The 131,445-nt window shown below is 43.4% G+C and overlaps 1 protein-coding gene and 1 pseudogene across 3 annotated transcripts; one reads left to right on the top strand and one right to left on the bottom strand.

Annotated features, from left to right (window-relative positions):
* Positions 1–49,667: 49,667 nt before the first annotated feature.
* LOC307104529 (transmembrane protein 199-like) lies at positions 49,668–50,368 on the top strand (annotated as a pseudogene). Its single transcript has one exon. The product of its transcript is annotated as a transmembrane protein 199-like (transcript).
* Positions 50,369–73,050: 22,682 nt separating this feature from the next.
* ANKRD10 (ankyrin repeat domain 10) lies at positions 73,051–108,762 on the bottom strand. 2 transcript variants are annotated; one of them, XM_079778942.1, is made up of 6 exons: positions 104,233–108,239; positions 102,821–102,973; positions 97,488–97,579; positions 86,999–87,234; positions 78,070–78,165; positions 73,051–74,933 (listed from the first exon to the last, which is right to left on the bottom strand). In XM_079778942.1, the coding sequence occupies exons 2-6, from the start codon at positions 102,959–102,961 to the stop codon at positions 74,458–74,460; spliced, it is 1,041 nt and encodes a 346-aa protein (XP_079635068.1). In that variant the 5' UTR covers positions 102,962–102,973; positions 104,233–108,239; the 3' UTR covers positions 73,051–74,457. The 2 variants fall into 2 exon arrangements, with proteins under 2 accessions (XP_079635068.1, XP_079635067.1); XM_079778941.1 differs by lacking the exon at positions 104,233–108,239 and adding an exon at positions 108,304–108,762 and having other exon boundaries at positions 73,068–74,933.
* Between the last annotated feature and the right edge of the window lie 22,683 nt (positions 108,763–131,445).

Here is a 131,445-nt window from a genome sequence, read left to right as displayed (position 1 = left end):
GTTTGGAAGTGCCCAGACAAGGCCCTGCTCTGAAGTAAGGCCGGCTAGGCCTTGGGCCTTCTTTTGGAAGCTCTGGGGCTCTCTGACCCAGCTGCAGTTCAACAGGTTTTAGGCGAAAGGACAGGCCATTCATATGCAAAAGCCCATGCACACAGCTTGGGTGGGGTTGTAAATTGGGTGGGGTGGGGTCTCTGGGAATCACCAGGGTGGAGCAAACAGCAATGGCTGCCAGTCAGCCCTGAACCGGAGAAGTTCCCAGTTCTCTGAGTCCCGTGCAGGAACAATGATCGCTGCGAGCCCCTCTAAAATAAAGCTGCCTTCGAGTTCCTGTCCTGATGCCAGACAGTCTAGTTTCTCCCCCAGAGTCTCACCCGGAACTGGAGTTCAGAGCAAGCAGGAGCTTTTATCTCCCTCCCGATTAAAAGAGCAGCACATCCAGGTGCCAGCACTTTTCGCGCCTCTGCACCTCCTACCAGTCTCAATGCGCCTTCTTCACCTCTCTAGTTGTGGAACTTCCACTCAGCCAGCTTTCCCGCGGTTCTGGGTGGTAGTTGTTCTGCCATTTAGTTGTGGTATTGATGTGGTTGTGAGAGGCAGCAAGTACAGGCGCTTACCTATGCCGCCGTCTTGGTTCTCCTCAAGGATATTTTTTCCCATTGATTTTCAGAGAGAGTGGAAGAGAGAGGGAGAAATGGAGAAAGACATTGATGTGAGAGAGACACATCGATTGGCTGCCTCTGCATTTCCCCCGACCAGGGCCGGGAGCCTGTAATCGAAGTACATGCCCTTGGCCAGAATCAAACCAGGGACCCTTCAGTTCACAGGCTGATGCTCTATCCACTGCGCCAAACTGGCTAGGGCCCAACATAGTTTGAATGTTGCCAAGTTTTATTTGAGAAGAAAGTGCAGCCACCCAAAGCACTGCACATGGACCTGGCAAACTCTAAGGCATATATGACCCCTAGGGGTCCTAGCTCCCCTGCCCCTTCCTCTCGTCTCCACCCCTACCCTTTACAGACATCTATGTACCAACATGCCTCTGGGAATCTCTGTTCTCCTCTTACCATTTTGCTAGGTCCTTCTTTAGTGAAGTTGGTGCAGTTTTCAGTCAACTAGTAGATGTTTATCAGGACCCAACCAAAAGGGCGTTCTGACAGGGTTCAGCTCTAGGGAAAGCTGGCTCAGCAGACAATGTGACTAGTCAGGCTGTGAGTCCTCCATCGGATCCGCTCCCATCAGCTCTGCTTAGGTGGTGGTTTTTCCTGCAGTCCCCTTTCTGCAAAGAATTGCAACGTGGTGTCCAAAATCACCTCCGGGGCTGGATCTCCATCACTTCCCAGCTGATTTCCTTACCAAAGACTTGGTGTTTTCATCTAAATGTGGGAAAAATGAATACTCACTCATGTCATGCTTAATCTAATGGAGTTATTGTGAAAACCAAATGGAAAAAAAATGTGAACAAAGGCACTTTGTAAGTTATAAAACTTATCATCTCAAGTTGTTACACATCAAAGTAGACTCCTCCAGCCACTTTGTCAAATTCTAATGCTGGGCTGCTTGGGTGGCCTCTGGTCTTGGGCAGCTTTTTGAAGGGCTCCCACTGCCTTCCTCTCACCTACACCTTCCAGGCTCCCAGTGTTGTGGGTGGAGGGAACAAAACCAGGTGTCTGACCAGTGGGGTCAGGCCCAACCTGAGTTCAGTAACCTTGGTACTTGAGTTCTGGCTAGGAAAGAATTCAGAGCCAAGACCCAAACTGTAAGAGAATATTTATTCTGTAAATCACAGCGGTAGAAGTAATTCCTAGAAGAAATGGGCTTAGGAAACAAGTTATAGACTGAGAGAGGTAAAGGAAGGGCCCTTTGGAGCTTGGGAGTGAGGAAGCTAGTGATAACGTGCCTGGGGCAGGGAGGGGAAGAGGAGAGGGGGAAAGGAAAAGGCTTGGGCATGCTCCCAGGAGGGAGAGCTCGCTGGGTCCTCTGTCCTAAGGGCTTTAAGGGTGGCGATTTTAGGGGAGGTCCCAGGAGCTGATCTTAATAGAATATTCAGCAGTTTTTCATGTGTGTCCTTTCAGGGTTGTGGTCTCCACTGATTGATTGGCCCGCACCAGGGCAGGTCATTATTCAATGCAGCTGGTCCTGATGTCAGCTGTGGCTGGTTTATTGCTTATCTGGGCCTGGAGCTGAAATACAACTGAGGTATTGATGTTATCTCTAGGGAGGAAAGGTCAGGGGTCTACACCAAATGACTATTGATACTTTAGGGGAGGAAAAGTCACCCTGGGGTCGAGATCCCACCCTACAAGTGATTGTCCCTTGCTGGGCACCTGGGGCTCTCCACCCTGGTGACCTCCTGTACCTGGCCCACCCTCCTTGCTCTGCTCATGTCTGTCTACCTGCCAACCACACCAGAACAGGGAATTACAGGGTCCTGGTTACCATGGTGGCATCCACTCAACTCTGCCCTCTCTGAGGGGCACCAATGCATTCCACCACCCCTCCTTTTCCTCCCAACAAGCCCCTCCTTCGGAAAAACTTATCATTCTCAATCTTTTCCTTATGGGCTTACTTTCAGACCTTTTACCCAAAGAGCTTGTTTAAATGCAATGAATTTCTAGATCAGGGAAGAGGTATCTTTGCATATGGAGGGAGGATATGACCTTTCATTGGCTTTCAAATGTCACTGCATCAGCTTCTTCAGCCCTTGGCTTTCAAGCAGCTCAGGGCCTACTGGATCCTATTTAACGAATCCTATTCAGGATTTCGTTAGCTAAATCCTAGTTAGCTAAACCTTTTGCTAGAATTCTACTTTAACAAGCTCAGAGAAATTTTCGTCACTTCCCAGAAGGCACCCTCCTCTGATGGGAATGGTAAGTGAATGGGAAAGTGGTAAGAGAGAGCAATTTGCCATTGTCTTTCAAACCTTGAAGATGTGCTTATTGATTGTCCCATAACCTCACTTTCAAAAAGTTTTCTGAAGGAAATAATCAGAGATGTCTGGAAAGATTTTTATATAAAGATATACATTTCAGTTTTAGTTATAATTTATGTTACTATTTATATTTATTTTAAATAAAATTTGGAAATAAGCTAAATATTTAATAATAGGCAAACAATGTAACAAAACCAGCCACGGCTGACATCAGGACCAGCTGCATTGAATAATGACCCCCTGCCCTGGTGCCAATCAATCAGTGGAGACCTCAACCCTGAAAAGACACACCTGGAAAACTGCTGAATATTCTATTATTCCAATTTATGCTTAAATGGAAATGGGAATACTGTGCAGACATTGAGAATTTCTCTTTGGAGAACAATGAAATGATGTATACCTAATCTAGAATTTTTTAAAATGACAAAACAATATGTAAAAATTTTTATTTCAAGATGAAATTTCCAGTTTGTATGTCTGTCTTTTCTCCTGAAGACCAGTTTAAATGACCAAAGAAACATGAAAATAAAAATTTGACCTTTCATATGTAAAGGTTGCCCTACAATGAAAAATGACTAGATGTGCGAGATGAATCATTAGAGTTCATGACCCCCGTGAAAAGAATGAATATGGCAGAGATTATTATTTTCCTCAGGGAAATTTGAGAAGATCGTTTTCATGCTAAAATGGGACCAAATAGCTGTAAAAACTAGCCACCACAAAGTTTCAAATGAAATATGACCCAGCAAGTCTACCTCCAAGAATTTATCCTATAGATGTACACATTGCAATAGCTTTGCAATGGCTATTTGAATTTAAATTGCATTTTGAATGGCAAATTGAATGGATTTTGAATGGCTATGCCAATAGCATATTTGCAGTAACAAAAGATTTAATGCAGCAAGCGTAAGTATTCATACATTGAAATAATACACAGTCACAATAACAAAAAGAATGTGGAAGATATTTATTTACTGACAAGGCAAGACCTCTAAGATATATTGCTAAATGAAAAAAAGAAAAGCACATGTAAAACATTGTGTATTTTTCCAGATGTGCTAAAATGAATCTGTGATGGTTGCATGTATATGTCACAATCGATAATACGTGTGTGCAGAGAAAAGACTGCAAGTCTCAATATCAATGTGTAATTATTATTATTTTTTAAAATATGTTTTTATTGATTTTAGAGAGAGAGGGAGGGACAAAGAGAAACATTGATGTGAGAGAAACATTGATCTGTTACCTTCCATATGTGTCCCTACTAGGGATCGAACCCACAACCTAGGTATATGCCCTGGCTGAGAATCGAACGTACAACATTTACAGTGGAGAAATCTGGCAGATACCATCTTAACAAAGTGATAAAAGTTAACTCCACTAGCAATGAGACAATTGGCATTGTGTACCTCCTGACATGATGCTCTGAGAACACAGGGCCACCCTTTTGGTATTCTTTCCAAAAATGCATAAACTCAATATAACGAGAAAAACATCAGAAACCCAAATTTAGGAGCATTCTACAAGGAACTGGGCTGTATTCTCTAAGATTACCAAGGACATAAAAGACAAGTAAAAACTAATATGCAAATTGTCCCCTCGGGCAGTTGTTCCACTGGGAGTTCGACTGCTTGCCATGAAGTACACTGACCACCAGGGGGCGGCTCGGAACACAGCGGGCGTCGGTGACGCGGTGCTGGAGTGGGCGACAGTAGAGGTGTTGCCAGCCTAGATGGGCCCCCGACAAGAGCGGAACCGAAGCAGGATGGTGGAGCAGGTGAGCGGGTGGCACCAGGCCAAGGCAGGTGCGAGTGGGGGCCTGATCGCCCTGCAGACAGCAGCCAGTGGCCCTGATCGATCGCCCTGCAGGTGGGATGCTGGAGCAGGTGAGGGAGTGGTGCCAGCCCAAGGTGGGGTGCCAGGCTGGGCTGCAGGGCTGCAGGGCGCAAGCTGGGGCCTGATCTCCGCAGGCCACCCCAAGGGACCCCACCAGTGCATGAATTCATGCACCGGGCCTCTAGTAACAAATAAGTGCAGTGTGTGTGTGGTCCAGGTGGATCCTGCCTCTACAAAGGACATTGTTGAAATAACTGGGCAATTTTAATGGAGTCTGGGGATTGGATGGTACTATTGCTTCAATACTAATTTCCAGATTTTGCTGATTATACTGTGGTTATGTAGAAGAGTGACTTTATTTTTAGGAAATACTTCTTAAGAATTTAGGCTGGCATGGCTCAGTGGTTGAGCATTGACCTATGAACCAAGAGGTTACAGTTGATTTCCACTCAGGGCACATGCCCAGGTTTTGGGATCCATCCTCAGAGTGGGGCATTCAGGAGGCAGCCAATCAATGATTCTCTTTCATCATTTATGTTTCTATCTGTCTCTCCCTCCTCCTTCCTCACTGAAATAAATAAAAATATATAAATGTAAAAAGAACTTAGGAGTAACAGGACATCATATCTGCAAGTGGTTCAGAAAATAATAACAATACAGAAGAAAGGCAAATATGGTAAAATATTGATAATTGGGAAATTGAGATGAGTAGTTATGGGGATTTTTTTTTCTTATAACTTTACTATTATTTTATAATCGATCAAAATAAAAAGTTAAAATGGATAAAAAGTTAAATAATGAAATATGACCCAGTAATTCTACCTCCAGGAATTTATCAAACTATTTATTAAAATAGTTAAAGAATAAAAAATTGAGAGAAAAAAAAACAAAGGCAACATCTGTAATATTTTCAATAATGAAGATAAAAATTTTTAAAAAGAATAAAAAAATTGAAAAATAAAATAAATAAAAAATAAATAGTTAAAAATAAGTTAAATAAAGATTATAGATAAAAATTTAAAGTTTTTAAAAAACATCAAATTTTTATTGTAAATTTAAGAGATACAGGAGAAACTGAAATACAGGAGTCTTAAACGCACCTGTTATCCACGTGAGATCAAATGGACAGCAAAGTAAATTAAGATGTGGCAATCCTGATTAGCATAATTAATGAAGTAACTTTAGTCCTTATATGTCAAACTTTATACCTTAAAACAATGTATACCTTCTCTTCTAGTGTCTATTGATGACTCACAAAATTTGATTGTATTACTTAGTCCATAAAGAAACCTCAATAGAGTAAATGTAGTTGAGGGTTATTTCAGTGAGCAGATGTAGTTTTGAATACACAGCCTTTAAGATCAGCTCTACCAATCAATTTGGGTTGCTTTTGCTTTTAGAGTGTTTTGTCTCTGAAATAATGCAAATATAGATAGCCACATTTTTATCCAAACGTAAATTTTATTTCAAGCTGCTGTTACAGTTTTCACCAGTGCAACGTGTTGGGTTGCTCTTAGAGGGAATTCCACATTAAGTTCTATGCCATTGTACTGGCAATTGGAATTGTTATTAGTCTTCGTTTTCATCTGTGTGTTGGTGTTTCTATTGTGGATGCCAGGAGTATTTTAAAAGGTGTATTTGCTGGTTCTTTCCTCTTAAAAATGTAAAAATACAATAAGGTATACTATATAAAAAGTAAAAATCTGCTTTGCTATTTTCTATTCTTAGTTGCCTATCAAATAAATGCAGGTTGCTTTTATAATGAGAGAGAAACAGTAAGTGTTATATTTTTTAAGTTATTTTCTGAACCTTTTGTAAGTCCATCAGTTACAAGGTGGGTCTGTACAAATCTCCAGGGACAGAGAGGTGAAATGATTTGAGCAAGTTTCTTTAGTAAATGTTGTAAGTGAGATTTTTCTTTTTCTTTTTTTTAATATATTTTATTGATTTTTTTACAGAGAGGGAGAGGGATAGTTAGAAACATCAATCAACTGCCTCCTGCACACTCCCTACTGGGTATGTGCCCACAACCAAGGTTCATGCCCTTGACCGGAATCGAACCTGGGACCCTTGAGTCCGAAGGCCGACGCTCCATCCACTGAGCCAAACCGGTTGGGCGAGAAGATTTTTCTGATACGTGTAGAGATCAGATCTTTTTGACTTTGAGAGACCAGAACTCCTGCCACTCTGTCACAGTCCCGTCTTGGCTGTTTCTGAAGGACGTGCGTGCTTATGCTCTCCAGCCGGGGAGGCCGCTAACATGTGCAAGTCCTGGGATGGAATATTGATTGTTTCAACCTTTCAAAATGGGCTACGAATCCATTTAGAGTTACTCTTATGGGGAAAGGTTAATAGAAATTTTAATGAAACATTTGACTTTGACAGGATTGGAACTCAATCGCTTTGAATTTTGGAACAAAGCCTTTTCCTCTAAGACCATCCAGTTGCAGGTTAGCAGCTGTCCAAACTCACAGATGGAAAAGCAGTCGTGGGAGGCACTCGGCCTTGCCCCTGGTGCCAGCACGACGAAGGAAAAATGAATGGTCACGTACCCCTGGAAGCCAGAGGCAGGCATTTCATATGTAGTTATATCTTGAGACTTTCCAAAGGTCAGCTCTGCGGGCAAAGTTTATGAATGCTGGACTTAGCATAGCGGCCCAGTCGTGTTTGATGCTTATGTGTTAATAACTCTCTCTTCAGGAAACGAGAGGTACACAGTTGGCCTCTTGGCTGCTCAAATATCCCTGTATGTGAGCCAAGACCTCAGGGAGAAAGCCCTGCGCTGGAACAGCACAGCTTATTCCGGCCACAACGCCCACAACACCGCAGCCATGCCAGTAAGTGGCAGGGAACCAGGCTCATCTTACCAACAGCTAGTTGGGTTCCCATTGTTGGAGGGAAAAAGATACTAAAAATTAGTCCCCCCCGCCCCTTTTTGTGTGTGTGTATAATCTCAATATCAGCCTTTCCCGGCCACTCTGAAATTGCCTCCTTAAGGACATACTGGGAGGAGGGAGGGCTCTCTCACCCACACCTGAGTTGGCTCTTACCTACACCTGACTCGGCTCTGTCGTCCACACTGACTTGACTCTCTCAGCTCTATGCCCACTCTTGAATGGCTCTTTCACCCACACCCTAGATGATTCTCTCATACACATCGAAGTCAGCTCTCCTCTGCACACTTCTGCTGGCTCTCTGGCCCTCACCTGAGTTGGCTCTCTCTCCCATACCTGACTGTATTCTCTCACCCACATCTTGTTGAGGAATCCTTGGATTATAGGATGGAGATGTTGGGGAGTTTCTAGCTTTAGAGAACATTGCAAAAATCTTGGCAGGGGCATAAAAGGGTCAATTTCTACTCTGAGCAGGTCAGCCCCTCAGAGCCGGCTTAGATCAGGGGAGCAAGCAACCAAAGGGAGTCAGGAACCTTAGTGAACATAGTTTGCACTCCAGGGTTTAAAGAAGTCAGGGGCTTTGAATAGGAGCCAGAAAAGGTGGATAGTTAAAGACAGCCAATACAGGACAAAGGTGTGAGGAATAGAGAGTTAGGGACTTCAATGGTGGGGCCCTTAGGAGAATATATTGATATTCTGGTCAGAAATAACTCTCTTCCTAAGGCTTTATTGTCAGTAGTGGAGCTAAGCAGAAAGCTGGGTGGTGAGAAATCCTTGTGAGAAAGAGAGAGGTTTCTGTGGGAGATTTCCAAGCGTGCTTTGCCTACTCCAAGGTGGTGGGAAATGAAGAGGTGCTCATGGTGGATATGTTGCCCCTGAATCCACTAGGAAGGTGGGTGGGTGGCCACTGATGGGGCTGATTATTTCCTCTTGTGCTCTGAGTTAGTTGTGGACACACAGGGGAGGATGCATGGGGACATGGGTTTGTAGACCCTTGTGCCCTTTTGCATTTTAAAACCAGGCAATTCTGAGTCCAATGTCCCCTTTCTTTACAATGTCTGCCAACATCCCTACCTATCGGGGGTTTTGGAGAGAACCGATTGCCTGGCTTGTTTCCTTCAAATTATTAGGTTGTCCAGCCATGAGTTGCACTGTGTTTACTTGGCCTTCACACAATGGTCATCGTGGTGTTGACGTAGCATATGTACTTCAGAGAGAGGAACACTTACCTTGTGTTTTTAGATAACATCTCTAATTACGGGTGTGAGAATTATATTAACTTGTGAAGCTAGTGATGGAGGCAGGCACTGTTTGGGTGTCCAGAGTGAGACCAAAGTAGTCCTTCCAAACATTCTAATCTATGTCCATAGGTAGAGGCCTGCAATCCTGTATCTTTGACCAATTGACTGTTGAGAGAAAGCAGTGGGAATGGATTTGAAGTCTCTCTCCTATGGTTTTAGCCCATACATGTTGGGGGTATCCTGATCTCCTGAAGCTCCTCTCAAAGAGTGGCCCATTGGGCATTTTCAAACCACTAAGTGGCATCTCCACAGTCCTCCAGACTACGAACAAGTTGATCTAAATCACAGGGCCCAGGAGAACAAGGCCTGAGGACTGGTCTGAATAGATTTCTAAATTCTTCCCTATTGTCATGAGGGTCCAGAAACAACAGCATGTAAATCTGAATGAGAACAAGGCAGAAAGAGTGGGCACTTAGGTTATTGATCATCTCCCACAGGTGAAGAAAGGCCAATAATAAGCACTAGGCTGGAGAGCTGGGGAGGGGCAAGGAGGGTGAAGAGGAGTGGTTAAGGGGGTGGGTTTTGGAGTTCTGCTCTGCTCCCACAGCATATGAGCCGCCTGGGGTGGGCACAAGGGTTAAGGGGGCAGTAGGGTGGGCGTGGTGAAATACTGGTATCTGAGTGGAAATTGGGGTTGTGCCTCAGGGAAAAGAGAAAGGCTACTATGGTGCATCGCCAGGGTCCGCCACACCAAGACGACCCTGCAGCCACAAAGAGGAGCTGCTCCAAGCATAAACCAGGACTGTCAGTTCAGAAATGGGGTTTGGAGTTATGGTGCAAAATGCTTCAGCATCGGACTTAAATCGTGTCACAACTGTTGTAGTGTACCCCGAATCTCACAAAGGACGCCTCAATCAAGAAGTCGAATTATGGAGTCATTTACTAAAGGCCGGCGGCTTACGAGGGGGCAATCAGCACTCCAAATCTCGCAGCCCCGAAATGCTCGCCACATCTGGTTTATATACCAGAATATCACAAAGGTATCGATTACATCTTTGGGTTTGGAATGAGGAACCTGGTTTCACAAAGCAGTTGCAGAAGCAAAATTGAGCAAGTTAGTTATCTGTAAAGACTAAGTATAGTTTTGGGTCTACGGATCCCTGAATCAACAGAAACACATTATCTGGAGCCACTGAGGCAATTTAGAATAATTGTGCTGTCCTGGTCTCGGGACCACTGAGTCAACCGAAACGCATTATCTGTAGCTACTGAGACAATTTAGGATAATTGTGCTGTCCTGGTTCCCAGGTACAGAAGAATGTGCTTTGATAACCAGTGAGATCGCAATCAATGGGGTATTCAAACCACCATCCATGGAGTATTCCATCGATTGGGATAGCATACATAAGTTCAGAAAATCAAAATAACTTTTCTATTGTTTTAGCAAGCAAATAAGTAAATACAGAAGCCAAATAACAGGGTTAAAGTTAAAATTGAAGTTTCTACCTGAGATGATTGCTACCATACTTCACAACGTGGTAGAAAACCAAATTATATCTGGGGGTGGACAGGGTACAGTAGAAGATGAGAGTCTAAAAATCAAATCGGTTGTCCGGCTGGTGTGGTGTGGCTCAGTGGTTGAGCTTCAACCTATTAACCAGGAGGTAACGGTTCGATTCTTGGTCAAGGGCACATGCCTGAGTTGCGGGCTGGATCCCCAGTGTGGGGCATGCAGGAGGCAGCTGATCAATGATTCTCTCTCATCATTGATGTTTCCATTTCTCTCTTCCTCTCTGAAATCAATAAAAATATATTTTGTGGACAAAAGGGGCCACATGCTGACCTGACAGGCTCAGGGGAGGCCTGCGTGGCGGTCTTGCAAACTCAGAGACCTAAAGTAACCACAAAGGATAGTCTGAAATTAAACTTTAACTAAACGCAGTTATGGTGAGCAGTTACATCCTAGGCCAGTAACTTCACTGACAAGGTCAACCTTTACCTTAACTGAGCCTATCTGTCTTTTTGCATCTATGATAACATACCCTTGAAATGTCTGGGTAACTTGTAACTTCCCTTTTTCTGGAGCCCCTGGGGCACAACCAAATGTGGTGGGCGCCAGGATAGATACCACAAATTCCTTCATTATCATGTTAATTGTTCCTGCACCCACCTAAGTATGTGTCCATTTTACTTTTTATCCAATCCCAGGGGTCCACCCCTTCCCCGCCCCGCTTTGCTTTATCCCACCTCCTTAATCTATCACCAATGAATTTCATGTAACCCACCTATGTCCTTCCTTTGATTGCAATGTATAAATACAAATGTAACCTGCCATTCTCCGGAGCATTATCTCAATTCCTTGAGGTTCTGCTTCCGGGCATATGTCGACAGTTTGGCTCAAACTCACAAAAATTCTTTATAGGTTTCAATGGTTTTTTTACGTTAACCATTTAAAATAACAATAAAAAAATCAAACTGGCAATTTTTCAAAAATTAGAATAGCCAGTGTTGATGATATTAACTCAGGTAGACAGGCCTCCAAAAAATATAAAGGTAAGTTGATTTAAAAATTTCTCTAGGAAAATTGGAATATACATTTCAAAAGCCTAAAATATACTATCATCATTTGATTCAGCAATTTCATAATGGATACTTATCCTAATAATAATAGCCAACATTGACTAAGGGCCACAAGTGCTATTGTGAATTCTTTGTGTATTTGTGAGTTTAATTTTACAGCAACATTATGAGGTAGAAATTGTTATTTTCCCTATTTTCCAGTGAGGAAACGGAAGCAATCAGTCAGGGTGATTGGAAAGAAGCAATCAGTCAGGGTGCCCAAATGCTGATGGCTCAAGCCCCTCAAATTCTAATAGAAGTTGGAGTCTAGAAAGTAGCAAAATTCTGAGGCTCAAATATTGAGTTGCCGGCAGGGTGGGGCAGAGGGATGTGGGAGGAGGCGGCTGGGGGGTTGGATATCAGCAGCCCACACTTTTATCTGGCTGTGCAGGAACACTTGGAGGGCAGGTGACAAGGAGCTTGGTTGATTCCCTCGATGTGTGTCCTTGAACTGTAATGAAATACAGACCACCACTGTCAGACGTGATTCATGAGGTGTTTTCTGGTCCCTGTAGTTTAATCAGAGACAGCATTGACACATGGAAGATTTTTTCCAGAGGTTTCATTAATTGAGTTGTCATTCATTGTGGGTTTTTTTTGTGTTTGCTTTTCATTTATAACCTTGCTTATAAGTGTTCATATTTTGTTGCCTCTGACTTCTCAGAGAGCTCTAATTTTATTAGAAGAAAAAAAAAAAAGAGAGAGAGATGTATTGGGTCTGCAGCAAATAGGATTTTCAGTTAACTGCTTAAGGCTGCCAGTTAGTTAATAGATGACTGGGGAACAGAAGTCTTGAATCTGATTCAATGTATTATGCTTTATTCATTGGTTGAATAATATCTGTTTTAAAGAGATGTTTTTTCTTTGCCCCAGCTGGTTTGGCTCAGTGGATAGAGTGTCGGTCTGCAGACCAAAGGGTCCTGGGTTCGATTCTGGTCAAGGTCATGTACTTTGGTTGCAGGCTCCTCCCGGCCCAGGGCCTGGTCAGGGCTTGTGCAGGAGGCAACCAATCGATGTGTTTCTCTCACATCGATATTTCTCTCTGTCTTTCCCTCTCTCTTTTACTCTCTCTAAAAGTCAATGGAAAAATATCTTCGGGTGAGGATAAAAAATAAATAAATAGATATTTTTCTTTAAGAACATTTTAAAATGTATGTTTGGGTTTGGGATAATAGAGAGCTAAAGCTTAATGAACTTGGGCAAAATAACAGGTAGAATGTAAAAAAATATGAACAAGTCGTTTTGCACACCCTGGGTTTGTTTCACCCACTTTATTAATTTGAGGGCAATCCCGGGCTGCTCCAGAGCAGCAGTCGCCGACCTTTCCGACCTCACGGATCCGCGGACCACCCGTTGGCGACCGCTGCTCCAGAGGTTCCTGAGCCTCCTCAGTGCAGGGCCTCCTTTTAGTGCTGTGGGAACTGTTCACGGAGCCCCTTGGTCCACATAAACACCTGGCCATCCTGCTTATTTAGTAGTAGCATCTAAACAACTTAGTAAGTCTTTGTATCCTCACAACTGGGTAGCCGTGTGAAAAACTAATACACATAAGTTGGAATAAAAATGTAATATTTCATGTCACCCTTCAATAACCATTCTTCCTTGCTAATGGGCCAGCACACCTAGTGGTCACTGCACAATTTCTCAGTCCTCAGAATCACTGGACACAACGCCCTCATTTTCTGTTCCACATTGACTTTTGCCTGGTTCTTGCTTTTTTAATTTTTAATTTAATTTTTAATTTTTTTCCAATTACAGTTGATATACAATACCATGTAGTTTCAGGTGTACCACATCATGATGAGGCATTTATATAACTTACAAAGTCATCATCCTGATGAGTCTAGAACCCAGGTGACTGGTTCTTGCTTTTTATTGCAGCAGCTGAAAAAAAAACCCTAGCTCCACAAAGATATGATGTCATCTAAAAAGGCACATATCTGCAATCTAACGTTGACATTGTGAACTCTTAGCTCCTGGGAACAAAGTGTCCCATAGCATACTGGGGGTTTGTGGTTCCTCCAGGGTTCCTTAGTGCACAGTTTGGGAACCACTGGAGCAAGCTCAGTTTCAAATTTGCAGCTACCACCTTAGCAGATGTACAGGCATGAAATTAAACGGAGGAAAGCTCCTTGTCCATTGTTCTGTGACTCTAATAAAAGATTTGTCAATTTGTAAAATACTTCAGTGGCAATAAAGGTCAGTCAAAATTCTCCACTTCTTCATGCGTCTGAATGCACATAGTACGAATTAATTGAGGTCTTCCTTCTAGGGTGAAAACGATCAAGTAACAATGAAAAGAATATTCTGACCTTCGCTACCTTTCCCCGTGTTCAGCCCCACACTGAAAGGCATGACCCAGGTTTCTCATTCTGAAGGCAGCGGGGAAGGCTGCTCGTTCAGTGACTAGATTTAATAATTAAGGCCCGATGGTGAGCACTGGCCAAGCAGAAGGCTTTCTTCCTTTCTATCTTAAAAAATAATTTTAAATGTTTTATTTATTTTTTTTTTACTTTTGTTGTTGCTGTTAATTCTCACCTAAGGATATTTTTCCATTGATTTTTTTAGGGAGAGTGGAAGAGAGAGGGAAAGACAGAAACATCGATTGGTTGTCTCCCGAACAAGCCCTGTCAGGGCTCGGGCTGGGGAGGAGCCTGCAACCAAAGTATGTGCCCTTGACTGGAATTGAACCCGGGACCCTTTGGTCCATAGCTGATGCTCTATTCACTGAGCCAAACTGGCTAGGGCCAAGAAGGCTTTCTTACACCCAAGACAGGAAGGTCTCCACCATGATCCCTAGAGGACTGTGACGGAGTTCCTATGTCTGATAAATACCATCGGAAATTATCATGCGATAAGGGTAATTGGACCCTATATAAAGCCTTACTCCTATTTTTCCTGACTGAAGACCCAAATGGGTCCCTGAGGGATTTAAATATTGGGAGCTGCAACTATTTGAGCATCTGAACAGGATGGTCTATGTGAAAAAAATACCCAAATTCCTTGCCTGGGTTTCATAAAAGGAGATTCTGGCAGATGGAGTCTCTCATATTCACACTTTGGGGGAAAATTAATATTATTTAAATGATTTAAGCCTTCAATTGGTTATAAAGCTCTCTTAATCCATGCTTTTAATTTGATTTTTTTTTCTTATTTACCAGACTTTTGAGTCCTTTTCGATTTTGGAACCCTTTCTTCTGTTATCAAATGCTCCATGACCTCAGTGTATATGTATCTGTTCCGCTCCCCCTAGTTATAAAGTAAGAGTTCCCCACTGTGAGAGGAAAAGAGATGGCATTGGTACATGAACATGTGGAAATCCCTTACACTTCATACATTTATGATGATTCTTAAATGTGAGATGATGAATACATTTGCATGAAATTCCATTTAATACATGATCCACAACATTGGGGAAAATGGAGAGAGAAAAGAAAATATCTCCTTAATTTAAACCCAAAGAGAACAGCCAATTATATACATGTCGATTCTCATTAACCTGTTTTTAAAAATATGTAAGCTTTTTAGCTCTGGGTGAGTGACACAGTGGAGCATCGTCTATACACCCCGGCTGGGGGTTTGATCCCCAGTCAGGGCACAAGAAACAAGCAACAAATGCATAAATAAGTGGAACAACAAATCAATATTTCTCAAAAATAAACCTTTTATTTTTTAATAGCTTTTGATTTATAATAGTTCCCTCTTGGAACAGAGACCTCCCAAACCCACCATATACTATGTTTTTTCCTATACAGACATACCTATGATAAAGCTTACTAGTAATATATAAATTAGGCACGAAGATGAACAACAATAAATAAAATGAAACAGGACAGCTATTAGTATATCAATAAACTGTACTCAAAGTTATGTGAATGTGGTCTCGCTCTCAAAATATTGTACTGTACCCACCTTTCTTATTGTGATGATGTGTGATGATACAATGCCTGTATGATGAGATGAAGTGAGGGGAATGAGGTAGGCATTGTGACACAGCGCTCGGCTACTATTGATGTGACAAAATGTCAGCAGGAGGATGTATCTTGGAGCCATGACAATGTCCATGGTTGGATGTCAGGAACAGACAGTGCCGATGGTTGTGGAAATCCCACTGTGGATAAGATGGGGACTACTGTCTATAAAAGTTGCAAAGGAAAGTATTCAGAGCATTCCCACGAAACCCTTACCCATTTCCTCTATTGTTAACATGTTATACATTTGTCACAACTAGGAAAACAACACTGATACCTTACCATCCATGGGAGTTCTTTCTATCATTGAATTTCAATCTATTTGCAGTTAAATATCCTCTCCTACTCTACAGCTTGGCTTCTCGATCTCTTGGGTTTCTTATAATGGACAGAAGTTTTTCTATGTGCGTGTATTAAATATATTTTTATTGATTTCAGAGAGGAAGGGAGAGGGAGAGAGAGATAGAATGAGAGAGAACCATCAATTGGCTGCCTCTGGCATCCCCTCACTGGAGACCGAGCCTGCAACCTGGGCATGTGCCCTGACTAAGAATTGAACCATGACCTCCTGGTTCACAGGTCAACACTCAACCATTGAGCTATGCCGGCTGGGGCTGGACAGAAGTTCTTAATTAAAATGTAGTCTAGATACACCTTTTCTTCATGGTAGTGTTTTTTGTGTCCTGCTTACTAGGTGTACCAGTTAATAATGTGGATTTTGTAATCAAAGAAAACATGATAATTTCAAGAGAAACATCAAAAGTGCTTTATTCAGAGTAATGTCCATCGCTAGCTACACATTTCCCCCATCTTTAGGTAATTTGTGGATACCATCCCAATAGAATTTTTCTTGTTTTGAGGCAAACCATTCAAAGACCCAATTTTCCACTTCATATGTTTTGAAGTGCTGCTCAGAAAGTGCGTGTGCCATCAATTGGAACAAGTGGTAATCTGAAGGAGCAAGGTCTGGTGAATACAGCGGGTGGGTTAATACTTCCCAGGCAAGATGTTTTAACGTGTCTTTAACTGGTTTTGAAGTGTGTGATGGTGCGTCATCATGAAGCAAAATTACTTTGCCATGTCTTCTGGAACATTCTGGTCATTTCATGATCAAAGCATGGTTCAAATGGATTATTTGTTGTCGGTAGCGATCAGTATTAACGGTTTCACCTGGTTTTAGAAGCTCATGATACACCACACCTTCCTGATCCCGCCAAACACTGAGCATTGTCTTCTTTCCGAAGCGATTTGGCCTTGCAGTAGATGTTGATGGTTGACCTGGATCAACCCATGATTTTGTGTGTTTGGGATTCTCAAAATAAATCCACTTTTCATCACCAGTCACAATTCGATGCAAAAAAAGACTTACTTTCGTGTCATTGAAGCAACATTTTACTGATGACTTTTCGTTTTTCCATTTGTCTTTTGTTCAGTTGATGTGGCACCCATTTCCCTTCCTTTAAATCTTTCCCATTGCTTATAAATGATCGGAAATTGTTTTCTGAGCAACGTTTAATCTTTCTGCAAGTTGTTTTTGAATTTGACTCGCATCTTCATCCAATAATGCTTGTAATTGTTGGTCTTCAAACTTTGTAGGTTGACCTGGACATTCTTTGTCTTCCACATCAAAATCACTACTTTTAAAGTGTTTAAACCAGTGTTCACAAGTATCTTGAGATGGAGCATGTTCACCATAAGCTTCCCGAAGTATACAATAACTTTTTCTTCAAAATAAAGTAATGAATTAAAACTTCCCACAAATGCTCTTTTTTTGGCACAAAATTCGACATTTTTAAGTGTAAAAATATCTATGATGTTAACACCTTCAGCAAATTTGACATATGAAGTTTTGAAGCTTGTTGTCAATACAACAAAATAGTATACATATCAAATCACATACTGTATTTTCCGGTGTATAAGACGACTGGGCGTATAAGACGACCCTCAACTTTTCCAGTTAAAATATAGAGTTTGGGATATACCCGCCCTATAAGATGACACCCAGCGTATAAGACGACCCCCGACTTTAGAGAAGATTTTCCTGGGTTAAAAAGTCATCTTATACGCCGGAAAATACGGTATATATCAACATATGTGTAACTCCATCTATTGAAAAAAACCCCGCATTATTAACTGGTACACCTAGGAAAGTATCTTTCCCAACTCTCTGGTCATAAAGACAGTTTTAATATATTTTTTAATTGTGATGAAATACACATAACATTTACCTTTTTTAAAAAAATTCTCACCCAAGGATGTGTTTATTGTTTTGTTTTGTTTTTCTTTAGAGAGAAGGGGAGAGAGAGAGAGAGAGAGAGAGAGAGCGAGCAAAATATTGATGTGAGAGAGAAACATTGATAGGTTGCCACCCATATGGACCCCGACTGGGGACTGAACCTGCAACCTTTCCATGTACAGGACGATGCTCCAACCACTGAGCAACACCAGCCAGGGCAACATTTACCATCTTAACCATTCTAACTGTACAGTTCAGTGGTATTAAATACATTCATAATGTGCAACCATCACCGTCATTCATTCTCCATCACTTTATATATATACTAGAGGCCCGGTGCACAAAAATTCGTGCACTAGGTGGGTCCCTCAGCCCGGCCTGCCCCCTCTCATAGTCTGGGAGCCCTCAGGAAATGCCCACGGGGAGCAGGCCTAAGCCACAGTCTGGCCTCCCTCTGTGGGAGGCGACCGGGCTGATCAGGAGGAGGCGCCGCCCCCATCATCCCGCTGCTGCTGCCACTGCTGGCTGCAGCGGCTGTGAGGCCTGAGCCCCGGGCCTCCCAGCTGCCTGGGTTCACAGCTGCCTGAGCCCACAGCTGCCTGAGCCCCGGGCCTCCCAGCCACTGTGGCTTTGTCCAGATGGACGTCTGGAAGACGTCCACACTAATTAGCATATTATCCTTTTATTAGTATATATATATATATATATATATATATATATATATATATATATATATTTTTTTTTTTTTTTTAATATATTTTTATTGATTTGGGAGAGGAAGGGAAAGGGAGGGAGAGAAGCATCAATGATGAGAGAGAATCATGGATCAGCTGCCTCCTGCACGCCCCCTACTAGGGATCAAGCCCACAACAGGAGCATGTGCCCTTGACTGGGAATCGAACCTGGGACTCTTCAGTCAGCAGGCCAATACTCTATCCGCTGAGCCAAATCGGCTAGGGCCATCTCCATCACTTTTCATCTTGTAAAACTAAAACTCTGTCCTCATTAAACAATGACTTTTAATTCTCCTCTCCCTCAGCCCCCAGCAAGCACCATTCTACTTTCTGTTTCTATGAATTTGACTACTATAAATACCTCCTCTGAGTGGAATCATGCAGTATTGGTCTTTTTGTGACTGACTTGTTTCACTTAGCATAACGTCCTCAAGGCCCATTCATGTTGTAGCATGTGTCAGAATCTCTTTGTATGCACATACCATATGTTGCTTATCCATTTACTCATAGATGGATACTTAGGTTGCTTCCATATTTTAGCTATTGTGAATAATGCTGCTATAAACATGCTATAAACATGCTTTCAATTCTTTTGGGTATCTATACTAATAAAAGGGTAATATGCTAATTAGACCAGGAGACCTTCTGGGAGACCTTCCGGATGTCCTTCTGGACAAAGCCATGGTGGCAGGACCGAGGCAGAGGGGGTTAGGGGCAATCAGGCCAGGAGGGGCAGGCAGTTGGGGGTGATAAGGCTGGTAGGGGGGGCAGTTGGCGGCGAGCAGGCCTACAGGGGTGCAGTAGGAGGCAATCAGGCTGCCGGGGGGGGGGGGCAGTTGTGGGCGATCAGGCTGGCAGGGGGGCAGTTAGGGGTGATCAGGCTGGAAGGGGGGTGCAGTTGGGGGCAATCAGGCCGGCAGGCAGAGTGGTTAGGGGCGATCAGGCAGGCAAGCAGGTGAGCGGTTAGGAGCCAGTGGTCCCTGATTGTGAGAGGGATGTCCAACTGCCAGTTTAGGCCCGATCCCTGCAGTTAGACATCCTGCGAGGGGTCCCAGATTGGAGAGGGTGCAGGCCGGGCTGAGGGACACCCCTGCTCTGTGCATGAATTTCGTGCACTGGGCCACTAGTATACTTATAAGTGAAGTTGCTGGATCACATGGTAATTTTACATTTAATTTTTTTCAGGAACCACCATACTGTTTTCCAGAGGGGCTGTACCATTTTACATTAGCACCAACAGTGCACAAGTAGTTCAATTTCTCACCAATATTTATTTTCTGTGTGTGTTTTTTTAATAGTCATCTTAATGACTATGAGGTGGTAAATCATTATAGTTTTAATTTGCATTTCCATAATGAATAGTGATATTGAGCATCCTTTTATTTGCTTATTGGACATTTGTATATCTTCTTTGAGAAATGTCTATTCAAGTCCTTTGTTCAATTTTGTCAGTTTGTTTTTTTCTCCTTGAGTTCTCTAAACATTCTGGATATTAATCCCTTGTCAGATATATGATTGGCAAATATTGTCCTCAATTCTGTGGATTGCATTTTTGCTCTGTTAATCACATATTTTTAGCATTTATTCATGTTTTTAGTAGATCATGCAGCTAGAACATGAGATCTATTCATATTTTAAATAGATACATGAAGATAAAGATTATTGTTTTGATGGCTGTAATAACATTCCGTCTAAGGAATATGTGACAGTTTATTTCCTCTATCACAACTTTGCTTGCATACATTTCTTTGTGTCAACTGTGAGTTGTTGGTTAGAGTGTATCTCAGTGGACTCATTGCTAGATTTTATGACAAATCCATTTATATTTCATGACAGATTGCTAACTCACTTCCCAAATGGCTCTTCAAATTTATACTCCCACCAGCAATACATGAAAGCACTGTGACTGTTACATTATGTGGAGAGGCAGGAGAGTCTGATGTTGAAGAGCAAGGTTCTGGCACTACTGTGCTTGGGTTCAAATCTTGGCTCAGCCACTTACTAGATGTGTCACTATTATCTTTCTGCTTCATTGATGAGTGGCATTTCATTGTATTTATCTATTCTCCATAGAGAGGGCCTTTGGGTAACGTCCCATTTTTGGCTGTTACAAATAAAGCTATTGTCAAAATCCTGGCACATGTCTTGGTGGTCACATGGGTGCCTATTTGTTAGGTATAAACCTAGAAACATGTGCTTGCCCTACGGTAGGCGTTTGTTTAGCTTTGTAGATACTGCAATGCACTTTCTCAAAGACATTTTATCAGCTTACACGCCGCCAGAGAGTTCCAGTCGCTCCACATCCTTGCCAACTCTTGGTATGGTTAGTGTTGGGTTTATTATAGCTTTAAAGAGTTGTTGCTATGGAAGACTGCAGCAGCGAGAACCATTGCAACAAATGTTACCAGTGCTCACTAGCCATTGCCCAGGGGAAATGAGAGTCAGGAAGTTGACTCTGAGGGTGTCTCAGGCTTCTGGCAAGAGAGAGGCTTAGCCAGCTGGGAATGAGTGCCTGGGAAAACTGCAAGTCCAACTGGAAATGAATAAATTGCATCACTGTCCTGTACATCTGACTTATGAATTTGGTTAACATGAGTTCCTCCCGAGAAATTAGTTATCACATAGTGAATATCTGGGTCATGGGGAGAATCAATGTTTATAGAAATCAGAATAGCAGTTGCCCCAGGGTAGGGCGGTTAATGGACTGGGAGGGTGTGTGTGAGAGAAAATTCCTGATCCTGAGAATGTTCTAGATCAAGCATGTGGAACTCAAAGGCTAATACAGGCCAAACAAACAAGGTTTAAGTTTATGTGGGCCGCAAAAAAACAAAAGCTTCAATTTTCATAGAAATGTAGGTTTATTTCGATAGAGACATGCTGAATACAAAGGGCTGAAATAAATGAGTAAACGTTAACATAAAATAATAGAACATTTTGCCCTGGCTGGTTTGGTTCAATGGATAGAGCGTCTGCCTGCGGACTGAAAGGTCCCAGGTTCGATTCCAGTCAGGGGCACATGCCCGGGTTGCGGGCTCGATCCCCAGTGGGGGGCGTGCAGGAGGCAGCCTGTCAATGATTATCTCTCATCATTGATGTTTCTATCTCTCTCTCCCTCACCCTTCCTCTCTGAAATCAATAAAAATATTTAAAAAATAGAACATTTTAATAAAATTAATATTTTTTCTTGAACATTAACTTACCAGACACTGAATACCAGACACAAATTAATAAGCGTAATGCAAATAAATCTATTTTTCTGGTTCTCCGAAAGCAAAATATTTCCTGTTGCGCACGCCAAACAAGTCAGTCCAAGACTAATGACATGGCAATCGGCTGCTGAAATATTCGCTGCTAGTATTAGGGGAGAGAAATGGTGCGCCTGCGTGTAAGGTGCGTCAAGGAAATGAATGCAACACGATTATAGTAATCAGTCATTAGCGAACGTTGTACTTCATTATTAATAATTATGCATAACAGGATATTGTAAAAATTAAGTTACGAAATTTTTATTAAAACGTTTCTTACATACCGTTATATTGGCTGGGCCGCAAAAATATTCATTGTGGGCCACATGCGGCCGCGGGCCACGAGTTTGACATGCTTGTTCTGGATCTAGTAACATGGGAAAATCACCAAGTTGTATACTAAAGATTAGTGCACTTTTTATACTGTGCTCTGTGTGTTCAGACCTGCATTTAAAAAAAAAATTTTTTTTATGGATTTCAGAGAAGAAGGGAAAGGGAGAGAGAGCTAGAAACATCGATGAGATGAGAGCGAATCATTGATGCCATGGCAGCCTCCTGCACGCCCCCCACTGGGGATTGAGCCCGCAACCCTGGTTCATAGGGTTGGTTTAAAAGTAACTTACTGTTGGACAGAGACCACTTTCCACTTGGCACCATGGTTTGACCAAGGAAGGGGACTGCGGCATCAGGAAGAGAGATTGATTGTCAGCCCCAGGGGTGGTGGAGAGGGGGGATGGGCGAAAGGTTCGAGGGACTAGGGGACTGGCTGCAGACAGCATCAGGCTCCCCTCCCCTGGGCTGGTGGAAATGTCATCTAGTGCTAAGGGAACTATAGCACCACGCGTGGAGGGACGCACATAAACCTTTCTGTTTTCCGATGTGTCAGCAGAAGGAACAAGTTAAGAGAAAGGTGTTAGTTTCAGATTTATAAGGCACCATGCTGGGTTTGCCAGTAAAAAAAAAAAAAAAAAGAAAAAAAGAAAAAAATACCCAATTGCTCAGCCAGACTTTGAACAATATTATTTGGTCCCTGAGTAAAAACAGATGTTGTTTCCTGTAACAGAAATCAGCTATATGTCTTCCAACACCCACCAGCAGCAAGGCGCTCAAACCTCCCATAATTCACTCTCCTGCAGGATCAGATCCACCAGGCAAACGCAAATGAAAAGAATTCCCACTTCATCACCTCCTCTGTCACGGCCTTGTGCAAAGTGGGCAGGAAAGATATTTTTCCTACTGAGCTATTAATGTTTCCCTCTCCTTGCCATTGCAGCTGGGCACATAATGACTCCTCTCCTCAGAGGGGGACTCCAGAGGGAGACATTCTTCAGAGAAGAACTCTTTCTGTTCAGGTGAGGGTTGGGCTGCTGGGTGATTGTTTGATTGCTTCCTCGGCTCCCACTGATCTAATTTTCCCACCTTTGCAAAGTGGTGTTTGTCTCCTCACCCAGGCAAACAATCATTGATGCTGGAAATATAGGTCGGCATATGCCAATTTCGTACTTTCGGTCACCTGAAAAACCTGGGGGGCCAGTTCTTGGCTAAATTGTAAAGCGGCCCTAGCTGGTTTGACTCAGTGGATAGAGCATCGGCCTTCGGACTGAGGGGTCCCAGGTTCGATTCCGGTCAAGGGCACATGCTCGGGTTGCGGGCTCGATCCCCAGTAGGGGGCGTGCAGGAGGCAGCCAATCAATGATTCCCTTTCATCATTGATGTTTCTATCTCTCTCTCCCTTCCTCTCTGAAATCAATAAAAATATATTTAAAAAATAAAAATAAATTGTAAAGTGGACAGTTTCTATGGTCATGCTTCACCTAGTCTTTCTCCTCTTGGTTCTATTTAAGCAAGCATGTCGAACTCGTGGCCCGCGGGCTGCACGTGGCCCACAACGAATATTTTTGCAGCCCAGCCAATATAACGGTATGTAAGAAACATTTTAATAAAAATTCTGTAGCTTACTTACTTATAATATCCTGTTACACATAATTATTAATAACAAACTACAATGTTCGCTAATGACTGATTACCATAATCGTGTTGCATTCATTTCCCTTATGCACCTTACACGCAGGCGCACCATTTCTCTCCACTAATACTAGCAGCGAATATTTCAGCAGCCGATTGCCATGTCATTAGTCTTGAACTGACTTGTTTGGTGTGCGCAACAGGAAATATTTTGCTTTCGGAGAACAAGAAAAATAGGTTTATTTGCGTTACGCTTATTAATTTGTGCAGTTATTCAGTGTCTGGTAAGTTAATGTTCAAGAAAAAATATTAATTTTTATTAAAATGTACTATTATTTTATGTTAACGATGACTCATTTATTTCAGCCCTTTGTATTCAGCATGTCTCTATCGAAATAAACCTACGTTTCTATGAAAATTGAAGCTTTTGTTTTTTTGCGGCCCACATAAACTTAAACCTTGTTTGTTTGGCCCGTGTTAGCCTTTGAGTTTGACCTGCTTGATTTAAAGAGCCTTGTGTGGCCCTGGCCAGGCGGTTCAGTTAATTGGAGCGTCATTCCATACACCAAAAGGTTGTGGGTTTGATTCCCAGTCAGGGCACAAACCTAGGTTGCGGGTTTGATCCCTGGTTAGGGTATGTACAAGAGACAACCTATCGATGTTTCTCTCTCACATAGATGTTCCTCTCTCTCTCTTAAAAAAAATTAAATCAATAGACATATCCTCAGGTGAGGACTAAAGATAATAAGAATAATAAAGAGCCATGTGTGACTAAGGGTACCTTATTAGACAATGAATGTGGCCTTGGAGAGTAAGGAGAAAATAATCTGGACTTCTGGTATTTATTTTTATCTAAAAAAAAAATAAACTAACTTTAACCAGCAATTAATATTCAGAGGGTCTCCGGGGCCCTTGCTGAGTTAGTCTCTCAGATGGTCACCGTCACATGAACGTCAGGAACGTAAGGGTGTTCTGGCTGGAAGTTCCCAGTCAGAGGGTCGAAGTGACACCTTAGTGGCTTTTGTTCAGAATCTTATAATTGCCTAGGTGTGTCTGTTTTACTAGATTGTCAAATTATCTGGTTTTAAGGAAAATTCATTTTTGCCAAGTAGAACATTGACTTCAAACGAATCCTGCACAGAATCACAGCCTGACAATTACATTGATAAAGCAAACCCAAGCAAACAGCAAGATGGCAAAGGTCTTCTACTCACAACACAGGTTTCTGTGGACTAGGCTACAGGGAAAACAATGCCAACCTACTCAAGTCTGACAGGGCCGTATATTCCAAATGATCAAGATGGTTTGAACAGCCCGGTCAGAGTGGCTCAATGGTTAAGTGTCGACCTATGAACCAGGAGGTCACGGTTCAATTCCAGGTCAGGACACATGCCCAGGTTGCGGGCTCCATACCCAGTGGGGGGTGTGCAGGAGGCAGCCCATCAATGATTCTCTCTCATCATTGGTGTTTTTTTTAATCTTTTAAATATGTTTTTATTGATTTTTAAAATTTTTTAAAAAGTTTTTTAGAATATAAAGGTGTTTATTTAAATTTCATCATACTGTTATAAGCTATTAATGGGAACAGTCATAAATATAATTTTGTTCTTTTAAAATACATGACCGTTTTTGAGGACACAGAAAGAAGCCCAGAGGTCTGGCACTTCTTGGCAATATTATTTGCATGAAAAGCCATGATGCCGAGATGTATCTGATCTTCCACAAAGAAGATGGAAAATGTTCTCTTTGTTGAGACTTCTTATTGAAGCTATTAATGTTTTTAAATGTAGGAATTACATCTCTTAGCACCAGAGAAAGTGACATATGTTTAAAAAGCATCATTGATGTTTCTATCTCTCTCTCCCTTCCTCTCTGAAATCAATAAAAATATTTTTTAAGAAAGTATCAAAATCAACCACTAAAAATCAGACCTTCAAATGCTGTCTCAAAAAAAATGTTAAAGAATCAAAAATAGCGAGGTGTGTTCAATCATATCATTCTCCACTAAAAAGATATTTATAGACAATAGTTCTTAAAGGTTTCTGTTCCATAAATAAATAAAATACAAAATTACTTTAGAGCATTATTTGTTTAATCTTTATCTTATATTTTTTTAAGCATTTGTATTTTTGTGTAACATAAGTTATATGTTAGCATGGTAGTACTTTACATATAGTTTTAAAATACATACAGGGTGTACACACTTTGAATAATTATAAAGGCAGTGTTTATTAAAATCCATTTCATTTTCAAAATGCAATAGAATCTACAGACAGAGCGTATATACATTTTGGGGAGGCTCTATCTTTATGCACTGGGAGGGATTGCTCAAATGTTTGCACTTATGGTGATGTGAGGTCAGAATTGTGTGTAGACCACTGCTGTGCCTTCACAATCCGATTGTGCTTGAGAGTGAGTCTTTTACATGCCTTATTTCATTTAATTCCCACAGCCTCTAGTAAGAGACGAGTCTTCTTAGTGAAGTGACCGTTACCCCTCGCTCTTAGTTCAGGAAACCTGACACTGAGAGAAGGTGGTTTCAGAGCAGTCAGGGATGTATTTGCCAGAACAGAAAGCAGGACCTGGGCCTCTTCCACTCCATTAGTCTGATGCCGAATGGAAGTGGCGCTCAGGGCTTTTTGGCGCGTGTTCTATTGGGCTTTCCCCTCAATACGGACGCTGACATAGTAAAATCATCACTCACCCTCAAAGGAACATTTGTGAATGCTGTCATGCGCTGGGTGTCCAATAGTCAGAAGTGGGACTCGGGATTTGCATAAGCAGAACCTGTAAATATACACCGACAAACAATCCGAGTGCAAAGAACTGGACAGTCTGCCTTTCCCTCGAGAAGCAAAACCATCCTGACTTGTAAATGCAGTAGCTCGGTCCCCATGTAAGGTAACACTGGTAGTATTTTAAATTAGTGTGTGTGTGTGTGTGTGTGTGAATATGGGTGGAGGACCTTCACATACGTTGGCTCATCCCGTTATCACAGGGGCCCTTAGACTGGCATTACTTACCCTACTTTATAGAGGAGGAAACCCAGGCCTGGCGAGGCCACTCGGCTGAAAACAGCAGGAGTGGGAGCCGCTGAGCCAGCACTCGCCCAGGTCCGGGCCTCTGCCCCGGCGCTCTGCCCACGGGGGCCTGCGCATCTCCCGATCCTGGCGCTGCAGAGCCCAGCGGCGTCTCCTGCGGGCCTGCGGGGCCACGGGAGAAAGCCTCCTTTGGGTGTCGTGAAGTTCCTCTCTGGGAATCTCGGGCCCGTTGTCGCCCATGTATGCCTACGTATCATTGAACCCAGTGGTCGGCAAACTCATTAGCCAACAGAGCCAAATATCAACAGTACAACGATTGAAATTTCTTTTGAGAGCCACATTTTTTAAACTTAAACTTCTTCTAACGCCACTTCTTCAAAGTAGACTCGCCCAGGCCGTGGTATTTTGTGGAAGAGCCACACTCAAGGGGCCAAAGAGCCGCATGTGGCTCGCGAGCCACAGTTTGCCGACCACGGATTTAACCGATTAGATTGCTTCCCACGTGGTCAAACGAAGGAAATTTTGTGCCAGAGAAAGCGGGCGGTGAGCCATGCCTGCTCGCTGTGCACAGTCATGTGGGCAGGGTGGGGGTGGGGCAGGGCACCGAGCGCTGCATTGTGGCTTGTTGCACTTGTGGGGCTCAGTGGGGTTTGAGGTTCAAATGTCATCTCCTGAGCATGACCACACTTGGCATTTGCACCAAGTGGCCGAGGAAAAGAGGTGATTCTGAGCCCCACCTCACAGATAAATAAATTGAGGCAAGAAGGAGAAATTATGTGACCTTCTCAATGTCACACAACTGGTAAGTGATCTCTCCAAAACCCACTCTGAATCTACCCTTTCTTTTTATCTCTGTTACTAACACTGCAATTCCGGGGTGCTTCCCAGGGGGTTCTGCCCTCCAGGGGCTGTTTTGGGTATCTGTGGGGACACCTTTTGTTGTCTCAGGAATGGCTGGCACTGCTGGTACTTAGTGGGCAAGGGCCAGGGCTGGTAAAGGCTCCATGAAGCCGGGTGTCCCCACACAATACCTGTCTATGGCTGCCCAGCTTGGCAGTGGCCCGCTGGACATTTGCGAAGACGGGTTTTGCTGTGTGTTTGTCATGACCGGAGCCTAGGACGCAGCGCCGCATTAAAGGTGCAGACAAGCCCAGAAGGTGCCAGTCCTGCTCCGTGGCTCATCGTCGGGAACCAGACCTCCCTGGGAAATGGTGCCGGGGCCCAAACTGCCGGGGAAGCGGGTGGAGAGTTCTGTGTACATTTCCCCTTTACCCACGCTCTGTGGCTCCTTTGGACTGCCTTTGCTTTGAAAGTTTTTACTCTTTTTTTTTTAAAATATATTTTTATTGATTGAAAGTTTTTGCTCTTTACCTCCCCGTCTACATGCAAAATCACGTTTTAAAAAGCCATGATATTGCCCTAGCTGGTTTGGCTCAGTGGATAGAGCGTTGGCCTGTAGACTGAAGGGTTCCAGGTTCGATTCCGGTCAAGGGCACATGCCCAGGTTGTGGGCTCAATCCCCAGTGGGGGGCATGCAGGAGGCAGCCAATCAATGATTCTCTCTCATCATTGATGTTTCTCTCTCTCTTTCCCTCTCCCTTCCTCTCTGAAATCAATAAAAATATATTTAAAAAAAAAAAAAAGCTGATGCTGCCTTGGGAAGTCTTGTCATTGGATGTCCCTCAGCTCTAATCCTGGTTCTCACACTTTCTTGGGCAAGTTTCCAAACCTCCTTGGCCCCGGTTTCTTCCTTCCTTCCTTCCTTCCTTCCTTCCTTTCTTTCTTTCTTTCTTTTTAAATATATTTTATTGATTTTTTACAGAGGAAGGAAGAGGGATAGAGAGTTAGAAACATCAATGAGAGAGAAACATCGATCAGCTGCCTCCTGCACACCCCCTACTGGGGATGTGCCCACAACCAAGGTACATGCCCTTGACCGGAATCGAACCCGGGACCCTTGAGTCCGCAGGCCGACGCTCTATTCACTGAGCCAAACCAGCTAGGGCGTTCGTTTCTTTATTTGTAGTGTGGAGTAGAATCCCTGCCTCCTGGGTCGTCCAGAAAGTCGGATGAGATGGTGCCTGTGTCTGAAGCACATGGACCCCTCTGTGCCTTCCTCCTTCCCTCGCCCCCCTTCTTTCAGCGAAGAGGGGTGCCAGTTCCCTTCCTGTGTCTTCACCTTCATGTAAACAGGAGCAGTGCGTTTAGCATTGAGAATACCTTTCTTTCTGTAGCTGTGCTTGTTTAAAACAATCAAAAATAAATACACGCACGCCTACCGTTTTGAGCATTTTGGGGGTGTGGATGGCTTTGAGATTCTAATGCAAGTGTCCACCCAGGTGCACAGACAAACCTGCCCATGCACTTTCACACCCCAGCCGAGCTCCACCCAGGAAGGGAGCTGGCTGGGGGCCCAGAAGACATGTGAAGCCCCAGTCAGCCTGGGGAGGGCTGCTCCCTGTGGCACATGAGGACCTGGCGTGGAATCTGGGAACCTGGGCCCAGGGCACAGGCAGGACGGGGACTGGGCTGACTGCCTGTGAGCATGGGGCACAGGCAGGCGGCTGCTCTCACACAGGCAGCCCAAAGCTTCCAACTCACTCGCAAGCACACGTACGCCCAGGGCTGATGCCCATGGTCCTCCCTCCTGTGGCTGAAGTCTCCCCTGAGGATGCTGCTGTGGTCAGGGAGTGTGAGTAGCTGTCACCTCCGCTGGCAGTTGCACCACTAAAAGACCACAGTAACTCAAGCATTTCAGGGTGACCAAATAGAGGTATTAACTTGGGGGATTTCCAGTGAAGTCTGCCTTAGACCGTGACCAAAGAAATTCATGTCAACGACAAGCTACACGCTTGAGTTGCCCCACTTCAAAAGTTACCTTTAGACCGAAGTCATGATTCTCCTTCCAAGGAACGGCTGTGTTGTCCGAACAGCAGGAATCTTCCGCGTGCACATTGGATGCAGTGGGTCGGGACGGCTCAGATAGAGAAACAGAAGAAAATGTGCCATAAAAATAAAGCATTGGCAGAGCCCAGAAAAAGAACCTGATTTTCCAACTGGAAATAACCCAAAAGTATGATTTAGAATCTATATTGATTTTTTTTTAAGGTCTTTCCAGGAAAAGACATTGAGGGTTCAGGTAAGCTCTTTTTAAAATGAGGCCCGTTGCTCTTTTGTCTCAAGCCTTGCTGTGATCACTGCAGGTCTTTCCTGGTGGTTTGCAGCACAGGCTGCCTGGCACCTCTGGATGCGGAGCTGAAGGGCTCTGTGGGCAGGACCCACGCACGGACGGCTGCTACCGTGCCCTGGTCACACGCAAGCACAGTGAGTCTGAGAAAAAGGCCGGGAAAGAGAGGGATGTGCTCTGGTCACGTGCTCGCTTGGGAGGGTGGGTGAGGTCCTCTGGTGAGGAGATGTCTACCTGCAAGGCCAGGGTGAAAGACCCTGACTCTTAGTCACGGTGTTTGCATCGTTTGTAGAAGCAAAACGATGGAAATAGTTTAACGCCTGTCAGTGGGCTGGTTAAATAAAAGTGGGTACAACCATACAATAAAATATATGAAACCATTCCAAAGAACGAGGATGCTCTATATATGTACTGAAATGAAACAATTTCCAATCCTATATAATAAAAGGATAATATGCAAATCGACCAAACAGCAGAACGACCAGTCGCTATGACACGCACTGACCACCAGGGGGCAGATGCTCAACACAGGAGCTTCCCCCAGCCCGCAGGCCCCAACTGGGTGGGGCCTGTCAGCCAACCTCTCAGTCCCTTCCTCTCAGCTGGCAGGCTTTGATCGCCTCATGGCGAAGGGGGAACTGGGGGTGGGTGGTGGCAAGGGAGCGGGGCCAGCTGCTGGCAGGGGAAGATGGCCCTGATCACAGGCCAGGCCTAGCAACCATACCTGCGCAGGAATTTCATGCCCTGGGCGTCTAGTATATAAATTTAAACAATAAAAACAGCATGAGACCTAGCCGGCATAGCTCAGTGGTTGAGCTTTGACCTATGAATCAAGAGGTCTTGGTTCGATTCTCAGTCAGGGCACATGCCCAGGTTGTGGGCTCAATCCCCAGTGGGGGGCGTGCAGGAGGCAGTCGATCAATGATTCTCTCTCATCATTGGTGTTTCTATCTCTCTCTCCCTCTCCCTTCCTCTCTGAAACCAATCAATCAAAAATAAAATAAATAAATAAAAACAACAGGAGGAAATATGTGTAGTGTGCTCTTATTTGTATAAAATATATTGTATATGTGTATGTATATTAGAGCTATCTATAACTACATTTTACATAGGTAAGGCATCACGCTGACACTTGCATTGCCAAAAAGCCTGGTAACAGTGCTTATCTCTGGAGAGAAAAAGCAAGAGCTGAGGAACAGAGGTGGTGCCGATGCACATAGTACATATTCAAAGAATGACAATGACAAAGAGTAAAAGAAAATAATTTAAAATGTTTATTTATTCTTTCAACCATGTTTTCTTTTTTTAAAAAAATATATTTTATTGATTTTTTACAGAGAGGAAGGGAGAGAGATAGAGAGTTAGAAACATCGATCAGCTGCCTCCTGCACTTCCCCCGCTGGGGATGTGCCCGAAACCAAGGCACATTGCTCTTGACCGGAATCGAACCCGGGACCCCTCAGTCTGCAGGCTGACGCTCTATCCACTGAGCCAAACCAGTCAGGCTCAACCATGTTTTCTAAGCGCCCCTATTGCTCACTCTGTATTACATGATAGGTTAGACAGAGAGCAAGTCAGACCAGGTTTACAGCAAAAATACCAGGAGAGCAAAAATTGAGTCCTGGGTGGAGAAGTTTTACTGCGTGCCAAGCCTCAAGCCCAGTCCAGCGCAGCACCATAGTTCTGGGGGGTGTGCAGGGGAGGGGAGGCCCCGCGGGCTCTGCTCCATGTTGGGGAGAAGCTGTCTGGGGGTCTCTGCAGCCCTGGGAGTCGCACCCGAATGTGTCAGGGCTGGCTGGTCTCGGTGTTGGTTTGACACCACGCGGATGGCTGGCGGAGTGTGTCATGAGAATGAATAGAATATTCTAGTGAAGAGAAAGGCTTTCGTTGCCTGCTTCGCTTGCCAATTTGCAAAGAAGGTAACAAAGCGCCTTCACCACATAAAATTTCGTCTTGCTTTGATGATTCAGAAGACACCTCGGGGCCTCGGGGTCACTGTTAGAAATCAATGATGGTTTTACGAGTAACCAAAAGCTTGTTTATTAAACATTTGCCTGGAAATGGGGTGCCTGCCTCAGCATCCCCGATTACTCACCTCAGGGAGCGGCCCCGTGCCTGGGCCCCTCTCGGCTAACCATGGCATGGGCAGATCTCCTGGAATCAAAGTGGGAACACTGCCAAGTGGCACACCCCCGCCCCCCAGGGGAAGCCAGCAGCAGTTCATTCATTTTAAAAGCTTTGAATCTCGAATCCCCAAGGCGGGCTTGTGTGGGTGGGTGGGTCGCGGTTTCCAAGCCCTGCTCTGAAGTGAAAGGAAGCGGGGGCTCCATCCCGGCCCTGAGCTGCTGGTTGCTCGCGTAGCTGGAGGGCAGCCACCTGGCAATATTGCGTGGTTAACAGTCGGCTTCCCCAGGAGCTCGTAACTCCTTTGACTCTCTCTTTGAATCTACACTCTGGAATATTATTCATCACAGCTGCCTCACAGATATTAGTTAATTAAGTGCTTTAATTACAAAGTGCCCTGAGCACCGAGGGTAACATAAGTACTCCTCAGCATCAGACAGGCCTTCCTCTCTGCTTGGCCCGGTCGTGACTCACTTTAGGAGTGTCAAGTGCATTTACCTGGTGTTTCGCAAATACTTGTAATCCCCACAACAATCCTTAGAAGTGGGTGTTATAATTTCCTTCCTGGTGCAGGTGCAAGAAATAACTCAGGAAGGAAGGGTGCACCTTGGTCTGAGGCCACACAGCTGAGAAGCCGCGGAGCCACTCCGGCCTCACTGAGCCGCCTACAGATAAGCGGGGCCACTGCACACTCCAGTCTAGGTGTTTAAGGAAACGCACGTTCACACTTTTCATGGGACAGACTGTCACAACCTTCCCCTCGGCAGCCCATGACATTGGTGTAAACTTGACACTGTAAAGGGTGGGGCCTCCAGCAAAACACAGCGAAGCCCAGCTCTATATCCCTGGTTCTTGGATAAATATGAGGGTCTCCACTGAGCAGAGACCCCTGCATCCTGGGCCTCCTGCCACGCAGGGGCTGCAGAGGTCATTGCTGCCTCAGCCGAGAGCCAGCTCAGAGTCTCCCATGCCCCACATGGGGACGAGGGGCAGCAGGCCACCAGCCTCTGGTTGGCATCCTTCGCGGAAGGGCCTGAGCCTGAGGGTTGAAGCCCAGCTGGCTTGTTGAAATCTTCACTCTTATTTACCCAGAGGTCCCCCTCCGTGCTTGCATCTGTCCATTTCTCCCCTATTCCATTCCCATGCCTTCCAGCCCATGCCATTCCACACCATTGCTATGCTATTCTCATTCTGTTTTGGTAAAGACCATGGAATGACCTGTCACTATGATTCTCTCCCTCTGCCTGGGAGGGAGCTCGCCCACTCTCACTTGGGGTTCTGCTCTCTCAGCTCCTCCTCCTGGAGTTTGCTGGTCTTTAGTGGAGGCAGCTGGCTTGCTGCAGACAGAGCTCCTCTCAGCAGCACGCATTTGCTGTCTGTCCATCCTGCAGGAGCGAAGGCAGTTTAAGGGCATTTACAAAGGGAGGGGATCAGGGATCACGGATCACGGGGAACCTCCAGAATCAGAGGCAAAATGGGGCCGGGCAGAGGGGAGGTGCCGTCACAGGTGGCGATTGGGAGGGCGGTGGGTGGAGGATGGGTGGGTCAACCTGGGGGAGGACATGCAGACAGGCCGGGGAGCTGGAGGGGCAGCGAGGCACCAGCTCAGAGACAGGGGGCTGGGAAATAGGGAGTCCCAGAGAGAAAGAGGTGCTCACCTTACAAAGTGCCCCTCAGGGGCAGGCTAACCCTACAGCTCTCCTGGGCTTCTTCTTGACTATTGATTTCAAATGTTCTCACCTCTAGAATAAAAGAGTCACAGAACCTAAAAAGACCTTAATGATCAACTGCCTTACAGATGAGGAAACTGAGGCTCAGAGACATCAAGTGAATTTACCCAAGGTCACGCAGCTTGGCAAATCAGCGACTGGAAAGCGGGTCTCCCAGACCCTGAGACCCTCGAGCTTGTTCGCAATGCCCTGTGGTCCCCCCCGCCCCCACCCCCACCCCCGCACAGAGCAAGAGCAAGGGAACTCTGGGAATTTTAACCAGGAGCTTCTTCAAACTAACCAATTAACTTTCCAAGATTTCCACGTGCTTCTGATGGGGCCCACCTCCTAGGCTAGGCTAGACTGACAGGCAAGCACCTCCCCAACGTCTGCGCATGTTCATTTCTCCCCTGTCCCCCCACAATCCAGTACCTGGTGGGGGAAGGGAGGGGTTAATCCCCTGGAGGAGCCATGCTGTGTGAAGCTGTCACTGCCTCTAGAAGCTTCCCAGGTGACCGTGCTTACCATGTCTGACTTCCCTCCGCTTTCTTTGTTCATATTAGCTAGCCAATGATGACATACACAGCCTGGTCCTTCTTTCGTAGGGTGTCAGTGACATTTAGTCCTTCATCTGCTCCATGTAAGTTTGAGAATCAGCTTTTCAAGAAAAACAAAACCTCATTGTACTTAAACGAAATTCTATTGAATCTACCAGTGTTTTTGCTGTTATTTTCTTAAAGTAACATTTTTACTCAAAAACAATATTCAAGCTTCATGTAGAAAACTGAGAAATAGTAAAGCAGAAAGAGAGAGAAAAAAAATCACTAAACCACCTCAAATTCCACCACCAGAGATAAGCACTGCTAACATTTTAATATGCCATTTTATCATCTTTTCATATGCATTCTATTATATATAAAATACCCATTGAGTAGATATATACATATGTAGAGTGTGTATATATGCATACTATTCCTTTATATGTGCTACATATCATATGGTATCAATTCTAAGAGGTTCATCTTTTCACATTTTACGGTCTCTGGATTCAGGACACTTCGAGTAGTCACTCTGGGCCAGGCACAAGCCGTGATTCACTGCGTGTCCTCTCATCTGTGTACCAGGGGTCCTCAAACTACGGCCCGTGGGCCACATGCGGCCCGCCGAGGACATTTATCCGGCCCGCCGGGTGTTTTTGCCGCCGCTGCCTGTCCTGCTTAGCAGCCAACTTAGCAGTGTGCATAGGAATTTGTTCATAGTTTTTTTTTTAAACTATAGTACCGACAGTGAACTGGCCCCCTGTTTAAAAAGTTTGAGGACCCCTGGGACCCTTGCGGGCCGAGACTTTGTGGAGCGGGGAGAGGGAGCACCCTTCATCTCCTACGCGCTCACTCAGCTCACTCGGCAGTGCTCCTGGCGCAGGTGTGGCGGGAGGAGCCGCGCAGGCGCGTCCCTGGGGAGGATGTGATTCAGAAACAGACTCTGAACCTGAGGAAGCACAAAGGAATTTAACCAATTGTTTCTCCTTGTTTTCCTATTTATATATCCAAAGAAACGATATTTGATAAAAACCTATTTCTAAACAAAAGTCAAAAATAGCTCTTTTGACAAATATGAAAGAAAAATTCTTAATATTGAGAAAACAATATTGTTTCTTTTTTGTTTTTTAAAAGAAAATATTTTTTTATTGATTTCAAAGAGGAAGGAAGAGGGAGAGAGAGATAGAAACATCAATGATGAGAGAGAATCATTGATTGGCTGCCTCCTGAACGCCCCCTACTGGGGATCGAGCCCACAACCCAGGCATGTGCCCTTGACTGGAATCGCACCCGGGACCCTTCAGTCTGCAGGCCGACGCTCTATCCACTGAGCCAAACCAGCTAGGCAAACAATATTGTTTTTTAGTTTAATTGTGAATAGTTTCTTTCCCTCTTAACTGGGTATAGAACAACTGGATGCCTCTGATTTTCTGAAGTACCATATAGATTGTCTGTGGGTGGGTTGGTAGACCATTAACACAGTTTAGCACTAACACTGGGGCCATCCCTTACTGGGCCTGGGGTTTGGGGGAGCGGGAGGAGATGATCCCTTCTGCTGAACTGCCTGTGGTTTTGTTTTGTGGAATTATTAGTGACTTTCCCTAATAATCATGCCTGGATTAATTGAGGTTTGAAATTGTGTCTTAAGTACCATATGTATTATTTTCTCAAAAATATACCCTACACTCCCTTTGCCTTCAATTCACTTCTTTTGGTACAGGAGTTCAGTGGGGGTTAACAGATGGCCAGGAAGGTGATATGGGTAGTACTGCTGCCCCCTACTGGTGGAGGTAGTCATTGTAAAACATCAGAGCAAAGGCAATCTGTGGGTACCTTTCTCCCACAGGCCACAGAGCTAATGAGAAGCAGAATCTGGGAATTTCCTACATCTAACATTTGAAGTGAATGCTGCCTGGATACACGACTCCAAAGCAATGGTGGCATTGCTTCTAGGTTCAGGCTAGTTTTAAGCAGAACGCTCCCTTTTCCCTACCGTTCACCAGATACTAAATTTAGTGAAAATTTTGCTTTTCCTGGATACCTGACAGTGTAATTATTTCAAATGATATTTTGTTCTATAGCGTGTATTCACTTTTATTTAGAGAATGTTCTTGTTTACATGTACTGTGGATACCTTTTCTAAGAATCATTCCAGTTTATTTTATTTTACTTTATATTTTGTGCCAATCTTTAGTAATACATTTGCTTTGTGAGGTGAATTTTACATTAAGTCATTTTATATTGTGGCTTGCTTTTTATTTACTGGTTAGTTCCTGAAATACAATTTCCGTATTGGCTCTTATGTGGTATGTGAAATATTTGTAAACTTACTAGCAAATATGCTGTGTTCAGGTGTATTCTATATAATAGTATTTACAAATACAATATATTTCTTTTTAGCTATGTGGCTTCCTATTTGCTTTTTCAGGGGTAGTTGAAAATTACCACACATCTAAAATGTTTCATCTCAATTGGATTCTAGTGTACAGTTTAACTTTATTTATGTATGTTTACAGCTATGATAGCACTTGAAAACAGCTTTCAACACATAAATGATAAAAAATGCTTCAGGTTGTATTTTTTTAAAAAAACATCCATGTAGGGTTAGGAGCGTGTCTGAAACACCAAAAAAAGTACTTTAGATAATGGTAGGCTGGCTGGGAAGTCCAGCTGCTGGCCCCGCTTTAGTTATTATGGGGAGGTGACTTCTGACTGAATGATGGGGTTGTAAATGAACGTGGTGACTCAGTGACTTTTAAGGACTGGCTCCCCCTGTAGACGTTAGCTCTATATTTAAAAGTTTACACTGAGTTGCCCCCACCTCTCCATCCCCCCATCCACCTAACAGATCTTGGGAAATAAGGGATTATTGTTGCTGAGTGTTTAACTGTTTAGTATGAGATACATACAGAATGAACAACGAGCACCCTGCTTTTCCAGGGGAAGGCTGCCTAGGAATGCAGGCCCGTCTTTTCTGCGGGGAGCTGTTTCTTTGCTCAGAGTTTCCTTTGTTGCAGGAAAGCTCTGTCCCTGGCAGCCCTTGGCGCTCTGGAGGGCCGCTTCCCACACCTAGGGGAGTGGACCCGTGTAGACGCTGCTGGGAATTTGGGATAGGGCTTCACCTTTTGCCCGTTGATCTCTACATGTGGTTGGAACTGGTCCATGTAAATCAGAGATGAGTGCAAGCCAATGGGGAGAGAGAAAGAGAGAGAGGGAGGGAGGGAGAGAGAGAGAATATCAAGCAATTGGACAGAGAAAGGCAGAGATGAGCACAGAGAAACAGAACTCGGTGGTTTCTGCAGCTTCTGGTTTGCGGTGTTTCCTGAGGCTTTGGGGCATTCCAGCTTTTGTGTTCATGAAACAGCCCTTGTACTAAATGTCATTGTTTCCTTTTCTTGCCTCAGCCAGCCTGTGCTTGTTTGCATTTCTTACAACCCAAGATTATGAATGAATACAGTGGACGGTGCATATCTGTTTGCTATTATAAGAAACTAGAGGCCCAATGCACGAAATTTGTGCAAGGGGCTCGGCCCTTGCAGCCCGGGCTTTGTCCGGAATGTCATCCAGAAGGTGACATTCGGCTGTTCAGTCTAATTAGCATATTAGGTCTTTATTATATAGGATGTGCCTTGTGTGGACGAATATCACCTGGTCTCACTTATATGTGGAATCTAATGAGCAAAATAAACTGACAAACAAAATAGGTCCAGCCAAAACTGGTTTGGTTCAGTGGATAGAGCATTGGCCTGCGGACTGAAGGGTCCCGGGTTCGATTCCGGTCAAGGGCATGTACCTTGGTTGCGGGCACATCCCCAGTAGAGGGTGTGCAGGAGGCAGCTGATCGATGTTTCTCTCTCATCGATGTTTCTAGCTCTCTATCCCTCTCCCTTCCTCTCTGTAAAAAATCAATAAAATATATTTTTAAAAAAATCCAAAATAGGTCCAGAGATATGGATAAATGAAACAGAATGACAGATCGGGATGTGATGGGTGGAGCAGAGGGGGGAGGAAGAGACTAACCAAAGAACATATATACTTATATACATAACCCATGTATACAGATGAATTCAATGGAACGTGACTCTGAAATCCTGAGGTTCATTGAGCACGTGGAGGGGGTGGGAACTAAACAAAGGTGGCCAGGCTGATACGCCTTCCCCTCACTTGCATCTTAAACTGCCCTCTCTCCCAAGGAAGTTCCCATTAACGTCTCTCCTATGTCCAGGGGCCCCAAACCTGGCATTCACCCCCTGCAGTTACGTGGAGTTAACATGCCTCTTAGATAATGCAAGCGTCCCCTGGGAATAACCCAGTGGCTCTGGGCTGAAGTGCAGGCGCTCATCACTCTCCGCCAGGCAGCCGGGCCTGGGGGCGGCGGCCCTCACCTCGTCCAGGACGTGCTTAAGGGACGCAGGTCCAGCTCTCTCCTCCAGATTTCTGTTTCTCTCCCTGTAGAACAGTTCCCAGCTGGTAGAAGATTTCCCAACAGCTATCAAAGCCAACCTCAACCGCCACAGCCCTGCCTCCAGGTGGCGTCCAGGAAGGGGACTTCAGCTAATGGTCCTCCTCTCTGCTTGAGGACTTCCCGATCATTCCTCTTCCTGGCACAAAGGGAAGCCCAGCCTCAGGGAAGAGAAGCCCAGCCTCAGGGAAGAGACATCGTCTGCTGTAAAAACTTTGGGGCGCTGGTTAGAAGATACTCCCAAGCATGTCAAACTCGCAGTTGGCGGGCCACATGCTTCGTTTCATGTGGCCCGCTGGCCGCGAGTTTGACATGCTTGGCATGGGGCATTTTGCAAGGTCCTCCTGGCCTGTGAGCTCCATAGAGGCCTTCCATCTCCTGCATTCTGGTGCCCCCAATACTCGGGCAGTGGAGACGTAAGGCGCTGGATAAATATCTGAAGCTCCAGCCCTACCTGGTTTGGCTCAGTGGATAGAGCATCGGACTGCAGACCAGAGGGTCCCGGGTTCAGTTCTGGTCAAGGGCATGTACCTAGGTTGCAGGCTCCTCCCTAGCCTGGGCCCTGGTCAGGGCGTGTGCAGGAGGCAATCAATCGATGTGACATCGATATTTCTCTCTGTCTTTCCCTCTCCCACTCTCTTTAAAACTCAATGGAAAAACAGCCTCAGGTGAGGAAAAAAAAATTTTTTTTGAAGATCCGTGCCAAGTCTGGGAAAACGTGGAGGTATGGGTACGCCCCGGTCTCCCTTCTCATCTGCCATAACCTTGAAGGTTCATGCCAAGCTCACCCTCTGGTCAGCATCGCGAAGGCTCCATAGGAGGATGCCCCGGAGAATGTCAGAGTCGCCCAACCTTTGGATTTTGTTTTCTGGTAGTTTCCTGAAAGAACATTTTCAGGTTGAGAGGAAGAAGGATCAGGTTTGATAGCTTCTGACTAATTGCATAAATATATTTACACTTCAAGCCAATTCACCGATCAAACATAAGTCTCACTCAACACCTCATTAAAACATTAAGCTCGGTACAAAATGCCCCGTCTGAGGATGAAAGCTTCAGACAGTGACAGCTCCTCACCGTGTCACTTCTTGCCGCTGTCATCACCCACAACGCCATCGCTGCGGGGAGCGCGTGAGCCCCCGAGGCGCAGCTCTGGCTCTTCCCCTGCCCTTTCCTCCCTGTGCGTCCTGAGGCCGGTCTGCCGCTTACGTACAAAGGAACCTGCTCCCTGGGCACCCGAGAGGACGGGCGTTGTGTCCAGTGCCCAGTGATGGTGGACGGGCACAGTGCCTAACACGGGCATCGTGTCCACCACGGGCATCGTGTCCAGTGTCCAGTGTGCAGTGTGCAGGCCTCCTGATGGACAGGAGCTGTAGCGTGTGATGGGGCGGGGGGGGCGGGGCATCTGTCCATGGTCAGAGCTGCGGAACCCCAGCTGTGATGGAATGAGTTTCACATTCGTCCAATCCTCTCATTCTTCTTTCCAGGCTGTGCCCATCCTCCAAGCGGAGGGATTTCTTCCTACCATACTGCTTCTGTTCTGGGGCGTCTGCCTTTTGACCTCCCTGATAAATCGTAGGCTCCCTAGGTGCTGGGCTCATGGAACGCTCTCGAGTCCCAATCTCTGGGATTCCCGCACTGTGCCTTAAACAGGGTCGGTCCTCAGCAGTTTTAACTGTTGCATGGGTGAATGAATGAATGAATGATGCAACTTTGCTTCATATATTTATTATGGGTGAGAGGGAGAATTACCTTCCCCAAATCCAAATTTCTTACCACGTAGCCCTGCAAGTTCTTATAAGAAACAAACACAACTGGCAAGAGAGACAGAGCTGAAAGACAGGGAAGGGAATGGATACCCTCTTATCCTCCAGGCCCTGAGCTGGGACCTCCCCCCTTGTCATCTTTTTTTTAATAAAGTATTTTTTAAATTTGTATTGATTTCAGAGAGGAAGGGAGAGGGAGAGAGAGATAGGAACATCAATGATGAAACAGAGTCATTGATCAGCTGCCTCCTGCACGCCCCCCACTGGGGATCGAGCTGCAACCTGGGCAGGTGCCCTGACTGGGAATCAAATCATTACCTCCAGTTCATAGGTTGACGCTCAACCACTGAGCCACACCGGCCGGGCGCGTCATCTTCTTTAAGTCTCCCCGCACGCCTGGGACGGGCTCACCAGATGTCCAGTGAGCACACCAGCAGGGCCTTCTGGGGGCTGCCGTCAGCTACACCCCTGGACCCTGAGCCTCCAGGACTTGCTGCAGGCTCTGCTGCCCGGAATCCGCCTCCTATTTCTGCCCTGCTCCTCGGGCTGTCTTGGGGCTGGGTTAGTGAGGATGGAGGCCCTTAGCTTACAGACATCCCCTCTTCGGTGTGACCGCAGAGCAGGGCACCACGGCAGCTCTGTCATTTATCAAACCCTGCCATGCCAGACAGTTTTATTTCTTTCAAAGAAAGGTTAAGCAAATCAAGTTTTCACGGCCCACAGCTGAACTACTGACAGGCACAAATTGCTTAAGGAGAATTCATCTCACTGCGGCTAAAATCAATCAGTCCGGGGTTAGTTCCGCAGCGTCTCCCGCCAGGAGCGCGGCCTGGGAAAGCAGAGAGGACACAGTGCGCTTAGAAACCCTCCCCCCCTGCCCCCCCCTCCCCCCCCCCCCCCCCCCCCCCCCGCTCTCCACCTGCAGAGCCCAGGCCCTGCTGCAGGAACTTCCCGAGGACGGAAGTGTTTCCTGTTCGTGTTGGGACCCCAGCCCCTCTCTCCATGTACCCAGCATGAGTCTAAATGCAGTGAAGCCTCCAGTAGCTATCGGCTGAGCTGGATTAAGGTTTAGGCAACTCGTGAACTGTCTATGGCACACACGTGGGGCTACTGTCCCTGCTTTACTCCCTTCTGGGGGGCCCCTGCCGTGCTCCTCACCTGGCACCACCCCTGCTATAGCCCCTGGGTCCTCCTCACCCCACAGCCCAGCCCTTCACACATCCTGGCTTTGCCCACACCCCACACCCTGCTGCTCACTCCCGCCTCTATTGGAGGCCACAACTCCTCCGCCTGGGCAGCAGGTGCTCCCTAGCGTCTCCCCTTCCCCAGCACCTCGTGTGCGACCAGCCCCTACGAGGTGCCTCCCTCGACTTGGTTCTCGTCCGCTGGTGACTGGACCTGAACCTGATCGCTCCCAAGCCGGCTCCAGCTTCTCCCAAGGCTCACAGGATCCAGAGAAGAGACTTTTGGCCAGGAGGGGACCAGCTGGGCACTTTGAGCCCAGAAATAGGAAGCAGGGGGCGAGATGACAGAGCTGAGCCATTGTTTGGACAGAGCAAGAGGCGGGGCGGTCATCCCTCAGCTGAGGAGTGACGGATGTCGGCCTCCCCAGGGGGCTACCCTCATGGAGCACGTCTCCGTTCTTTCCACTAAATAAACTGGAGTTGGGCTCTGTGGCTTGAGTGACAGGGATGAAAACGAGTGCCCGAGTAGGCACAGCCACCTGCTCCTCATGATCCCCTGCCCACGCCCAGCAGGTGGATTCTCCTTTCCGCCACCTCAGGGCCAAGGGAGGATGGGAGACCCAGGGCAAGGCCGGGCCGGGAGAGTTGAAAGAGAAGCGATTTACGTTAACACGGCAGGAGAGTGTCCGGGGCAAGAAGACGAGGCGGTTCTGGAGGAGAAAAAATGAGGCAGACGTGGCAAAGGTACTGGGTTTGGGGAAGAAGAGAGAGGCTTTCTGTCCAAGGATGTGTCTGCACGCAGGGCAGGTTGGTTGTGAAGAGAAACAACTCCCCTCTGTCATTCTCTGCAGAGACCCTCATGAAGGCACCCGTCACCTTGGGCCGCTGGTCTGCCATTGCCGGGAGCACGGCCCCGTGTGGAACTGCAGCAGACATCAGCAGGGTTTCATGCGTCTCACTCACAACCTGGAAAAGCCTGGAGTCGGTACTTGTTATGGGCTGCCTCGTGTCCTCAACCCCTGCACACGTGGATGTGACTTATTTTGGGGATAGGGTCTTGGCAGATGTCATCAAGTTAAGATGCCATCAACAGGATGGGTTCTTATTCCAATACTGGAGGCCAGGTGCATGAAAATCGTGCACTGGTTGGGGGTGGGGGAGTCCCTCAGCATGGCCTGCGCCCTCTCGCAGTCCAGGAGCCCTCAGGGGCCGTCAGTTGGACATCCTTAGCACTGCCGCAGAGGCAGGAGAGGCTCCCACAACCGCCACTGCGTTTGCCAGCTGTGAGCCCTGCTTCTGGCTGAGCAGTGCTCCCCCTGTGGGAGCACACTGACCACCAGGGGGCAGCTCCTACATTGAGTGTCTGCCCCCTGGTGGTCAGTGCACGTCATAGCGACCGGTCGTTCTGCTGTTCGGTTGATTTGCATATTAGCCTTTTATTATATAGGATGACTAATGTCTTTATAGGGAGAGAAACATGCCCATGTGAAGACAGAGACATGGAGAGAATGCCCGAGGAAGATGGAGGAAGATATTGCAGTGATGCATCTACAAGCCAGGGAACCCCGAAGGTTGCCAGCCACCAGCAGAAGCTGGATGGATTCTGCCCAAATTTGTGTGGAGGATCTCAGAAGTAAGTATCAATTGATGTAGCTCTCTCCCTCTTTGCCTTTTCTCTCCACAACTAAACCACAACAAAGGAAACCTCCAGTGCCACCAGGCATTTTGTCACGCCTAAATTAGAGAGGAAAGTGTCAGAATCCTGGCTTTTGAGCTCCATTGGAAGAATCTAGAACTTCTTGCCTGGCCCCAGGCCTTACCCCAACCCACAACTAGGTTGTGGCCCAGCCCCACAGATCACACCAGAGGGCATTTGATTGGCACAGATCTCCAAATCGTTCAGTAATTTTCCGCATGGTAATGTTACAGGCACAAAAATAATTTTACATGGTGTCTGGGGAGGCAGTCTAGCATGAAGTGGTTCATTTGGCTAAGATGAGATATAATAGACACAAAGATACTGCTATTTATCAAACTACACTTTTGTCTACTTATAGGTAAGGTTCTTGAATTGTTTGATGAAGGATTCAAGAACTGAAATGATGGGGAAAAGGTAAGAACATTTACTTAAAAACTAATTTTCATCTCAGTTCCAAGTGCAAAACTGTAGCTCCAGCAACATTATGTTTCAGGCCCAAGCACCACACAGTAAGTGAGCCACAGATTCCTTTTCTATTTCATAGCGCGTTTGAAGCATTTTGCCAGAAACATCTATTACCTAAGTTGGAACGATGACAGCTCAATTATGTTGTTAGCCTCACAATGAAGAACGGAAATAATGATTCGTAGAAAAAGACAGATAAATTTACTTGTTCCAAATTACAGATTCTCCATGGTGGATCAAGAGCTCATTAGGACATTTTCTTTGGAAGACAAGGTAATTCAAGATAATGGTGGTGCCATTTCAACTAATTATTGTCATGATTGCGTGCTCTCAGAAGCCTGCCAGCTCTCAGTAGCGCCAAACAGAAACAACTGCTTCTTTAGTGTGTGTGTCTTGGTGTTGTGTGTCTGTTTGTGTCTCTGTGTGTTGTGTGCATATACTTGTGTGCTGTGTTTGCCTTATGTGTTGCATGTGTATTGTGTGTCTGTGAGTGTGGTGTGTCTTGTGCGGTGTGTGTCTGTGTTGTGTGTCTGTGTGTTGGGTGTGTAGTGTGTCAGAGTGTGTGCTGTGTGTTGTGTGTGTCTGGTAGTGCACTGTGTGTGTACATGTGTGCACATGGTATCTTTCAAGTTGGGTTGCCCGGGCACAAAGGCTGCCTGGGTGGAGGGTGCCTGTAGACAGCTCCATCAAGACTCATTTCCACAACCATGTCAAGTGTCCAGTGACCACCCGCCCTTCTGCCTTATGGAGATGCTGTTTAATTTGTCCATTGTTGGGCAAAAGGCAGAAACTTAAGATTTTTAATCATCATAAAAGCAGTGTTTGTTGTGGCAAATGAAGCAGTGAATGTATCCTCACAGCAGTGTGGATGGGAGTAGCATGTCAACAGGAGCGCACACTCGCTCCTTGTTGGAGCTGCGCTCTGGAGTTTAAATGCTTGCTTATTTTTGGCAGAAGAAACGGGGTGAGCAAACCCAAAACTAATGAAATCACTTACATGTAGAGTTGGGTGAGAATGGGGTAAACTGGATAGGGGAATAGATCTTCTTATATAGTTTTAAATTTTAGATTATGGTTATATATTTTGGATTATGACTTATATGCTCAAGAAAAGAAAATTAAACAATCAAGGATGGGGTAAAACACTAAACTGAATATAAGCAGAAGCAGTAAGCCTTACCGTATTTCAGATGAATACACCATGAAGAAAGAAATAGAACCAACCGAAGGAACTTCCAAGTCTTAGTTTGAAGGGGGAACAAAAGGAGCTGCAAGCAAACCTGGAAGTCTTCACAGGTTGGTTCTCATGGTACCATGGGTGTGGCGACTCCGAAACTGTTTTGGGTATGTCGTAGGATTGAACAAACGAGCAAACATGTTGATTTTATTAGAAGCCAGTGTTCTCAGTGCTAGAGAGGGAGATAAAATGTAGGGGTGGGCGAAGGCAAGGGAGAACCCTGTGTCATAGTTCATGGGAATCATGACGGACTTTCAGAATAAGAACCAGGAGTGGCGTTTTCCAAGGAAAGGGCCTGGAAACAATGACAGCCCAGAAGCAACAAGCACACTTCGTATGAAGACCTTGGCTTCTAAATACTGTCCATACTGAAAGGAAGCGTGGCTCCTTGGAGAAATGGCAGATTCTAGGGAAGGGACAGGAAAGGTACAAGACAAGCCTGAAACATCTTGGGCCAGAGAGTAAAGAGAGTGCTCAAAAGAAAGGAAGGAGATGTGTCAAAAGGACATAAACGTCAGCCTGAAGAGACTTTTTACTGGCAAAAGCTGGGAGAGTTAACTACATAAAAATGAATAGTAACAGTAATGGATTATAACCCATTGGATAAATAAGAATCTGTGAGTCCACATTAAAAAGAAAGAAAAAAAAGAGAGAGAGAAAGAAAAGTCAAGAAAGAGAAAGAAAAAAAGGAAGTAAATGAAAAAAGGAAGGAAGGAAAATTACTTATAGTAAAATGCCAACTAATGAATTTATAAGAACTGATGAAATTAGAAAATCACTATTTTGCAAACAACATGTAGATATCTAACCCAGGCAAGAATTGTCAATAGATGCTAAAACTATTCAGTGAAGTGTAATGATGAACAATATAGTTACACTAGAGGCCCGGTGCGTGAATTTGTGCATGGGTGGGGTCTGGCTGGCCCACCCGGATCGGGCCAGGCCGGCTGGGGGGAGGGGTATGGATGGTTGGCCAGCTGGCCCCGCCCCCTGGTTGAACTCCCGGTTGAGCACCCGGTCAAACTCCTGGTTGAGGGGACAATTTGCATATTAGCCTTTTATTATATAGGATGGTTTCAAAGTAATCCCTTCCACACACACAAATTGTTCACTAATCATAAAGGTAAAAACTCTACAGTGGAAATAATTGACAAACATCTTAACCAAGTGGTCAAAATTAAGTTCATCAGTAATGAGCAAATCAACATCACTGACATTTTTTAATAACAATGTACTGAGAAGAACACAATATCATTTCTGGGATATTTCAGCCCAAAATACATAACCTGAATCTAATCATGAGGAAACAGACAAACCCAAATTGAGAAACATTCTACAAAATAACTTGTCTGTATGCATAAAAAATATCATTGTCTTAGGGACAAAGAAAGGCTGAAGGACATAACAGATTAACAATGACTAAAACAAACAAACAGCAAAACAACAACAAATAAAACAAAACCCAACAATTAACAATGTATGATCCTGGATTAGGCCCTTTCAAAATTGCTGTATCCCTTTGACATATCCCTTTCATTTTTTTTTTTTAGCCCAATTGTCCCCATAATGTTCTTTTGATTTTATTTTTTATTTTTATTGATTTTCAGAGAGGAAGAGAGAGGGAGAGAGAGAAAAATCAATGATGAGAATCATTGATCGGCTGCCTCCTGCACACCACCTACTGGGGATCGAGCCCACAACCAGGGCATGTGCCCTTGACCAGAATCAAACCCGGGACCCTTCAGTCCACAGGCCAACACTCTATCCATTGAGCCAAACCAGCTAGAGCCCCATAATGTTCCTTATAGCAATATGGACTACATATTAGGTAATAATTTTATGTTAATGTTAAACTTCCTGACTTTGATAATTATGCTGGGGTTACATAAAAGGAAGTCTGACTTGTGTTGACTGGACCTTGATGTCTAGCGAGGCTTTCATGTCTGCACCTTGATATTCAGCTCAGGCTTCCATTGCACCTTGATACGCTGCTCGTCCAGGCACAGTGGGGGCAGGTAGGAGGCTGGGCCCGGTCTGATGAACAAGGAGAAGATGGGTTCTCCAGTTCTACTTCTGTCTGCACTCCAGCGAAGTCTGAGGACCTGCTGGCTCCACCACTAAGAGACTAAGTAAATGCATTTCACAAACACTGTTTGTACCTTTACTGAAGAAAGAGTATTTCTTCTATGAGCAGCATTCTGTCCTCACTCGGAGGAAACAATGGGACCCTATTATCACACCAAGAAGGACTGAGCTTTTTTTGCTGCTCTGTCTGGGGACCTGCACCAGCTTTGTTCTTTTTTTACATTTTCATTGAGTTATAATCCATATACAGGAGAGTGCACGAAGCACTCTTATGCAGCTTGAAGAACAATCGCAAAGTGAACATACTTGTGAAACCATCATCCTGCTTGAGAAATAGAACATTGCCGGGGTTCTTTTCCCAGCGTTACAAAGGGTTCAGCATTCTGGAGAAAGGGGCTGATGTGTAGATTCAAGAAGGAGTCCGAAGATGAAAGATAATTTTGAAAGGCATTGGGGGTCTGAGGATCTTCAGCTAAAGGAACGGAAGACGCCTCTTGTCTAAGGACCCCGTGCTATTTATTTAACACAATTTGTCCTAAGGCAAGGTGGAGATATACACTTCAAAGGGTAAGGCTACAGAAGCATTGTCAGTTTGGGGAATAGCCTACAGCTGTTCAGGTGTTTGACCAACAGGAGGCAATAAAATGCCCTGAGCTGTCTGGCAGTTAACAATCCTATTGAGGTTTGGGGGAAGTGCCGTTTAGCTGTTCCAACAGGCAAACTACATATGTGGCTCACCCTTTTTGAGCCGTTCAAGTCCCATCAACCTTTTGATGGAACTCTTGTAATTATTACATGCTGGAATTGGTTTTCAGCAGAACATGACCCCTGTGCCCCCTCCCAATCACTCAGATTAGATTTTAAAAATGAAACTGAATTATCTTATTTTTATGAGACAGCCCAGAAAAATTTAAAAGACGTAACAAAAAGAACAGGCAAATGCAAAGTAATAGAAAAGCAGCCAAAGTGACAAGGAAGGCCCAAAGGAGAGAGAGCAGGAAATAGGTGCCACCTTTGGATAGTTGGAAGTGGGCTTGGGAAGAAGACTGTTCCAAAGGTGGGGCAGTGTCTTGAGCACCCACAGGTAGCATTCGGTGGCTGGCAGCTGCAGGACTGTCCTTCAAGTTTCAAAAGGGTGGGGAAAGGAGCATTACCAGGCTCCAGGGGGAGAGAGTCAGTGGAAAAGGTCATCATGAGTAGAGCCAACCTGAGGCAAAGCTGGAGGAAAGGAGCTGGGAATACTAAGGTGGGGCCTCCTCCCTCCAATCTGCTAGGCCCTCCACTCTCTGAGACGGTCCCTAAGCCAGGGTTCATGAGCCTGAGGAGGCCATCCATGGTGGGTCAGCCTTCCAGGGCAGTGAGCAGGGGACAGGGGTCTGGAGGGACCCATGTCCATCCAGGCCTCAGCTGGGCAAAGGGATGTGTCGCAGTGTTAACATGAATAGTCCCCTTAAAAAGGTGAACAGTGCCCATGGCTGGTGTGACTCAGTTGGTTGAGCATCGATAAGTTGTTGGTTCCATTCCAAGTCAGGGCACATGCCCAGGTTTTGGGTGCAATCCCAGGTTGGGGTGCGTACAGAAGGCAACCAATAGATGTTTCTCTCTCACATCAATGCTTCTTTCTCTCTAAAAAAAATCAATATAAAATAATTTTTAAAAAGATGAACAGTCAAAAGATGAACCATATATATATAAGGCAAAAACAAAACAAATACAAGGAAAATTTGTTAAAATCTCAGTCCCAGAGGAAAGCTATAAAAACCCCTTTCTCAGAAACTGACGAGTTAAGAAGGAAAGTAATAAGCAGACATTCAGGACTCAAATAATAATTAACATGTGCGCATGCACAAGTGTGTGTGTATGTTATACAATTTTTCCTTATGACAATAAAAATTTCCCCGAATTTCATCATGTTCTTGATACTAAATACGTTTTTCATAAATTGCAAAAACCAGAGTTCTTAGAGAACATACTAATCTGGAAACTGATAATAATATCTACTTGGAAATTTGAAAAATGCTTTTAAAAATGATTCCCAGCCCTGGCCGGCTTGGCTCAGTGGATAGAGCGTCAGCCTGCAGACTGAAGGGTCCCAGGTTCGATTCCAGCCAAGGGCACATGCTGGGGTTGTGGGCTTGATCCCCAGTAGGGGGCGTGCAGGAGGCAGCCGATCCATGATTCTCTCTCATCATTGATGTTTCTCTCTCTCTCTGCTTCTCCCTTCCTCTCTGAAATCAATAAAGAAATATATTTAAAAAAATGATTCCCAGATCAAAAGGCAAATAACTTACAGGTAACGAGTTACATAGAAATTAACAAAATGAGTATATTTTATCTTAAAGCCTTTATAATGAAGTTAAAGACACAGTAAGAAAATATGTTCTAGCTTTACCCATAGCCTACTTTTATTGTTGATCAAGAAAGTTTGAAATAAATTAAACGTTCAATGTAAGAAACCATAAAAAGAACCAACAAAAGAGAATGATAGAGAGTGGGCTAGCAATGGCGTCTTACTTGATTGCCGGCGAGCGGCTGGTGCGTGCTTTGGCCCCTGGCCGGGAGCTGGAGCAAGAGCAGCTTCCACGCAAGCTGCGGGCAGAGCTCGAGGCCCGATGGAGAAGCAGCCCAAGGGTGGTGCCCGCCCCAGTGGTCCCGCACACCTGGTTTCCTCCCTCCTGATCCGGGATCTGCACCCATACCTGAGAGAAAGGGATTCCACACTGTACCGTCATGAGCTCCTAGAAGGCAGTGAAATCTACCTCCCAGAGGTGGTGAAGCCTAGGAACCCAGAGGTAGTTGCCTGTCTGGAGAAAATTAAGACGCAGCTGGCCAGTGACGAATATAAGCGGATCACCCGCAATGTCACCTGTCAGGATTCAAGGCATGGTGGGATTCTAAGTGACCTGGGCAAGGAAGTGAGGTCAGTGAAGGCTCTGGTCATCACCATCTTCAACTTCATTGTCACGCTGGCAGCTGCCTTTGTCTGCACCTTCCTTGGGAGCCAGTATATCTTCACGGAAATGGCCTCGCGGATCCTGGCTGCAGTGACCGTCGCCTCTGTGGTGGGTCTGGCTGCGCTGTATGTCATGGTGCGGGTGATGGAAGGCGAGTTGGGAGAGTTGGGAGAGAGAGAACTGGTGCTTCATCATCAAAGTCCGGAGACGGTTTGGAGGGGCTCCAGGCTCCCAGCTGCCAATCACTGACTCTCAGTCAATCCATCAGATTCTTTGTGCTCAGGTCTGGTTAGTCAGGGCCACGCCAAGGCTACCTGCTATTTCTGTGGGCAGCCTCATCCTCTGGCAGTTGCCGGAGGGGGCAGTAGAGGAGACTCCGACAGCTGAACAGAACTGGTCTGTGGGTACCTTCTCCTGATCCTGATGCCTGTCTGCCTTCTCCAGTCCAGTCCGGGCACTGCAGGGGCTGGGGTTTTCCATCGGGAGTGAATGGAACCCAGGCCTTCCGAAGCGTGCACATCAGTCGTCATCCTTGTTGCACACATCCTGGATGCTGGCCTGCAAATTCGTTCTGAAGCCTCCAAAAAAGCAGAAGGGATTCCCTTTCTCCAGGTTGCGGGGGAAGAACTGATCGGAGGACATAAAACCAGAAGAGGAAGATGGGTCTGTACAGAATGGCGAACTGGAAGGAAGGCAGCTATCTTTTTGGACTCTGAGTTTCTATCTTCATTTTCTTCCTTCTGCTTGCCTTTTTTAGGGTTTCTACATGCTTCTGCCTGTCTCTACCACCCACCTTCTTAAACTTCCTATCTTCTCATCCCCTTTTGCTCTGTCTCCAAAAATGAAAACAGTTCAGGTCGCAAAACAGTGTTTCTGCTTTTAATTGCAAAATCCCTTGTGCTTGTTTGTGTTTGTGGGGAGAGCATGCCTACTGCGAGATTGCCTCAACTAGTAAAGGGAGGGACAGGGACGATGTTCAGATTTAACTACATATATGAATGTGAATAAACATATACATGAATATGTATGCATAATAGATACATTATGACTATGTATACACATTTTTATATGTGAGCCTAATACAGGATGTTTTCTGTGGGGCTCTTAAACACGTTTGGAGGAGTGTGAAAAATAGTATGTAAATGCTCACAGTTGACTACTTGTTTTACAATAGTTGCTTTTGGGCTTTACAACAGTCCTGGAGGTTGGAAAAGGAAATGGTCTTAGACCCCTTTTGCAGACGACAAAACTGAGGCCGAGAGAGATCAAATGATCGACTGTGTTTCTTCCTCTGGTAAATGGAGCCAAAGACTCCTAGATGGTCCCGAAGTCTCTGTGTAATGTTAAACTTCCAGAACTTAGATTAGTGGTGTGATGATAGAATCTGTATAAAGCACAATAAATATTTATTGTATTCAGTGTGCTTTTATTTCAAATCTGTGAAAACACAAAAGCCCGGGGTGGGGGCGGTGAGGACATGTGATGAGGGGTAGGGGAGGCAGGGGGGAGGTCAATGGGGGAAAAAGGAGACATATGTATTACTATTTGTAATACTTTAAACAATAAAAACATATTTAAATAAATAAAAAAATAAAAAAACACACAGAGAATGATAAAATTAAAAGTGATATGATTAATAAACTTGATCTAATAAACAATACCAAAAGCTGGTTATTTTATTTTTTATTTTTTCCAAAAGCTGGTTATTTTAAAGATAAATTTAGGAAAGACAAGCTACTGGAAAGCCTGACTTTAGGAGAAGTGACAGGGAATATAGACAATTAAATTTTGGAACGAGAAAGGAGATGCAACAGAGATGAAGGAGATGAAAAGAATTGTAAGAACTATCTACACAATATCTATATACATATAAAACCCTAATATGCAAATAGACCAAATGGCATAACAACCGAACAATCAGTCACTATGACGTGCGCTGACCACCAGGGGGCACACACAGAACATGGTGGGCATTTGCAGCAGGTGGCAGAGTGCAGAACATGGCGGGCATCGGCCACGGTGGGATGGTGGAGCAGGTGAGCGGGGGCACCAGACCAAGGTGGGGCGCCAGTCGCTCCTGAGTGCTGTGGTTCCACTGGGTGCTCACACCTGTTGCCAGTCCCGGCCCCACTCTCACCCGCTGCCGGCACCGGAACCGCCATTCGCACCTGCTGCCAGCACTGATCGCTCCGCGCCGTCAGCAGGTATGAGCAGTGGCTGCAGGCCCTGATCGCCCCTCAGGGATTCTCCACCTCCCGTTGCTCCTGAGGGGTGATTGGGGCAGCAGCCATCGCTCGTACCCGCTGCTGGCGCCGGCCCCAGTCGCTCCGTGCCGTCAGCAGGTGTGAGCGGGGCCGGCGCTGTCAGCGTGTGGGAGTGGCATCGGCAGGAGCAGGGCTGCCGGCAGGGGACCGGGGGCTGTAGCGGGAGGGGCTGGGCTCACGGAGGATGGGCCGAGACCCGCCCCTGTGCCCACCGCAGCCTCATGGCCCACAAATCAACTGAACGGTGGAATGACCGGTCACTATGACATGCACTGACCACCAGGGGGCAGACGCTCAACACAGGAGCTGTCCCCTGGAGGTCAGTGCACTCCCACAGGGGGAGCACCGCTCAGCCAGAAGCTGGGCTCTCAGGCTGGTGAGCGCAGTGGCGGTGGCGGGAGCCTCTCCCGCTCCATGGCAGCGCTAAGCCATCAATCGGACATCCCTGGAGGGCTCCTGGACTGCAAGAGGACACAGGCCGGGCTGAGGGAGCGCCCCCCCCCCCCCAAGTTCACGAATTTCATGCACCGGGCCTCTAGTTTTGTTAATAAATTAGAAAATTTAAATGAAATTAGTGACTTTGTAGGTAAATTCACCCACAAAGTGAGGGTACGTCTGAATAGACCCATAACCACAGAATCCTGTGAATTACAGACTTACCACTAAAAAAAAGTAAAAAGCTGCCAAAGCCAGATGATTTTTCAAGTGATTTTACCAAATACCCAGGGAACACGTAATTCCCATTTACACAAACTGTCCTATAGAACAGAGAGAAATGTAAACAATCAATCATTTCATAAAACCGTCATAGAAAACCAAATAAAGATACCCCTCACCACATGCCCACAGTTACAGACATTCTTTCCTTATGAGTACAGACACAAACATACCAAGTAAAATATTAGCACACTGTACCCAGCTATAAATTAAAAACATACACTGTGGTGAAGTAGGTTTATTCTAAGAACATGGGGAGGCTTAATCATTAAGAGATCCATCAACACAGTTCATTCCACCCAACATAACAAAAACTCACGTGATTTTGTCACCTTAGGACCAAAATGCACCTGATGAAGGTCAACAGATTTCTTAATCACAACTTGATGTAAATAGAAATAGAACTTACATAATAGAATGAAAAGCATTTTCCAGGAGCCAACAACAAATACGATCCTAAATGATGACACACTGAAGGCGTTTAAGGCAGAAATCATTTAGAAATTCCCCATATGTTACATTGCTTCAGACACTGCAAAGCAATTAAGCAAAAGAGTTGTGTCAAAGAAAATATTGCCGAAGAAAAGCCAAATGAGCATTAGTTTTATTTTTTTTTTAATGGCTAAAATTTAACTTAATTTTTTACAGCTTTATTAAGGTAAATTTTTTTTTGCTTTTATTAGCTATACTGAGGTATTATTGGTATAGAAAAACTTAATGTATAAAAACATAATTAATGTATACAATTTGATGAGTTTGGACATGTATATATACACCTGTGTTACCATGACCACAATCAAGGGAATAAACATATCTGTCATCTTGAAAAGTTTCCTTGTGTTTCTTTGTTGTTGTTTTTTTGTGATAATAACTTTTTAAAAATATTTTTTTTTATTGATTTCAGAGAGGAAGGGAGAGGGAGAGATAGAAACATCAATGATGAGAATCACTGATCGGCTGCCTCCTGCACGCCCCCTACTGGCATGTGTCCTTGACCTGAATGGAACCCAGGAACCTCCAGTCGGCAGGCCATTCTCTATCCACGGAGCCAAACCTGCCAGGGCTGTGGTAATAACTCTTAACATGAGAGCTACTTTCTCCACACATTTTAAGTGCACAATACCTCATTGTTAACTGCGGGCACTGTGTGTGAAGCAGATCTCTGGGAACTGCTTCTCTTGTGTAACTGTAATTGTATACCCATTGAACAACCACACCCTATGATCCTGCTCCTCCCATCCCCTGGGAATTCCATTGTCTATTTCCATATGTTTGACTCTTAGATGCCTCATAAAGAGAAACAACATGCAGTATGTATCCTTCTGTGACTGGCTTATTTCACTTAGCATAACCTCCTTCAGGTCCATCTTTATTGTCGCAACAGTAGGATTTCCTTCTTTTGTAAGGCTGAATAATATTTCTTTGTATCTATCTAGTACATTTTTTATCCATTCATTTATTGATGAACACTTGGCTTTTGTGAATAATGATGAAATGAATATGGAGTGCAGATATCTTTTTGAAATCAATTTTATTTTCTTTGAATAATGCAGCAGTAGAATTGCTGAATCATAGGTAGTTTTAATTTTTTGTAGGACCTCCATACTGTTTTTTATAGAGCCTGCATCAATTTATATTCCTATCAACAGTGTATAGGGATCCAATTTATCCGTCGTTTTAATGGTGGGAGGTGATATCTCATTGGAGTTTTGATTTGCATTTCCCTGATGATTAGTGAAAAAAGTTGAGCATCTTTTCATGTACCTGTTGTCCATTTGTATGTCTTCTTTGGAGAAATGTCTACTCAGGTCATTTTCCCATTAAAAATTTTTTTTTCTATTGAGTTGTAGGAATTCCTTACATATTTTGAAAATTAACCCCTTATCAGATACACGGTTTGAAAATATTTTCTTTCATTTTGTAGATTGCCTTTCACATACCCCAATCCCACATTATCTGATCTTTTCATTTTGATAAAATCTAGCAGGCACTAGTGACAGTTCTTGCTTTTGAAAAATTTTGCATATCTTTATTCATTATGCAGTTTGATCCATTGAGTTGCCTTACCGCTTTAAGGATGCACTCCTGAATTTGGCAGAAGCACATTCTGTCACAGTCCACAAACAATGTAAGTTTCAGAGAAAAACTTTCCACTCTTTACAAGGTACAGAAATAAAAAGCAGGGTAGGAGGCCCGGCCACTGTGGCACAGTGGTTGAGCATTGACCTATGAACCAGGAAGTCACGGTTGGATTCCTGGTCAGGGTGCATGCCCCCGTTGCAGGCTCAATCCCCAGTCGGGGGCGAGCAGGAGACAGTCGATCAACGATTCTCCTCATTGATGTTTCTATTTCTCTCTCCCTCTCCCTTTCCCTTCCTGTCTGAGGCAAATAAAAATATTAAAGAAAATAAGTAAAAGAAAAGCAGGGGCAGGAGGAACATAGCCTGCGACTTCCTATATGACAATATATGCAACTTCAGCAAATCTGATGGTTCAATTTTAACTGCATTTTAAATTCTCTTTTGGTGTGTTTTAACTTCTTTTCCATAGGCTGTCTTTTTCAAGGTGAAATGAATTACCCCCTTCCCAGTTTCAAAAATAGCCACTAATACTTTAAATATCATCATTTCAAATTTCAAGATCCACACACAGTCAAGGAGCCAACTTGATCAAAGTGGGTTTCCAAGATTCATAGCTAAAGTAATTTGAATAAAATGATGATATTAAAGGCAAACTGGACCGTGGTGGGCATTTGGGATAAATCTGACAATGCAGTTTCCCCACGGCTTCCTGGGTAGCATCGTTAATCATGACAGCGACACCCCAGCTGGTGGGTCTTGTCCTTGACTCTGTGCTCCTGGAGGCAAAATTACTTCTAGCTCCATCTGGTCTCTGACACCCTATGCAATGCTAATTTCCTGTTCCCCCTCTCTCTATGCCAGTTTTCAGCATCTTTTTAAAAAGGATATCTTTTATGACTTGGCTATATATTTTTTTCCAATCAGACAGATGAGCCCTTGTGTGTTTGGGGAGGAATGAGGAAATCTTAGCCTCTTTTTAAGATTGGCCTGTGTGGCTCAGTGGTTGAGTGTCGACCTATGTACCAGGAGGTCACGGTTTGATTCCTGGTCAAAGCACATGCCTGGATCATGGGCTCGATCCCCAGTGTGAGGTGTGTAGGAGGCAAGCGATCAATGATTCTCTCTCATCACTGATGTTTCTATCGCTCCCTCTCCCTTCTCCTCTCTGAAATCAATAAAAACATATCTTTAAAAAAGGACAAATATTTGTGATATACACATTACCTATGTCACTCAATTTTAATAGCAAAACCAAACAGGTGCGTGGTTGGATACTCTGTCTCCAGGTCTAAGAAAGGAAGAAGTAGATTTCCCTCTCTTTGAGAACCTATAAGCACAAAATTAGCCTTTTCTTATCTCAACTTTCTACTATTTTCACCAAAATTACCTCCCCACCTCTGTGCCTAACCACCCCCACACAAACATTTTTTTAAAAATGAGCGCGCCAGAATTTAAATGCGACCTTTCTTTTGGAGATGAGAAGAACCAGTTTGCCACCCCAATATATGCTTTGGGGGCAGAGGGGTGGAGATAGATTATTGTAAGCTGGTTACTGAGCACTGAGAGCCACATTTAAAAAATATATATATTTTTTTATTGATTTCAGAGAGGAAGGGAGAGGGAGAGATAGAAACATCAATGATGAGAGAGAATCATTGATCAGCTGCCTCCTGCACACCTCCTACTGGGGATAAAGCCTGCAACCGGGGCATGCGCCCTCACCAGGTATCGAAAAGGACCTCCTAGTAAATAGTTCATAGGTCGACGCTCAACCACTGAGCCACACAGGCCAGCCGGGCTAAGCTGGTATATTTTTAAGAAACAAAAGGCTCAGAAACGTTGACCTTCCCCCTAATTGCCTAAAAGAATTCAGAGAAGACCTGCTCCAAGAAGGGAGTGATTGTCATAGATAAGCACAGTTCAACATGCACTAGTGTGGTAGACAGGGAGGGCCCTTGGCCAGGCCCATTGGATCAAAGTCCTGGACCAAACGTTGCTTTTCCATCTCCGTTTGGATTGTCTTCTTGCCCTTTGAAGTCTCCTACCCCCCATACTTTCTCCTATGCTCCAGGTGGCATATAAGCCTCCACAGCCTGACCTGTCCTTGGGTCTCATATTCTTATGGTCCCCACCGTCCCCCCTCCCCCATCCTACCCCATATATACATAATAAATTTGGTTACTTTTCTCCTGCTACTCTGTCTCATGTTAATTTGATTATTAGTCCAGCTAGAGGAATTTAGAAGGAAGAAGGAAAATTATTTTCTTCCTCCCCAACAAGAGATAATACCAAATATGGAATAAAAGCCACACACTCGAGGATATAAATAGCTTCATTATGTATGCAGTAAATCGGATTATCCGCCCTCCTTTCCTTTCTGAGGGAGAACACATGCCCATCTCTCTACGAGGGATCCAGGTCGTACCAAAGAAGTATAATAAAATGGGGCTTTTGGAAAAAAAAAAAAAAAAAGAGAGAGAGAGAGAGAGAAGCCACAGAGACTTGCTGGCACAACACAGTGGAGGTGATTTCATGGTTTTGCAGACACTTCATTATAATGGGAAGCATGTCTTTCTTCTTCCCCTCTCAGGCGAGGCCTTGAAGCACTTGAAGCTTTCTTCTCAAGGAGGAAAGAAAGTGTGGGCTGAGCCTCCGTCAGGGACCCTGGGGAAGGAGGACAGGAGAAGGCCCTCTCCTCCCGCCTCGCCGCTCAATAGCAGGATGGCGCTGGGCCTGGCCAGAGCTGGTCTCCTGGGGTGGGAGGGCTTGGGGTACCACCTACACCCAACAAGTCAGGGGGGGGACTCTTTTAACTTGGTAGGATTTGGACTGGTTGTGCAACAATGGGATTATCATTAGCGTCACGTAGGACAGAAAATAGGGGTTACCTAGAGAATGCCAGAGCGAGGGTTTGGGCCAGGCTTCCTCGAGTGATATGTTTGAACCAGTCTTTCTTTCCTTCTCCCACTTGCATTCTAACAGGGGACCCATCATTTCCATGTATCCCACAGTGTGAGTGTGTGTGTGTGAGTGAGTGTGTGTGTGAGAGTGTGTGAGAGTGTGTGTGTGAGAGTGTGTGTGTGTATGAAAGTGTGTGTGAGTGTAAGTGAGTGTGTGTGTGTGTGAGTATGCGTGAGTGTGAGCACATTGACATCTAGATTTGTTTTTGTATCTATCTATGTTGAAAAATCTGAGTTGACACCGATGCCTCCAAGCCCAGTTCAGCACCCTGGGGTTGTTTTGAGTTTTCTATTCTGATCCGAGCTCTCTACATTTTATTTATTTATTTATTTATTTATTTATTTATTTATTTATTTTATATATTTATTTAAATAAGTCTTCATTGTTCAGATTATTACAGTTGTTCCTCTTTTTTCTCCCCATAGCTCCCCTCCACCCGGTTCCCACCCCCACCCCATGCCCTTACCATGCCCCCCCCCATTGTCCTCATCCATAGCTGCTCAATTTTTATCTAGTCTCTCCCCCCACCCCCCAAGCCCCCTTCCCCCCAAGAATTGTCAGTCCACTCCCTTTCTATGCCCCTGATTCTATTACATTCACCAGTTTATTCTGTTCATCAGATTTTTTATTCACTTGATTTTTAGATTCACTTGTTGATAGATATGTATTTGTTGTCACTTTGTTGTTCATAATTTTTATCTTTACCTTTTTCTTCTTCTTCCCCTTCTTAAAGAATACGCTTCAGAATTTCATATAGTACTGGTTTGGCGGTGATGAACTCCTTTAGCTTGTTCTTATCTGTGAAGCTCTTTATCTGACCTTCAATTCTGAATGATAGCTTTGCTGGGTAGAGTAATCTTGGTTGTAGGTTCTTGCTATTCATCACTTTGAATATTTCTTGCCACTCTCTTCTGGCCTGCATAGTTTCTGTTGAGAAATCAGCTGACAGTTGTATGGGTGCTCCCTTGTAGGTAACTTTTGCTCTTGCTGCTTTTAAGATTCTCTTTTGTCTTTTGTCCTTGGCATTTTAATTATGATGTGTCTTGGTGTGGTCCTCTTTGGATTCCTTTTGTTTGGGGTTCTCTGTGCTTCCTGGACTTGTAAGTCTATTTCTTTCACCAGGTGGGGGAAGTTTTCTGTCATTATTTCTTCAAATAGGTTTTCAGTATCTTGCTCTCTCTCTTCTTCTGGCACCCCCATAATTCTGATGTTGGTATGCTTGAAGTTGTCCCAGAGGCTCCTTACACTATCTTCATATTTTTGGATTCTTTTTGCTTTTCCGGTTGGGTGTTTTTTGCTTCTTTGTATTTAAAATCTTTGACTTGATTTTTGGGATTCTCTAGTCTGCTGTTGGATCTCTGTATATTATTCTTTATTTCAGTCAGTGTATGCTTAATTTCTAATTGGTCTTTTTTCATATCCTCGAGGGTCTCACTAAATTTCTCAGAGATTTCTAGAAAATTCTTGAGTAACCTTATAACTGTGGTTTCATTTGTGACATGTTTCTTTGTCTCCACATTTTGGCTGCTTCCCTGAGTTGATAGAGTGGCTTTGTATGGTAGGTGTCCTATAGGGCCCAGTGGCTCAGCCTCCCCAGTCACCTGAGGTGGATGCTCTTGGTGCACCCCTTTGTGGGCTGTGTGCACAGTCTTGTTGTAGTTAAGCCTTGATTGTTGTTGGTATCACTTGGCGGAATTGACCTCCAGACAAATTGGCTGTGAGGACCAGTTGTGTCTACGATGGGAGAACTGCTGTGCTGGAAACACCCTTATGGGGCAGGACTTGCTTCAGTGGGGCTTTGGTGCTCACTGAGTCTGCCCCCTGAGTGTGTCTCTCATGGATCTGAAGAGTTGTAATCTGGTGTGGTCTCACTTTGACCACTTGGTGCACTGGCTCTTGGATCTCCAAGGAGGTGCAAAGTCAACCCCTGCCTAAGGCCACCCAGCAGGAGCTACAGAGAGATCTGCAGATTCCTCCTCTTAGTTTGGGGTTTGGAAGTGCCCAGATGAGGCACAGCTGTGAAGCAATGCAGGCTGCTGACTAGCCTTAGGCCTTCTTTTGGAAGCTCTGGGGTTCTTTGACCCAGTTGCAGTTTGTTAGGTTAGGTTGCAAAAGGCCAGGCCATTCATATGCAAACACCTCTGTGCACAGCTTGGGTGGGGTTGTAAATTGGGTGGGGCATGGTCTCAGGGAATCACAGGGCAGTGCAAACAGCAATGGTTGCCCGTTGGCCCTGCCCCAGATAGGTCCCTGGGTCCCTCAGTTCCATGCAGGAACAATGAACGCTGCGACCACCTCTGAGAGAAAGCCGCCCTCACATTCTGGCCCGATGCCAAACAGTCCAGTTTCTTCCTGTATGAGTCTGGGTCCCCAGAGTCCCACCCGAAACTGGAGTTCAGAGCAGTCGGGAGTTTGTATCTCCCTCCCAATTGAAAAAGACCACAGCGTACTCAGTTGCCAGCCCGTTTCCACGCACACACCTTCGTACCTTCCCTCTTTCGCACCTCTGCACCTCCGGCCAGTCTAGATGCGCTTTTCTCTTTCCTTCTTGTTGTAGAACTTCCACTCAACCAGCCTTCCCATGGTTCTGGATGATATCCGTTTTTTCTTTTAGTTGTAGTTTTGAAGTGATTGTGCGAGACAGCAAGTTCAGGTGTTTACCTATGCCGCCATCTTGGTTCCTTTCCCTGAACTCTCTACTTTTTAAATGGGGCCCTTGTGTTATGGCTCCCTCACTCAGTGTCCCAGCAGAAAGATAAAATACTTACGTCAAAATGAATGCTGTTCAGTTCACCTTCAATAGAAATGGTTTGGATCAAATAAAGTTTGAACGGCTTTTGTTAAAACTGACTTCCTGCTTTCTTCGCCAGGAAAGTGGGAGTTTCCGGCTGCTGGGTTTGGCCCTATTAATGGTTGATGGGACCCCACCACGCAGGCCTGGTGCTGCTTCACTGCAGACCTCTGTCCTGTTGGGCGAATGGCTCTCATCTCAGAGGCTACTTCTAACGGGTGTAAGGAGGTGGAAGTTTGGCCATGTTCCAAGTTATAACACTGAGTAATTCAGGATCTCTTTTCACACATTAAAACAAACAAGTAATATTTGGAACCCAAATCATCCAGCCTGGGCAGCCCGGTTGGTTGAGTGACCCGGGCCATCCCCAGCACCGTCCCCCGGAGTTCCACTGTCCCAGGGGCTTATTGATTCTGTCACTGGGCTGCCCTCACCGTCCCCCTGTCCCCCTCACTCCACATCCCGTTTTCTTCACAGGGTGGAGAGTGATTGGGAATTACAAGGATGAGCTCATTCTTCCTCACTGCAATCCTATGAGTGCGAGGTAGGCACTGTTATAGACCCCACTTCACAGATGTGGAAATGGAGGCACAGAGAGGGCTAAATATTTTGCCCAGGTTGCACAGCACTAAGTAGGAGCAGCGTTTGAACCCAGGCAGTCTAGTCCCCAAGTAAAGTCCTTCACCCGCTCTCCCCCGTACCCCTCACCCCAGAGCTAACCCCTCCGAGCTGTGTGTCTGCACATCACACATACATTCATCCACAGATATGGAGCTTGGGAGTTGGACTTTTTTTCCTTCTAAAATGCACATGGGATTAGAGCTGCCCTGGAGGGGTCTGCCTGTCAGGACTTGGAGACTGTCCTGCGTTCCTTTCCTCTCATATCCTGAGGCATCGAAACAGGTTTAATCATTCCCCACTGATGACGTTTAAGTTGCTTCCAAAGTTTTGTAACAACATACAGTATTGCCATAGCCACCGTCATTTTGTATTTTGTGAATATTTCTGCAGAACATTGTTCCTGGAGGCCGACTATGGTCGGAAGTTCTGAACATTTTCATTGGCGACATGCTGTTCTTGACGCAATAAAACTTTGCAGCCCCCTCAACTGCCAGCGTGTCCACTTTCACACCTGTCAAAGCCATACTGTATGTTAGCAAACTTCTACACATGCATCTAACAATTTTCTTTAATCCTCACCCGAGGCGTGGGCATATATTTTTCCATTGATTTTCAGAGACAGTAGAAGGGAGCGGGGAGGTGTAAGAGAGACACATTGAGTGGTTGCCTCCCATACTTGCCCCCACTGGGGGCGGGGATCAAACCTGCAACCCAGGTAAGTGCCCCTGACCGGGAATCCAACCTGTGACCCTCTGGTGCACAGGCCGACGCTCTAACCACTGAGCCACGTTGGAGAGAAGTCATATAGCTAACAATTATTACACTTGATCTTAGCCAAAAGGCTGAGAAGCAATTTAGCTAACATTAAAATATATATATTTATTGATTCGTAGAGAGAGAAGAGGGAAGAAGGAGAAAGATGGAATCGTTGATAATGAGAGAGAAACGTGGAGTGGCTGCCTCCTGCACACGCCCCCTGGGGATTGAGCCTGCAACCTAGGCATGTGCTCTGACCGAGAATCAAACCAGCAACCCCTTGGTGCATGGGTCGATGCTCAACCACTGAGCCACACTAGCAGGGCTGCAAATGAAAGGGGGCAGAAATAAAATGTTGGAGAACCAGCTAGTATCGTAAGAAATATTAATCATGCTCTGTTATAACCGCGATTGTTTTATTCTGATTAAAGAAGGCGCTTCTACCCTGGCTGGAGCTGACCTGGAGATGCAGCCCTCCCTCCCCACTTGGAGCTGCCTATTAACCGGGAAAGATGAACGAAGATTTGTTACAGAAACCAGAATCGCCAGCCCTTTGAAGGTCCCCGGCCCTTTGACACACCGGCAGGCCTTTGCAGACCTCCAGCCTGCTTGCCTGTTAACTGCTCACCTGGCACTCCCTTTGGCTATTTCCCCTGTAACCCCAGCCCTTGCACATCGCTAAGCCCTTTGAAGACCCCTAGTCCTTTTTCGTATCTGTAAACTGCCCCTTTGCCTAATTTTCCTTTGTAGTTCTACCTGTATGAGCAGCTGGCTTATGGGAGGCTGCAGAGCAGATTTTTGTGGCTAACCTACTGCTGACAATATTGGAATAAACGCTAATATATGATTCAATCCTGTCTCTGCTTAATTGGCTCGAGTAGTGACGGGCAGCACCCACCCATTGTTTGTCTGGTTACACTAACAATTTTCTTTTTTTGGGGACACAATTTTAAATTTAATTTTACTTGACTTTCACAAAAGTAAAAGAGAAGTTGATGGAATTGCTGAATTCATATAAATATTTCCTCTAGACAAGAGATACTTTCCCTAAAATATCCCTTCAAGATTAAAAAAAAGAAACTGTGAGAACATTAGAGGTTGAAGTCATTATGATTTTTCCCAAGGACATATTTCCCTTTTTGTTTGTATAGACTGAGTTCTTGCTGTGAAAGATGAGTTCGTTGGCCCAGCCACACTGGCATGAACACGCAGTTCTGAAAATATTGAGCCCTTCTGTACCAGTTAGTAAATATCAGCCACCGACTCTCCCCAGGGCTCTCCCCTCTCCTGGCTGCCCCACCCCACCGCCAGGACCAACCCCAACCCCCATCTCCCCGGACCCCGAGCTACAAGGGAAAGGGGACTCTGGTCCCAGCTCCCAGGCGCCTTCAATACCCACCACTTGGCCCCAAGCAGCTTAGTTTCCATCTGTTTTACATAATGGCTGTCAGGTAAGGCTTTGTTTGCTGAAAGTATTCAGTGGGAAAACCCCTGCTCAAGGTCAGCCCTCAGGCCCTTGAAGTTTGCACAGTCCAGGGATTTCTGAGACTGGAGGGAGGCCTTTCTCCCAAACACACTAGCTCCTTAGGAAGTCAAGTGCACGTCTGCATCCTGGTGTAATTACCTTGCATCCAAATGGGCACAGTCACAGGCCTGGAGACTGCCCCTGAGCCGGCTCCAAACTGGATGAGGCAGAAGGTGCTGGAGCCCAGGCTCAAGGGGAGGCGGCAGGAAGGGAGTGGGCTTTGCTCCGTGCCCAGCCCCGTGCCAGGTGCTCACGGTCCAGATCCCCTCCAATCCTATGAGAGGTGTTTCTTTCCTCCCTCCTTCCCTCCCTCCCTCCCTCCCTCCTTCCCTTCCTTCCGGATTTACTGAGCACCTGTCTGTGCCAGGGGCTGGGGTACAAAGGCAAAGCTAGCATCACCACCCCGTGAGAGCATCATCCAGAAAACGGCTGTGACTGGGGTGGGTGCAGGATGCAGGGGGAGCCCCAAGCAACTCAGGGAAGGTTCTCCAGTGGAGTTAAAGCCGAGCTGGGATTTGAAGGATGAGGAAGGGCATTCCAGGAGGAGGGAACTGCATTGCGAAGGCAGGGAGGCAGGAAACAGCCCTCCTGTGGGAGGGCGATGGAGCCCAGGTCCAGGAAATCTGCTGGGTGAGGTTGGGGTCCCAGAACCCACACCTGGACCCTCTGCCTCCTTGACCTCCTTTGCTCCCGGCTGCCTGGGGAGGAAGAGACACCCCCCCCCCGCCCCCCCCCCCCCCACCTACCTGCGCAAAAGGAGGCTTTGAAACTGGAGGGAGAGGGGAAGGAGGGGGCAGCGAGTGTGTATTTTTGGATTGCTTCTCAGAAATCTCCTCCTCCTCCTCCTCCCACACCACAGCAACCAGGTGGCAGCTGGGGGAGCTGCCCATGAGCAGGGCTGAGTTGAGGGGGAGGTGGGCTGGGCGTAGGGACCTCTGCTCCCTCTCTCTCAGCCTCAGTTTTGGCATCTAGAATGGGCAGGACAACCTAGTTGCTGGCTCCTGTCAACCCAGGTGCTCCAGGAAGCCGAGGCCCAGGCTGGACTCATTAGGGGGAAGGCCTGGGAGGCAAGGGCGGGGCCGGGGAGGACCCTGCCTCATCCTGCAGCTGGGGGCTCTGCGAGTTCCCACCTCTCCCTAGTCAGCACCCGCCTCACCACCCTCCCCTCCCCCAGCCTTCCAGGGACTGCACAGGCCCCTCTGGACCTCTTGCATGGACTCTGGACGAGCCACTGCTCTCCTGTCTCCTTCTCAGTCCCCGCTGTCACAGTCCCAGCAGGAAAGAGATGGCACACTCAAACGATTTTCTGGAAGGACTTTGGCAAAGGGACTGTTGACAGGTGTGAGAGCAGGGGCAGCCAGCCAGCCAGGGAGGTGGCACCCCTGAAACAGAGACCATCACAGGTCTCAAGGGTGTGGGCCACGTGATCCACTGGAAGTGGGCACATGAATAAGGGGCAGGGCCACGTGATCGCGTGAGAGTGGGCACGTGAACAAAAGGGTGGGGCCATGTGATCAGGTGAACAAGTAGGGGGCACCTGATCACATGAGAGTGGGCACGTGAACAGGTGGTGGGGACATGCGTGGGAGAAATCACGTGAGGATGGAGGAGGGGCCACGTGAAGACTGAAGGGGTGCGGCCAGGAGCCTCCAGAAGCTGAAGAGGCAGGAAGGACCCTCCCCTGGGGCCCTCGGAGGCAGCACAGCCCCAGACACCCTGGTTTCAGATTCTGGCCCCAGAACGGGGAGAGCACGTGTTCCTGTTTGGGCCAGTCTGTGGTCATCGGAGCAGCAGCCCCGGGAAATAGACCCCTCCTTTTGGGGCTCTGACCAGTTCTGGGGACAGCAGAGCCCTGTGCTCTGGCAGGGGAGACCCCCTAGACCGCTCGCTGCAGGGCTCTCCAGATGTCTTACAATCTTTCCTACTTTTTACTTCCCCCTGAGTAACAGGGTGCACAACGTGGAGTCCCACACCTCAAATTCTCCTCCCCGAGCGCCAGTTCCGTGTTCATCTGGGGCATGCAAATGTTGGCAATTTTTACAGAACCCACTTAAAATAATTTTTTAGAACAGTTTTACATTTACAGAAACATTGCCAAGATGGCACGAAGTTCCCATATCCACTGCTATTATTAACGTCTTACATTAATATGGTGCATCTGCTACCACGAAGGAACCAATACTGATACGTGTTATAACGGAGGTCCACACTTTAATCAGATCTCCTTAATTTTTAGCTAATGTCTGTTTTCTGTTCTTGGTAGCACGTGCATCAGACGCCTCCCCAGGCTCTGGGCTGCGCGTTTCTGACTGACAACCTCAGCGACCCCATTCCCATGAGTGCATCTGCCGGTGCTCGGGGACCTGGCACTCCCCTCTGTTGGCCCAATGATGTCATCACTCTGTGTCCCTAAACCACAAAATCGGAACACTGAAAGGTCCCCTAGCAAGCATGGCAGCCGCCAGACTTACGCAGGTGACTCGGGGGGACGACGAGGACAAAATAAACTCCCGTGCGCTTGTTGGCCTCCACGACAGACTCCTCTGCCTCTCCTGGGCGTGCAGACCCAGCCTTCCTTCAGCGCTGGTGCCGACCCCAGTCCCTCCTGATCGAGACAACGAAGTTGTGTGCTGCTCAGGCGGTTGTTCTGTCTCCTCTTTTCTTCTTCCTGTTGCTGCTCTTGGCTGGAGCTTCAGGAGGTGATGGCTACACACCTACCTCCCTGTCCCAGGCCCTCCCCCTCCTCCTCCCAGAGCAATCATTAGTTCGGGCCCACGAGGCCCCGTCAGGGATCACAAAGGCTGTGCTACATCAGGGAGGCCTCCCGAGAGGCTTTTACATGAACCCCATACTTGGCAGCTGTCTCCTCAAACAAATCTGGCTTGGTTCAAATTGAAATTCCATCTGAAACTCAGAGCAGCTTGTTCTAGCCTGACGGGCTGGAAGGCTCTGAGGGGATTTCAGGTTTCTGGAAGGTCAGTGTCCACTGCAGGTGAGAAGGCCCTCACCCCGTGTGTGTGAGTCGGGGCTCCCCAGGAGACAGACACCACGCCAATGACCTTAACAGCAAAAATTAACGCGAAGAATGTTCACCAGGGGGGAGCTGTCAACCAGATGAACAGGCAGCACACGTGATGAGGTTCTGGCCAGATTTCCCGCGGGTGGTCATCAACCTGGCCTTGTTTTCCTTTCTTTACATTGTTGCTGCGGGAATCTGCTGCTGCGCGTGTGGCTAACGATTATTTGCCTCATAATCTAAGATGAGAGTCTCATTTGAACGGGTCCAGGCAGTGTCCATTCTATTCACCTGACCCTGGGTCTGTCGGTGCCTCTGTTAAGGGGATTTTCCCTCCACGAGGAAAATGCTACACGAATTCCCTTTGTTGTAGAATCTTGCTATTGTCACACCCAGATGCTCACAGGAGGTAGAGACTGCTAATGGGTGTCATTACCGGCATATACATTAACACGTTTGTTCCTGTTATGTAACCTAGCGGGCACACTTCAATAGCTGTAATTTTAATCCTGGGTCCCCCGGCCTGTGGGCGGAGGATCCCATTCTGCCTGGAATGAAAGAGGCCTTGTTCTGTTGGAGGCCTGTCACATTCCCCCCACCCCACTTTCTCTTCTGGAGAGAATTTCAGAACTACTGAAATAAGGAAATAATGTCATTGCTATGTACCAGTCCTGCAGATTTAATGTGCTATTTGATGCAGTGGTCCATGTTGTTTTGCTTGCAAAATTGGCTTAGATTATCTTGAATTATATGAACTGTCAGAAAAGCAGTACCAACAAATGACAGTAATAACATTTTTTAGCAGAAAGAGAATGGGTCCGACTCGCTGATGCACCAGCGCTGCTATTTCTAAAAACATTTAAATAAAATTCACTGGTGATAGCACCGTGGCAGTCATAAAGGGTAAAACAGAAAAACCAGAGCTGTTTTCCAACCGTATCGGCATCTTTTTTTTTAATTTAAAAAACACATTTTTATTGATTCTAGAGAGGAAGGGGGGGGGAGAGAGAGAGAGAGAGAGAGAGAGAGAGAGAGAGAGAGAGAGAGAGAGAGAGAAACATCAATGATGAGCGAGAATCATTGATCGGCTGCCTCCTGCACACCCCACCCTGGGGATCAAGCCCGCAAAATGGGCATGTGCCCAGACCAGAACCGTGACCTCCTGGTTCATAGGTTAATGCACGGCCACTGAGCCACATTGGCCAGGCTCCATCAGAATCTTGAAGTTCAGGGAGATGCTGGGGAGTGCAATTGTGAAAACTGGGAGGGACTTAGATGAACCAGGCAGAACTGTTCTAATCCAATCTTTCCTATTTTGTTAAAATGTTTTTATTTAAATGTATTTGTTTCAGATCTTCCTAAAAAAAAACCCGAACACACAAGATACCCAGCAATAAAACGAAAAAACAAATACACAAAAGCTGATGTCTGTGCACCTTTCTTCCCCCCACTGCCTCCCCTCCCTCTCTCCCTCTCTGAGGCTACCTCTCCTGCAGGTGGGAGTCGGTAGGGGGAGGGAACTTTTTCCTTCTAGACTCTTTGGCCTAATAATTAAATTGACCTAAGGCAGATAACAGAAGAAAAAATAAATTTAATTTTGTACACATAAAATTCATAGAAATATGAGATTCCAAGTGACCAAAGAAACACAAAGAAACAATTATTTGTGAGGCATTGCCAAAGGCACGTCCTGAGTGGACGCTGTGCCCGGTGTCCACTCATGGCCCTTACGTCCAAGCTCCCCCTTCGGCACTGCTCCATGGCAACGGGCGGGACTCCAAGCATTCCTCCCTCTCCGTGGGCATGATGCTGAGCTTTGTCAGTGCAGGGCACTGAGGGGGCACAGCAGGACGGGTCTCTTCCTGGTCGGGATGTGCTGTTCTGCACCTTCTTGCCCCCGCTGCACGCTCATTGGTGGTGTGTGTGTGTGTGTGTGTGTGCTTGCCAGTGTGGTGGTGGTGGTGGTGGGATACCTGGGGGTGCTCTGACTCGGTCATTCCGTCAGTGACACTGAAGCCAGGGCCTGGTGACCCACCTCACTGCGAACCTCCCCCGCGGACTCCAGGCCTCTAGCGGGCAGCAGCGACCTCTGGGTGCCCCCGCCAGCCTCAGCTTGCCTCCACCACAGAAACGTACTCCCTGCTTGCGGGGTCTGTGGACTGTCCTGGCCCAGGCACTGGCCCTCGCCATCCCATGGGCTGGGACCACAGCTCAGCATGCAGCCTGGGCACGGGACCCTTTCTCAAGCTTGCTTTTCCCAAGTCCTCAGCCTCAGCCCTGGCACACATTCAGAATGTTCTTCTCAGCCATCTAATTACTCCCATCATAGTTTAGCTGTTTTTTTAATATTAAATTTCTCTCTAAATCACTGTGTGGTTTCTGTCTGCTGATGGGTCCCAGGGGGACACAGACATCCCAAGGATGCCTTCGCCTTCCCTTGTCTGAGCCTTCAAGCCTCTTGACTCCACTCAGCCTTTCCAGCTTCTTTCTTAATTTCATTCCCACTTCTAAAATCACCATCCAAATTTTGAATTCCTAACTGCAGGATTATCCACCAAAGCAGCTAGTCTAACTTTTTAAGACGGAATCTAATCATAGTTCCCCACCCTACAAAACCAGAGAAGTCTGCACAGAGGTGTTCATTCCTGCATTATTTGTAACAGAGGGGAAAAAAAAAAAGACACCATAAACATCCCATGTGCCTGAGTCAAATTCATTTATGTGAATTTGAGGGGAAGCAGTTGTCTGGTGGTTGTGTTACACCGTAACTAGTTTTCTTTTCTGAAAACATCATTTTTATTTGAAAAAATGACAAACTATGCTTATCAAGACTTGAATGTTTGGCCAACATGATTTAAAAAAATTAACCAAGTGATCCTGCCACTTCAAAGCAAGCAACTGACAGTATTTGTGGCCACTGATAAAAATTGAGCTTTCAAGCAAAAATTAGAATGTTGCAAAACATGTATTCACTACCATGTGCTTGACAGCTTCGATTTTCATGACTTTTAATATTGAATAAATGGGATGTTTCAACATTTGGAAGATCTGCAGAACTCAGTTAAAGAATATTTTCCAAATAGCTAATGCATGTTATAAAATCAAGAATGGGTTAGTGGTCCATTCCAAGTGCAAAAAAACAGATTTGATGTAACTGAGTACAATACATTCATTGATTTTGGTTTCCGATTCAACATTGCAATTAACCTTTAAGAAACTACCACTGTGGTTTAGATGTTACATCAAATAAATACCCATGATTAACTAACTCCAAAGGCTATTAAAATCTCTTTCTCAATTATCTGTATGAGGCCAGATTTTCTCAACTGAACATTTATTTAGGCCTCTTTCTCTCATCAATGCTTTAGTTCTCAGTGTAGTGGTTTTGTTTTTTGAATAAATCTTTATTGTTCAGATTATTACAATTGTTCCTCTTTTTCCCCCCCATAGCTCCCCTCCACCAGGTTCCTACCCCACCCTCTGCCCTTACCCGCCCCCCCCCCAGTGTCCTCCTCCATAGGTGTACGCTTTTTGTTCAGTCTCTTCCCGCACCTCCCACTCCCCTTTTCTCTCAAGAATTGTCAGTCCACTCCCTTTCTATGCCCCTGATTCTATTATATTCACCAGTTAGTACTGTTCATCAGATTTTTTATTCCCTTGGTTTTTAGATTCACTTGTTGATAGTTACCTATTTGTTGTTCATAATTTTTATCTTTATCTTCTTCTTCCTCTTCTTAAAGAATACCTTTCAGCATTTCATATAATTCTGGTATGCTGGTGATGAACTCCTTTAACTTTTTCTTATTTGTGGCCTTCAATTCTGAATGATAGCTTTGCTGGGTAATGTTGGTTGTAGGTTCTTGCAATTCATCACTTTGAATATTTCTTGCCATTCCTGTCTGGCCTGCATAGTTTCTGTTGAGAAATCAGCTGACAATCGTATGGGTACTCCCTTATAGGTAACTGTTTTTCTCTTGCTGCTTTTAATATTCTCTCTTTGCCTTTTGCTGTTGGCATTTTAATTATGATGTGTCTTGGTGTGGTCCTCTTTGGATTCCTTTTGTTTGGGGTTCTGTGTGCTTCCTGGACTTGTAAGTCTATTTCTTTCATCAGGTGGGGTAAGTTTTCTGTCACTATTTCTGCAAATAGGTTTTCAGTATCTTGCTCTCTCTCTTCTTCTGGGACCCCCATAATTCTGATGTTGGTACGCTTGAAGTTGTCCCAGAGGCTTCTTACACTATCTTCAACTTTTTGTATACTTTTTGCTTTTTCAGAGGAGTGTTTTTTGCTTCTTGGTATTCCAAATCTTTGACTTGATTCTTGCGATCCTCTAGTCTGCTTTTAGGTCTCTGTATAATATTTTTTCAGTCAGTGTATGCTTTATTTCTAGTTGATCCCTTTTCATGTCCTAGAGGTTCTCATTTATCGGCCTTTTCTAGGAAATTCTTGAAAAACCTTATAACCGTGGTTTTGAACTCTATATCCAGTCTTTTGCTTTCCTCCATTTCCTTTAATTGTGGCCTGCCTCTTTGTCTCCGCATTTTAGCTGCTTCCCTGAGTTGATGGAGTTGCTTTGTGTGTTAGATGTCTTAGCAGAGCCCAGTAGCTCAGCCTCCCCAGTTACCTGTGGTGGATCCTCTTGGTGCACCCCTCAGTGTAGTGGTTTTGAATACCTTTTAACTTACATTCCTAGGTATTTCAGTTTGGGTGTTACCATAAATGGACTTATTTCATTTTCCAATTGTTTGCCACTAGTATTTAAGAATACAAGCACCTGTCCTGGCTGGATGGTTCAGTTGGTTGGAGCACCATTCTGTATATCCAAAGGTTGCAAGTTCAATTCCCAGTTAGGGCAAATACCTCGGTTGCAGGTTTGATCCCTTGTCGGGTCGCTGTATGGCAGACAAGCAATTGATGTTTCCCTCTCTCTAAAATAATTAAAACATATTCTTGGGTGAGGATTAGAAAAGAAAAAAACAAAAAACCATGTAAGTATCTAAAAGGGTCTTGAAACCAAAAAGTTTGGAATCAGTGAACAATTGTAATATTTCAGCATGAATTTTGGTGATTTAAACAGCAAAATATAAGCTTATTTTTAAATCAGTGTTAAAATGATGTCCACAAATTTTTAAAGTATAGAATATCCTTTTTCTTCTTAAAGTCCTAAAATCCGATCCCCCCAATATTACAAAGCCTAATAATGAACTTTCAGGTACCTGGTGTCAACATTAGCTCATACCCAATCTTGTTTGAGATTGGTTCCACTCACTTTCCTATATTGTTCTGAAGCAAGTTCTAGGCATGACATAATTCCATCATAACTTCCTTATGTATCTCTAAACAAGAACTGAATGTACTAGTGTCAAAGGCTCAACAGTAATATGGCCAAATATTATTTGCATCAATACCCACCGAAGTGGGGATATTGCCCCACTGTAGATTCCAGGCACTATTTCTACGCCCAAGAAGCACCCATTGCCCCACTTCTAAGACAAACCAAATGTTCTGACCTTCAGTCTATTTTTAAGAGATCCACTTAATATTTTCCAGCAAATATTAACTAGGAAGTCTCTGAAATACAAGATTGCCAAGCAGGGAATAAATGGCACTGGGGTTCCTCTCTCGTTTGGGGGGCTTCTCGGGTCAGTCTGTTAAAAGGTTTCCAAGGCCCTCTAGGCTCGGAGCTTGATTGCTGAGCCTGCGCGGGCGTGCGAGAAGGTGGCGGTGACACAAGCAGGTTCTTGTTCTCAGGAGAGTCATTTTTGTGACACTTCCAAAGCCGAATGCTCCCTCAGTTTGGTCTCTTAAGTTTTACAATAATATGCATAAATTAACGAGTGTTTTATTTTTTATTGAATATATTTTTATTGATTTCAGAGAGGGAGAGATAGAAACATCAATGATGAAGAGAATCACTGATTGGCTGCCTCCTGCATGCCCCCCCCCCCCCCCCCCCGCATTTGCCCTTGACCAGAATTGAACCTGGGACCCTTCAGTCTGCAGGCTGACGCTCTACCCACTGAGCCAAACCAGCTAGGGCTTAAATAACATATATAGGCATGCCAGAATGGCCATTTACTAATTATAAGTTAAAATTTTGAAAGGCTTATATTCATTAATATCTGCTGACCCAAAAAAGTTGAGTCAAGTATGGTTGTTGTCATTTACGAAAATAACACAAGGACAATACTGTTAGCTGATAGCACTTTATTACCTGCTCTCCCGCCACCCCACATCCAGTGAGACAAAGTGTCCATCAAACTAGAGTATAAATCAAAGGAGATAAAAAATACATGGCAGGAATCAGAAGAATAAAGTAAAATCTCATAATCAAAATGAAAGGCAATACTAAACTCCTACCTTTCTTCCTATTCCTTCCACTTCAATGGAACACCACTCCCCCCGCCCCCCCCAACCACCTTATACACACACATACTCCTCACAAGGAAAGAAATCACACCCTAGGAACAAACTGAGTGTGAGAAGATTTTTTTTTAATTCAATTTGTAAAGAACAGTTTAAAAAAACAAAATGTTAGTAACACGCTAGAACATTGGCTTGTTCATTTGACATTTTCTCTTATCTTCACCAATTTTTATTACAAAAATCAGAAAAGTAAAAACCCATTACAATATTTGCAGTGTAACCACAGTGTCACCTAAACAAAAGCTAATTTCTATAAAACCATAAACTTAACAGTTTTATTAAGAGATTCAAAATTCTCTCAGTTTACTGGATATACATAGTGGTATATATTTTAAAGCAGAAAACCTCCAGAAAAACAAAAACAAAGAAAAAAGAAAATATAAGAATGGTCAGTTAAGGATTTTGACCTGACAGTTCCTACAAATAATAACTTCCACTACATATAAAGGAAACCGTTATCTGTGGTAAAAATTCTAGAGACAAAGTAGGAAATGTGTAATAAAAACAATCAGAAGTCAGTCCCTGGCTGCATGTGTTTTCAATGAAACCCAAGCAGTGAGTTACATCAGGAAAGAAGGGACATGACTTGTGTGTCCAAACCACTGTGTGTGTCTACAAGCGAGACCTTTACATGTCAAGTTGCAAAGTTTCAATGAAAGAACTTTGAAAAGCACAAATGTTTTTTTCTTCATACAAATCATTGCAAGTCATCTTTGTAAGGCTGGACCTTGCATAGGGAAATAGCTGTCTTCTGTCAAAAATTCTGCAGGAATGAGGAAAAAGCAAGCTTTTCAAAATGATGCCCATGTGCAAAGAGTTAATTTACCAAGCACCTCTTTAACTGCCTCCAATTTATCTTTATGAGATATTTGACAAAAGGAAAAATTGCCAATTTATGGTGACAGATTGGCAGCAGAAAAATTAAATTCCAAAAGTGCATCGTTTAAGAGTCCCGCTACCTATGGAAGAAACTCTGATGCACTAAATACGCCTCCCTCGTGCTTTCGCTAGGACTCACGAGGAACTTGTCGTATAAATACAAGTCTCCTTTTCCAGAAAGTTAACGTATAAAAAAATAGGACAAGTTGTGGCATTCCTTTAAAAGTTGATGCTACATTAGTATTCTGAGTTGGTTACTAGGAAGGATTAATGCTTCCAGACAGAGCCCAGCCACTTGCCTTTAAGAGCCGTGGTAGAGGTTCATGGTACCCAGGACGGCAATGTCATATCTTTCTTCCACCTTCACAGAATTGGAATGCTCTATTACACTATTAAGCTCAGGGATGCTTTCAGCAGTGTCCCCAAACCCGTGGTAATGTCCATAGTGCAAATTTTCCCCAATATCTTCCACCCAGGAAGGTCTATTAGCTACGCAGCTACTTGGACTCCCATTCAGGTGCAGAGAACCGCACATCTCAGGGTTAACGCTCATGGTCTTTTCTGGCTCCTCAGTCCCATTAACACAGAGAGAACCCTGGCTACTCGGAAATGGTCGTCCTGGAACTAATCCATTGCTAATTCCATTAGATCCTGTTAAGCACTGGTTATTCCTGCTTTCCATCCCATTGATCTGAGTCGTGGAAGAGAAGTCCAAATGTCCATTGATGACACATCCATTTGTCAATGTATTCGATACGGAGCTACTGTTTTTCATATCTGCATTAAGAAATACACCTGTCACCAAAATTCAGAACCAGAGGGGAGGAGAAACTATAAAATGCTTCATTGCTGCTACAATTTTAAAGGACTTATTCAGTCTCTTTTCTTTTAAACAAACCAGTTCCTTTTCCAAAGTGAAAACCATACACAGATTTTAAAATAAAATACAACAGTAGCATTTGCCTGGTAAGAAAGGAAACATTTATCAATTTCAGTAGTGTTGGGGAGCCAAAAATTAAAAAACTTAAGTTGACAAATATATTGCATGAAAAATACCAATGGTACTGAAAAACTGTCAAAAAAACTTCCCATTTTAAGACTACTCTCAGAGAATGGTTTTTAAAATCATCCCTGAGAAAGTCCATCAGAACTGAATGTAAGGATTCCCACAAAAGGCTGAAATAAAACACAAACTTCTCCAGCTCTTAACAAGAGGAAAGCGGTTATAAAGCAGGTGAATTAAGGCAGCTCCTCGGACTAGGTGAGGCAGTGTCACACCTCACAAGTCAGGAAAGCATACACAGGAATATGAAAAGGAACCGCTTTTCCTTTTAACACTCAAATCTACGCGGTACTTCTGCCCAATGCCACACAGCAGCTCCGCAGAGTGCCGAGCACAGCGACCACAGGCAGGAACTAATGGTTCTCATGCACACAGTCTTGGGCCAATGGCAGTTCTGAAGTTTCTTCTGAGTTCAGCAATTAAGGTGATCATTACATCCAAGGTTCCACTTTCAAAAACAACTTATATAGGAAAATGTTGATAGGTTAATCTGCATCCATTAAAAGAAGGATGTCTTACAAAAAAAATGTCAGTCACACAACATTTGGGCACATGGGAAGAGGCAATTACAAGGTATTTTTCTGTATAATGACACCAGAGAGTTAATATTCATGTTCACAGGAGTTCACAGCACAGTATAGAGAATGATCTAAAATTATGTCTTGCTTACTAATATTAAATTTTAATGCTCTGCGCTATTAAAGCATGGTATGCTATTAAACACAGAAGAGCTAAGCTATAATAGACGAGGACCCACTTTGCATATCTGATCACCCTAACGTCTCACACAGCGCCGTCCCCTGGAAGGGCTCACTTTCGGGTTCACCATCTAGAGACCTCTGACTGCACTCAAACACAGGTTTCTGTGTGTCCTGCAAATCTCCCTGCCAACAGAAAATCATAGCTTGTTCAATGAACAAAGACGTCTCCTAAACATTCCATTAATCATCCATTTTCTGGCAACTTAAATGACAATCATAGTTTAATAATTATTATAAATTCTTCAGCGGATTATGAAAATTTAAAAAAAAGTAAATGATAGCTTTTCTATTTATTTAAAACTCAAGACTATAGAGAGCAAATGTTTCAAGAACTAAACATGAAGTGAAATAAAAAGGAAAAACTAAGCTGTTCCAGGGAAATATTTATATTAATTTTTTAAAAAGTTGTTTATACTGTTCCTGGGTGATAAAACTCATGGGAATGATGGCAAGTTTGACAGTTATTAATAACTGGTATACTACTACAAAGGTGAAAACCCTATTTTCAGGTGACTGGGTCTGCAAGGGTAAATGAGCATGGCCTCAGAAATCTGAGGTAACGAGACTCACTTTTTTTCTTTAATGTTCACTGTGTGTGTGTACTGCTTTCCTTTAGTGCATTATGCAATCTAAAAATCAAGGTTAGTAGATAAACTCATATCATTATAAGAAATCTAATAAAACTGAGCAAGAAAATAGCAGACATGCTAAGACAGAGCCCCACTGACCAGCTCCAATACTGTCCTTTATTCTGTTCCAAGCTGCCTTTCAGGACTCATCCATTTACTTATCTGCTACAAGTAATCTCTAGCTATTTTAATTTTTGCTTATTCAGTCAGATAATGTTATAAATGAAATGATGGAAAATATGAGGATGCTTACTTGGCACATGTATATGGGATGAGCTGGGATTGGAAAAATTATGGCTTTTAATGTTACGTTCAAGCTTGGTATTAAATTTAACCTGAAAACCCAGGGAATTAATGTTTGAAGATTAAAGAGTGATTACTTCCGCCTTTTTAAAAGCATGTAGCAATGCCATTAAAAAACAAAACAAAACTGGTTTTGAGTTTTGTTTCATTTAATTATTTGGCAAAAAGGTGACTCCTCCCATAACAATTTTGTAGCTTCTAGAAAGATGTATACATTTCTTTTCATTTTTTAAAACAGAAATGATTTTTTTCATGTAAGCCTGGGAAACAAAATATATAATCTTTTATCCCCAGTAGAGAATTTGGCATAAAGACATAATAAAACTTTTAAAAAGCCAGTATCTATTTCTAAATATATTAATACAGTAAAATAATGGCTAAAACATTTTCATGGTACCTAAATAAAAGATTGTAGAAAAAAAAGCATTAACTAAATGGATAAATCTTAAAAAGCTAAAAGAAACTGAGCCTTTGCCTTTTAAAAATGGATGACTATCAATACTAAAATTTTAATATACTAAAAATGTTGGCGTAGAGAATGTGTTTTGTGAGACCAGGTGGTCAGCATTTTACTAGACCTAGAGTGCGTGGCAGGGAAACCAGAGCAACCACTGAGCGTCGAATGACAGATTCCATACTGGCGCGACTGGTTACAAGTTAAAACCACAATGTTTACTATTTCTCAAGGTTTATGGCGAGTCAGACTTCTGGCTGTTAATCGCTTTGAAATTACTGCCAATAGGCGTTCGTTCATTCAGTATATTCACCCAAAGTCCTCCGTCAGAAAATAAAAAAATGCAAAACCTTATTAAACAAGGCACATTAAGCAAAAGTTTAAAATCAAAATATAGAGATTGCACTTATATTTTTCATATCCATAGAATGCACCAAAAACACTTATCCTTGTATCTACAAACTTGCCCAAGATATGCAAATTATAACATTCTTTGAAACACTAGACAACAAAGTGCAAAACTCGTTTGAAAGAAGCTGTTAGAAATAATATGCATACTGATTCTTGCAACGACAAGGGGTCTGCATTGCTGAAACAGTATATATTTCTATTTCTTTTGGTCCAACAGAACCACCCTCCTGCTGTGTGGTGTCTTCGACCATTGGACTGTTGTTGCAGCTAACAGGAAACTGTCCACTCCCACCTGTTACAACAGCAAACTCTCTATCGACGTGCATTTTTTCAGCATCATCTTCTGCCTCGCTGTTCACTAGTGGCATGCAGTAATCCAAGCTTTGAGCTGAATAGGAAACAAAGGCAATTTTAGATCCCCTGCACACACAAGACAAATATTTCTCATTCCTTTTTGTTAGAGCACTGAACTTCTGACAAGAGAGATTTTTTCCAAATAATTTCAGAATCTACACGACAAATGATCTTAGTATACTACCGAGAAACTTTCCCATAGTATTACAAATATTTTTAAGTTCAGTATACTCTATATCATGCCTCAAAATGTCCATCAATTGTTTTTCATAAATACTAGGACAGTTCTTGGGTAGCACATAAAAATCATGAAAATGATCCTCAAATAAAAAAAAAATCATGACTTTCAGTAACAGAAAATAAGGTAAAAGCCAAGACTCAAGACAGGCCTGCCAATACTGTCCCCATGTGGTACTAGCCTCTGTGCTTCTAGATACAGTAACATTAAAGTTTTAGTTCCAAGATATTTGGAGCTGAAGCTACATGTACATTTCTTATAAAATTATCATTCTCTGTATCTTGGAGAAAAGCTAATATGCACATTTAATCTCTTTTCCTCCAAGTACTACATACTCTGTGCAGAAACACCGTCCCCTCCCCCCGCACACCCTAGTATCCCAACTTCTCAGGAGCAGCCACTCTCATTTGATATAGACAAATCTAGTCTTAAGCACGTAATTTTTTTTCAAAACCAGAACCTAAAAATCATTTTTATGCTTTGCTTTTATTCACTTACCATGGCATACAGGTATCCCTATCAACTAAGTTCAAAAGAATCAAGTTGAAAGCCCATTGTACGTCCATATAATTCGCCCACCACCAAATTCCCTGCTACTGTTTGGGATGCTTGTTTTCTTTCCTATTGTGAATACCATAATTAAATCAATGTCCTTATAAAGGCATCTTTGTGCACATTTCTAGGTCTTTACTCAGATAAATAACTAGCATTATTTTTGGGTCAAAAAATAAGCAACAACTTTTAGTGCTAAGTATTTCTTTCAAATAATTTAAAAGCAGAGACTTGAATTTTGCAGCTTTAATTACTTCTAGTTTTAGAGGCACACAAGTCATTTTCAATATAGGAATGAACATATTCCAGATTATTCCCTTAACTATTGAAACTAAAGATGATAGTGTAGTCTTAATGAAAGAGAAACAAATTCTGAAGATGATAGTGTAGTCTTAATGTGAGAGAAAAGATGATAGTGTAGTCTTAATGTGAGAGAAACAGAGGAGTGTGATTTTGTGTAGTTGAGAGAAAATAGAAATCTGTACAGGTATGAGGCCAAAAACAGTCTACAGAGAGGTGCTTTGAAAAACCAGAGGCATTAAACCACGGATGTCAGTCTTTTCCACTCAATGCTTTTTGTAATCCTCTAAAGGCCCCAAATAAGTGATAGGCAAGGTTCTATCTTCACTATGAAACAATACTTTCAAGAGTTCAGCAGTAAGTAAGCCATCTCATAAAGGGGGAAGACTGGAATGGGGTGTTCCAAATACCAGTTGTCACAATCCATGCAACCTTCAGGGAGTTCTTAGTCTGGAGATAAACCTGCATCCAGCATGGGGTGTGGTTTCCCCTTTTCTGCACTCTAATGCCCAATAAGCCAAATCAGGTGTATACTGAGAACAGGTGCAGGCTATCATGGCAAAACCACAAATGTCCTTGTAAAAAAGACATCCCTTGGGATACAGGGTAGCTTTCAGTAGCCATACTCAACGTCTGGTTTTGTGGTGGAGCTCAGGTTTCAGTGTTCCTTGGGCAAAGTGGCAACTACATTATATCTACAATTTCAGATCTGTGAAAAGCACGGTGTTTTTTGTTGTTGTTAAAAGATAAGCCCAGCCCTGGCTGGTTTGGCTCTGTGGATAGAGCATTGGCCTGCAGACTGAAGGGTCCTGGGTTCAATTCCAGTCAGGGGCACACACCCGGGTTGTGGGCTCAATCCCTAGTGGGGATGTGCAGGAGGCAGGCAATCAATGATTCTCTCTCATCATTGATGTTTCTCTCTCCCTTCCCCTCTGGGGGGGGGGGGTGGGTGGGTAAGATAAGCCCAGCCGGTGTGGCTCAGTGGTTGAGCATTAACCTATGAACCAGGTCACAGTTCAGTTCCTGGTCAGGGCACATGCCTGGGTTGCAGGATCCATCCCAAATGGGGGGGTGTGAGGGAGGCAGCCAATCCATGATTATCTCATCACTGATGTTTCTCTCTCCCTCTCCTTTCCTCTCTGAAATAAAAATATATTTAAAAATAAATAAAACTTTTTAAAAAATGAAGACTATCCTTACCCCATAATCTTCATCAAAGTTCTATTTGCCAACTCATCTTTTGAGCCCAGTGCCCACGATAGTACCCATATCAACAAATGAAACCTACGCTCTAGCCAGAAAGGGCACAAACACAGAAAGCAAGCAAGAAATATGAACTACAGCAACCAGTAACCTGGAAACAACCCGTCATTTCAGAGAAGTGGAAGCGGGACATGAAGGCGGACCTGCCACTAGGGTGGCAAAGGAAGTTCAAAACAAAAATGTGTATACAGAGGACCTGGGGCACAATGCCATTTTAAAGCAAACATTAATCCCTCCAGTGCACTAATAATTATGCTCTAAAATTGTTCCACTTAGCAGATATGTCTATTGTTAATGCAGATAAGTTTCTCATTAATAAAAGATAAAAATGAAATAACAAAGGCTTTCATATTTGGGTAGTCAAACTCTTTAATGTAGGAAGCATATGCTAATGCAGACAGCCTAGAACTTAATTATTTCTCTAAGGATACACCATCTTTGTAGTGAGTTTTTCCCATGAAATATCTGCAAGGATATTTCACTACTTGGCTGATAATCCAGCTGCCCCAGAACCCTGGGTAATTTCATACTAATGTCTCAGCACCTGCATATAGTGAGCACTCAATTATACAGGGGCATTAAGGTTGCATTTGCTTTTAAAAATTGTACTTAATGGCCCTAACCGGTTTGGCTCAGTGGATAGAGCATCAGCCTGCAGACTGAAGGGTCCCAGGTTTGATTCCGGTCAAGGGCATGTACCTTGGTTTTGGGCACATCCCCAGTAGGAGGTGTGCAGGAGGTGGCTGATCGATGTTTCTCTCTCATCAATGTTTCTACCTCTCTATCCTTCTCCCTTCCTCTCTGTAAAAAAAAAAATCAATAAAATATATTTTAAAAAATTGTACTTTGTCATGAAATTAAAATCAGTCTCTCAGAATATTCAGAACATTGGGATCTGGATTTGACTCCTTTTTCTGACAACCACAGGTGTCACCTGTGGCATTTTCTCCCACACCTACCTATCGCCAAAGTAACTTTAATTATTCCATGTTGCATCTGAGAAAGGTGGTCTGTAAACACTTCAAAATTCTTCTTCCAAAACTGTAAATTTTGATTGTTTTGGAAAAACATTTTCCCTTCCTGTTTTATTTACCCCCACAGCTAAAAGAAAAAATTACTGAATATGTTGTAAAGTGTCCTTACCTTTTGACTCCCAAAGCAGTTATTTGTTGAGGATTCTAGCACACATTAAACAATGCACAGTTATGACGGAAAACCATCTAGGACTGGCTCAGAACACACTCAAACAGAGTCACTGCCCAGGAAGTCTTCCCATCCTTGACCTCCGGAGCCAAGGTGCTCCATTCAGGAAGGTGCCGGGATAACAGAGGCCTGCATTTCTATTTTCATCTAAAACTCAAGGGTTGAATAAAACCCCTAAAGCCAATTCTAAGGGAGCTTCTAAAACTACACAAACCATGAAAGAACAGTTTAAAATGTAGGAAAGGCTTATAAAAAATCCCTAGACTTACTCCATACCGGAGACACCAACTGACGTGTAAAACTCATACAGTGGATTTAAGAGAAGCTCGGTGTTGTAAGATAATGATCTAACTTTGTGCATCTTTACAGTGCCAGTCAGAGGTCCCTCCCAGGTGCTGACCCACCACCACAGTGGCAGGGGCAGGATACCACACCCCTGTGGTCTTTCCACTGAACTGGGAACTCTGACCTCAGTTCCCCATTAAAAAAACCAGGAGGGAAAGGTTTCCTTGGTTTCCCACCAGCCATTACTAGTTAGAACTATTCTGTTCTACTATAGAGCACATTTAACCCAAATAACTAATTTTGAAAATAAAGATCCTGTTAAAAATAGTATCTAAGGCCACTGCAAAAGGGGTTCTGTAAGGTAACCTTTTGGGGAACTTCGACACAGCCCCAATTGCAGTAGACCAGGGGGTGGGGAAATTCAAGAGGGTAGGGCAGTGGGGATGCATAAATGACAGTACTGCAAAACTATGGAGGGGATTGGGGCTGTTAAAACACAGAATGAGAAGTGGATGTGAAATACACCATCCTGAAGATATGCCAATGGTGGATTCCCACTGCAGCTGCACACGAAACAGACTAGCACATGAGGCTTGAATTCAAGATTACAAGAATAAAAGTGGAAATCACAGAAAATGCTTGGTTCTTATTGTAATTCATTCAAATTATATTTCTAAAACGCTATGTGTTTAAGGGTTAAGACAAAACAACCATTTGTTATTCTAACACAATCAAGTGTTCTCTCTGGTCAAATAAAAAAAACACATCACACAAATATAGCCATTTACTGCAAGTTTGAGAACACTAAGGAAACAAAATGAAAGTATTGACACTCCATAGAAATAAAGAATCTGACTTCTTGACTCTCATGTTTAAATAACTAGTTAACAAATATTAACAAATGTGTTAAGGCACATCTACCTTCTTCCCCCTGTAGTCATTAAGGCTGGTCAACATGAACAACTAAGAACAGAAAGTGAAAGTCCTGTTGTTAAATTCATCCCGGGAAAAGTGTGCTGAGAAACTTCCTACTGCTAATTTTAAACTGAGTCATTCATGTTGAAGATAATTTCTTAAAAGATGTTTTAATATTATATACACATATGTATGAGATGCTAAGATCAATAATATACCTATTTGATTAAAACAAAACCATGAGGTCAACTTAACATCTGAGATCTGGTATTACCACAGCCTACTTCTTCTGGCAATGTTTCCAAAAATAAAACTGTTAAGTTACTAGGTAAGTTTCTAACTCACAGTACCCTTCCCCACTCACAATTCTAGAGCTGCACCCCCAAAAAATTACTGGCTAAAAACAAGGTAAAGGTTTCTCTAACAGGTGAAACTGCCATTCTTTTCTAGCCAGGATCATTAATAATCTGGACAACAGCTCTCAAGAAATACATGAATAATTGTAGTGTTACTCCTGAAGACTAAGAATGCTAACAAAATTAAGCACATCTTTGTAAAGCAGTGCCAGCTTAAGTCCTGAAGTCCATCTGTCATTCCATCTTGAGCAATTGTTTTATAAACGGGGAGGGGGGGGGTAGAGAAATCCAAACCTAATCACATAGCTACTTCCTTACACCTTCATAAAATCCCATATTGGGAGATATTACCCCAAAATACTTTTCACCAACACCAATCACTCAAGTAACTTTGGATTTTATTTCACCCTCCAGAGTTCTATGGTCCTATTACGTCTGTTCTGACCAAAGCACATTTTGATACTGGTGTGAATGACTGTATACAAGACATTCGCTTCCGAAGGACAGTTCATATTCGAGCAGCACAAAAAGGCCAAGGCATTATTACTCCTCTTGGTTCTTCACATCAATATAGTTTCCAAGGGAAAATCACTCCAATTAGCTTAAAAATATTGGAAAACGGCTTACTGTAAGCAGAGAGATACTACTTTCGGTAGGGAAGAGTAGATAACTTTCAGACTCAAGATTCTAAAGTAAAAAAAGGAGTGAATTTTACAGGGCACATCTTTAAGAATTGGTTCAAGCTATGCATTTATTTAACCAAGATATTTCAGTCGCCCATAAGAAAAAGCCAAACTTGTACTTCAAAAAAGAAAAAATGATTTTAAACTCTTCCAAATACTTTCATATATGATTTTAAAAAGTATTTATGTGCATGTTACATTAGGAAAAAAGTACTTTCACTTTGGCATAAGAACCAAAAACTTATCCACAAAATGAATTCAGGGCCAGCTGGAGTGGCTCAGTTGGTTGAGTGTCGTCCTGTGTATCGAAGGGCTGCCGGTTCAATTCCTGGTCAGGACATGTACCTGGGTTGTGGTTCAATCCTGTCAGGGAGCATAAGGAGAGCAACCAATCAATGTTTCTCTTTCTCTCCCCGCCCCCTCCTCTAAGTATGTCCTCGTATGAGAATTTAAAAAAAAGAGAAAAAGAATTCAGAATGAGCAGAGACTTAAGCTCACATAAATAGCAAATTTAAAAAATGCCAACATTAAATGAACTAAGGCAACTGATCTTGAATTGCATACTAAAAAACTGGCCAAAGAATGGAAATAACTATAGAGCTATGGTAGCAAAGAACTTCATTTAGAACATCCAGGTAGTGGGGGGGGGGGGGGGGGGGAAGAGGAGGATCTTGTAATCAAGAATTACTGCCCTAACATACCATTTACAGCAAGTACATAATGGTAAAATGAAAAAAATCAATTCTTCCTTTCCCATAGAGAAAGGAGAGTGGCAGCAGGCATGGGGGTGGGAAGAAGACAACTATCTATGCTCACAAATATGAATTTATACACACACACTCTTAAGTCACATGTGGGGCAATCTCAGGACTGGAGTACTAGAAATTTTAATGAGCAAATAATTAAAATAATGCTCAGGAGACAAATGATTAACACTGGAAGAGGAGCTATGAAAGTTTATCTGGTGTCAAGCAATGATTTCTCCTGTGATCGTGACAAGTATTATTTCATGTATATATGGAGCAGTGCTCAACCTTAGGTTTGCATAATTATTACCTGCAAACTTAAATGCCAGGCATCAAGCACATTTTCTTCTTAATTGACATCCTCAGGTTGTTAGGTATGGCAATTTGTGAAAGCTGCATGGTGAGTTTAGTGTGTAAGATGTGAATCTCTAACTCTGGTTTACCTAAATGAATCCTTGTCTGGAGAAGGAAAATAAAATCCCTAAAAACCTGCATAATGCTTCAAACTAAATTTGTGTGGTAATAGGATTTAGGAAACTTAGGACAAAATCAGTGAGATATTGGCCAAATCAGCTCACCATAAAACCTTCAGAAACTAGTTTTAAAAACTCTCTAGGTACATTTCTACATCTTAGTAGAATGTTAAGTGTCAAACCTTTTAAAAACAAACAGAATTTAAGATTTATCCTACCAAACTACACTCATAGACATAGTCAGCATGAGGGCACAATGAAGCTAACAATATCATTCCACAATATTAATCAGGCATTAAGTTTTAAAAAGTATTTTTAAAAAGTATATGCTCTTAAAGAGCTTCAAAAATACATTAGAAAATATATAGTGAAACATGTTGCAAATAAATGACAATGTTGAGCAACACTTTATTAAAAAACACCACATTTGAAGTATAGGTATACATACCTCCATGTGTTTTATCATAGCACCTTCTGGATTTATTAGGCTCATAACGCTATGAATTTGATAAACTATTACATTTAAGTTCATTCATTCATTTAAGTCACATAACCCTAAGTTTTTATAGTGAACAAGATTTCAGAAGTTATGAAATAGATATTACAATTTTTGTCATAAAACACACAAAAACCTTTTGTCTGAATATACCCATTAGAGACAAAGCAGTGAAGAGAGGATGTTGACCCATAAAATTGAAACACCTCTAACCAGCAGTGTTTTCTCATACTATACTTGTATAGTTGATTTAAAAAAAATTTTTTTTTTTACTCCTTATCTGAAAATATTTGTTCCCATTGATTTTTAGAGTGGGAGGGAGGGAAGGAGAGGGGAAGAGAAAGAGAAAGAAACATCAATGTAAGATATACTGATTGGTTGCTTACTGCATGCACACTGACCAGACTGGGGAGAACCTACAACTGAGGTACGTGCCATTGACTGGGAATTGACCCCTCGATCCTTCGGTCCACAGGCCGACACTCTAACCACTGAGCCAAACCAGTGAGGGCTAATTTTTTTTAAATCAAAGGGCACAACTTTGTATTTTCAGCAAATCTTACCTGAGTGCATAATTTCAGTGATTACTTCTCACTGTCATCTCTAAATTTCCTCTGTATAAGTTTGCTAAATATTCCTGCCAAGCTATAAATTTGTCTTCTAAGATACTTTATATACAGATATACGTATATGTAATTTTTTCCTAAATAGTTTTTTTGTTTACCAACTTCAAGAATGACTGCTTCTGATTATTTGCAAGCTCCAAAACTAAAGATAAAAAAGTGGAAGAATACCTAAAACGTGACTTACCTTACAGAGTATTAAGTCCTCAAAGTGACATACCAGATCTTGTGACAAATACACACTACCCTGTGGGTCATGGAGACCAGCGGAGGCCAAATCACAGTGCAAGTGGAACAGTATAGCAAACATCTACCTTCCCGGATGTGAAACTATGTTTTACTACCAGACCAAAAATTGTTATAAGCTCGGGGACATTCATGGGAAACAAAGAAATCAGGCACAGGGGCAGATTTTTTTTTTAATAGTTGTATTTCCAACAGGTACAACAAACAAGAAGAATCTTTCTAATTCATGGAAGGTAAACCTGGGCATGCAGAAATGTTATCGATACACATTTATATTTGAGCTGTCAACACTGCCCTCTTACATTCTCCCCTTTTGTTAAATGGCCAAATCTTCAAAGTAGCAATACAGGAAAAACTCCACCTTCACTGTACCAGAATCCTCCGGGCACAGTACCACCTTAAGTGAAGGTCTCTCTTGAGGTGCTTTCAGCCATAAAAAAAGAAAACATGTTAAAGAAAGTAAACACTCGCCTACAAAGTGGTCTCACCTTCGGTTCTAGCTTTCTTCACTTCAAAGGGTTCCGAATCTTCCAAGCATCTCTTTCGATTTGTTCCCATACTAACATGATTAGGAAATATATTCTGATGGCCCCCATTTAAGGTGCCATTATTATAGAAACGGTTCAGATGACAATTCTGGAGGTTCAAGAGAAACTGGGTACATTCTTGGAAACCCTGGGTTTGAGCAATGTCTGCTGCTGTCAGGCCACTGGCATTTCTCAGGCTGTACAACACAAAAACACTGAATTACATCCCATTAGCATTTTCATCTGGTCTCTGCTCCTGCCGAACTGACTAACTATCTGAAGGTGATATGAAAGAGTATATAGATTTATAGCAAGTCTTCATTAAAGAAGGCGTTACTTATCCTAGCTCTGTAACTAACTTCTCTCTTATGCACATTTGATTACTAAGCAAGATTTGGGCGATAGTAATTTAAAAATCAATATAGTAAACTTTAAAAAAAGGCATCTTCCTATTTAACGTCTCAAAATCATTTTTTGTTAGTCTGAAGAACCTAAATTTATGCTAACTTCAGACTTAACCTGAATTCTATATTATCAGCATTTAATTTTAATAATCCATTCCTTTAGCTTGAGTAAAATCATTAACAAACAAACATGTACTGAAATTGTCCATGGCATTCATAACAATTGGCTTCCTAAAAACAAAGGTATGCAATTGCTTACCAACAAGCCAGATTTTATGTGACACTATAAGTGGAAGTTTAGAAGGATGTCCTGACATTAAAATAATTTGTCATTAGGCTGGAGATGTGAAAAGCTGAGGGTTTGGGTTTTTTTGGCCTTGCTTAGGAAAACTTGTAGGAGTTGGCATTCTAGAGCATTATGAGTGGATAGTTCTTGTGAAAGCCAAATACTATTCTAGGAACTCATGCCCTAAGGCTAAGAGTCCCACTACTGAAAAGAATCAACATCTTACGTGGTTAATATCACAAATAAAGGTCTGATATCTTCTATAGTAGCTAAGATTCAAATTAAAGGAGGAAGTGGTGGTGTAATTGAAAGATCTGAATAAGATGAATATAAAAGAACCAGTTGAGCTTAGAGATCTAATTAGGAAACAATAAACATTTAAAGAACAAAAGCAACTCCACATTGAAGTTCCCCTGGAGAACAAGAAAATACACTGCTCTGTGAAATAAATCTGTAAAAAAAAGCAGAATAGGTTGTTAGCTACAGGTTGATAAACTGAAATTGCAGAAATACCAAACAGCAAAGATATCTTCATACCTACTCAGTAAGCTATGCTATATGAACAGAGCAAAGGTATGATCAAATAAGGCTTTATTTTGTGTAATTGAAATAATCAATGCAGAACCTTTGATTTCTGTTTCCTAGGTTAATATTAATGCCAAAAAAGAAACCTTTTTTTTTTTCCAGAGAGAAAACTGCCAAATCAGGGTCTTTCATTTTCAAAGATAAAAATAAGCCTTGAGTTCATATTTCCAGCCATCATACTCATAACACTCCACCTCCGAAACGAATAATCTATATATTCTTGGATAATCATTAAACATCTCTTCACTTCTTAGAAGAAGACATAAAGAAATGTATTATACATCTTGAAGAAAGGCAAAAGCCCAGACTCAATTTTATCAGATATAAAAGAGACAAGTCTTATGAATTCCAGAAACCAACAATATTTTCTTAAACATAGAAGGCAGTTGTGTGCAGCTACTGGGGACTAAAATTGACATTTTAATTTTACCTCATGGGTGTGAATTCTAATGAATATTATTCTAGAATTCTTAATGTTTTTATTTTGATACATAAATTAAATGGAAACTAAATACTGAAATTTGGGCAGAGCAAATTACATGCATACAAAATAATCATATTCTTGATTTTTAATATCAACTTGTTATTCAAATGTAACATTAGAGTGTATAGCTGGACTATTTTTAAATGATGCATTTCATTTTCAGAAGATATCACATGTAAAGATGGTCCAGAAAGGTCTACTTCTTCAAGAATGTAAACACAAAAACAAAAGTTGCCACCTGAAAATTTTTTTTAAAATCTTAGCTTTTCCAAATTTGAAAAGATGAAGACCCAGAACATAAGCAAACTTTATACAATGATCATTTCTACAGGTAAGTATGGATTTGCTCTCTAAAATCAAAGAATACAGAAATGAGAGGTTGATGCTTAAAATTAGAACAATAAAGTTGACAGTAAAGATTACTCCTTAGTGGATCACAGAATAAAAAGGAACAGTACATAGATTTTAAAAAATGGAATCTACAACCATAAATGCCAGTTCACCAAGGAAAACTTGTGTAAGGAGCATGCCAACATTTTGAAGTTGCTGAAAAGAATAACATTCAAAATACACCCAATTCCTTTACTCTTCATTCAGAAACTTAACAGTAGACTGAATTTGGGCTAGAATAGCAGTTTACTGTTCTTCCAAGGAAATATAACCTTAAAGAAAAATAAGCAACAAATTAGTGCCAATATCCAGAGACCGTAGAGATTGTAAATGTTTAAGTGGGATTATCTGCCTTAATAAAAGACTTAGACATCACCACCCTACCTCCTCCCTTACCAAAAGTAGTCAAACACTTGCACATCACTTGATTGAGAAAGAGCCAACCAAATTTCCAAGTTGTGTCAGGTATTATCTTCAAAACTCCAAAGAAGTAGAGCCAACTCAGGCTATATACTCCCTATGCATGGACCAACCAAGTAAGAGAGAACAGTAACAAGTCAGACTGGTTCCTCACATAACTTTGGGGTACCAGAAGTTAAGTGATCCAAAAGGAAGGTCTAAATATTCTATAAAATGTATGGACAGATCATAATCTGGGACATTTGATGACTGTGGAAGAATTAATGGGGAGATTATAATTTTGGCGATATCCCTATAGTATTATAGGAAATAGACATACAGTATCCTTTCTCTACTTCTAAGGAGCTATAGAAGATTTCAAATATATTATTTCTCAGCTTACTAAAGACTGAATACTGGTATACATAATATATAGTTTACTTTAATAGACTTTATATTACTCTGAAGCAAAAGATCTGTTAACATCTGTTACTGATACACAACAACCAAAACCACTAGTCCCCTCTTCTGCCTCTAAATGTTTTCCTTCCCTCATCTCCTCTCCTACTTACTTACTAATACATTCATTCCTCCATTCCACCCCTGTGGAATGTTTAACTCCCTAATTCTGCTCTGCTCACATTTAAAAACTTACAAGTGGCTGCTCAATTATAGAATGCACATTACAAAAATTGACTGGAAAGGAACATTAGGGATCATCTAATTCAGGGGGAGGAACTTTTCTTTTTCTGTAAAGGGCTAGGAAATAAATATTTTAGGTCTTAGAAGCCACCGACTCAATCACAACTACTCTGTCATTTCAGCCTGAAAGCAAGTCTCAGACAATATATAAACAACTGAGCTTGTGTATTAACAAACCTTTATTTGTGAGTACTGAAATTAGAATTTCATATAATTTTATGAATCATAATTTTTTTTTTTGTTTTTTGGTCAACCATTTAAATATGTAAAAATCATTCTTAGTTTATGGGCCATTCAAAAACAAGCAGGAGGCTGGATCTGTTAACAAACTAATCAATCTAGTAAAGACTTTTTCTATTTTATGCATTATTCAATTCAAACAAACAACTCCCCCCCCCCCCCCCGTCTTTATAAGTCTTAATTCCTCAAACCACTTTTTAATGTTAAATAAGTAGAGAGGACTTTCATATGAACTATAGAGGCTGAAAAATCACATGGGTTTCCAAATAAAAACTGTAATAATCATTACATGGTACCATTCTCAAACACTTTTAATGTTTAACAAAAGCAGCTCAGGTCTTTAAATTCTTTTTTCATATAAGCTGTCCTATTTGCTAATAAGCATGTCTCAAATGTTTTAAAATTTTGTTTTAAGAGCTGAAACACTAATCCTGGTTACATATCACCAATTCATTAACCCTTCAAACTCTATTTATAGTGCTCCAAGTTTAAACCTAAGCTATCCCGTTATTTTCCTAAAACTCCATGGGAGCTGGGCACATGAATGCAGCTTAAGATTGACAGGTTCTATAATAACTTCACATTAAATGTGGTACTTTGTTCTTTTAGAGTACTTTTTAAACAGTCAAGCTTTCACCTTTCAATCAATCCATAGGTATTCACTGTGGTGTGATAGAGCACATTGCATTAACTGCTGGCCAATGCTATGAACCTCAAATGAGGTACTGATAAAGACAAAAGTTAATCTGAACTGCAGTCTTTACACACACTAGCCCAAAGAAAAATTTACAGTATCTGAAAGAAAATGTTCAAAATTACTCTCTAAAACTTTATTTTGCATGAAAATATTTAGTATAGACATTAAACTAAATCTTTTTTAATTTGGCACCTTTAGTTTGATGCACTTGGGCACACAGACTACACCTAGTCTAAAATTTTTCTTTGTCCATTTCTGAAAACAAGAGGACCCACATGGGACCAAGTTGTTCTATAGCTCTAGTTGACCCTCTCTGGTCCTAATATCCACTTTAAAAATCTTAGAAAATGAGATTTAAAGAAATCAGGTATTCATCAACTTGATGTTCAAATCAGGTCTAGTTTGTTGAAGTACATGAAAATTGACATTATCAGATTTTTAGGCTGATAAGACAAATTTGCTACTACTTATTATGGAAGTGATCTGTAGGTTCTAGTTCCTGTAACAGTCAACATGAAACAAAATCTTTAGGCAGACCACCCATTTTCTCCAATGGTTCTTAGTATTCTTTCAAAATTGGAATATGAAAACATGGAAAGACATAGACTAACCTGTGCTATGAATTATTTGCTCTGCTAAATAACTGGAAAAATCAAACTGATATATTTTTTAATTTTACTAACGTTAAAAACATAAATGCTTATATAGTATATTTTCTGTAATAAAATTCTGAATAGAATATTAAATTTATTATACCTAAGAACGTCTCTTCAAAGAACTTTAAAATAAATTCCACTATACTGCTAGCCAATCCCCCATCTAATTTCCACTTATAGTGTCACATAATTAGAATACACGAGAAGCCATTCTAGTAACAGTTTTTATTTTTAATTTGAAAAACCACGGATCAGGAAATACCTGAAATATAGATTTTAGAATCTGAGTTGTCACATCACCTTCAGGATGTTTTCTTTTTGTTAATGCCATGTGACAATAAAAGATAACCACAATTTTCATATAAATAATATTTCTGTTAAAATTCTGATCTCAACTTAACTATTGTTAGTTTACAAATAAAAAGGTAGATATCATAAATTAGGGTAAGCAAAGCATGCAAATCTAAAGAATCTATATCTGAATTCCTAGATTAGCATTAAAACCAATCACCGCAACAAATACCTCAACAGTATGCCTCGTGTGGAGAAAGGAAGCCATACTGAACATTCAATGCCACAACTGTAAGGTTTTCGGAGAAGCACCTGTGGCAGTTTCAGCAGTTTCTATATGGAATGCTCCCCCTTTCTAGGATTACTTGAAAAAATCAAGTCAATTCGAATTACGTAGCTGTAAAACATTGACATGTGTAGTTTTTACAGATTCAGAATCTTCTGTGTGATTTAAAAAGGGCAATGGTTCATAAAACAGGAAACTTAAATAATAAGGGATCACATATTTGCAGGCAACATTTGGATTAAAAATACATATACATACATGAAGTGCAGAAGCACACTTATTGAGCATAAGCCATTGTCATGTGACCTCCTTGACCAAAAGCTATTGCTCTAAAACACTGCCTCCTCAATCACTTCTAATAATTTTTAGCATGAAGCCAATTTAATTATGTCAATATTTCAACAAAATTTAACAGTATGGACTAAAAACCATTAACTCACGATTCTGGTTACTTTAAAATTTGGTATGCTGTATCTCAAATACATTAGTAACTATTCCTAGATGGAAATAAGCAAATACATGGAATCATTAAAAAAAAAAGATTAAAAACATTACTAAATGTCCATTTGTACAAACAAAACAATAGCAAACATCATAAGATTTCTTCAGTAAAAGAAAAATGTATATTTTTAACCCTTTGGTATCCAAATTCTTAAATAATTATGAAAACTTTCTTAAATATATTCTTTAGGTAACAATAGGGAGACACTATTTTTTAAAGTTTCTATCTTTAAAAATTTGGTGCCAAGTTTTCATTTTAAGTTCAACAACTGATGAAGATAGTTTTACATTGCAACTGAACCCCAATTATGTTTGCATACATTAAAATATGAGTATAATTCAAATATTCTGATGAAATATTTAACATGCTCCCACTATATTTAGCAAAGGTAAAATATATTTGGATTTAGAAATCATTAGTTTTATTCAAAAACATTCTTTGTAAAAGCAGGAGTTAAACAAATATTAAAACCTATATATTACTCAAGCATGAAAAATAAAATTTGTCAACAACTCTATAATACTGTCCAGTCCAACATCTGCTCCTGCCCAGGAAGCAGAACTTTGATAGCTATCTCAGCAAGTTAATTCCTCCACCTTGCTCATAACACTTTAATAAAAGAAAAAAAAAGACCCAGGAAATAGTAAGATCAGACAAGTTTGCCATAATGACAAGTAAAGGGCACAACACTAGGTAAGGATGATTGGAATGCAGAGGATCCAAAATCAGAAACTACTAATTCAGAGCTGTAATACTAATAAATTGCATAGTTGGGCTATTATTCTGAAGAACAAATGAAACCACCAAAAGTTCAAAAAATAAAAAATGTAATTAAAAAAAGAAATCACAAATTTCAAAGTAAACCTGGGTTATTTTGCCAAGGGCAAGAGTTGCAAACAAACTTCTTGCACTATTATTAAAAATACTAGAAGCCTGGTGCACGAAAATTCACTTATTTTGGCAATATAAAAAAAGTCTGTTAAGATCACTTTTGTTATTATAGCCAACTGTGCCTGTTTTCTAAATTAGGCAAGATTTTTTTTAGAGTGAGTCACTGAGCTTGTTTATATAAGGCTATAGAAGCTTCTCCAGCTAAGTTCTTCTAGGGATCACACTAAGTTAAAATATATGTAAGCCTATTTGAAGATCTGGTTGCAACAGAATCAATGGATTCTACAGAAAGCTATGAGACTCTGTCATACCTAAACACTGCCACCTATATAATGCGGTATTAAAATGGACTAGCAAATTTGCCTGATATGCAAGTAATTCTGGTTTTACTCTGACTCCTGCTAACTCCTCCCACCCCTTTTTTTCACTCCAATGCATTAAAAAAAAGGTACTTTAATATCTGGTTGACATGGAAACATTCTCAACTTCAATCTCTCAAGAAAATAAGTACAAAGTAACCAAAATTAATTGGTGCACAAATACTAAAAGTAAAAATAATACAAGACTCAAAATCTGCACTTTACATTGTTAGTAAAAAGGTCTGCTTCATTATCAGTAGATAGTAAGTTTTCAAGCATCTTTTTCTGAAATCACATTAAGACAACCTTATATTGTTACTAATTTGATCACAAAAGAAAAACAAGGCAACAACTTTCACATGTCAGTACATGCCCTTCTTCCACTCAAAAACCCTAAGTGTGGAGTAGGCAGCATTCAAATATTAGCTGCAATGAAAAACTGAACTGCCATACAGGATGATCAACTTAATGAAACCCCCGTACTTGTCATACTTGAGAAAAAAATGAGAATGAGAAGCATTGTAGAGGTGTAGATCATTTAAAGTACACAAACATTTAGTCTGGTCATAGAGCTGATGTATAACCTTGTGTATTTTTATTTTTAGATCTGAACAATGAATGGCAAATAATGACCATCATATATGATAAGTAGAAACAAAACCTCACGTGAAAAAGAAAACTTGGCACCAAAACTCAAGATGTAAAATAAGAGAAGAAAAAGAAACTCCATCAATATACTCACGTGTGGTGCTAGAAAATGTAATACGATGCACAGCAGTTGACATGCGTTATCTTACAGATGCAGCCTACATTGACAAGTTAGTTACATAACAAAGCATTCTAGCCACAGATGTGTGGTATAGCTGCCCTCACCACTATCTACCCAATGACCAAAAAGCAGCAACTTAAGACTTTGGCCACTTTATGCAGCTGATATATAAAGAGCAAAGTAGAAATTAAAAACAAAATTATTAAATCCCACCAAGTGTGATAAAATAATGATGTGAGACAATTTTTAATCTATTCAGGGGGAAAATGAAAAATTATATTATCTCCTAAGCATTATGGCATGTGATATGAAAATCTAATAATCTGGCCTGTCCTAAACGGAAAAAAAAAAAGTAACTTTAAATAAATTAATTATGTGCCCTTTGACCTTAAAATAGAAAAAGGCATTTTATTTGCTAGAACTACACTTACCACATGAGCAGCATTATACAAAACAAGTAAAATAGGTCTAAGTATCATAATTTGGGGGAATCAAACTATTACTTGTTGGTAGACTAAAACTTAAAACTATAAAAATGTGCAGAAAAAATATCAAAAAAGTAATTTACAATTTAGCTTATTGGCAAAACTGACATTTTATCTAGATGTTACAATTAAATAACCCCACATATAATTACAATAAATAATGATTACTGTGCTCTATCTCCAGGCCAAAGACTTATACTTTTAAGAATCACTTTTGGCTAGGTGGCTCAGGCTAAACATTTCTTCTAAAAAATATCTGAAAGTTCAGTCAAGGGAAATCACCATAATGCAGGGTCTCGAGGGAGTGGCTCTTATACTGAAAAACAGACTGGCACTTGAGGTCATGCTCAGTCACACTTGGTGGAAAAGAGACACTCGAGGGTCCTGTAACCAAGGACAGAATTGTAAATAAAATGATCTCATTTTAAAGACACCTATTAAAAGGACATAGCAATAGGTATTTATTGGCTTAAAGGATTAAGCTATCCATTAAAATAAATAAATAAAACTAACATTTTAGTAATAAAATGTTCAGGACCAATTAAAATTGTTTCAAAAATAAGTCATTAAAAAGATCAACCTCTAATTATTATTTCAATAAGTGACAATTAAGCAATTTAATCAATTATTTTATATGACTCTGTATCTTATAACCAAAGCTTGTTATTAAAGGTAAGTTTTTAATCTAAATAAAGCTAAGAAAACTGCATATATATCTTTGCTTTTAAAGTAATCAATTGAGAATTAACTCAATGTTTTTAACATTGTATAATATGTATTTAATTGTTTTTACATTACCTTAAGTTATAACTACATATGAAATCACAAGGCACCCTGAAACGTAAGTTAAAATGCAAGTCATATTTATAAAACTAAATCACTACATAAATGACCCAAGCCCAACTAATGACTAATCTTAATCCTAAATGAAACAGAAGCTAAGATACTAAAAGCCCAATGACAGCCCCTGGTATTAGACAGGTTTTGCATTAACCTATATGGTTTTGCTCTCCAGGGTCTATTTTCAATATTTATTATAAGACAGAGTCAAACAATGAAGTGGAAACCAAAGGGTTAAACTAAGTTAGTTTTGTGGGTTTTATTTTTCCCAAAGTCTAAAATTTCACATTGCCAATAGAATAAAGTGGTTTGTAATTAATTTTTAAGAAATATTCAAGACACTCAAGATAAAACAAAAAAGCTGATATTATCATAGTTATTTTGGTTATTATAGCTCTATAGCTTACACTCAACATTTAAGGGTGAAAACCGCATCCATTTTGTTAATGCTGTGAACTGCAGAAGAAAAATTTTTATCATATAAATCTTTGAGAGAAAGTATATACAAATGAATTTACTACCTAAAATAAATGTATAATGCCATGACTAGCTAATGATTTACATACAAAATAACACTTAAAAATACACTCAAATATTTTGTTTTACCAAACTACAAATAAGCTAGTTGATGTAAACTGGGCCAAAACAAAGATATTCTAAAATGCCATCATATCAAAAGCTCAGAGAGATTTAGAAGTCTTTATTGTAAATAGTCATATTTTACAAGGAGTTATAAAATCATCAAAAGTTATAATAGGCTTTAAAACATAATGTTCTCACATCTGCTAAAAGATGAGGAAATAAAAATTTAGAAAAGCTAATTGTCTGCAAGATTTTTTTTTGAGCCAAGAGGCCTGAAAATATTTTAATCCAATCCAAGGCCTTTGTTTCCAAATTACTACTTGGCAAAGAAAAGTTTGAAGACTTGCCTATGGTGATATAATTGTTAGTGGCAAAGTCAATGATGCTAGGTTCCAAACTGAATCAGTTAACTAACTGTTCTGCCCCTTCTGTTGGTCAACTTAACCCACACAATTTTGCTCATCAAAATCAACTGATCTAAAAAGCAAAATTATTACTAACATTAAAAACAAAGTTCAGGACTTTGCTTGCTCTAAATACTGTTTCTAAACACAACACCCTTAACTACATCTTGGCTGGGAAGAATAAACAAAGACACTTACTCGATGTGAGCCCCGTTAGCTACAAGGGCACTGATGCAGTCTAGGCTTCCAGAGCGAGCCGCCTTGTGAATGGGAGTCTCGCCCTCACAGTCCTGGAAAACAAAACAAAACACCACAAAAAGGGACACACACCAATATTCAGATCCAACGAGATTTCCACATTTTAAAGTAAAATTAACATAGACCATGCACCATTTCATTCATCTTTGAAATAAAACAATATGGTAAGCCAAATTTGAAGCACAACACAAAGAAATGTAGATGTGAAGAGAAAATAAGAGCAGCCCAGGGTACAGGCACACTTTGATCAAGAACAAAAATAATCTGTGAGGCCTGTACAGCAGTGATAGCATGTACATTCTAGATCAGTGGTTCCCAATGTGGGAACATGCTCCACAGGGGGCAATTCGAGAAAGAGTTATTAACAGTGAATTTTTTGCATTTTTATGATTCTAGGGGTCTCATATACAATATATAAACATATATTGTAACACATTTATGCATTTCAATTCTCTATATGTTTTGAAACTTTATTTGCTATTTTCTCATATCACTTCATATTATTATTTTTAAACAATTTCTTAGTGATTTCTTCCTCAGTATTTAACTGTCCTTTCATTCTTTTATTTTTTTTCTTTCACGGATGCCATGTTCTTTGGAAGCTTGTTTAGACCAAGTTAATGGCCTTTTAGGCTTCCTCCATGTAAATAGTTTACTTTTTGAATAATAAGAATTATATGTCGGGGGTGGAGGGGAATCAGGATTTTAGGGATGCTTGGGGGGGCATGGCCAAAAAAAGGTTGGGCCAAGAAATAGCACTAATATCTAACATCTAGTCTAGTTTACCCATATCTACCACAAGGCTAGCTTGATTCAAGACATCACCAGTTTCTCCTTTGGATATATTTTTACCTTGAACTTGAATTTGGACTACACTGTAGAGCAGCAGTCGCCAACCTTTCGGACCTTGCGGACCACCAGTTGGCGACTGCTGCTGTAGAGAACATGGTTGAGGTTAAAGAGTCAAGAAATGATGGGAAGGGAGAACACAAGTGTCAAACATAGCCAACTAGTATAGAACTCAGGCTGTTTGTGATGAGCAAATCTGTTCAAGGACTTTTAGAAAGGCTGTATTAGAATCAGATTTATGCTTCAGAAAACAATGCTGGAAGAGGTAGAGGAAGTGAGCAGACTCAGAAAAACAATTCAATACTAATGTATTAATAAAAAAAAGGATGAATTAAGTTTACACTGCATGCATGGAAAAAATTTGAAGCACAACTTGATTTATAGGTTCTCATGTAAATTAGAGGTAAAGAAAGATACAGAATCAAGATAAGTCATTTCTGTTAAAAAGACTGATATAGGACTTTTTGACTGGGAAATTCCAAGTGGCTAAGCAGCAACAGTTCCTGAATCAATAACACTTCAATGTCACTGAAAACGGAACTTGGCAGAAGACTACCATAGTTAAGGGATAAAGATATAAAGCAGGAGTGGGGCAACTTTACAGTGTCTGATACAGTACTTGGAAAATAGCTCATTCATAAATTCAGTCAATATTTGAGCTCCTCATCAATGCATATTAAATTACAGGGGGAAAAACTAAGGTGAAGGCTAAAATAAAAAAAGAGTGGTACATTTTTATTTTACAGAAAAATGTAATATGAAAGGCCTAACAGTTTAGTGGAGGAAAAAGCATGTACAACCAACCAACCAAACAACAAAAAACCCCACAAAGCAAAACAACAACAAAAACCCTCAGAGAAAATAAAGTTTTATTTTAAGAAAGCTACCTTTGGAACAAGAAGGAAAAGGATTTTTGCTACTATTTCCAGAAGATAGTGGGATAGTAACAGATGATGAGAGCAAAACTACCTGTTCTGTGTTACACAAGGAGAACATCATTAAACTGGGAAGGGCAGAATAAATACTACTTAAAGGAAACTGTAGCCAAGAGAGTAAGAGTAGAGAGCCAATTTAAGGTTACATTTCAGACCAGTCACATTTCAAAAACACCAAATAGTTTGTAGTGTGACTCTGGGAGTATTGTTGACAAACTCTTGAGTAATAAAGGAAGAAAGCAGGAGAGGTTACTCGAAATCTGAAGACAGACAAGTCACCTTGAATTTTAATAAGGAAAAATCTTATTTCTAATCTAGGTACAAGAAACTATGGAAGCAACATCAAATGCCAGCAAAATTCTAGAAGGGGTATTAAAGAGATGACTTGCAAACACAAAAAATGGCACCCAGGGATAGTCATGACAGACCAGCGATTTTTAACCCCTGTGTTGCAGTAAGTTTTAAAACATGCAATACCTATTTAGTCAGGGGGCACTGACCTCTTTTCCCTTAGATTGTAAACAAACAAACAAACAAACAAAAAACCAGCCATCAGTGTAAATTAATCACAATTATACCTTTATGGGGTCAGATTGGCAAAAAAATTTTTTGGTGTTGCTGCAGAATTTTAGCAATTAGTTTGCGTGCCATGAGATGAAAAAGGTTGAAAATCACCGCTATAGACTTACAAAAATAAATCACTTGAAAACTAACTTCACTTCCTTGTGTAAACTTAGAACACTGAGCCTCCAGACATTACACCTAAGTTTTGGAAACTCCATATGTTGACCTTAGAGATGGCAGAAGATATTATCTATTAATCTTGAGAAATGGCTAGTCATTAACATGCCAAAAGATTAGAACAAGAAGATGGGTTAAAACTAACAAAATGTTGCCAAAACTGGTTTGGCTCAGTGGATAGAGCGTCGGCCTGCGGACTGAAAGGTCCCAGGTTCGATTCCGGTCAAGGGCATGTACCTTGGTTGCGGGCACATCCCCAGTAGGGGGTGTGCAAGAGGCAGCTGATCGATGATTCTCTCTCATCGATGTTTCTAACTCTCTATCCCTCTCTCTTCCTCTCTGTGAAAAATCAATAAAATATATTTAAAAAAAAAAAAACTAACAAAATGTCAAGAAATAATATGCTCGGTTCAAAAAAGTTACACACACACAAATAAAAGCCTAAGAAAAACCTGGATCTAGCTTTATAATAGTTTATCTGGAAAATGAGGAAAACTCTCTACCTCAAGATGGATCAACAGTGTGTTGGGGAAGCCAACAAAAGGGCTACTGGGACCTCAGGGGTCACTGGGTGCCTGTCACAGCAGTCCCACTGTTACCTAACAGAGCAAGACAACATCTGAGATTCAGAACGAAGTTCAGCACCAGACCACAGCCAACTGAGAGCCTATCAGGAGCAATGCCAGATGCTTAAGAAATCCAAGTGGCACCCTTGACATGGGAGGACTTGGGGATAATGAGCCACGTGAACAATTATAACAAGTGAGGGTTGTAAAGAGAGTGGGATTTGGGGACTCTGGCCCTGGGAACAAAGTTTAGGAGAGATTTCCACATAGTGCTAACTAGAGCAGCTGGGGGGGGGGGGGGCAAACTTTTTACCTATGGAAAATACTGAGCTGCTAAAAACATTATATGAAAAGGGGGATTATTTTAGAAAGGTCTGAAAAGTAGCGTTAGATAATTTCTTTAGCTGTAAATTAGATTCCATGTAACAATTTAATGAAAATTAACATGTAGAATATTCTGTACTTAAATTCCATATTAATATTAAACATTAATTACTGCCATTTATGGATTGTCCATATTTTATTGATAAAAAGGTTGAGCCACAGACCAAGAAAATTACTTGCCCAAGGCCAGAGAGATGAGGAAGCAGAGTGTGGAATCAAGGCCCAGTGCCCTTCCTACTGGGATAAAGGGGGAGGAGAGGAGAATGCAGGACCAGGAATGAGACAAGTGGAGACAGGAAATGCCTATAGCAATAGCATACAGTTGTCAACCTGTAACTCCTGAATAGGTGGATAAAAGTAACAAAGTTGTCTGGCCAGTGTGGCTCAGTAGTTGAGCATTAACCCACACAACAGGTCACTGGTTTTTTATTCCCTTTGAGGCCCATGCCCAAGTTTCAGCTCCATGCCCAGTGGGAGCATGCAGGAAGCAGCCAATACATGTTGTTTGATGATGTTTCTCTCTCATGGATATTTTTTTCTCTCTCTCTCTCCCTTCCTCTCTATCTAAAATTAATAAAAATATATTTTAAAAATTCCTTAAAAAAGTAACAAAGTGGCAGAGAAGTCTGTATATATAAAGGCATATATATATGTTGAGTAACAGAAACAGGTCTAAAATCCAGGGCTCTCCCTTTCCTTTCCCATCAATCCTTGTGTTAAATCACTGCTAAAACACTTAGCTCAATTACTTGTTTTGTAGGTGGGTATCTGCGTTATCTTTAGGAGAGAGGCTCGCAACTACTTTATTTCTGGCTATCATCAAGGGATGAATCTTAGAAAAGACAAAAAAGCAGAAAAGAGGAAATAAAAGTTACTTGGCACACAGTAGACCCTTGATGATTATTAGTAGTACACCTAAGTTTTGGAAACTCCTTATGTTGACCTTAGAGATGGCAGAGATATTATCTCCTAATTTTGAGAAAATGGCTAGTCATTAACATGCCAAAAGATTAAAACCAGGTAAAGAATGTGAAAATAGGATAAAGGAGAAGAAAAAAAGTCCGTGGCACAAGCCCCTTAGACCAATCCAACCTGGGGCAGGTGCTAAGACTGGGGATGCTCCAGTCAGACTATCTATGGAGTCTCTTAGAACCACAGCCTGTTCAAGAGAGTTCCCAATAAGCTAAGCACTCTTCTTATGGGTTCCCCCTCTCCTCCACTCATGTGAATAGAATACTGAAAACACACCATTAAAAAACTGGCATTCTCATGTTTATGTTTGTATGCTTAAATACAAAATCTTTGCATTTGGTGTCCAGAAGTCACTTCCTAGTGACTACTTATGTCCGTCGTCATCACCCCCAACTTGTATCTGAAGCAACATTAACTCACATTGGTCATTCTTCTAAGGCTAACTTAATTACAGATACATTTAATAGCCATTCTTTTGCTAGTAGGAATATGTTTTCATAATTATCAGTGGAAACAAGGCTAAGGCAGCTGTGAGCGGGGATGCCAGTAAAGCTGGGCTTAAGGCCAGACTCCTTCAGTCACAGCTGTAACCTTGGGCAAATCACTTTGGGTCACCATGGATCACAGTAAATCATGTAACAGGTGAGAGTACTCTATAAACAGAAAGCATTGCTATGTGAAATGCCTATTATCCAAAAGTAATTCAATAAACATAAATTCCAATTAGCCCACAGGTAAAAATATCAAACTCTAATTAAGGCCCCAATTTAAAACTCAACACCATGTAATTAGAACTGGAAAAAGAAAACAAAACAAATTCCCTTACCGGTTTGTTAATGCTGGCTCCTGCTTGAATCAACCAGATCAGGCACTGAGGATGTCCTCCAAAAGCAGCAATGTGAGCTGGGGTCTGTGCGTAACGTGTAGTGGAAACATCAAGTGTGGCTCCAGCTCTCACCAACTGCATTAAGCACTCCAACTTCGAAAACAGCAGGAGAAATGAAACATGCATAAATGTTGGTGTACTATTAAATATTACACAAATAATCTAATTCTACAATGGAGATTAAGTGTCATTTGTTGCCAATTTTTTTTTTCCTGTTTAAGGGAAGAAAGTAAGTCGTTCCTTCCCAATGCTATAGAAATTTTTAAAGGCATTTAAAAACAAAACAAAACATTTTTCTTTATAAAAAAAATTGGCACATAAGCCCGGCTGGCATGGATCAGTGGTTGAGCATTGACCTATGAACCAGGAGGTCATGGTTCGATTCTGGGTCAGGGCATGCCTGGGATGCAGGCTCAATCCCCAGTAGGGTGTGTGCAGGAGGGAACCAATCAATGATTCTCTCTCATCACTGATGTTTCTATTTCTCTCCCTTAAAAAAATAAAAATAAAATGGCACATAGAAATATAAAGTAAAAAAGACTGACACTACACAAATTTTAAGTATTTTGTTTTCCCTACAGTTGGAAAAGACAAAATAAGAAAAGGTTAGCTTGCATTATTCAGACTTCTATCAAAACTAGGTTTTGCCATTTTCATACACTATTCTAAAGAATAAAAATGTTAAAGTGGCCCTGACCGGTTTGGCTCAGTGGAGAGAGCGTAGGCCTGCGGACCGAAGGGTCCCAGGTTCAATTCCGGTCAAGGGCATGTACCTTGGTTGCGGGCACATCCCCAGTAGGGAGTGTGCAGGAGGCAGCTGAATAGATGTTTCTCTCTCATCGATGTTTCTAGCTCTCTGTCCCTTTCCTCTCTGTGAAAAATCAATAAAATATATTTTTTTAAAATGTTAAAGTGACTGGTAGGTTAAAAAAAGGTTTGTGTAGCCATGGTAAACTCTCCATAGTCAAAGGCTGTTTTCTGCAGTCTGCACAACTGTACACCTTTATACAATGCAGCATTTGATGAATACTCAATTGAGGTCCAACCTTCAGATTATTTTCTCAGGGAAAAGATGTGTAGAGTAAGTGAGAGGGTAGGACTTAAGTCTTTCCAAACTGATTGTACAGGGGGAAAAAACCTTAAAACAACAATGCAGAAAGGGATAGAGCACAGCTGTGCTCTGCACCTAGCAGATGACTAAAAGGAACACAGGAGTCAAGATAAGACTGCAGCCTGGTTACATATTATACTAGCCTCTGGGTAAAGAACTCATCCCACTCAACATACATTGAACAAATGCCTACCACGTGCCAAGCACTGTCCAAGAAGGCCTGTTGTTCTCAAGGACTTACACTCTTCCACCTGGTGTGTCCTCAGATGCTGGACTCCAGACTGCTCTGTTTCCGTTCACGAAGCACCATGCACAATTAGTGATAAAACTCTAACTGCCAAAATTCTTTCTCTTCCAGAGAACAGACCTCAAATGAAGAACGTAATAGCTACGTTCCCATCTCACCCCATGTCTCTTATCCTCTTTCAGCAATTTAAGCCTTTCTTTGCAAAGGACAGATGACCAAAATCAACATTTTTGTGAGATGAACTGTTGAAAGTACACTGATTTAAAACATGCTCTCTGTCTTCAAGGAACTTGAATCTGGGAGTGGTTGCTGATAAAGAGACAATTTTGGTATATTGTTACATATTGCTTTATTAATGTACTGAGTAAAAAGAAAAGTGCCAATACTAGTGATAAAATGAACAGCTGTTAAATCCAACAAAAATGAAACAAGGATAAAAAATTACTTGGATGCCCTAACCGGTTTGGCTCAGTGGATAGAGCGTTGGCCTGCGGACTGAAGGGTTCCAGGTTTGATTCCGGTCAAGGGCATGTACCTTGGTTGTGGGCACATCCCCAGTAGGGGGTGTTGCAGGAGGCAGCTGATCGATGTTTCCGTCTCATCGATGTTTCTAACTCTCTATCCCTCTCCCTTCCTCTCTGTAAAAAATCAGTAAAATATATTTTTAAAAAAATTACTTGGTATTCCAAAAGCAGTTAATCTTAATATCAATTGAGAGCTCCCTGGACTTAAAACTGTACCTATTAGTTCAATTTAGGAAACTGGGTTTGGAATCCTGGAAAAATACTGTTCAATAAGACAGCTTGTAAAAAGCAAGGTATAATTAGAAATTTTATATGTTAAGTGCTCTGGGAACAAATAAGCCTCATAAAAGGTTAGGAAACTCGTGCACAATTGGCACATTTCTAGGAACTCAAGCTTGAAAGTTGGGAATCTATGTACATAAAAGTCCAATATGCAAAGTGTCCCCTCTGGAGTTCTATGTGCGCTGACCACCAGGGGCGGAACCAAGGGAGGCCCCAGTCGGCAGTCGGGAAGGGAGGCCCCGGTTGGCAGCCAGCAGCCTCTAGGGACCCTACTCGTGCACGAATTTCGGGCACTGGGCCTCCAGTAGTTCATAATTATGCTAGATTGGCTCTTGCACAGGCCAAGAACAGTGTAGGCTTAAATGTATATAAAAGAATGGAAGCTGTTTTCAAGGGGCGGGAAATGTATAGGGGGGACTGGATTGGGAACCTGTAGCACTGAATCCTGGTCTAATTTCTGTCTTAACAGCTTTTTCTCAAAGACTGAATGATGCTTTCTATGGCCCTTCCGTATAGAACACTATCCTACCTAATAAAAGGGAAGTATGCAAATAACCATCACTCCCGCTATGCCCACGATTGGGCCGGCGGCAGGCTGCGGGCGGGACTTGGGGTGGCCAATTGGGCTGACAGGATGAGGGGGGGGGGGCGGGGACTCCCCGCCCCCAGTTCCTCCTGCAGGCCCCAATGGCCGGCACTGCGGGAGGACCGATGGAGCTCCGGGTGGCCGATTGCGTGCCTGCCAGCACCAGTTTTCTGCCAGCACCAGTTTTCCGCCAGCAGCAGTTTTCCTCTGGCCACCCGCCGATCAGAGCGCCTCCCAATCAGAGCTCCTCTCGGGGTGGCCAATCGCGGTGCTGGCGGAAAACTGGTGCTGGCAGCCAGGTGAAGGAAGGTCTATTGCACGAAACTTCGTGCAACGGGCTTCTAGTACATTCATAATGATTAAAGACGGCTGAAAACACTAGAGTAATTGCCTCTATTTACAATATTTGGCCTCTGAGGTTAATCTACTACTCATGTTCTATAAAAGTAAAGACTTTCAAAAAGTCAGTTTTATTATCATAAAATACGACAGAAACTTATCATTTTAAGCATGTTAAAGCAGTTATGGCCATTAGAAAGCCCTAGAGATACCTGAAGGCACCCTTGGGTTGGTGACTATTCTAAATGACCATTTTAAACGAGAGCTAAGCATTCTACAGAATGTACAGGCTTGTCATACAATACTGTGTCACTTTCTACCAGGATGGGGAGGATAGGCATCAACAGGGAAGCCTTTTCAAAAAAGCTGTCCTTGCCGGTTACAAGGGTACCTTTCCCCAAAAGGCAGAGGGATAAAACATGTTGAGAACCAGTGCTTTGAGAGTTTAATGTAAAAATAAACCAGAGCAAGATGCTCTCAGGAGGGAGATAACGCCTCAGATTACTGATTGCCTTGGGAAATCTACATTGAAGAGAGAAGGAAGGAAAGGAAAGAGGGTTCTATTATTTTTGTTTAAGAAACTGATTTCCCACGGGCGCTCATTGTCAGCAACTGGTACTATAGTAACACAACGTTAGAGACTGGCGCCATGGGATCTTATGGTTGATTAAGTTACTTGCCTCATCTCCACTAATCATAACTCCCTTTCATTTCTTTCAATAAAATAAACACGACTTTTCCGTTTTATGAGCGGAATCAGAAACGGCTTCCCAAAAGATACAAGTGTATTGCGAATACAGCACCAAGAAGAGCAAAGTAAAGCAATTTCACCTGCTGGTAATACAAAGAGGTTCAGGACTTAAAATAAAGTAACATTTCGCATTACCCTGCATCTATTTTTGCAAAAACTCTATTTCAACCTAACCTCATAATTTCAGAGGGAAACATTTAAAAATGTCCCTGAATTTTGACATAGAAAACTTAATGCTGCTTTAAAAAAAAAAATCCTCACCAGAGGTATTTTTTCATTGATTTCTGGAGAGAGTGGAAGGAAGGGAGGAGGGGGGGGGGAAAAGAGAGAGAGAAACATCGATGTGACAGAGACACATCACTGATCGATTGCCTCCCGCATGTGCCCCTCCCAGGCTGGGGAACCTGCAACGGAGTTCCGTGCCCTTGACCGGGAATCGAACCCGCGACCCTTCAGTCCGTGGGCCGACGCTCTAACCTCTGAGCAAACCGGCCAGGGCTGGCTTCATCAGTTCCTTTTGAAATGCACCGAAAATTTCCCTTTACGACTTCTTCTCTGATCAGATAACCCCATTGACCGCACAGAAAGGGGAAAACGTTATCTCATCTTTCAAGACCTGAAAGTACCACTCTGTTCTCAAATGATCACAGGAAGGTAATTGTGCCTAACTTAACCCCTTTACAGTAACTTACACGGAAGACAGAACCACCATCACTGATTTTACTCCACCCGGGCAAGCCAAGAGGCTCCGAAGCATACGGACAACATTCTACCCCAAATCCCCTACAACCCATTTGTTAAAAAGTATCACCACTTATCTGACACAACGGTCTGGTGACTGTACAATTCCATCAGGTTACTGCACTACCGAAACCACCTGAAATACAACCTTCAGCTAACAGAGAGGTCCCCAGGTAACTCGTGTACACGCTGGTTCCAGCGGGACCGGGGCGCCGACCGCAGCCGCGGGGCGTGGGCGAGGGCAGGGGAGGGGGCGCCCTAAGTAGCGCCGGGCAGGGGTTCCGACAAACGCGGACGCCACTCGGCGCCCCTCGGCGTTGGGGAAGGGGAACCCGGCCCATCGATCCTCCGAGTTTTGCGCGGCTTCGCTGCCGGCGCCTGGAGTTCTCCCCTGGGTCAGAGCGGGAGCGAGGGGACCTCCAGGGCCCGCCGCACACAGCGCTCGGGCCCCGGCCGCCCCGCGGTTTCCCCCCGAGGCACCGGCCTCCGGCAGCTCGCGCGTTCCCAAACAGGGCCAGCTGCGAGAGGCTCCGGCCTCCGACACAGGCGACCGGGGGTGGGCCTGGACCGCCCTCCCGACCGCAGGCACTCATCCTCTGGGCCAGGGGCGGCGCCTCCGGGAGGCCGCCCCCGTTTGAAACGAGCGCGGCCGCCCCAGCGCCCCAGGCCCCCTCGGGGCGCCTCCGGGCCCTCTTCCGCCCGCGTCCCTAGGGGCGTCGTGGCGGCCGGCACGCCCCTCCCCGCGCTCCCGGCACGCCTCGCGCCCCCAGCGCTCAGCCCCCATCTTCCCCGACCCCACTGGAAAGCTGCGGAAAATGGCGCCTTAAAGCGCCCGCGCCCACCTTGCCGAAGTGCGCGGCCCAGTGCACCGGTGTCCAGCCGTAGAAGGAGTCCTCGGCGGCTAGGTGGGCGCGCGGCGTCTGCTGCAGCAGCGAACAGAGCGTGGCCAGGTCTCCGTCGCGGCAGGCGCGGTGCAGCGGGAAGCGGAGCGACAGCAACTCCTCACTCGAGAAGCCCGCTTCCACGCCCGGGCACGCTCCCGCCGCCGACATGGTCAGTCACCGGAGAGTTTGCGCGGGCGGGCCGAGAGGACGCGCCGGGGAGGACCTGCGAGGCCGCCGCCGCCGCCGACCGAGCACAATGGAGCGAGTGTAGCGCCGCCGCCGCCGCAGCGTCCCGCCGGCTGCCGAGCGCAGCGCGCACGGGGGGCGGGGCCTGCGGAGGCCGGGCCCTGGCTGGCGCCGGGAAACAGCGAGTCTGGAAGGAGGCCGGGAGCCGTGGGGTGGAGCCCGGCGCGGCCGGAGATGTTGCAGACGCCTGGGGCGGCGGGCTGAGAGCGGTCGGGATCTGGGGAGGGGCCGAGACTGGAGGCCGTTCCGAGGCAGCCGGGGTGGAGCCGCCGGCGATGGATGGGCCAGGAGAGGGGGCGGGGCCTGGCGCGGCCGGGGCTGAGGCCTAGGGCTGCGGGGTGGGCGGGGGGGGGGGGGGGAGAGGGGGGGGAGAAACGACGCCTGGAGCGCGGGGTGGGGTGGGGTAGAGGGGTGTAGGGGCCTGTGGTTGGGAGAGGAGCGGGGCCGAGGCTGTCCCAGGTGCGGCTGGTCCCACGGGCTCTTGGCCGCGCCCCCTTCCCAGACCCCAGGCCCGGCAGGTGTCCGGATCGTCCCGCGGGGGCGCCCCAGCCGCGGGGCCTCCGGGAAGAAGCCCGTCCCACTTAATAAAAAGCGCCAGGAGTCTCTGGTTTGGGGTTTTGCGACTCTCCGGAAGCGGGATTCAGGGTCCCTGGGAGGTTTCGGCCCCGCGCCCATAGTTCCCCAGTTACTCCTTTGGGGGAGACCATTGCTCCTTAAGATCTGGGACCCAGTCCGGGAGCGGAGGTCAAGTTCCCGCGCTTTCTGCCCTCATTAGAGCGCCTGCTGGTCGTTTTCGAGAACAGACAGCAAAAATAATGAGAAAAATGCTGCTGCAGGCAAAGAAATACTAAATTATTTTTCAATGCCTGAGAGCCATTGCTTTTTTAAAGTAGATTTTTTTTCTGATCATGAGTAAAACGTGGAAATTATCAATAATTTCACTATTGAGGGATAACCATTATTAACGTTTTTAAAAATATATATTTTATTGATTTTTATACAGAGAGGAAGGGAGAGGGATAGAGAGTTTGAAACGTCAATGAGAGAGAAACATTGATCAGCTGCCTCCTGCACACCCCCTCCTGGGGATGTGCCTGCAACCAAGGTACAGCATGCCCTTGACCAGAATCAAACTCGGGACCCTTCAGTCCGCAGGCGGAAGCTCCATCCACTGAGCCAAACCTATTAACGTTTATGGATATTTACTTAATAGTACTTTTCTAACCATATAGTTTGTTTTGTATATATTCGTTTTCCTTGTGTATATTGCTTTCCTTTTTTTCTTTTACAGAATTTTAATAATAGTAAACTATAAGTAGGTAACCACATATCTGGGAAAATATTGATGCATAAGATAGTACATTGCAGCATTAGTTAATAAAACAATAAATTAGAAACAGTGCCTAGCAAAAGGAATGACAGCTATCTATTTATACAACAAATGTGTTGAATTCAACAATGAATGAATGAAACACATTGGGAAATGCTCTAGATAAAGTGAGAAAAAGTAGCAAGTATTTAAACTCAGTGAGCAACTTACTAATGAATGGGAAATATGAATGAGATTTAGAATCTGTCTGATGTCAAGGAATTTATAATATAGAGGCCTGGTACACGAAATTCGTGCGGGGCGGGGGGGGGGGGGGGGCGTCCCCTCAGCCCAGCCTGCACCCTATCCAATCTGGGACCCCTTGGGGGATGTCCAACTGCCAGTTTAGGGGGATCGGGCCTAAACTGGCAGTTGGACATCCCTCTCACAATCTGGGACTGCTGGCTCCTAACTGCACACCTGCCTGCCGACCTGGTCACCCTTGCTGCCCCCCCTTGCTGGCCTGGTCGCCCCTTACTGCCTCCCTTGCCAGCCTGGTCACCCCCAACTGCCCCCCTCTGCCGGCCTGGCCACCCCTAACTGCCCCCCCCACCCGCCGACCTGGTTGCCCTTTACTGTCCCCCCTGCTGGCCTGGTCACCCCCAACTGCCCCTCCTGCCGGCCTGGCCGCCCCTAACTGCACCCCCCCCGGGCGACCTGGTTGCCCCTTACTGTCCCCCCTGCTGGCCTGGTCATCCCCACTGCCCCTCCTGCTGGCCTGGCCGCCCCTAACTGCCCCCCCCCCAGCCGACCTGGTTGCCCCTTACTGTCCCCCCTGCTGGCCTGGTCACCCCCAACTGCCCCCCTGCCATCCCAGTCGCCCCTTACTGCCCCCCCCCACCGGCCTGGTCACCCCCAACTGCCCCCCTGCCAGCCTCGTTGCCCCCAACTGCCTCTCCCCCTCCCCCCCAACTGCCTCTCCCCCTCCCCCCCCCCCCACCGCCATCCTGGTTGCCCTCAACTGCCCCCTCTGCCGGCCTGGTCGCCCCACGCAGCCTGCTGTTCAGTAGTTTGGTCATCCCTCACTAACCCACCTGCTGGCCTGGTCGCCCCACACAGCCTGCTGTTTGGTCGTCCATCGGTTGTTTCAGGTGTGACAGACCCTGGCTTTTTATATATTAGGATTAGCTTAGGCAAGAAAGTATTTCAGGCCCAGCTGGCGAGGCTCAGTGGTTGAGTGTGGACCTATGAACCAGGAGGTCATGGTTCAAATCCCGGTCAGGGCACATGCCTGGGTTGTGGGCTCGATTCCCAGTGTGGGGCATGCAGGAGGCAGCCCATCCATGATTCTGTCTCATCATTGATATTTCTATCGCTCTCCCTCTCCCTTCCTCTCCGAAATCAATAAAAATATATTTTTTTAAAAAAGTATTTCAGTAGTTCAAGCAATACTATTGGGTTTGGACCGAAAAGGTAGAAATATGCTATAAGCACATTTCAAGATTGATCTACGCATTCAATCATCTTTCTTTGTGTACAATATGTTGATATTAATCAAATTATCTGTTTACAGTCTACATCCTGATAATGACTCCTGAACTGCCTAGGAGAGAGACATTCCATTTTGCAAAAGGACAAAAGCATGCCTTCTTATGCATGATAAAGAGAGGGAGGGATTACCCTTTCTTACCAGGCATTCTACAAATGATGAAACTGAGACACAGATAAGCTAAGGAACTTGCCCAAGGACAAAGTTCCTGCATGCCTGTGACAGAGGTTAGAATAATATCCAGACCTAGTTTCCAACCCACTGTTAAATTTTTTTAACCTTGGAATGTATTTTTCATGAAGAGGAAAATAAAGTAGGTTATAGTGATAGGATTCTTAGAGTGCATCCTTCTTCAATTAATATGACTTCCTTTTTTTTTAGGGTTTCTTGGATTATATACACATTTAGGTAATTTTAGAGAAATAGAACAACATATATAAGGTGTCCCCCCAAAATGTATACACAACCCATTCAATATTTAAAAGAGTGTTTATTAAAATACACTTCATTTTCAAAATTGAGCTATCAGGTGTTAAAGTGTGTATACACTTTTGGGACACCTGTATATGGTGATGAATTCCTAAAATATGTCTCATGATAATTGTGGATATGAGAATTATAAGGGTGTCTATTGAGTACTCCCAAATGCTAATGTTCCAATTAGTTGGTCCTAAGTTTTTCCCAACTCACAAATTTTATCAATTTCTGATTTTCTTTAGGACTCTTATTTCTAAAGAGTTCTAGGAAAAATGAAAAAAAAAAAAGTAGATTCATAACTCACAGCCTTTGATTTTATTTGACAAAGCAACCATAAATTAGTGACAAAGATTCTCTCCTTGACTAAACTATTCTGGCCCCCCTGAATTTAAGCTAGGCCTTGAGTTATTGACTTGTGAGTTTGTTTCTGTATTATCCAATTTTAGCAACAACACTAAGTTGGTTTAACTAGACTTCCCTGTATGCCATTTATGATCACCCTTGTTGTCTAATCAGGTTTCTCATTACCTACAACCCTCAGGTGGTATTTGCTCACACCGGCCTGCCTTCAGCAAGAATCCTGTCAGGTTGGTTTAGCCAGAATCCCTGATGTTTAGTTAATGTTTCCTCTTAACCATTTTCCATCCATGGATACCCACCCACCTTGTGTTGTGGCTATACATTCCAACTTGTTCATGGTGTATTGAAAATTGAATTTGATATTGTTAGGTCTGATCAAATAATTGGATAGGTACCCACTCCCCTGGGAACTGAGCTTTAGACCACTTCACAACCAACATTCCCTTTCACCTAGACCACATTCCACTTGCTAAGACCATTATCCTTCCCCTCCGGAACTTCCCAGGATCTGGACCCGCCCAGAGAATTCTGTGCCCAGAAAAAGCCCGAGTCCTTTAAAATCTCTGACTCCCCCATCCCTGGGTACTAGTGCCATTTGGAGGCTCAGCCCATCTAGGTTCCAGATGACCTAATAAATTTATAATCCCTTACCACATTTGGCCTCTTGCATTCCTCCTTCGGCGACCCTAACAGATATCTCTCACCCACTGCAAGCAATAACGGGGTCTTACCTGTTGCAGTGGTCTCTGTACCAATTGTGATGGCCTCACTTGAGTAAAAATCTACCTACCATGCCTTAACAAGTGCCGTTGAACAAGTTTCTTCTTTAATTGTTTGCATAATAATTTTTTTCTTTAACCTAGCAAATTTGGATACTTGAAGATAGGATTCAAATAAGGGAAAGAAAACAGGAAGACTCCAGATTCAATATATCAAAACTAAACCCAAAAAACCCGTGTTTAGGATTGGCATTATGGTTTTCCAAAAAAGGATTGTGTTGTGTGAGGAATTGGTCAAGTGGGGCAGGGCTCAATTGAAGGAATGTCCCAGTCAGAAATGCATAGACGTGTACACATACTTGGTACTCTGGCGGGCCTCTTCTGAGAACTGTTATTATGCTTGGGACATAGTGAACAGTGTGTCGTGGAAGATGAGGTTGGAGAGGAAGCCAGAGTCCCAGGTTATCCACCAAACTAAGGAGCTGTCTTTAATTCCTGAAAGTGTTGGATCAGTGAGGGGCTTTGCTGTGGTGCCAGGTAAGGGGAGGGTGTGGGGCTGTGAGGGAGAACCAGACCTGACTTACAACTGATTCTGTGTAGATCCCACTCTGATGGTGCCTTCACCTTGGCCCAAAAGTGGGACCAAAATCTTACTGTTCTCTAATCTGCCTTTTCTCTCCTCCCATCCATCTCCCACCATGCTGCCAGATCCATCTTTTAAGAAGGCAAATCTGCTTAAAATTGGACATAAGAACAGAGTTTGAGTCTGTCCAGGCTGCCATAACAAAATACCATAGACTGGTTAGCTTAAATCAGTGGTCGCCAACCTTTCGGACCTCACAGACCACCAGTGGTTCCTGGACCACCAGTTGGCGACTGCTGGCTTAAACAACAGAAATGTATTTCTCACTGTTCTGGAGGCTGGAAGTCAGAGATTAGGGTGCCATTACAGTTGGGTTCTAGTGAGAAGCCTCTTCCTGATTCATAGATGGCTGCCTTCTTGCTGTGTCCTCACTTGGTGGAGAGGGAGAGCTCTCTCTCATGTCTCTTATAAGGGAACTAATTCCATCATGGGGGCATCATCATGACCTCATCTAACCCCAATCACCTCCAAAGGCCCAGCTCCAAATAACATCACATTGCTATGAGTTTTGGGGGAACACAAACAATTTCCCAAACTTTGGTCATTCAGATACCACCTCCATGTGAATTTTCACATCTATGTAGATTTTTATACATGTAGGACTTGTGCTGTTCATATTTTTCTTAAAATGTTTACTTTTTAAAATTTACCAACTTTATTCACATCCCCTCCATTAACAAAACATCCATGAGTTACGGTGCTAGTTACATTTTCTTCCCTACCTATTTAAACAAATACACGATTTATTCAAGTGCTTTCCAAATCTCCCACCATTAGCGGCACTCACACCTTGCTTTGGAAGTTGCTTCCCTGGCAATAAAATCTGTACCTACAATTGCCTACCTCCTGTGCCCGAAAGGCTGTCCACTCAGTTCTTTAAATCACGGTTGCCTCAGCCAGACGCTTTTTCTACCCCATTCCCAGTACACACTCTCTGTTTTGGCTTGAGCTGTGTTCCCTCAAAATTCATGTGTTGATGTCCTAACCCCCAGTATCTCAGAATGGGACTTTATTTGGAAATGGGGTTGTTGCACATGTAACTAGTTAAGATGAGGTCATAGTGTAGCGCAGGCCTTTAACACAAAGTCATTGGTGGAAATCAGGCTCTTCCATGGGACCGTGAGAAAAGTATTTCAAGGATCCACACGGGAGATTGTGATGTGGACATGGCAAGATGATTTGTTTGTGAAGGCTGCCCTTGAGCTTCCAATGTCCCAACTCCCTCCATCCAACCATGTCTTCAGCAGGGCCAAAATGAAAGCCAGTGCCCAGAGTTACTGCTTCATAGTCCTTGAGAGCCTTTGCAGTCGGCCGTGGGCCCCAGGTGGCCACTAGACCTGCTTGGTCCAGTGCTCCCAGGTGGGAAGAATGTGAACGAACAGGGCTAGGAGGGTCACAGAGGGAGAGAGAGCGAGCTCTTTGCTCTTTGTCTCCGGCATTATAACCAGGAGCTTTTTCAAAATAACCAGTCAACTTCACAAGCTTTCATGGGCGTGCTTTGGGGTCCACCCCCTGACAAATAATCCCTTTCCCTGGTTGGACTTTCCCGTGCTTCCACCCCCTCCCCCCCCAATCCTGAGTGGGGAAAAGAGGGAGTTAATCCCCTTGGAGGGACAGTGATGGGATTTCCTTGTGGTGTGAAGCTGAAACTTCCTGGTAAAGCAAACAAGCATATGCTTGCTTCCTTGCTGAATATGCTCAACAATGTCTGACTCTTCCTTTGTTTCCTTTTCCATCAATAATTTGCTAACTATGGTAATAATGTGACTGGTGTCCTTATAAAAGTGGAACATTGGGCACAGGTGCACGCACAGGGAGAACACCTTGGGATGATGAAGTCGGAGATCAGGGTGATGCAGCAGAAGCTAACAAATGCCAGGGTGTGGAAGGCCTGGGACAGGATCTCCATCATCCTCAGGAGGAGCCAACCTGTGGTCACCTTCATATTGGACTTCTGGCCTGCAGACCGCGCGAGAATACATTCCTGTTCAAGCTGCCTCTTTGTGGTGCTTTGTTATAACAGTACCAGGACACGAACACACCCTCCTGTCCTGGTTCAATCCAGAGATGCCAAAGGCTGGGGAGGCTCCCTCACTGCCCTGCTCAGACACCTTTGAATGCACCTGACCCCTTGGACTCCTTTCAAAAGCCATGACCCTGGTAACAACAGGAGCTTTGTTCCCCTCCAGACACTTCTGAGAGCAGTTTCCAAATGTCTAGAATTTTAGTTTCCTGTCACCTCCAAATGGAAAAAACTTAAAAACCCAACAAGTAAATTTTACTCTAAGTTGTGAAATAAAATTTTAAAAACAAAAAACAATCCTATATAATAAAAGCGTAGTGTGCAAATTGTCCCCTGGACCGGGAGTTGTCCGGGAGTTCGACCAGGGGGCGGGGCCAGCCAGTGGAAGGGAGGGAGTACCCAGCCGGCAGCCGCTAGGGACACTACCAGTGCATGAATTTTGTGCACTGGGCCTCTAGAGAAATAAATAAAAATCTAGATAGTGAAGAGGCGTGCCCTGAGACTGCCTCTTCACGTTACTAGATCTCTTGGTGATTGGAAACATGCCAGAAGTTTGCTTCTGGAGGCTCTAAATGTGATAACAGGTGCTTGTCTTCAGAGGGTGCCTCGCTGCTCGGCAAGGGAGCCGCCAGCCAGTTTGGAGAGCTTGCTCTGAAAATCTTGTGCTTTCCACTTCACATCGGGTGTTCTGTTAAACAAAATAATGGATAGATGCCTCTCTCTCTCTCTCTCTCTCTCTCTCTCTCTCGCTCCATTTCTGTCTCTGTCTCACTCCATCTCAATCTTTCTCTGTCTCCATCTCTCTCTTCACCTGTCTCTGTCTTTCTCTCCATCTCTCCCACTCTCACACTGTCTCTGTCTATCTCTGTCTCTTTCCCTCTCTCTCCACCTCTTCCTCTCCATCTCTCCTTATCTCAGTCTGTCTTTCTGTCTCTTCCTCTCTGACTCCATCTCTCCCTCACTGTTTCTGTTCCTTCCTCTGTGCATCTGTCCCTCTCTATCTCTCAGTCTCTGTCTTCTCTGTCTCTGTCTCCCTCTCCATTATTACTGTATCCCTTGCACGAGGACAGTGCCCCATCCATATTAAGCCCTCAGTACAAATTTGTTGACTGACATGAAGTTGCAGGCTGAAACACATATCAGTTGTCCTTTACAGAAAGGGGATTTGGTTATAAAGAACATGAAGATTCTGGAATCTTACTGATTGTCCTGTGTCTTACTTATATCTTGTTTAAAAAGTGATTAGCACTATAATGAGGGGGAGGTGGGGACGACTCAATTTTTTCCCTTCCCATGTCGGCAAAACCCCAGTTCTTCCCTGCTGCATGTTTCTTCCCTGTGTGTCTCCTTTACCTTCACAAAGAACACTTATGGTCACCAAATGTGTGGAGATTTGGAATAAGAGATGTTGCTAGTGTCTTATCACTTTGGAAATGACAAGGGTTTTAGGAGCTCTGCCAGAAACTGGGGACAGAGGCCAATATATATATTTCTTATAATTTCACAAGCACAAATGCTCTTAAAACCAAAAGGACCTATGCTCCACTCAATACTTGTATTCTATATATATAAAAGCCTAAGCGACCGTTCGACCAGTCACTATGATGCACACTGACTACCAGGGGGCAGACGCTCAACGCAGGAATTGCCCCCTGGTAGTCAGTGCGCTCCCACAGCGGAAGTGCAGATAGCCAGATGCCGGGCTCACAGCTATCGAGAGCAGCTACTGTGGCGTGAGCCTCTCCCACGGACACTCCCCTGTGCACCCCTCCCCCATCCGGACCAGATCGGACCGGCATCAGGACTGACTGGGCGCAAGCTTGCAGCCGCTTCTCCGTCATGGATATTGCCCTAGGATGGGCGTGTGGAGACCACAGTTGAGTGGCAGGTGCAGTGGGGGCCGGGATGAGCCGCAGTGGTGTGGCACCCAGCCCAGGCGTGAGCTCCTCCCCGGCCACCTGCCGCTTCGCACGCTACTACATCCCTCGGGGGATGTTGGACTGCTGGTTTCGGCCCGATCCCCACAGGCCATGCCGAGGGACCCACCAGTGGCCTCTAGTAGTAGAAAACTTGGGGATGGAGGGTGGAAAGGTGTGAAGCATAAAGAGGAAACAACAGGCTGGTCTGGTACCTGTCATCCTGAAGACAGGCAGCCAGGGTTGAGGCTGCTCCTGAAGAGGGTCCTGCTGAGGATCACCACGTGTGGTCTCCTGAGCCCTTGACCTTTAACTTGGCAACCAAGAAGTCCTTTCAAATGTTTCAGCCTATTCCTTCATTTCCCAATGTTATGACCGGAGAGAAGAGTCCCTCGTGAGTCATCACTATTATTAAAGTGTGCTCAGCGGTCCGTCTAGGCAGAGTTCGTGACCTTCCTCCACAGAGCTGGCCAGGAAATCCCCACGTTGCCATCCCGAGGCCAACTTCCCTCCACACAGAGCCAAGGGCCTCAAGCAGAGGCAGCTAACCATGCTCGTTGGACCAGACCCAGGGACCTGGAGCGATTGAAATCGATCACGTGTTCCTCACCCTTCCTGAAATTCCCACTGTGGAATTCATTCCGTAAGTACATTCCAGAAACGAGCATTTAGCCTGACAGGAATCTCTGTTACCAAGGATAACACAATCTCAAACATCTGATGAAATAAGAGGAACTAAGTTGTCAAAACTACTCTTGAGTGGATGCAGGAGAACTGAGATCATGTGAGCCAGGAACACAGAGGCTACGAAGGGGTGAGGTTGGAGCTCACTCGGGTCCCAAGATGGTCTCTGCGTGGAAGACAAACGCGTGAACACTTGTCTTTTTATCCAACCCCACTAGACCCCTGCCCCCCTGGTCCTTTCAAACATGGGAGTGATCTTTGTAGAGGATTTGGAGCATGCGGGGAAGCAGCCAGAGTGGGGGGATGGAAACACAGTGCCCTCCCGCAGTGGTGGCCCAGGGCACGGAGCCAGTTACTTTCACCTCTCATTATGCCAACCTCTCCCCCTTCCTCCATTTCTCAGGGCTGGGTGAGTACTAGGAAGGAAGATTAACGGGTCTCCTTGGCTAGAGGGAACATCTCTCAGCCTCTCTAGCTTAGTCTCCTCATTCACTAAAGGAAGACAAAAATTACCCAATTCCTGCTAAGTGGCCCTTGTCAGGGTCACATGAGACTGTGGGTGTGTAAAGGATTTTAAGATTGTGAAGATGCAGGTTATTAAGCGTTCTGCAAAGCACCTTTGTTATTTACCCTGCCACCAAGCAGTTTATAAAAATTTCAGTTACCAGCTTTTCCTGGTATGAGGTCTTGCTGTTAGGTGTTTTTTCTCTCTCTTGAAGGCTAAATTTCAGTGGCCAAGGCCTTTAAGGACCTTGTTGCCAGAAAGGAGCACCACTCAGAGTACATGCCAGCTGCTGTGAGTGTCCCCAGGACCCTGTCCTGTTTCTAGGACCAATGGCCCCGCCTGGGCACTGATGTCCACAGGGCTGCTGGTGGCAGCATGCTGACCTGTGGCCAGGAGGCACTGCCCTCCCCTGGTCTCTTCATCCCAAATCTGCGGTGCCCCCTGGTAATTCCACATCAGAGACTGTCACATTTGTTGTATATATTTTCATACACACACAAATATAAGTATAGTTATGCATTAATCTACCCACGATTTTTTCAGGTAAAATGGAATCATATTACACACTGTCTGCAGCAGAGCCATTACTTACTAAAGTTTAGGCAGCTTTCCATGATGGTAATGGAAATAGCACTGTTCTTCCTAATAGCTATGTATGCCAGTATGTGTCTGTAGCCTAAGTTATTTACACATTCTTTATAGATGAATGCATTATTTTGCAATTATAAGCAATGATACAATGAATATACTTATATATAATTCTTGGCATACTTGACCAATTTTCTAAGGTAGAATCTCTAGGTTAATTTTATGCATTTTTATTAAATATATTTTTATTGATTTCAGAGAGGAAGGGAGAGGGAGAGAGAGAGAGAGAAACATCAATGATGAGAAATAATCATTGATTGGCTGCCTCCTGCACACCATACACTGGGGGTTGAGCCCGACCCTGGGCATGTGTCTTGTCGGGGAAATGAACTGTGACCTCCTAGTCAATGCTCAACCACTGAGCCACTCCAGCCATGTATGCATATTTTAATGGCTTTTCATACATTTCCAAGTTGCCACTCAGAAAATTGGGGCTAATTTATATTCCCATCAACAATGTTTGAGGGTTCTGTTTCTACACACCCTGGTAAAATACTGGGCATTAGTCATATTTTTCAATTTAGGAAATCTGATATGCAAAAATGATTCATTTAACAAGTATTTATCAAGCACCTGCCACATGTCCTTTTAAACCTGCACTTGTAAAATTATTAATGAGACTGCTACTGAGTATCTTTCTCTATGTGTTTTATGTTTCCATATAAACATCCTTGAGATGTCAACTGGTAGGCTTTGCTTATTTGTAAATGTTAATTTATAAGAGCCATTCATGTTTAAAATATCAACTCTGTTATGCCACAAAGAGTGGTTTTAACTATTTTAATGGATCCTTTTACTTTGCCAAGATTCTCTATTTTATGCAGTCAAGTCTGGCCTCATATTTTTCTTTATAGTTTCTGTCCTTGGAGTCAGGCTAAGAAAAGTACACTAAAGTTATAAAAATATTTCTGTGCCAGTTATCAATCTATTGGATTTTAGCTTCAGCTTTGGTATTCACTCTACCATAATGGACCAGATGTTCTAAGCATTTCTCCTTGGCATTAGGCACAGTGTTGAACTTCAAAAGTAGGGGATGGTGGAAGAACATGGCAGGAGGATGGCACCTTCTTCTCCTGGTCCAGGAATGCTGTGCTTGTTCTCTTTTTTTGTGCCTTCTGTGAGGTCTGATGGTGATGCAGACTAGAAACCAGCTCTGATTGCAATTTTTCTACCACCCAATGGTGTGTAGGAAGACCTTTTCCATGGAGCCTAGACACTGGTCTCAGGGGCAGGACCCCTTCCAAGTTTGTCCTCCCTGTGCACTCTCCCTTAGCCCTGGGGTAATCTTCAGTGTCCTCTCTCCATCCTTACCATTCCATTCCTATCACACTTGATAATCTATATATGTAAAAGCCTAAGCGATTGGTTGACCGGTCGATAAGTAGCTATGATGGGCACTGACCACCAGGGGGCAGATGCTCAATTCAGGAGCTTCCCCTGGTGGTCAATGCGCTCCCACAGCAGGAGCACCACTCAGCTGACAGAGGGGCACCAGAGCAGGGCTGGTGAGCACAGCTGCAGCGGCAGGAGCCTCTCCCGCAGACACTCCCTCTGCACGCCCTGAGCAGTGGCGCACTACTTTGTGCTGTGCGGGATCAACAAGGACAGTGGCCTGGAGCCCCATGAGCTGGTGGGTAAGGCCGGGCTGCGGTGGCGTGGAGGTCACTGATCCCCGCAGGCCAGGCTGAGGAACCCCACCGGTGCAAGAATTCGTGCACCAGGGCCTCTAGTTCTTTATATTAAAGTTCTCTTGTTTAAATTACTGACTGGACCCAGACTGGTACAATTCCCTTATATTTACTTTCAGCCATTGTAATGTTTGTATTCTTGATATTTAAATATTTAACTCATATCAGTTTGTATTCCTGTGTATGTTAAAGCTCCAACAATGTTTTCCCAGTAGTTCACCCATTGTCCCTCAACCTCCCATATAGATCTGAAATGATTCTTTGTCATATATAGAACATCATGAATATCAAAATTTCTGGACACCTTATTCCATTCCAGTGACATTCTGTCTACTCCTGTGCTACACTGTTTTATACCCTGGAGCTTTATAACACACTTTAAAATACAGTTTGCCAAAAGGAAATCTCAACAATCACCAGTAACTCCCTTTCCCCAAAATATTAGGTGATCTATATCCATAATAAAATTTAAAAATAACAATAGACAAAAGTAACCTCTTGGAAAAGGAAAAATTCTAACTTGTTTTAGAAGCAGAAAGGAAATAACTGAAATTACCTAGCAGTTAGGATTATCACCAAGAACATGCTGTATAAAAACCCGTGAGGAGGTGTATATCTTACCAAACAAACTATGCCCCTTGTACTCAGAAGCCACCACACAATTAAGTCATGATTACATATTTTTTAAAAATATATTTTATTGATTTTTAACAGAGAGGAAGGGAGAGGGATAGAGAGTTAGAAACATCGATGAGAGAGAAACATCGATCAGCTGCCTCCTGCACATTCCGCACTGGGTATGTGCCTGCAACCAAGGTACATGCCCTTGGCCGGAATCGAACCTGGGACCCTTGAGTCCGCAGGCCGACGCTCTATCCACTGAGCCAAACCAGTTAGGGCGTGATTACATATTTTAATTTGAAAAATTAAGATGCAGATGCAGCTTCAAACCATGAAATCCACTAAGTCTGATTTGGAATGAGAGGAGCATCTGCCTCTGTTCTGCAAAGAACAGGGACAGGGGCAGAGTAGCAGAGACCATACCTCTGGAATTCCACATCAGACCCCAAACCCTCTTCACCTCCAGTCTTGTACTTCATCCTCTCCTCCTTTACTAATCATTCAGAAGAGGGAATGCCTTCGCCTCCTTGCCAAGACTAGCCAGTCCCCTGACTAGAACTCTCGATCTGGGCCTCATACCCAAGGAGCCCCCGTCCAAGGACACAGCTGGGGGCTGAAACCCAGCTCCCACTGCTTGTCACATCACGCACCAGGCGAAGGGCAGCCACGAGGGGCAGGGGTTCTTTTTTTCAGATTTGTCACATCCAGATTAGAGCCCCAAAAGGAAAAAGGATGGAGAATGTAGAAAAAAAGAGCATGAGAATTAACTATCTTATTGCCTTTGCATTGACTATACAGTAATAAAAGTACTGATGTATTTTAGATTCTAGTAAGTCAGAGAGGCATAGCTAAGCTAAGCATCAAAAGACTATTAAAATAATGTATACTAGATATAAGACTTTTCTCAAGTATTTATTTTGAAAATATTTTCTCCCAGTCCATAGTGTTTCTTTTCATCACCCTAACAGGGTACATCATAGCCCAAAAGTGTTTGAATTAGTACAAAAAAAATTGATGATGTACAACTTACCTTTTTTGCTTTTGATGTCATGTTTAATAACTATTCACATACTTTTAGGTTTTGAAATTTTTCTCCTGTGTTTTCTTTTGAAAGATTTATAGTTTTCTGTTTTCTAATTAAATCTATGATTCATTTTGAAATATATGAGATTTAGGTCAAGCTTCAATTTTTTTTGTATATGGATGTCCAATTGTTCCAGCACCATTCATTGAAAAAGCTATCTTTCCTTCACTGAATTGCTTTTGCATATTTGTCAAAAATATTTATATGAGTCTATATCTGGGTTGTCTCTTCTGTTCCATTTCTGCATGTGTCTATCCCTGCACAAATGCCAAACTGTCTTGAGATTATTCACATACCATACAATTCAAATATTTCAAGTGTGCAATTCAAAGTCTTTTAGTATATGTAGAGTTGTGCAACCATCTCCACAATCAATTTTAGAACATTTTAATTACCCCAAAAAGAAATGCCACATGGCATAGCTGCTATTCCTCAATGTCCCAATACCTCCTATCCTACCGGAACCCTGGACCACGCGGGACGTGGAAAGGGATTCCTACAGCAACCATTAATCAACTGTCTCAATAGATTTGCCTATTATAGACATACTAGAGGCCCGATACACAAAATTCGTGCATGGGTAGGGGTAGGGTCCCTAGGCCTAGCCGGCAATAAGGGCTGATCTGTGGGGCGACCAGCAGGGAGATGGGGGCGGGGGGAAAGCCCCGCTGGCACCCGCCTTGGCCAGCCTGGTGCTGCCCGTTCCCCGGCCCCGCTGGTCACCTCCCTCTGCTGGGCGACCGGCCGGAGATTGGGGGCCCCTGCTGGCACCCACCTTGGCTGGCCTGGGGCCTGTGGGCTGGGGGCAGCTCCTGCGTTGAGTGCCTGCCCCCTGGTGGTCAGTGTACGTCATAGCGACTGGTCATTCTTCCGTTCAGTCAATTTGCATATTAGGCTTTTATTATATAGGATTATATAAATGGATTCATATAATATGGGGTCTTTTGAGTCTGGCTTCTTTCACTTGCATAGTATTTTTAAGGTTCATCCATGTTGTAGTGGGTGTCAGTGCTTTATTCCTATATATTGCTGAATAATGTTCCATTGTATAGATAGACCACACTTGTCTGTGAATCCATCAGTTGATGGACATTTGGGTTGTTTCCACTTTTTGGTTATTATAAAGAATTCCACTATTAACATTTTTGTGTGGGTATATGCTTTCATTTCTCTTGATTATAAACCTAGGTGTGGAATTGCTGAGTTATATGGTAACTCTATGTTTAAGTGTTTTCCAAAACAGCTGCCCCATTTCACATTCCACATGCAGTGTGCAAGGGTTCCAATTTTTCCACATTCTCCCCAACACTTGTTATTACCTATTATCTTTTTTATTGCCACCATCCTAGTGGGTGTGAAGTAGTATCTTATTTTGATTTGCATTTCTCTCATGGCTAATGATGTTGAGCATCTTTCCATGTGCTAATTGGTTATTGGTATATCTTCTTTGGAAAACCATCTATTCAGATTACTTGCCCATTTTTGTTGTTATTTGTTATTGAGTCATAATAAAAGTTTTAATATTCTAGATACAAGTGACTTATCAGATATATGATTACAAATATTTCTTCCATTTTGTATATTCTTTTTTCACTTTCTTCATGGTGTAACTGTAGGTACATTTTTAAATTGTGGTTAAAAACACAACACTGAATTTATCATCTTAGCATTTTTAAATGTACATTTCAGTCGTATATTTACATTATTGTACAACAGATCCCTAGAGAGTAGAAGTTCAACTATCTTCCAAGGACCCAACACATTCATTCAGCTGTTTTGGATGCTGTCAGTTAGACTGAAGACATTTTTATGTGGCCAAAATATTGGAGCATTACACTTTTGGGTTTTGAAAATTGCTGTGACGAGAGGTGTTACAAGGTTCAGAGACAGAACAAGGGAAAGTAAAGTTCAAATATCTGTTCAACCCTAGTCAGTTTTCTCAGTGGTTAGACCATTGGCCTGGGGACCGAAGGGTCTCAGGTGAAAGTCCCAGTCAAGGGCATGTACCTTGATTGCAGACTTGATCCCCGGCCCTGGGGTCGGGGGACGTGTGGGAGGCAACCAATCCATGTGTCTCTCTCACATAGATGTTCCTCTCTGTCTCTCCTCTTCACTCCCTCTATAAGTAAATGGAAAAAAAAAATCCTTGGGTGAGGATTAAAAATAAATATCTGTTCAATTTACAGCAAGATAATGAAAGGAATTTTTAAATATCTGCCTTATCTAAGGGTAGTACTGCTGTGTAAATTGATTACGTCAGTATATCCTGATTGGCCAACAGTGATGGTCATGATTTTAAAATATTTAGTAGAAGACCATGACCCCTGAGTTAGAAGGACTGCTGAAGTATTGGGTTCACCACAAACTATGTAATGGTGTGACAATGAGAAAGATCACTTAATATCTCTGAGTGAAGACAAAGTGGAGGTGGCACCTCCCTCCCAGCACTATGGTGAAGGTTCAATGGTGTTATGTACATGAAAACAATTTACAGATCACAAAGCAAAAATGTTTGAGAAGTGTTCTGTGCTGAATTGTGTCCCCTCAAAATTCATATGTTGAAACCTAACCACCACCCGCCCTCCCCCCGCCCCCCCCCCCCCCGCCCCCTGTATATCAGTATGTGACTGTGTTTGGAGATAGGGTCTTAAATAGGTGATTGAATTAAAATGAGGCCATTTTGGTGGGCCCTAATCCATTCTGACTGGTTTCCTCATAAGAAGAGATTTGGACACACGGAAACACCAGGGATGCATGCACAGAGGAAAGACCATGTGAGGCAGGGAGAAGATGGCCATCTGCAAGCCAGGAAAAAAGGCTCAGTAGAAACCAACCCTGCCCTTGTCTTAGATTCCAGAACTCTGAGACAACGAATTTTTGTTGTTTAAGCCTCGCAATAAGTGGTACATTGCTAAGGCAATTTGAGCAAACTAATACATAGTTGAGTAAGACATAAAAATAAAAAATAACACTGAAATATTCCTTTATTGATAAAGGGACTACAGAATGGTGTCATAGAAATGGGATAGGGTTGGAAATCAGAGTTTTATTCTTTTTGCTCCTCCACTGACTTATTTTGTAACTAGTGAGTTGTATGTCCTCTCTTTGCCTGTTTCCTAGAATCCTAGGGTTGGATGAAAGGCCTCAAAAGGCTATTCCGGCACAAACATTCTCTGACTCAAGCCCCCAGTCCTATATTTTACAGGTGATTCACTGACATCTGGGAAAGACAGGATAAGGCTTTTCTATCTTTGAGAAAAGCATAAAGCCAGCAATTACAAAAAAAAAATAGTATAGTTTAATTCAATCTCCAATTGCCTTTTAAAATGATATTTAGAACGAATACCAAGCCATTGCTAAACAACACAAAGGAAATAGAAGTTCTCTATTTAGCATTGTTTCTAAGACAAGATTCATGAACTTCCCCAAACCTGCCTTTCGGGAGAAACAGGGCAACCCCACATTTAAACCTGAATAACACTTTTCAGCCTGGCCACCTCAAGAAGTAGGGCATGTCTGCAACCACAATCAGCTTGGGTATGAAAACTTGGAAGAAACTTTGCTCAAGGAAATGTTCTTGTCATCCCCTAAAAAAATGCTGGTGGGTCAAATCCTTCGCAGCTAAAATACTGATGTAAAAGCTTCACTACTACACAAGGAATTTTCAATGCCTTGAAAATTACCTGAAATTAGATCATTTCCTAGGGATTGGAAAACATTTTTTTTTTCCCTGTAGCGATCTTGGTTTCAGTCAGGGATAATATTCAAAATATTTAACAACCCTCAAGGTTGAACACTGGCTATAAATAGCCTGGTCACACTGAGGGGCAATGTCAGCCCTGGCTTTCCATCCAAGTCAGTTGCATGCACTCCCTGGAATGCTGTTTATCTCCACATTGCAGAAACCCATTGAATATATTCTGAGCCTTCATGGGCAAGGACATTTACTCCATGAGTGCATGCATGCTTTCTATGTGTATGTGCATGCCTTTGCAGGTGCTGCAGCAGGAGGGAGGCACGGGAGGGCTGACTATCAGGCCTTCATAGGCCCTGGCTCTCCATGTACAGAATTACTTACAGGATATAATGGTAAATTTTATGTGTCAACTTGACCACTGGATGCCCAGATATTTGGTCAAACATTTTTCTAGATGTTTCTATGAGGTTGTTTCTGGATGAGATCAACATTGTAATGAGTAGACTGAGAAAAGCAGATTGCCCTCCCTGATGTGGGTGGACCTCACCTGATCAGTTGAAGGCCTCAATAGAACAAAAGGCTGACCTTCCTCCTTGCAGATGACCTTTCATCTGGGGTCATTAGTCTTTTCCTGATTCCAGATTCGAACTGGAACATCGGCTCTTCCTGGAAGTACACCAATGGCTTTCCTGAGTCTCCAGTTTGCTGACTGCAGATCTTGGGACTTGTCAGCCTCCATAATTGTGTGAGCCAATTCTTTATTTTTATTTTTTTTATGTTAATCTTCACCTGAGGATATTTTTCCATTGATTTTTTTTTTTTTTTTTTTTTTTTTAGAGAGAGTGGAAGAGAGAGGGAAAGACAGAGAGAATCACATCGATTGGTTGCATCTTGCACAAGCCATGACCAGGGCCTGGGCCAGGGAGGAGCCTGCAACCAAGGTATGTGCCCTTGACCGGAATCGATCCCAGGACCCTTTGGTCCACAGGCCGATACTCTATCCACTGAGCCAAACCGGCTAGGGCACGTGAGCCAATTCTTTACAATACATTTTTATATGTATACATCCTGTTAGTTCTGTTTCTTTGAAGGACCCTGACTATACAGGTTATGTTTCTTTAAAACTCATTCTGTTAGATAATAGCAAGCTTTGAACACTCTTATTATTCAGACTCAATCAGATTTTCTTTCTTTTTTTTAAAGAAAATAAAAACACATTATCTTTAACTCAATATTCTTTTAAAATATTTTTATTGGTTTTTATACAGAGAGGAAGGGAGAGGGAGAGAGAGGCATTGATCTGAGAGCACAACATTGATCGGCTACCTCCTGCACATCCCCCACTGGGGACTGAGTCTGAAACACGGGCATGTGTCCATACTGGGAATCGAACCAGCAACCAACTGAGCCACATCAGCCAGGGCCCTTTAACTTAATATTTCAATATGTTCATTTTATTTGGCACTCCTTGAATAAAATGATTCTTCTTCTGTATAATTAATAATTCTATTTTATTTTTATTCCACAGGATGGGAGTGAATGGTCAGTCCCTCAGGCAGTCTTGGTTTCTCAGTTTAGGCTTTCTTTCACCCTGTGGTGCTTGGATCCCTTGAACAAACTTTTACGGTTCTTTCTTCTTTGCTCGAGAGTATTTACTGTTTGAAAAGAGGAGATTTTCTTTAAAAATTCTAGGTGTTCCTATGAGCCTGCATTTCAGACCATCCCCTGGTTCACTCATATTAATGAATACTGGTGGGGCTGCAAGAATGAAGAGTATGGGGTTAGGAGCAACTTTAGATTTACTCCTTTGTTGTCCCTGAACCACAAGCAAGCACTTTCCTCTGGTCACTTCAGGTGTGGTGTTCCCCCCTACCCCCAGGTCCAGATGGGCGGGTATGTGTGCAGGCACCATGCTAAGCTCTCAGCAAATGTTATTTAACCCCTTCTGCCCCTATGAGGCAGGTGCTCTGACTACCCTGCTTTGAAGATGAAGAAGCTGAAGCTTAGGAGGTGCTTGCTGTTGCTTGCCTAAGGTTACCCCAATGTCATACAACTCATTCTGGCCTAGGTAGAGATTTGAAGCCAGGTCCGTCCAAATCTTGCCCTCTGAGCTACTACCCAGCTCCCATCAGCACTGGGTCAGATCCTCTGGTTTCTACATGTAGATGAGACGCTCAGTGAGTGGCAGTCTCTTCTTCAGTTTCCCCAGAGTTGCTGGGTGACTGGAAGGAGATGTAAGAAGAGAGTGTCCTGGGTGGGGAATGAGACCGTTATGGGGCATTCCAGGTTTAAGGTGCAGACATCATTCTGGAGATGCTCAGAGGATGTTAAATATGCAAGACAGAAACCCCAAAGCAGTCAGGGCTCACATGGACATTATTTGCATGGAGGTAAAAGTGGAAGTGTGGGTTCAGGTGAGGTTGGCAGTGAGTGAGGTATAGGAAACAGAACTGGCAGGTTCTTGAGGGAGCATGAAGCCAAAATAGAGGAAGGAGAGTAGGACAGAGCAGAGAGAGGAGAATCTGGCAGGCCAGGCTGCAATCTACTTGCTCTCCCCCCCGCCCCCCCAGCCTGTTTGTTTTTACATCTCATTTCCAGTGCATTCTGCCTCAGAACCCAATGGGGGCATTCTCACAGCTTTGGTGAGCTTCTCCCCCCAGAGGCAGTTTGCTGGGAAACCATTCTTGTGATGTTATTTTGGGGAGGTCAAGGACTTTTGGTCCTTCCTGTCCAAGCATTGCTGGGGACCCAAGCCCTGTATACCCCACTGCCATTCAAGGAACTTCCATTGCCTGCCCCCCAAATATGTAGGACCTGGGTGACTTACAGGAGTGTCTTTAAGTGGAGAGGCCCCTGTCTTTAGACATTTGGCTTATAGGAGAGTTTATTATTCTGATGTCAGAGCACTCAAATCCCAGGGAACTGGGAATTTGGCAAAGTCTCCCCTGGAATCTACATAAAAGCAACAGAAATTGGCTGGATGACAGTACAGTTGGTAAATTTGCAGCAGGTCGAGCCACCACTAATCTCCCTTTCAACCTCTGATTGTGTTGGACTGGTCCTGATGGGGGATGGGGTGCAGACCGTGGGGCCTGAGATTTTGTGGCCCCAGGACTGGCTCTGGCCCTGCAAAGTCTGAGGTGGGGAGAGTCCTACTTCAGAGCCGCTCCTGGGCTGTGCCTGATGACCACTTGTACAACTGAGAGGTGTCTAGGAAGGTGCCTGAGATCCTATCCTCGTTGGCATTTAAATGACAAGATGGTGGGCTTGTCGCATCAAGGATGATCAGGGGCTTGGAGGAGCAGCCCATAGGAAGAGTCAGGACCCAAAATTTCCCAACAGGCTGGAACAAAGAGACACATCTGACCCTCCTTCAGAATGTGAGCTCCACGAGGACAGGGGTGTCTGTGTCTATGGTGATGAATCCTGAGAACTTAGAATAGTTCCTGGTGCATGGCAGGTGCTCAATAAACATTAAAGGTTGAATTAAGAAGCCCAAGTTTAAATGTTTGGCCCTGCACTTGGACCTACAAAAAGCCAACTGCATGTGGCTTAGCAATAGCACATTTACCAAATCCTTAACATTAGCTTGAAATTAGTGGTGGGATGTGTTTCCAGAACCAATGCAGTCTTAGAGTGTGTGGACAGATGCATGGGATGTAGAATGCTGGAGATATTGAACCATCAACGTGACTACAAAGTATAACTCAGAGAGGCTGGGAGGACAGTAGGAGGATTATCCTGGAGAAGAGACTCAGAGGTATTCTGGAAAGTTCTGGGGAGAAGTCTGGAGCCAGGGGCAGAAGCCACAGGGGAAACGCATGGACCAACTTCAGCAATTGAAGTCGTATTTGAAAAGGCAGTGGGAAAGGGTGGGAGGTAAGGGACCCCCACTGATGTGAGACTCAGCCCCAAGTGGGAGGCCACCTTCATTGAGAGGCAGGTGTGACAGATGGTTTGGGGACCTTCCCGGGCCTGGTCATAAGGGGCAGGCAACCACACAATGTGGCCGCAGGCATCACAGTTATTCCTGGGAGAGTGAAGGGGCCCCTCAATAAGTTTGGCTGAGAAGGGAGAGTAGAAGCCCATCCATGGCCCATGACTCCTCAAATTTAGAGTTGAATGAGCCAGATGTCCCTGCATTGACAACCACCAGGAAACTACTGTGGGGCTCACAGCTGGTCTACCCAGGACTGAGTCACCTGCTTTTTCAGAGAGCTGTTCACAAGCACACATGTCCCTTGAGTAGACACTTTACTTCTTTTCATACCAGAAAAAAAAAAAAAAAAAAAAGAGAGAGAGAGAGAGAAGGCCCACATTTACCTATCACCAAGATGGTCCCAGGTTCCATTTACCTAAAGCTCTTTGAAGACTGTCAATAATATTTCCCAGGCTTCTTAGGCTTTTAATCTGATAAAATATTTCTTTCTCCTCTTCTGTGGGAAAAATTAAGCACATTGATAAAAATTTGACAATTATGGTTTAATTCCAAACTCACATTTTTCCTTTTAACTGGGCCGTCTGGCTTTCAACCCCAAGTTCTTAGCTTCTCCCTTGCACTGTCTCCCAAGTTCCTCTGACCCACCATAAGCCTTTAATTCTCCTCCCCATCAGTTCAGAAAGGTGCTGGAAGCATCAGCTAGATTTCCTTTGTCAATACATATTCCGATATTCATCAGTAAGTACACAACAGGCTATCTGTGTGCCTCTTTTTCCTTTATCTTCCATTCCCATATCATGAAATATCCATTAGGGTATGACAAGAATCACTAAGAAGCCAAATATAAAAGAACTAGAGGCCCCGTGCATGAAAATTGTGCACGGGTAGGGTCCCTAGGCCTCGCTGGCCATCAGGGCCAATCTGTGGGGCAACTGGTGGGGTGATCAGGGGGCCCCTGCTGGCGCCTGCCTTGGCTAGCCTGGTGCCGCTC

The sequence above is a fragment of the Cnephaeus nilssonii genome (genome assembly GCF_951640355.1).
Source record: "Cnephaeus nilssonii genome assembly, chromosome: 8".
NCBI lineage: Eukaryota > Metazoa > Chordata > Mammalia > Chiroptera > Vespertilionidae > Cnephaeus > Cnephaeus nilssonii.
This window is presented reverse-complemented; position numbering and strand designations above follow the sequence as displayed.

Bases quoted from the DNA above. Each gene is read 5' to 3' on its own strand.
- ANKRD10 (XM_079778941.1), bottom strand. From the start codon at position 108,513: ATGTCGGCGGCGGGAGCGTGCCCGGGCGTGGAAGCGGGCTTCTCGAGT. The intron at 97,580-102,820 runs GTAAGGGAATTT...TTTGTTTTCCAG, and splicing joins GAGCCAGCATTAACAAACCG to GACTGTGAGGGCGAGACTCC. The intron at 87,235-97,487 runs GTAAGTGTCTTT...TGTGTTGTACAG, and splicing joins GCTAACGGGGCTCACATCGA to CCTGAGAAATGCCAGTGGCC.